Source organism: Lepidochelys olivacea (assembly GCF_965140295.1).
Source record: "Lepidochelys olivacea isolate rLepOli2 genome assembly, chromosome: 1".
In the NCBI taxonomy this organism is placed as follows: domain Eukaryota; kingdom Metazoa; phylum Chordata; order Testudines; family Cheloniidae; genus Lepidochelys; species Lepidochelys olivacea.
The window spans coordinates 315,408,241-315,522,438 of NC_140411.1; the positions used below are offsets into that span (position 1 = coordinate 315,408,241).

A 114,198-nucleotide genomic window follows, 5' to 3' on the forward strand; every position below is an offset into this window, starting at 1 on the left:
TGGGAATGGTCACCCGCAGCCAGGCTAAACAAGCCGTGAGGCCTAGCTCTGTTCCGGAAACTTCTATCAGGACCCAGTCAGAGGTGATGGACCTGGACCCCAGGCCAATGTCTGCAACAGCAGTAGTGGATCCAGTCCCAGAGACCCAGACGGAACCAGTCCCAGAACCGGAACCAGCCAAACAACCAACACCAGACCCCGTGCCAGCACTGAATCCAGTACTTGCAACCTCAACACCAGAGGGCCCCACCGAACCTGAACTGGCAGCAGCCGATAACCCTACACAAGAGGCTCAGCCGGAGCCTGAATCCCAACATAGTGCACCAGCGGAGAGCGGTTCACAGTCAACAGAAACAGCTCCATCCCCTATATCGCTTCCAGAGGGACCAAGCCTATGTCCCCAATCCAATGAGGAACTGATGTCTCCAGCATCAAGGGAACAGTTCCAGACCGAACAGGAAGCAGATGAAAGCCTCCAGAGAGCGTGGACGGCGGCACGGAGCAACCCACCGCCTCTCAGCTCTTCTAATCGATCCAGGTTTGTTGTAGAAAGAGGACTTTTATACAAGGAAACTCTTTCTGGGGGACACCAGGAAGACTGGCATCCTCAGAGACAGTTGGTAGTTCCAACTAAATACCGGGCCAAGCTCTTGAGCTTAGCCCATGATCACCCTAGTGGCCATGCTGGGGTGAACAGGACCAAAGGCCGGTTGGGGGGGTCATTCCACTGGGAGGGAATGGGCAAGGATGTTTCTACCTATGTCCAGTCTTGTGAGGTGTGCCAAAGAGTGGGAAAACCCCAAGACCAGGTCAAAGCTCCTCTCCAGCCACTCCCCATCATTGAAGTTCCATTTCAGCGAGTAGCTGTGGATATTCTGGGTCCTTTTCCGAAAAAGACACCCAGAGGAAAGCAGTACATACTGACTTTCATGGATTTTGCCACCCGATGGCCGGAAGCAGTAGCTCTAAGCAACACCAGGGCTAAAAGTGTGTGCCAGGCACTAGCAGACATTTTTGCCAGGGTAGGTTGGCCCTCCGACATCCTCACAGATGCAGGGACTAATTTCCTGGCAGGAACTATGAAAAACCTTTGGGAAGCTCATGGGGTAAATCACTTGGTTGCCACTCCTTACCATCATCAAACAAATGGCATGGTGGAGAAGTTTAATGGGACTTTGGGGGCCATGATACGTAAATTCGTAAATGAGCACTCCAATGATTGGGACCTAGTATTGCAGCAGTTGCTCTTTGCCTACAGAGCTGTACCACATCCCAGTTTAGGGTTTTCCCCATTTGAACTTGTATATGGCCGTGAGGTTAAGGGGCCATTGCAGTTGGTGAAGCAGCAATGGGAGGGATTTACACCTTCTCCAGGAACTAACATTCTGGACTTTGTAACCAACCTACAAAACACCCTCCGAACCTCTTTAGCCCTTGCTAGAGAAAACTTACAGGATGCTCAAAAAGAGCAAAAAGCCTGGTATGATAAACATGCCAGAGAGCGTTCCTTCAAAGTAGGAGACCAGGTCATGGTCTTAAAGGCGCTCCAGGCCCATAAAATGGAAGCATCGTGGGAAGGGCCATTCGTGGTCCAGGAGCGCCTGGGAGCTGTTAATTATCTCATAGCATTCCCCACCTCCAACCGAAAGCCTAAGGTGTATCATATTAATTCTCTAAAGCCCTTTTATTCCAGAGAATTAAAGGTTTGTCAGTTTACAGCCCAGGGAGGAGGCGACGCTGAGTGGCCTGAAGGTGTCTATTACGAAGGGAAATGTGCTGGTGGTGTGGAAGAGGTGAACCTCTCCATGACCCTTGGGCGTATGCAGCGACAGCAGATCCAGGAGCTGTGCACTAGCTACGCGCCAACGTTCTCAGCCACCCCAGGACTGACTGAACGGGCATACCACTCCATTGACACAGGTAATGCTCACCCAATTAGGGTCCACCCTTACCGGGTGTCTCCTCAAGCTAAAACTGCTATAGAACGGGAGATCCAGGATATGTTACAGATGGGTGTAATCCGCCCCTCTGAAAGTGCATGGGCATCTCCAGTGGTTCTAGTTCCCAAACCAGATGGGGAAATACGTTTTTGCGTGGACTACGGTAAGCTAAATGCTGTAACTCGCCCAGACAACTATCCAATGCCACGCACTGATGAACTATTAGAGAAACTGGGACGGGCCCAGTTCATCTCTACCTTGGACTTAACCAAGGGGTACTGGCAGGTACCGCTAGATGAATCTGCCAAGGAAAGGTCAGCCTTCATCACACATCTCGGGCTGTATGAATTTAATGTACTCCCTTTCGGGCTGCGAAATGCACCCGCCACTTTCCAAAGACTTGTAGATGGTCTCCTAGCGGGATTAGGAGAATGTGCAGTCGCCTACTTTGACGATGTGGCCATATTTTCGGATTCCTGGGCAGACCACCTGGAACATCTACAAAAAGTCCTTGAGCGCATAAGGGAGGCAGGACTAACTGTTAAGGCTAAGAAGTGTCAAATAGGCCTAAACAGAGTGACTTACCTTGGACACCAGGTGGGTCAAGGAACTATCAGCCCCCTACAGGCCAAAGTGGATGCTATCCAAAAGTGGCCTGTCCCAAAGTCAAAGAAACAGGTTCAATCCTTCTTAGGCTTGGCCGGTTATTACAGACGATTTGTACCGCACTACAGCCAAATCGTTGCCCCACTGACAGACCTAACCAAAAAGAAACAGCCAAATGCTGTTCAGTCGACCGGAAAGTGTCAGAAGGCCTTTAACAAGCTTAAAGCGACACTCATGTCTGACCCTGTACTAAGGGCCCCAGACTTTGACAAACCGTTCCTAGTAACCACAGATGCATCCGAGCGTGGTGTGGGAGCAGTTTTAATGCAGAAAGGACCTGATCAAGAATTCCACCCTGTAGTGTTTCTCAGCAAAAAACTGTCTGAGAGGGAAAGCAACTGGTCAGTCACTGAAAAAGAATGTTATGCCATTGTCTACGCTCTGGAAAAGCTACGCCCATATGTTTGGGGACGGCGTTTCCACCTGCAAACCGACCATGCTGCACTAAAGTGGCTTCACACCGTCAAAGAAACTAACAAAAAACTTCTTCGGTGGAGTTTAGCTCTCCAAGATTTTGATTTCGACATCCAACACATCTCAGGAGCTTCTAACAAAGTGGCTGATGCACTCTCCCGTGAAAGTTTCCCAGAATCAACTGGTTAAAATCGTCCTTGAGATGTGGAAAATATTGTTAGTCTTTATGTACTTGGTAGTATATTTAGAGATGCATGTGTCGTATTAACTCTGTTTTCCTAGAGCTCCAGGAAGAAATCCCAGCCAGTGTTTCACCCTAGCTGAGATTTGGGGGGCGTGTCATAAATATAAAGGGAAGGATAAACCCCTTTGAAATCCCTCCTGGCCAGGGGAAAGCTCCTCTCACCTGTAAAGGGTTAAGAAGCTAAAGGTAACCTCGCTGGCACCTGACCAAAATGACCAATGAGGAGACAAGATACTTTCAAAAGCTGGGAGGAGGGAGAGAAACAAAGGGTCTGTGTCTGTCTGTAGTCGTCTTGGCCAGGGACAGAACAGGAATGGAGTCTTAGAACTTTTAGTAAGTAATCTAGCTAGGTATGTGTTAGATTATGATTTCTTTAAATGGCTGAGAAAAGAATTGTGCTGAATAGAATAACTATTTCTGTCTGTGTATCTTTTTTGTAACTTAAGGTTTTGCCTAGAGGGGTTCTCTATGTTTTTGAATCTAATTACCCTGTAAGATATCTACCATCCTGATTTTACAGGGGGGATTTCTTTATTTCTATTTACTTCTATTTTTTATTAAAAGTCTTCTTGTAAAACACTGAATGCTTTTTCATTGTTCTCAGATCCAAGGGGTTGGGTCTGTGGTCACCTATGCAAATTGGTGAGGCTTTTTATCCAACATTTCCCAGGAAAGGGGGGGTGCAAGTGTTGGGAGGATTGTTCATTGTTCTTAAGATCCAAGGGTCTGGGTCTGTAGTCACCTAGGCAAATTGGTGAGGCTTTTTACCAAACCTTGTCCAGAAAGTGGGGTGCAAGGTTTTGGGAAGTATTTTGGGGGGAAGGACGCGTCCAAACAGCTCTTCCCCAGTAACCAGTATTAGTTTGGTGGTGGTAGCGGCCAGTCCAAGGATAACGGATGTAATATTTTGTACCTTGGGGAAGTTTTGACCTAAGCTGGTAAAGATAAGCTTAGGAGGTTTTTCATGCAGGTCCCCACATCTGTACCCTAGAGTTCAGAGTGGGGGAGGAACCGTGACAGGCTCCATGTCTAGTTGGCAGCCGGTGTCAAGTGGAGTGCCCCAGGGGTCGGTCCTGGGGCCGGTTTTGTTCAATATCTTCATAAATGGTCTGGAGGATGGTGTGGATTGCACTCTCAGCAAATTTGCGGATGATACTAAACTGGGAGGAGTGGTAGAAACGCTGGAGGGCAGGGACAGGATACAGAGGGACCTAGACCAATTGGAGGATTGGGCCAAAAGAAATCTGATGAGGTTCAATAAGGATAAGTGCAGGGTCCTGCACTTAGGACGGAAGAACCCAATGCATAGCTACAGACTAGGAACCGAATGGCTAGAGAGCAGTTCTGCGGAAAAGGACCTAGGGGTGACAGTGGACGAGAAGCTGGATATGAGTCAGCAGTGTGCCCTTGTTGCCAAGAAGGCCAATGACATTTTGGGATGTATATATAGGGGCATAGCGAGCAGATCGAGGGACGTGATCGTTCCCCTCTATTTGACATTGGTGAGCTCATCTGGAGTACTGTGTCCAGTTTTGGGCCCCACACTACAAGAAGGATGTGGATAAATTGGAGAGAGTCCAGCGAAGGGCAACAAAAATGATTAGGGGTCTGGAACACATGACTTATGAGGAGAGGCTGAGGGAACTGGGATTGTTTAGTCTGCAGAAGAGAAGAATGAGGGGGGATTTGATAGCTGCTTTCAACTACCTGAGAGGTGGTTCCAGAGAGGATGGTTCTAGACTATTCTCAGTGGTAGAAGAGGACAGGACAAGGAGTAATGGTCTCAAGTTGCAGTGGGGGAGGTTTAGGTTGGATATTAGGAAAAACTTTTTCACTAGGAGGGTGGTGAAACACTGGAATACGTTACCTAGGGAGGTGGTAGAATCTCCTTCCTTAGAAGTTTTTAAGGTCAGGCTTGACAAAGCCCTGGCTGGGATGATTTAATTGGGGATTGGTCCTGCTTTGAGCAGGGGGTTGGACTAGATGACCTCCTGAGGTCCCTTCCAACCCTGATATTCTATGATTCTATGAATAGCGAAAGACATTTAAGGAAGAACCAGACTGTAACAGGTAGTGCCCAGCGGGGACTCTCATGGACATGTGTTGAAAATGCGTGAAGAACAAGCCAGCCAATGGAACGAACACTTCCATTCTATAGTAAACTGTCCAGACCTGATGATCACACACAGCTTGGAGAGAAATGCCAATGATAAGTTAGAAATAGAAGAGACCAATAACATCCAATGAAATTAAAGCAACCATCAAAGGACTTAAACAGGGGAAAGATCCTGCGGTTGACAGGATTCAAGCAGAGGTAATAAAGGCTGGAGGCAAAATTCTGACTGAGCAGCTAACAAAACTCTGTTACAAAATATGCGTAAAGTAACAAGTGCCACAAGACTGGAAAGATGGTACCATTGTGGCATTGCCAAAAAAGACTTATCTAAGTGCACAAGCTGGAGAGATATTGTATGGCTATCAATCCCAGGCAAAGAACTGGCTACTTTTATGCTGAATAGAATGAAGGTGGCAGTGGATGAAAGATTACAAGAAAAGTCTGGGTTCTCTCCAGGTAGGTCATACTATGAACAGATATTCACTCTTTGACAGATCATCGAAAAAGCTACTGGTTGGTAACACCCCTTCTTAATTAATTCTATCTATTTTAAAGAAAGCAGTGTCCACAGAGAGACCCTGTGGAATATTGCTAGAAGTTATGGGATACCAGACAAGCTTATCAACATAATATGATGGAAGGAGATATAAATTAAGATGAGATACAGGCCTAAGTGAGTGGTTTGATATTGTGAGTGGAGTCAGACAAGGGTGCATGTTATCACCAAACTTCTTGGCATTAGCAATAAACTGGGTGATGAAGCGAGCAACAAAAGGCATCATGGACAGCATAAAATGGGTTAGCAGAGATGAGTTTACATGACCTTGACTTTGCCGACAACATTGCTTTACTAAATATGACATGGAACTGAAGGATTACCCTTACATCAGAGGTAAAACAGGAAGCAGCAAAAATTGGATTGAAAGTAAATGCATACAAAACCAAGATGATGAACGTAGGAAACTGGACAACCGATACAAAGATGTACACTGATGGAAAATAAATTGAACAGGTAGAAGAGTTCCGCTATCTGGGGAGCATGATGACATTTGAAGGTGGTTGTGATAAAGATATTCATATGAGATTAGGAAAAGCAAAGACCACTTTTGGAAGGATGAACAACATCTGGCCTGACAACGATCTTTATACCAAACTAAGGGTCAGATTATACCATACAATTATACTGAGCATGCTACTGTATGGAGCAGAGACTTGGCCAATGACAATTGCTATCAAAAAGAGACTGGAAGCTGCCCTCCATAGATGGCTAAGGAAGACACGACACATTTCATGGGAAGACAAAATAACAAATGAGAGAGTAAGGGAGCTGACAGAGCAGGACATGCTAGAAAATATTAGCAAAGAAAGAAGACACAGGTGGTTGAGACGTGACACTGTGTGGAAGATGGGAGACATACTAAGTAGAAAGCATTGAATTGGTTACCTGTGGGAGGAGAGAGAAAGCGAGAAAAGTCAAGCAAGAACTGGCAGAAGTTGGCGGTGGGCAGCTTCGAGTCTCTTTTTGTTAGCAATTGTCATTGGCCAACTTATGGAAGTTACAAAAGTTATACAACTAAAATATATACCAAATTTTACTGCAAACCCACCTTGCTTTTGGTTATTCTCCTCTACTTAGGTCTGTGCAATGTTTATCTAGGATCAAACTGCTCCTGGGGACAAACCCATGGGCTCCATACAGGCAACTAAATGGATTAGCCGGTAGGTACCAGTTTGCAGGATTGGTTGGTGCCTTACAAACGGCTCTTGGTAGGAACCTTCTCTGTAATGCAGAGTGCAAACCTTGCCTTCTTCCTTGTCTTGTTGCTTGCATGTTCCAGCACACTCTATTTAAATAAGAGTGTGCGATTCAGATATTCCCCCCTTCCCCCCCGACACTCACACACACTGGTTTTTTTATAAGAACTTTTCAGAGAGGGAATCTCACATAGCTGGAAGGTTGCCTTCAAATACAGCAGCTTTCACTGAAACAGGCTAGAAGTGGCTTTTTGGAAGGGGAGGGGAGTGTGCAGAGATATCTCACCACGTGATCTGAAACAAAAAGGCCAGTTTTTAGTTGGTTTGAGAAAGCCGAGCAGCTCCTCCCTAGCCCCTGGGCCCAGCCTTGCCACCAGGCAGCAACCACACACAGGAGAGTTATTTATCTGTCACAAAGCAGGCAGCCCCCAGATGCGGGGAGGGGGGTTCATTCACGGTGACTCCAGCAGGACCTCCTCCTCTGAGAGGGCATGCTTGGGGCGGAGGGGAAAGAGAAAGCAGGAGCCACATTCAATCTCCGTTAAGAGAGGGACACCCCCCCACACACACACATACACCTCGGGAGCGCTTCCAAGCCCAGCCCCTCGCAGCCGCCGCAGCTCCCTTCTCTCTGCTCCTCAGGGCTCTTTGTTGGAAGGCGCCGACAGGGGGCTGGGTCACCATGTCCTCCGCCAAGAAAGGCTTTTACCGGCAGGAAATCACCAAAACCTTATGGGAGGTGCGGGAGCGCTACCGGGACCTGCAGCCGGTGGGCTCTGGAGCCTACGGCGCTGTCTGGTGAGTGAGGCAGGGGGTGGGTCTCCCCTCCCCAGGACACCCCCTGGCCGGGCGGGGCCCCCTGGTCCCCGCAGCGCGCCCCGGCTAGGAGGGGGCTGGGGGAAGGGGGGGTGCCTGCGCGCCCCGGCTAGGAGGGGGCTGGGGGGAGGGGGGGTGCCTGCGCGCCCCGGCTAGGAGGGGGCTGGGGGAGGGGGGGTGCCTGCGCGCCCCGGCTAGGAGGGGGCTGGGGGGAGGGGGGGTGCCTGCGCGCCCCGGCTAGGTGGGGGGAGGGGGGGTGCCTGCGCGCCCCGGCTAGGAGGGGGCTGGGGGGAGGGGGGGTGCCTGCGCGCCCCGGCTAGGAGGGGGCTGGGGGAGAGGGGGGGTGCCTGCGCGCCTCGGCTAGGAGGGGGCTGGGGGAGGGGGGGTGCCTGCGCGCCTCGGCTAGGAGGGGGCTGGGGGGAGAGGGGGTGCCTGCGCGCCCCGGCTAGGAGGGGGCTGGGGGAGAGGGGGGGTGCCTGCGCCCCCCGGCTAGGAGGGGGCTGGGGGGAGAGGGGGGGTGCCTGCGCCCCCCGGCTAGGAGGGGGCTGGGGGGAGAGGGGGGTGCCTGCGCGCCCCGGCTAGGAGGGGGCTGGGGGGAGAGGGGGGTGCCTGCGCGCCCCGGCTAGGAGGGGGCTGGGGGGAGAGGGGGGTGCCTGCGCGCCCCGGCTAGGAGGGGGCTGGGGGGAGAGGGGGGTGCCTGCGCCCCCCGGCTAGGAGGGGGCTGGGGGGAGAGGGGGGTGCCTGCGCGCCCCGGCTAGGAGGGGGCTGGGGGGAGAGGGGGGTGCCTGCGCCCCCCGGCTAGGAGGGGGCTGGGGGGAGAGGGGGGTGCCTGCGCGCCCCGGCTAGGAGGGGGCTGGGGGGAGAGGGGGGTGCCTGCGCGCCCCGGCTAGGAGGGGGCTGGGGGGAGAGGGGGGTGCCTGCGCCCCCCGGCTAGGAGGGGGCTGGGGGGAGAGGGGGGTGCCTGCGCGCCCCGGCTAGGAGGGGGCTGGGGGGAGAGGGGGGTGCCTGCGCGCCCCGGCTAGGAGGGGGCTGGGGGGAGAGGGGGGTGCCTGCGCGCCCCGGCTAGGAGGGGGCTGCCCACTGCCTGCGCGCCCCAGCCGCGGGAGCCGGGCTAGCGGCCCCCGCACAGCCAGGGACTTTGCCCGCCCTGGCGCCGCAGGCAGCTCCTGGGGGAGGCGGCTCGGTTCCCTGGCTCGCGGGGACAGCGCGCCAGTTCCGCGCCACTTTCGCTTTAATTCCTTCCAACTTTTTGTTCGGGCTGCCCCGGCCCGGCCCCCGCTCCCCTCGGTGGCGGTGTCATTGCAGCCAATTCTGATGGGCAGCAGTTTGTGATATCGCACCGCCCCGGCCCGCTCCTGTGCGGGGGGAAGGTGCTGGCTCTGCCCAGCCCCGCTTTGTCCCGCCCCGTTTCCTGCTTTGCGGGGACTCCACGCCCATTTGCCCAGCTAGCCTGGGGTAGGGTGACCAGCTGTCCTGATTTTATAATGACAGTCCGGATTTTGGGGTCTTTTTCTTATATAGGTTCCTCTTACCTCCCCTTCCCCCCCATCCCCTGTCCCCTTTTTTCACACTTGCTGTCTGGTCCCCCTAGCCCCCAGGGGCTTTCTGCTGCGAAGTTGCAAGGAAAGCCCAGAGCAGACAGTTCTGCAATAACCTGCCCCTAGGGGAAATCTCTTCCTCAAGGGCCAGAGGAAGCAAGCTTCTGCCCTGAAGCATGAGGGTTTCTGTCCCTTCTGTTTTTCTTGTCCTGCCTATGGTAAATTTGCATGTTTCCATGTTCCCATCCATAGAACTGCTCAAGCGCTTTCCCAACCACCCTAAAGTCTTGCCCTCTGTGGTGTCCTGTGGCAGTTAGTTCCACAGTTACAGGGTCCTGTAAAACTGCATTTCGCTATGATCCTTTTGCATTTCTACTTCATAAAAATGTTCCACTGTTTATTAGAATATGAGAGCTGATTGACCTCTGTGCCATCCATTACTTTATAGACTTCTGCTGTGGCTCATCTGACTTGGCTAAGGGAAATGGTTTATTTTGTAGCCAATTCTTAATTTCCCCTCTTTCTACCTTTACCAAAAATCCTTTCTTAGTCCAATAAAATATAGTGGAATTAAGACATCTCTTTTTTTCCTGCCTAAATGTTCCCATTTACAGTTTTCTAATTCTAGCTTCTTATCGTCAAAGGGTCTGGGAGCCTGCTAGAGTCTCAATATCCTTGTGAGGTACTTAGGGAGTTATTATCCCCACTTTACAGTAGGATAAACAAAGACACAGAGCGGTTATGTGACTTTGCCTCTGTCACATGGCAGAGAACAGCCACACACCAGCAGTCCTCTAACCTATTGTTCAGTGCATCTTTGGTGGCAGGACTTGCAGCATCACTCCAATCATCACTCACAAACTCTATTCTTGTTCTCTTAAAGCTCAGCTATCGATGGAAGAAATGGCACCAAAGTGGCTATCAAGAAACTGTACCGCCCATTTCAGTCCGAACTCTTTGCCAAACGAGCCTACCGGGAACTGCGCCTCCTGAAACACATGAAGCATGAAAATGTGAGTTTAGCCACTGGCATATCCCCTCAAGTCTGCAGCTTGCACAACAAAATGCGTACACGCCACCATGCACACTGCCTGATCCACTGCCCCCCTTCCTCCACTATGCCCATAATCTGCCAAGGTAGATATGCCCTTGCACAATATCATCAGTAATTTAGCTGTATTGGAGATTTTTAGCCATGTATTACTAAAAGTCCTGATAAAGAGCAAAGCCATCAGTGGGTCAGCATACAAAATCTGATGATGGGGTGTGTGTGTGTGTGTGTGTGTGTGCCATCAGAGAGGAGCCATCAAAAAGTGACTACCACTTCTATTGTCTGCATGATCATACATTTGTAACACTTGTCTTTCCTTCCTTTGTGGCTGCTCCACTGTCTGTGGCTATCCTGAAGATTGTAAACTGCGAGGGTTAGGATTTTTCTGTGTGTCTATGCAAAGCCTAGCACATTTGGGGCACTACCTCCTAATACAAACAAATCAATAAATATACACATATATACATTGTAACCTATACTGTGAATATGCCTGTCTCCAGCAATGGAAGGCTTGTTGGAGTGGAGGGATATATGAGTAGCTTTGAGGATCAATTTAGGGTTGATTTGGAAGAGAGTAAAATGGTTTTGAGAGGAGCAGCAGTCAAGGCTGGCATTATTGGTGGACATACGGGATGGGGGAAGTGATAAGAGATAAGTGAATAGGGAGAGGTAGAATTGTGAAGAGCCATGAAGATTAAGGATATGTCTACACTAGAAACTTCAAAGTGTTGCCGCGTGAGTGCTCCCACGGCAGCGCTTTGACATGTGTGTGTGATCATGCACGATGGTAATCCTGGTAATCCACCTCCACGAGGAGAATAGCTCTCCCAGCGCTCGGAGCCTGTCCACACTAGCACTTTAAAACGCTCAAAGTTGCTGCGCTCAGAGGGGTGACTTTTCACACCTCTGAGCCAGCAAGTTAGAGCACTATAAAATGTAAGTGTAGACGAGCCTTTAGAGTAACATTTTCAAAAATGCCTAAGAAATTTAAGAGCCTTAGTCCTACTGATTTTCAATGAGATTTAGGCTCCTAAATGCCTATGGCAGTGGTTCCCAAACTTGTTCCGCCGCTTGTGCAGGGAAAGCCCCTGCTGGGCCGAGCCGGTTTGTTTACAGTCCACAGGTTCGGCTGATCGTGGCTCCCAGTGGCTGCAGTTCGCTGCTCCAGGCCAGTGGGAGCTGCTGGAAGTGGCGCGGGCCGAGGGACATACTTGCCGCCGCTTCCAGCAGCTCCCATTGGCCTGGAGCAGCGAACCACGGCCACTGGGAGCCGCGATCGGCTGAACCTGTGGACGCGGCAGGTAAACAAACCAGCCCAGCCCGCCAGGGGCTTTCCCTGCACAAGCAGCGGAACAAGTATGGGAACCACTGGCCTACGGTCAGGGCTACTCTCAAAAGTTAAGTTGACCTAGCTGTGTCGCTCAGGAATGTGAAAAATCTACACCACTAATTGATGTAGTTAAGATGACCTACCCCCCAGGATAGACAGCATTACGTTGACCTAGTTACTGCCTTTTGGGGAGGTGGATTATCTGCACTAATGGGAGAACCCTCCCCTTTGCCATAGTGTGTGTCTACACTGAAGCACCACAGTGGCGCAGCTTCAATGTGCACTGGCAGCACTGTAGTGTTTCAAGTGTAAACAAGCCCTAAGTCACTTTTGAAAATGTCATTTAGGCGCTTCTTGAAAATTTTACCTAAAAGGAAAAGCTTGAATTGGAGATGTTGAAGAGTGATTAGAGAGGTAATAGGAGAACCAGGAAAGGACAGTGGCAAAGGTTTCAAGGAGAGCATGATCAACTGTACCTAAGTGGCAGAAAAGTAAGGACAACAGGTGGAGGCCAGGGCCTTAAATGTAGCCAGGAAGAAATTGTAGAGACTTGGGTGAGCGGAAGGTTGATAGAGCGAAGGGGTTGAAGCCAGACTGGAAGGGGCCCAAGATGGAGGATCAACATAATGGCTACAAATGGCATGTTCCATGGGTTTAGAGGGGAAGGAAGGGAGGAGATTGAGACATGTTGGAAAGAGAGGGAGGGTGGGGTAACTGGCAAAACATTTGAGGATGTGGGACATCAGACCATGCTTTTAATTTGGGAGGAGCAGATTGCTTGAAAAGAGCAAGAGCTTGTGCAGGAGGGAGAGTGGGGGCAAGGGAGGTTAATGGCTTGGAATAGCCAATCCTTGTCATTTAAAATGATGGCATTGGCACTTAGGACACAGCACCAACACTGTCTGAGTTCAGTTTTAAAACTAATCTGTGAAATACCTTGGTTCCCTGTCTAGATGAATCAGACTACTTTAGACTTACAAACCCACTAGTGTCTGTCCCTCAGGCATTTTAGCCTTAAGCCTCCTTTTATAATTTATGGTCAATTCATTTCACTCACTGCACCCCTAAAGTAATTGTGTTCTGCTATTAGCAGCTAGCATTTTATATGTTCAAAGTGCTGTTCAGTTAATGTTTGTACATCACGTAGGCCTTTTCAGTACATTTGGAACATTCACAAAGCACTCTGACTGAACACTTAGGAGATGATGGACTCATGCAATTACCAAGTGTCCATCATAGCTGGGTGATTTTTTCCCCCAGTTTCTCAGCGTAATCTGTCCTTCACTTGGCTAGTGTTTTTCAGCTGCTGTCTTTGTGCTGTATATGCCCTTTGGGATAGTAATCTTGAACTCTTCCATGTGCTACTTGATAATTAAAGACTCTAGAAGAGAGCAGACTCTGGGGATGTGATCTCAATCCATAAAAGGCTTAAGAATAACTATATACGAAGAAAAGGAGTAATTTAAGGTCTCAGAAGGGAAATCAAGGAGCAATGACTTGGAGCTATGGGAGGAAAAGTTTAGGCTAGATATTAAAGAAGAATTCATCACAAGTCCTCCCAGAACAGAGCCTGAGTAAGTGCTCTGGGAATTAGTGGGGATAGGGGGGGATGGAAATCAACCACTCTGCCCAGCCAGGAGTAGCTGGACCTGCAACACAGCCCCTCTGAGGTTTCCCAGCCACTGTATGGATCCAGAGGCCCCCTACTCCAAGCCACCTCAATGGTTCCTCTGCAGAAACATGCACTGGACCCACCACCACTGTGCCCCAACAACTCCCTCTTCTTTGGACAACCCTGCCACAGAGCTTAAGTGACAATGAGTATCCTGAGGGGCCTTCCTGAATTTGAATCAACTTCTCCTGGTAACAGCAGTTAGTCAGTGGAATAGGCTATGAAGTAAGGGGGCTCAAAGTACCATAGCTGCAGTTATTTAAGAACAAGTTCCAAAAGACATTAATGGGAAAGATATAGTGGGTAGTCCTTTCCTGGTTCTACTATAAATACAATAGTTATAAAACTTAAATAGAGTTGCAGTGCTGGTTTCCAAAATAAGATGATGTTGGAACAGGACAGAGGTGAATATTACTAATATTTGTCTTATCTATCTTAGATTTTAATAGCACCTAGCCAATGACATCTAGAGTAGGCAGTATATAATAGGCAATCTATCAGCACTGCATGTCAACATTAACAGTAAAAAGAAAAGGAGGACTTGTGGCACCTTAGAGACTAACAAATTTATTTGAGCATAAGCTTTCGTGAGCTACAGCTCACTTCATCGGATGCACTCAGTGGAAAATACAGTGAGGAGATTTATATACACACAGAACATGGAACAATGGGTGTTACCATACACACTGTAATGAGAGTGATCACTTAAGGTGAGCTATTACCAGCAGGAGAGCGGGGGTGGGGGGGGGGAACCTTTTGTAGTGATAATCAAGGTGGGCCATTTCCAGCAGTTGACAAGAACTGAGGAACAGTGGAGGGTGGGTCGGGGGAATAAACAAGGGGAAATAGTTTTACTTTGTGTAATGACCCATCCACTCCCAGTCTCTATTCAAGCCTAAGTTAATTGTATCCAGTTTGCAAATTACTTCCAATTCATCAGTCTCTCCTTGGAGTCTGTTTTTGAAGTTTTTTTGTTGAAGAATTGTAACTTTTAGGTCTGTAATCGAGTGACCGAAGAGATTGAAGTGTTCTCCGACTGGTTTTTGAATGTTATAATTCTTGACGTCTGATTTGTGTCCATTTATTCTTTTACATAGAGACTGTCCAGTTTGACCAACGTACATGGCAGAGGGGTATTGCTGGCACATGATGGCATATATCACATTGGTAGATGTGCAGGTGAACGAGCCTCTGATAGTGTGGCTGATGTGATTAGGCCCTATGATGGTGTCCCCTGAATAGATATGTGGACACAGTTGGCAACGGGCTTTGTTGCAAGGATAGGGTCCCAGGTTAGTGGTTCTATTGTGTGGTGTGTAGTTGCTGGTGAGTATTTGCTTCATTTTGGGGGGCTGTCTGTAAGCAAGGACTGGCCTGTCTCCCAAGGTCTGTGAGAGTGATGGGTCGTCCTTCAGGATAGGTTGTAGATCCTTGATGATGCGTTGGAGAGGTTTTAGTTGAGGGCTGAAGGTGATGGCTAGTGGCGTTCTGTTATTTTCTTTGTTGGGCCTGTCCTGTAGTAGGTGACTTCTGGGTACTCTTCTGGCTCTGTCAATCTGTTTCTTCACTTCAGCAGGTGGGTACTGTAGTTGTAAGAATGCTTGATAGAGATCTTGTAAGTGTTTGTCACTGTCTGAGGGGTTGGAGCAAATGCGGTTGTATCTTAGAGCTTGGCTGTAGACAATGGATTGTGTGGTGTGGTCTGGATGAAAGCTAGAGGTATATAGGTAGGAATAGCGGTCAGTAGGTTTCCGGTATAGGGTGGTGTTTATGTGACTATCGCTTATTAGCACCGTAGTGTCCAGGAAGTGGATCTCTTGTGTGGACTGGTCCAGGCTGAGGTTGATGTTGGAATGGAAATTGTTGAAATCATGGTGGAATTCCTCAAGGGCTTCTTTTCCATGGGTCCAGATGATGAAGATGTCATCAGTGTAGCGCAAGTAGAGTAGGGGCATTAGGGGACGAGAGCTGAGGAAGCGTTGTTCTAAGTCAGCCATAAAAATGTTGGCATACTGTGGGATCATGCGGGTACCCATAGCAGTTCCGGTGATTTGAAGGTATACATTGTCCCCAAATGTGAAATAGTTATGGGTGAGGACAAAGTCACAAAGTTCAGCCACCAGGTTTGCCGTGACATTATCGGGGATACTGTTCCTGATGGCTTGTAGTCCATCTTTGTGTGGAATGTTGGTGTAGAGGGCTTCTACATCCATAGTGGCCAGGATGGTGTTTTCCGGAAGATCACCGATGGATTGTAGTTTCCTCAGGAAGTCAGTGGTGTCTCGAAGATAGCTGGGAGTGCTGGTAGCGTAAGGCCTGAGGAGGGAGTCTACATAGCGAGAGAATCCTGCTGTCAGGGTGCCAATGCCTGAGATGATGGGGCGCCCAGGATTTCCAGGTTTATGGATCTTGGGTAACAGATAGAATACCCCAGTGGTGTGTCTGTGCAGATTTTTTCTTGTGCTTTTTCAGGGAGTTTCTTGAGCAAATGGTGTAGTTTCTTTTGGTAACCTTCAGTGGGATCAGAGGGTAATGGCTTGTAGAAAGTGGTGTTGGAGAGCTGCCTAGCAGCCTCTTGTTCATATTCTGACCTATTCATGATGACGACAGCCTTTGTCAGCCTTTTTGATTATGATGTCAGAGTTGTTTCTGAGGCTGTGGATGGCATTGTGTTCTGCACGGCTGAGGTTATGGGGCAAGTGATGCTGCTTTTCCACAATTGTAGCATGTAGTAGTTTAGATAGTTTAGTGTCCTTTTTCTTTTGTAGAGAAGCAAAGTGTGTGTTGTAAATGGCTTGTCTAGTTTTTGTAAAGTCCAGCCACGAGGAAGTTTGTGTGGAAGGTTGGTTTTTTATGAGAGTATCCAGTTTTGAGAGCTCATTCTTAATCTTTCCCTGTTTGCTGTAGAGGATGTTGATCAGGTGGTTCCGCAGTTTCTTTGAGAGCGTGTGGCACAAGCTGTCAGCATAGTCTGTGTGATATGTAGATTGTAATGGATTTTTTACCTTCAGTCCTTTTGGTATGATGTCCATCTGTTTGCATTTGGAAAGGAAGATGATGTCTGTCTGTATCTGTGCAAGTCTTTTCATGAAGTTGATAGATTTCCACTCCATATGGCTAAATTACATTAACAGTGCTGCTGCTGCATTTTATGCATGGCACACTGCTGCCATATTGGATTAATCTGCTAGTACGCAGTTTTCAATTTGCTTTTTTTCCCCCCCTCAAGATGTAAATGATTTATAGATTCTGGAATGCCATCATAGTTAAAATTATATCCAATTTTCTATTTTGTATAATGTTTTTCTTAGAAAGTGTCTTTTGAGGTAGTTAAGCATTTAATATGGAATTTTTATGAAAAGTATTTGTCTATTATTGACAAAATGCTATAGAACGTGATGGAATATGTCAAGTAGCTAATAAAGTGAAAGATCTTACATTATGTTGAATATATATGGCTGTATTCAGCTGTAATCATTTCACTTGATGGCATATTCGGAACAATAGAAAAATATGTCTTGGTATGATGTATTTTATCAAAAACCCTTGCAATAATTCTTTGAACTTTCATCATGGTATGCTTAACTCCATCCACTACTGTGCCACAACAGTGCATCAGCACATTTGGAAGCAACTACTATCAATATTCTACAATGCCTTACTCACATGAGTAATCCTTATTGGAGCATTCCTATTGACTTCAGTGGGACTGCTCACATGAGTAAGGGTTGTAGGATCAGTCATCTAGGAAACAATCTTGCAAATATGTGAGTTGTCCATCTGAATTTAGCTGGAATGTCATCACAGTTGAAGCTACTCATGTCAGTAGATATTTAAGTATTTGCAAGACACAGCCCCAGATCATAAATCTCTGGATGCTGGGATACGTACTCTAGATATATGTACTCTAGATCTTTGTGCATTTGGTGGCTTTGAAACAACAGTACACTATTAAATGTGTACTATAGAACAAAAGTTCTCAAACTGTGGTCTGTGAGCTCCATTCAGGTGGCCTGCAGATAGTTCCCTCTAGGGTGCGCGCCTGGGCGGCTGCACACAAGAGAATGAAGGGCCACCCAGCTAATTAGGGGAGCCGCGCAGGCATGGCTCCACAAATTAGGTGTCTGGACACTGGAGAAGTTGCACATGTAAGGTGAAGTGGTAGCCTTGGGGGAAGATGGGGTAGATAGGAGGGGGCAGTGGGGTGAGAAGAGGGGGTGGCGGGGAATTTGGGATATGCAGAGCTGCAGCGGCCAGTGAAAGAGGCAACTTTCCCCAGCTCCAGGGCCGCGGCTGCCAGGGAGAGACGGCCCTCCTTCCCAGCCCCAGCTAGGGGGGCTGCCACGGTGCGGGAGAGAGGGCACATTCATCCCATTAGAAAGGTAAGACTACTGATATTAAAATATGAGCTGTGTGCTTTTATTTGTAGAACAAAACAAGTAATTATTATTAAGGGTTTTTTTAATATAGTGCTTTTATCCAAAGAGCTTTACAGTAGTTAGCTAACGGTGCAAACAACATTTGAAAAGATCATTAAGTGGTCTGCTGAGACCCTCAGCAATTTTCAAGTGGTCCGCAAAAAAAAGTTTGAGAACCACTGCTATAGAAGATTTTATGAAGTCAACAAAGTCTTGGTAATGTGAGACTTCATGTCAGCCCTCTGCTGTTGAATCCATGTGGAGAAGTGATGTGAGACCACAGAGGTTTTTTGTGTGAGGGTTGTTGAGTTTGTGGAGCAGAGAAGTGAGAACTTGGGAGATTCTGTTCCATTTGTATCCGAATTTCAAAATGAACCACTTAAGCTAGTAATGTCCATCTTTTTTTAATCTTTTGAGTTTACCTTTAATTTGAAAAGTTCTGGGTATAAGCTGATGGAGGATATTGTGGAGGTCAAGGCATCAGCCCATACAGAAAAACAGGCTGTTTACCAATGGGAGGATTTTTAGCGGTTTTTTTTTTCTTTTGAACTTGACTTTAAATCTATAATTGTGACCTTTAAAACTCTCTACGTTATAGGTTTCAATCTGAACGGAAAAGAAAAAGTTGTTTGTAATACCCAGAAGGATACAAATATTTTAATGTACCATCTTCGGACCTGATCCTGCAGACACATGTGTTTGCTTACCTCTCCTCCCATGAATCATCCCACTGAGATCAATGGAGCATAAAGTTAAATACTTGCAAATACTTGCAGGATATGGGCCTTTGTTACTTCCATTGGACAAATGATTTTGGTTTTCGTTGTGCACACTGAATGGAGCTGGCATTAACATGCCTGTTTTTATTCAACAATAATTTGTATAGCGACCTATATTAAATCAATCTTGGTGTCCTCCTGTCAATCTTGGTGTCCAATTAATGACTGTTGCAAAGCCACCAGTGGGAGTACAGAATATTGGGGGGTGGATTTTATGATGCTCAAAACCAGTGTCTATTGTTAAAATAATTTATTTTAATTTCTCAGCAATGGAGTGAAATGTTTTAAAATATCCTACTGATTAAATCTAGAGGACATCCCTGACCCAACCCTTCCAAATATAAATTCAGAACATATTTTGGGGTCTAAGCCCCTTGATAAGTGACCTATAATATTTAAAAGTTTTGAATTGGTTCATGTGCTACAGATGTTTTCTTTTCATTATAACACTGCATTTAGAGATTCATATTCAATATTTATTTAGAAGAAACTGTTCTATACTGTTCTCCTATTGATTGTTTGATTTACTGATCATTCTCTAGTGTATTCCCATGTCCAAAAAGCAATGTATGTTTTATAATATAAGAAATATTTTAGTTTTTCCTGACTTTTGGAGAGAATTCAGGTGTGTATTAGATACAAAATCAGCTCACAATCTCCCTATATTTTTCTTAGTAAGCTACAGCCCTCCAGTTTTTAGATAGAAAATATTAAATAAACTGAACTCTGTGTTTTTCAAAATTCTCATATTGTAGGGCTATTTGTTTAGACTTATACAGTGCGCCTATCAGGAAACTCTAAATCCATGAACAATTTAAAATGCATTTTACAAAATAATTCATCCTGAGGCAGTGTCAAAGCTAAAATAGCCCCGATCCCACCTAAACTGATGTTCCCCTGTCCAACCATTCATCTACCTACAAAATGCCTGAGTAATAGATAGGCTGTCCAACATGTCCTGAATGCAAATAATTTCAGGTTATGTCAGACCAAGGGAGGAATTTGTTCCAGAATAAAGTGCCCTTTGCTGAGAAACTCCCTGTCCCCAGCTGAACAAATCTTGGGACTGTCAGCCCAAACATCTTGGCTGATCTCAACTGCCAGTTAAAACATGGGAAGAGTGGCAGTTTCTAAGATACATAAAACCCAAAGCAGGAAGGAAGTTATAGATCAAAACATGCATCTTGGATTGCAACAGGAAGTGTAATGAAAGTGTGCAGTTTTTGGAGCATAGACTCCCTGCAAGGAATACTGCTATGTAATTGGACAGCCACTTTCCGCACCAGCTAAAATTTCACCTACATCAGGTTTAGACTCCAGTAAAGTGCAATGCAGTATTGTAGGCTGGAGGTGACAAAAGAATGGGAGAGTGAGAGATCACATTCAAAAGACACATTCATAACTTTTTTGCCAAGAACAGATGGAAAAAAGCATTCTTGGCACCTCTGCTGTCTGTGTATTCAGAACAGCCAAGGATCTAACAGAATCCCCAAGTCATAAACTTCCGTAACAAAAGGCTGGAAAATCTTCAGTGCAGTGACATGTCACTTCTGTCAAAAACCAACAAAGGAAGTGATAACTTACCAATTTACCTTTCTGGACCAAACTTCAGCTAACTAGCTGTCATCCAAGCCCCAAGCTTGGTTAGACACGAGGAAAGCAAATCAATTGCACAAACTTGATCCAATCAAACAGAGATGTAGAGTTGAGGGTCATCAGCATACTGATGTTACTGCAACCCACACCTTCCTTCTATCTGCCCTACTGGCCCTATATACACACTGAACAGGATAAGTGACAGAATAGAACCCTGCAGTACATCACAGAAAAGAGCCCTCAGGGCAGATGAGAAAGCAAATATTACCTTCTGAGACCTCTCAGAGAAAAGAATTGGAGCTACTCAAGCCTGACTTGAGAGTCTGTAGGCATATTGACATCACCCCTTGGTGATGTTGCTGGAGTGTTACTTTGTCACCACACAAGTCAGCATGCAATATTCACATGAGTCCTGATGTGCTTTTATTTTACAAAGACCATCATCTCCTTCAGCTCTCAGGACAGTAGTGAATCTATGACTGGGTAGGGAAGTTTTCTCCTGATTGCTCTGCTACTTTTTCTTCTTGGTTATTGTCGCAGGGTGCTGCTAGAGAGGCCTTAATCAGCTCCTGCCACTGCAGCCCCAATCAGGGGGATTGGATTGGGTCTGGGTAGATAGCCTGATGCTTGCCTGGTAACTGGTCACACCTGCCAGCCTCATTAGCAGGAGCTATAAGGCTGGGAGGAAGTGAGAGCAAGAGGGGAAGGTCAGGCTCAGAGGGAGGTGGGGAGTCTCCTAGTCTGTTGCTGGCCAGGCCTGTGGTAGACCAAGCCGCTATAAGAAGCCTGTATATAGTTGGAAACTGGTGGTGGGGACTTGATCGTAAATAAAGAGCACCAGCCTGAATTGTCAGTACTTGTAATAAAATATTTATTAGTCTAAGGGTATGTCTACACAGCCAACGTTAGAGCGCTGCCACTTTAATAAAGAATAAATAGTGGGGAATAAAGAAAAGTGGGGTTGCCCTTATAGTTAAAATCTAGTATACAGAAAACAATCAGCATATTGCAGAAAAGTGTAATTTGACATTCAAAAAAGGGATTACATATCTGCTCAAAGACGCTTCTGAAGTCTTTATCCAATTACATTGTTTTATCTATTCAGATACTTTAAAAAATTTAATTTACATCCTTCAGTCCTGCAGTCTGATCTGGGTGGATTCTTGTGTGTGTAAAGTCCTGTTAGAGTCACTGGGGCTCTGCAGGGGTGCAAGGGTCCACCCACACAGATCATACTGCAACATCTGGCCATTCTGATCACATGGTTGGTAAACAATGAAGTTTGATGAACAAATCTGGCTTGAAATTTATCCAGACCATCTTCAAATATATATGTAAAATACAAAGTTTGCTAGAAACAGAAGTATGGACAATCTTGGAAATAAAAACTCCTTATCAGACAGAAATAACAGAGGATATGACAAAACCTACATCAGAAATCCTATAGTAATTCTACAGTGCTGAAATGATGGTGGTATAACTTTTTTTCATTTGATAGTTATATTTTATTTAATATGAACTAATAAAATTATAAACAGTGTTCATTGTTCATCAAGCCATAATGCAAGGCAGAGTCAATATATCAGTCACTCAAACATTTTGAATAACAGGAATCTTTTATACCAATAAAGGGTGGTATCCATATTGGGACACATCCCTGGCTATGAGACAGATGTCCTGCTTCATTCATAACCCACCATTCCTAGTAGCGAGGATATGTCCAGTTATGAATAAAGGCATGCTTTAGAAAGTGTTGATAGGATCAATAGAGCAACAGCTGTTTTGTAAAATATCTGTTCCTTTATCTCTGTTCCTATTGTCATAAAATTCTAGTCTTCTAAATTCAAGTGTTGCATGTAGAGGAGCCAGGTCTCATGGAATTTATTGTGCTGCTCCCTTACTCTATATGTCCTATTCACTCCTTTTAAATAGTTGACACTCATTTCCAGTGGTCTGACTTTGCTTTTAAATTTGATTTCCACAAATTCAGTACTTGGTTTCTTAATAGCTCACAAAAAGGCTTTCATTCTAGCCACCACTTGGGAAAACATCCCCAGCGCACACTGACCTGAGGAAGGCTACTAGCCAAAGTTACAAATACCTTTGTGGCCACTCCCACTCAGTTGTACCCTCTGCAGCTGAAAGGAATAAAACAGTTGTGAATGGTCTTCAATTGTAACACACTGTCAGCTTTATATTGAATTATTTTTTTTAGCTGCCCAGTAGGAGAATGCAAGAAAGGAGGAGGAGGAGAGTTTGGAGAAGCAGCCAAGATTGAGCTGCTCCCCAGCCTGCTTTGTGAAGTCATAGAGCAACAGCACTCCAAGAAAGCTAAGGGTTTGTAGCTCTTAGATTGGTTCTGACATGCCAGTGAAGCTGAACATTGGAACCAAGAAGAAAAGGAGTACTTGTGGCACCTTAGAGACTAACAAATTTATTTGAGCATAAGCTTTCGTGAGCTACAGCTCACTTCATCGGAAATCCACTGAATGCATCCGATGAAGTGAGCTGTAGCTCACAAAAGCTTATGCTCAAATAAATTTGTTAGTCTCTAAGGTGCCACAAGTACTCCTTTTCTTTTTGCGAATACAGACTAACACGGCTGCAACTCTGAAACCTGTCATTGGAACCAAGGTGTCAGTGTTAATAGCTAACACTTGACATACCATTAGATACTTTTATCCAGAGCAGACTTAGGCCAAGTTTACACTATACATTTACATCAGTATAACTACATCGCTTGGGGAAGTTCCCAATCCCTCCAGTCTTGTGTTATTCATATTGCCACTTTTGCATGCAAAAAAAAAAAAAAAAAGCATGTGAGTTTTTGTGGCATACTGTATTTCATCAACTGTTTGAAAGTGGTATTTGATCAGAAATATGCATATATGGCTACAGATATTTTAGAAATGTTCTCAGACAGATTGTAGCCGTTTGTGAGAGATGTAATGGAGAATACTTTTGCTAGAAACTGCACAAACTTTTAAAGTTTTCCCTACTGTGTGGTAGGTTTTTAGGAATTATAAGGAATTGGGCCCAAAGATGTCTGCACCCTCAGTGAAGTTTGCAAATATTGCTGATAAATGGAATATACACTCATATTGTAATTACATCACAGCCTAGGTATGCTCAGAAGGATTCTTACCTATAAAACAAGAGAGTCATGCTGAAGCACAAATCTCTTTAGGAAAAAGGAATTTGAAGTTTCAGAGAGGAGGCCTGGCTCCCTCACCCTCCTTCACCACAGGCAGTAATGGATTATGAGAGCACTGAAGAATTCAACTGATCTGTTCCACAATTGCCATGGAAACATATCTGCAGATTTGAAGCTGTTTTTCATCAGCTGGGCCACACTTAGATGTTAGTCTGTCTTTGGCCACAGGTATCCCTTGCTTCCTTATGTGCCCTGATACAGGTAGGCACTTAAGCATGTTAACAATGGGATCTAAGCACATACTTACAGTTAAACATGTGCTAAGTGCTTTCCTCAATTAGGGATGTTTTCCTGAACTGTTTTCAGAGTAACAGCCGTGTTAGTCTGTATTCGCAAAAAGAAAAGGAAGACTTGTGGCACCTTAGAGGCTAACCAATTTATTTGAGCATGAGCTTTCGTGAGCTACAGCTCACTTCATCAGATGTGTGAACTGGTTTCCTCACCAGGTATGTCTACAACAGTATTTTGGAGCAAGCCTCCCAGCCAGGGCTGACAGACTTGGGCTAGTGGGGCTTGGTATAGAACACCTTGAAGTTGTGACTCAGATTCTGAAATGCAACCTCCCAACATTTCAACTTTCTACATCCTTTAAATAGGCTGTGATTTCTCTCCCTCGTGTCTTCTAAATGAATACTATAACAGTTTTTAAAAAGAATTAACAGAATGTGTCTTGTGAAAATAAGTAACCTTTATTTTGCAGGTTTCAGAGTAGCAGCCGTGTTAGTCTGTATCTGCAAAAAACAAGGAGTACTTGTGGCACCTTAGAGACTAACCAATTTATTTGAGCATAAGCTTTCGTGAGCTACAGCTCACTTCATCGGATGCATGTTTCTCTCCCTCATTCTCTTGGAATCTTCCTGTGTCATGTAATGTTTTCTCTAATCTATGATCTGAACTTGAAAGCACTCTCTAGAGCACCCACTGAGACTATTTCATGGTATTATGCAGCTCAGTAGTAAGCTTTTGCAGAATCAGCCCCCTAAATTGTAAGGTAGGGCAGGGACTCTGGGTGGAAGTCTGGGTTCATTGAAGTCAGTGGGATTTTTGCTTCGGGGAGCCAGAATTTTACCCCCATATTTTTACTCCATAAAGCACCATGCACATCTATAATGCTATACACAAATGTTCCATACATAAATGTTGATGGATACTGATAAATGAACAATAACAATTAAAGGTAGGTTCCAACGTTCTTTGTAAGAGTTACTTAAGCTAAGGAACATTTTGAAACTATGTAGCCACAAATGCTAAAATTCAGGAGAGAGAATCTACTCAATTTTTTAATCTTGATGTAATTTACCTTAATCTTAGCTTTAGCTTTAAAAATAAATAAAAAAATAACATCAGTCTTTGATAAATGTATGGCCTTTTCCACGATTTGCGTGTTCATTGATGTGCTGAGCTAAGAAACGGTCAAACTTAGCGATTAGCTCTCATCTGAGCCACGGAATTGCAGACCATGCTCAGCAAGAAAAACTATGGTTTCAACTATGCGTCTGAGAACATTCTTCAATTCTGCCACTAACTTTCTTTCAGGCATGGTAGCTGCTAACTGACAATGTATGCTGCTCACTCATTGCATGATTGGTAATGTATGCAGTATTCTTCCAGCCTCCACAGAACATTCCCCACTTTTTGGTATCAGAAAACAGGTGTCAATAAAAACAGTACGCTTTCTTCTTAGAAGGTGAATAGATGAGCCATTCTCGCTTGCCAATCTGTTTGTTAGGCTTCACATATTCAAACATTGATTTGGTCAGATAACTATTTTGATTGGTTGTACTCTCGGTTTGTCAATGAAAAGTCAGCATCTAGATTCTGGCATTTCTGTTGGCCCTTCTCAGTCCAGTGTGCCATGAGATCTTGAGAAGTCATGTCCCACCCGCCTGAATCGTTGGAGAAGGATATTTTTGTGTTACTATCACTGGGAAAGTCTTCAGAAGAGTGGGACGAGACTGCAGCTAGAGAAGTCACAGGAGGTTGCTCCTTTTCATCAGGTGCAGGCGCAGCAGGTTCACTTGGGCTGGTATTCACCTGGCCTCCTTCACCACCAGACTAAGTAGGAGAAAAAATAGTTAGGAGAGAAGGAACACCTTTCAGCACTACATCTTGTCTTTACCATCTTTCTTTGGCCTCCTTCAATTTCTGCTATCCTCCTTTCTTTGACATAGTTTCTGTTGTCCAGTGTAGGCCTACTGTGTACAAAGTTCAATATTGCTTGGGCCACAACCACTTCCTTAACCAACAAAAACAAAATCACAACCACCATAAATTGAATTCACAATCTTGATGGATTAATTTGTACAAAGCAATATCTACTAAGACAAAAAAATTTCCGATGGCCCTGCTACCGTCGCTCAGCTGTTACTTCAGTATGGAATGGAGGGCTTACATTAGGGCCTAAAAATAGGAGGGCCTAAGGTTATAGCCTTATTAGCCTATGGGTTAATCCGGCCCTGGCTCCACATCGTTGTCTGCCTCCACCTCTTCGTCAATGACTTCATCCTCTGGGTTAGGTCCATTTTCTGCCAGTTCCTTCCCCAATGAAGTATCCAAAGGACTCTTGGCAGTGGAGGTGGGGTCGCCACCAAGGATAGCGTCCAATTCCTGGTAAAAACAGCAGGTCTGAGGCGCAGCACCAGAGCAATGGTTTTCCTGCCTTGCCTTCCAGTTCGCATACCTTAGCTCCTTGATCTTTGCTCTGCACTGCAGCGTGTCCTGATCATAGCCCTTTTCACACAAGCCTCAAGAAATCTGCCCGTAGGTATAGAAATTCCAATGGCTGGAGCGCAGCTGGGACTGCACAGCCTCCTCTCCCCAAATACTGAGCAGATCCGGCAGCTCTGGTTCAAGCAGAAGAGCATTTGCTGTGTGGAGTCACCATGGTCAGCTGGGAAGACGCGATGTGAGATGTGAGCTCTCCATGTCGAGCAAACAGGAAGTGGAATTTCAAAAATTCCTGGGGCTTTAAAGGAGATGGGGCAGATGGTTGCTTACCTGGCAGCAGGGCAGCGGAGTTGGAATTGCTGACCAGAGCGGTCAGGATGAGCATTGTGGGAGACCCTCAATTAAAGTGATAAAATCAAGTGCAGTGTCTACACTGGCATTTTGGCAACTAAACTTTTGCGTATAAAGCTCTATGACTCTCATTGAGGTGGTTTTATTTTGTTGCTGAAACTGAGGAGCTTTGTTGCCGAAAAGGGCCTTGCAGTGTGCACCTCCACTGTTTCATCGCTAAAACTCTGCAGTGTAAACAAGGCCTAACTTTTACTCCAAGTCCACGGAGCATACTTTCAATATAAATCCTTAAATATTACCCATACATACAATGATTATGAGTCTTGACCAGTTATGAGCTTTCTGTACATACCTTTCGTGTTACTCTTCAAGGATATACACCCTGTAAGATGTGTTTGGTGTTGTGAGTTTGTCAGGTCTGGGGTGAGAGTTGTTTGCAAAGAACAGAGAACCCTTTGCCAAGGGGTCTCTGTGTCACAGTGGTATGTAAAGAAATCCATCTTTTTGTTTGCCAGGAATCAATTCTTTTAACAATTTAGTGTTGACTGTCTTGTCTTCTCTATCCCTAGACTTTCTTTCAGAATCTGTTCTTCTGGAAATATCCTTAAACATGGTGTTGCAGGCTGCTGCTAACGATTCCTGAGAGCAATTTAATTTTATTGCTATTATCTTTGTTACCTTGCACTCCAGATTTTCAAGATCAGTGATACTACTTTATCCTCAGAGTAGCTCCTCCTACTCTATCAGGGAAGGAGAAAGCGGGGGCTACACAAGACACTAATATTGAACAAAAAAATCTGAGTTTGATTTTTTCTCCCATACCATTCACTCCACTTTGGATCTGTCTTTAAAGGGATGGTGGAGGGACTTTCACTGAGTTTACAAGGAACCAATGAACACCGGATAAAAAAAACAATCACTCAGATGGCCATGGGTTGATGGCGTACTCACCTCATTGTGCTACTGAATGCCAGAAATCTCATCTTAAAAACTGATTGGTAAAAGTGAGACCCTGGTGGAGAGCATCACTGCTAATGTCTACCATAGACATAGACCTTTTCCAGTGGTATCTTATAGTAGCATTCCTTGTCCACAGAACTTGCATCTCTAATAACAGCAAGTGCTCTGGTGAAGCAATCAAAATATAATTGAAGAATGTTTTTCATAGATTCCAAGGCCAGAAAGGACCATTGTGATCATCTAGTCTGACCTGTATAACACAGGCTATAGAAGGTCTCGAAAATAATTCCTTTTGAACTAGAGCATATATTTTTAAAAAGTCTTGATTTTAAAAAGTGTCAGTGATGGAGACTCCACCATAAACCTTGGTAAATTGTTCCAGTGGTTAATTATCCTCACTATAAAACATTTGCTCCTTATTTCCAGTCTAAATTTGGGTAGCTTCCACTTCCAGCCATTGGATTTTGTTATACCTTTGTCTGCTAGATTGAAGAGTCCATTAGGAAATATTTGTTCCCCTTGTAGGTACTTAAAGACTGTGATCAAGTCATCCTTTAACCATCTCTTTCTTAAGCTAAATAGATTGAGCTCCCTGAGTCTATCGTTATAAGGCATATGTTCTAATCATGTAATCATTCTCTTGGCTCTTCTCTGAGCCCTCTCCAATTTATTAACATCCTTCTTGAATTGTGGACACCAGAACTGGACACAGTATTTCAGTAGGGTTGCACTAGTACCAAAGAAAGAGGTAAAATAACCTCTGTGCTCCTACTTGAGATTCCCCTGTTTATGCATCCAAAGATAGCATTAGCCCTTTTGGCCACAGCTTTGCACTGGGAGCTCATGTTCAGCTGATTATCCACCATGACCCCAAATCTTTTTCAGTCACCACTTCCCAGTAAGGGCACCGGAACCTTTGTAGAAGTGGGGGGCGGGATGCAGGGTAGCATGCCCACACAGATTTGCTGCTTGGCTTGTACTAAGCATGCTCAGATGGACTGAGCATGCTCAGTAACATCGGTTGAAACCACTGCCCTCACTGTGCCCACTATGGGCAGGCATGGGTCACCTCTTGGGGGGCAAACTCATATGTTTCTTTTGTTAAAAAGTGTGGGGCATGGCCCTCCCACTTTTAAAAGTGTGTGTGTGGGGGGGATTGCCCACTGCTCCCTTTCCCGGTTCCAGCACCATTGCTTCCCAGGATAAAGTCCTCCATCTTCTAAGTGTGGCCTATATTCTTTTCTCCTACATGTATACATTACATGTAGCTGTATTAAAATGCATGTTATTTGCTTGTGCCCATCTTACTGAGTCTTCCAGATCACACTGTATCAGTGACCTGTCCTCTTTATCATTGTTGATAACGTCAAGGTATTTTCTATTTTATTTTATACATATCAAGTTATAAAAGAAATAAGCACCGTGTGTCGTTTGTGCTTTACTATCCAAACTGGTCTTTATGTCAGTCATTATGTTTAAGAACCTTATATTTAATAGAGGAATGGCATTCCATGGTAACAAATGTTTTTGCAGGGTGTTATGGAGAAGAATATTTCCAACATACTAACCAGTAATTTTTCTTATATTTACATTAGTCACCGAAATTATATCTTCCTTAGAGTATTTATTTTATTTTGTATCCTCTTGTTTGTAATGTATCTGCAGCAGGCTGTAACATAAATGGAAATATTAATAACTATATTCTAGTTTGGAAAAAACACTCTGAAACATAGCTATTAAATAAAGGTCACTGATGAAAAGGAACCGGAGTTCTCTCTTTGATATTTATAAATGATTAATTATTTTTAGTGTGACTTGTCCATGTCAGTTTCAATGATGTTGCTTTAGAAAATCCATTATGAAAAAGAATAAACTAGTTTATCAAATCAAATGGGTATGACAATAAAAGAGGGACAACCATCCATTGCATGTTTATAAAAATATTCTGTGTTCAGTTCCCATTTTGCTCTCTACATTGGTCTTTTGAATGGAGTTGCTGCTCTTTCCCCGGTCTTTTCAATTCCGAGGATTTGCAACGACAAAGACTGATGACAAGCTTGTCTCAATTAGTTTGCCAGTTTACCTGAAAAGTATGAGCTCAGTTCTTTGCCTCTCAGGACAAATCCTGTTGTTAACTAACAGGATAGTCCAAGTAACTAATATACTCCCGCTGACTTTAATGGGAGATGAAGAGGAATTTTAATGAGCTTTACTAATCTCCTTGATTTTTGGCTGGTATTTTCTGTTGAAATACCTTTTCCAGCTTCCCATGTTTCACAACAAGAAAAGGAGCATATAATACAGGTTCCCAGGCTTTGTTTGCCTTAAGGATACTTTTTGCAAATCCATGTGGTGCAGCATCCATACATTGCCTCATCTTCTGCGGTATCAATTACTTTTCCTGCTGAAGCTCGCTGTCACCATCATGTAGCTTACAATCTAAAATAGACAAGACACAGGGCAACAGTTCAGGTAAATGAGGACACAGAAAGTGTATTAGTTAGAGGACAAGGAACGCTTCTTCCCAGGAAGTAGTGGGTTTTAATGGGAAGAGAAGGCACTTGGTGGCCAGGCTGAAGTTCAAATACTAACTTTCCATTTATAATAACACACTCTTTAGATGCTAGCTACATATATATTAAGAATTTTTGAAACGTAGACTCGGCAAGATGCAGCTTTAGAAAAGTGCACATGCAAAGTTTTAACTAGAAGCAAAGCCCTTAAAATTCCATGATTCAGCTTCGGTGTCACTTTCTGCATCATGAGTGAAAAGTTTCTGTGGTGGATATTTATAAAACTCTGCTGTAGAAATCTGAAAAATAAAATATTTGCTATAACCTCAGTACTTTAAAGCATGGTTTTGAATACATACATCCTCTTTTACTTTATTTTTGATTGTCTAGTAATGGGTCTTACTAATGTTTTGTGGAGCAGTTCTTTCATTTTTTTATTGTTCTTTTCATGGCTCCAAAAAGACTACTGTATATACTCGATCATAAGCCGGTTCGTTTATAAGCCGACCCCCCCCCCCCAAGAGGGATAAGTAAAAATGGAAAATTTTTATGACCCATTCATAAGCTGACCCTATAATTCCGGGGTCAGCAAACTTTGGCTCCCAGGCCATCAGGATAAGCCACTGGCAGGCAGACATGGTTTGTTTACCTCGAGCGTCCACAGGCATGGAGGTAAACCTAAGTAAACAAGTGTCCCGGCGTGCCAGCTGCTTACCCTGAGGGGCCGGGACAGGAACTGGTCGGGAAATTTTGGGGCGGGGAGAAGCTGGAGGTCAGGCGAGTAACCCCTGTGACCACCCCCCACGACCCCACTCGTAGCCAGGGTCCCCCACACTCTCCCTATCCCATCCCTTCCCACCTTATTTGGGGAGGGTCAGGGGAGGATGTCTCTGGCCTGGCTGGAGCTGCTCTGGCAGGCTGGGCAGCGTGGCCGCAGCCTGCTCCGGTGGGCCAGACCAGGTGGTGCGGTCGCAGCATGTTCCAGCAGGCTGGGCCGGGTGGCATGGCTGCAGGGTGCTCCGGTTGGCCGGGCGGCGCGGCCACAGCCTGCCCCGGGGGGGCGGGGCCGAGCGGCATGGCTGCAGCTGCTTCAGAGGCTGGGGGGACAGCAGCATGGCCAGAAGCAGAGACTCTGGCCCCTCCTCTTCCCTTTTGGCTGTGCTGGCTGTGCTGCCTCTCCTTGCTCCCTCTGTTTGGAGGGAGGGGCTTTGTCCCACCTCTCCCTTTCTATACCCGTTCATAAGCCGACCCCCTTCTCTGGTGCTTCCAGGGCCGGTGCAAGGAGGTTTCGCGCTCTAGGTGAAACTTCCACCTTGCGCCGCCCCCTCCTCTCGGCCCGGGGAGCCCCCCTGCGGCAGCTCCCCGCCCCCGCTGCCCCCTCCCCTCGGCCCAGGGAGTCCCGTCCCCCCCCGTGGCAGCTCCCCGCCGCCCCCTCCCCGCCGCCCCCTCCCTCCCCTCGGCCTGGGGAGCCGCGTGCAGCAGTCCAAGATATAGAGTTAAATTCCCAATTGTATTCTTGATGACTTATGGTCATTTAAGGCCAATTATCGCTTTTCACAGGAATAAACAAGTTTAGTCCCAGGGTCCTGACCAAATTCCATTCTGGGAATTATATTCTGTCTACCAAAATTTCCCTGCAGATGAATTTGGAAAATTCATTTTATTTGCTATCCTAAATTATTTTGTGTTACTATGCATTGACCCACAGTTGGCTCACTTTTCCCCAGAAGTGACTGAATAACAATGATGGACTATTCCTGTGTGTACAGCATGGTATACAGCATTAGTTTGTTTGGTTTTATCAGCTGTTTTATATAATTATCACTCAGCCTTGCTTATATATATATAAAAAATGTATGTTTAAAGCTTGTTTATCCTTAGGTCAAGCAGACCTAGTGATGGAGGTGAAAATTGATGGATAATGGGTGACAAACCTCATTTGCACTAGAAGTTGTGTGCTTTGCTATAGGCAAGCTACTTCTCATTTTTATGTTTGTAATTAATGTCTCATTTTGGTAATGTTCTACACTATATTTCTTCATTTATTATGTGGCTTGGGAATATTGTGTTGATGAAATCTTAATCCATATATTTCTGTTTTTTCTCTCTCCTGTTTTTAGGTTATTGGAATATTGGATGTGTTCACACCAGATGTAATACTGGAGAAATTTAATGATTTGTAAGTTTTTGATTCTATGAGAAATCGTAGGCATTAGCTTATGGTTTATTTCTGAATTACAGTTTAATGTCAGTATTATGTGCTTGCCTACAAAATTTCAAAGGATTGTAAGAGAGTTAGGTGCCTATCTGCCATTGAAATTCCGTGGGAATTGGTGAATCCCTCCCTTAGGCACCTTTGAAAATCCTAGGCTTAACATACTGATTTCATATCAGAGAAACAAAGGGCCAAATTCTGATCTCATTTAAATTGTTGTACATGTAGAGTAAACCCATTACCTTCAGTAGATTGTAGTATGTTTCCTCTATTATAACTGGGATCAGAGTTGGGTCCAAAATGTTTTAAAATCACTCATCATTTTCTACTGCATGCATCCAATGAAGTGACCTGTAGCTCACGAAAGCTTATGCTCAAATAAATTTGTTAGTCTCTAAGGTGCCACAAGTACTCCTTTTCTTTTTCCTCTGGTAATACATATCTATCCCATGTTGTTTAAAAATACAGAGTTAAAAATAAAAAAGTAGAAAACGAAACACAAAAGTTGGGTTAAGCCCAAACATGTGGACTGAATGCCCTCTCTGCCCACACAGGCCTCTGAGGCAGAGACCTTACAGTCTAAAGTGCCTGGAAGGCTGGGTAAAACGTCACCCAGGAGTTCTGAGGCTGCAAGAGGCAGATAGAGGCTTCTTTTCATGACTAGAAGTGCAGAAGTCTGCTGCAAATGTGTTGTATACACTCTCAGCAAGCTCTACAGTGTAAGCAAGTACAAATGTGTTTACAGTTAAAACAGAAATGAGGGGAAGCTTTTGTGCATTAAAGGTCAGATGAGTCATTCAAGGGGAGATCTGATTGTTTAATTTTTGCCAACTAGTCATGTGGGAACTTGTTTGGTCTGTGATATGAATTTGATCTTACTATAATGCAGCTGCCTTGTGGCTCGAAACAGCAGTGCTGGGAAAGGCAGTTCCACCATTGCCAGTGCCCTGGGGCGTTATTCCTGTCTGAATCCTTTAGGAATTGGAAGGAGCATACTTTAATGTGGCTCCTACCCCTACTTTTTAGAGGGAAGCATACACTTAGGTCTGCCATCAGCATCATTCTGCCAGACAATGTGGAAGAGGTAGTAGAGCCAAAGCCCACCCCTTCTGAGACCCCAGGTGCTGTCCCAGGTGGCACCTGACCATTTCCCCCCACATACCCACACCTCCCCAGCTCTTTAGCTCAAGAAGTGCGAAGATAGGACCCTGATTCTGCAAAAATTCATGCTTATGTTGAATTTTCTGCTCTGTGAGTAGTTGTGTTGCTTTGTTAGCACTACCCACAGAACATACAGTTAACTTTATCATAGAATCGTAGAATTGTAGGACTGGAAGGCACATCGAGAGGTCATTTAGTCCAGTCCCCTCAGCTCATGGCAGGACTAAGAATTATCTAAACCATCCCTGACAGATGTTTGTCTAACCTGCACTTAACAATCTCCAATGACAGAGATTCCAGAACCTCCCTGGGCAATTTATTCCAGTATTTAACCACCCTGACAGTTAGGACATTTTTCCTAATTTTCAACCTAAACCTCTCTTGCTTCAATTTAAGCCCATTGTTTCTTGTCCTTTCCTCAGAGGTTAAGAAGTATAATTTCCCCCCGCTCCTTGTAACAACCTTTGATGTACTTGAAAACAGTTATCATGCCCCCTCTCAGTCTTCTCTTCTCCAAACTAAACAAACCCAATTTTTTCAATCTTCCCTCAGAAGTCATGTTTTCTAAACTTTTAATAATTTTTGTTGCTTTTCTCTGGACTTTCTCCAATTTGTCCACATCTTTCCTGAAATGTGGCGCCCAGAACTGGACGCAATACTCCAGTTGAGGCTTAATCAGCACAGAGTAGAGCAGAAGAATTACTTCACGTGTCCTACTTACAACACTCCTGCTAATACATCCCAGAATGATGTTTGCTTTTTTTGCAACAGCGTTACACTGTTGACTCATATTTAGCTTGTGGTCCACTATGACCCACAGATCCCTTTCTGCAGTACTCCTTCCTAGGCAGTCATTTCCTATTTTATATGTATGCAACTGATTGTTCCTTCCTAAATGGAGTACTTTGTATTTGTCCTTATTGAAATTCATTCTGTTTTCTTCAGACCATTTCTCCAGTTTGTCCAGATCATTTCGAATTTTAATTCTGTCCTCCAAAGGAATTTCAACCCCTCCCAACTTGGTATGTCCGCAAATTTTATAAGTGTAAACTAGGCCATTATCTAAATAATTGATGAAGATATTGAACAGAACCGGACCCAGAACTGATTCCCACGGGACCCCACTCATTATGCCCTTCCAGCTTGACTGTGAACCACTGATAACTACTCTCTGGGAATGGTTTTCCAACTAGTTATGCACCCACCTTACAGAAGCTCCATCTTGGTTGTATTTCCCTAGTTTGTTTATGAGAAAGTCATGTGAGAGAGTATCAAAAGCCTTACTAAAGTCAAGATCTACCACATCAACTTCTTCCCCCCATCCATAAGGCTTGTTACCCTGTCAGAGAAAGCTATTAGGCTGGTTTGACATGATTTGTTCTTGACAAATCCATGCTGATTGTTTCTTATCACTTCATTATCTTCTAGGTGTCTGCAAATTGATTAATTATTTGCTCCATTATCTTTCCAGGTACTGAAGTTAAGTTGACTGGACTGTAATTCCCCTTATTTCCCTTTTTATAGATGGGCACTATATTTGCCCTTTTCCAGTTCTCTGGAATCTCTCCCATCTTCTATGACTTTTTGAAGATAATTGCTAATGGCTCAGATACCTCATCAGTCAGCTCCTTGAGTATTCTAGGATGTATTTCATCAGGCCCCGGTGACTTGAAGGCATCTAACTTGTCTAAGTAACTTTTAACTTGTTCTTTCCCTATTTTAGCCTCTGATCCTACCTCATTTTCACTGGCATTCACTATGTTATACACCCAATCACTACTAATCTTTTTGGTGAAAACTGAAACAAAGAAGTCATTTCACACCTCTGCCATTTCCACATTTACTATTATTGTTTTTTCCCCCTCTTTGAGTCATGGGCCTACCCTGTCCTTGGCCTTCCTCTTGCTTCTAAGGTATTTATAGAATGTTTTCTTGTTACCCTCTATGTCTTCAGCTAGTTTAATCTCATTTCATGTCTCGGCCTTTCTAATTTTGTCTCTACATATCTGTGTTATTTGTTTATATTCATCCTTTGTAATTTGACCTAGTTTCCATGTTTTGTAGGACTTTTTTGAGTTTCAGATCATTGAAGAATTCTTGATTAAGCTAGGGTAGTCTCTTGCCATACTTCCTATCTTTCCTTTACAGTGGGATAGTTTGCTCTTCTGCCCTTAATAATGTCTCTGAAAAACTGCCAACTCTTTTGAACTCTTCTTCCCCTTATACTTGCTTCCCAGGGGATCTTACCTACCAACTTCCTGAGTTTGTTAAAGTCTGCCTTCTTGAAATCCTTTATCTTTATTCGCAAAAAGAAAAGGAGTACTTATGGCACCTTAGAGACTAACAAATTTATCTGAGCATAAGCATATGCATCTGATGAAGTGAGCTGTAGCTCACGAAAGCTTATGCTCAAATAAATTTGTTAGTCTCTAAGGTACCACAAGTACTCCTTTTCTTTTTGCGAATACAGACTAACATGGCTGCTACTCTGAAACCTGAAATTTATCTTTATTGTGGTGGTTTCCCTCCTACCATTCCTTACAATCATGAACTCTACCATTTCATGTCCACTTTTACCTAAGCTATCTTCCACTTTCAAATTTTCAACCAGTTCCTATTTGTCAAACAGCCTCTCCCCTAGTAGCTGTCTCCACCTTCTGAACTAAAATATTGTCTCCAATACATTCCAAGAACTTGTTGGATAATCTGTGCCCAGCTGTATTATTTTCTGAACAGATGTCTGGGTAGTTGAAGTCCCCCATCACCACCAAGTCCTGTGCTTTGGATGATTTTGTTAGTTGTTTAAAAAAGCCTCATCCAGCTTGTCTTCCATAAGTCTCTGCAGGATCAGAGCCTAGGTCTGTAGTTGCTTCCTGATCAAGTATGGAAGGCGGGGTGGAGAGACTTTGCACTGTCTCTTGCCTGCTCTTTACTCCTGAAGGAATTCTGCACCAAAAAATTAAAAATTCTGCACCAAAAAAATAAAAGTTCTGTGCACAATATTTTAAAATTCTCCACATTCTATTTGTCAATAAATAAATGTGGAGGCTCCAGCATGGCAGTAGGGAGCACAGGCCACTGACTGCACAGAGATTACCCTGCTTTCCCCCCATCTCCCCAGGACATAGACTCAGCAGTGAGGCTGCACCTGACCCTCATGCAGCGCAAGGGCCAAGCCTGCCCCAGAAACACCCTGAGTCCCTGTCCCTCCACACCAGGCGCACCAGATGTGGGCATGCAGTCTCAGCCTGGGAAGTGTGGAGGGGCTTAGTGTGGGGGGATCCAGGTGTGGAGTGAGAGGATTCTGTGTCGGGCAGTCTGCGAGTGGGTGGTTCAGTGAGGGTCTAGGTGCAGGGGGAAATCTGGATGCACAGGGGTTCCGTAGGGGTGTGGGGGGTTCTGGGTACTGAGGGGTGGGGCTTGGCAGAGGTGGTCTGGGTGCAGGGGTGGGGGTCTGGATGCAGCGGGTGGGGTTCAGCAGGGGGGCCCGGGGGCTTGGTAGTGGGGTTCTGGGTGCAGGAAGTGAGACTTATTGAGGGGGGTCTGACTATAGGGGGTCCAGATGCACAGGGGTTGGGTGGATGGGGGATGGGTCTGACCTGGCCCCGGCTCCTGGTGGGTCTGATCCAGCACCAGCTGGGGTGTCCCTAGACACTTCACTCCCCCAGTGATTTCTCTCTCCAACGACTGCTCTTGGCACCTGAAATGACATGCCTGCGCTGCTTGGAAGGGGCACATGACCACTCTTGCTGCTTCCCTTTGCTTCCCTGTCAGAAAGTCATTTTTCTTCAGGGAAGCAAAGAAATGTGTGACAGATGTGAATTCTGCACATGTGCACTGGTGTGGAATTCCCTTAGGAATAGCTCTTGTATCTGCACAGTGGGAAATATAATGTGGTCTGTGGTGGCTCTGTTTTTGGTGCTGTGGCTGACAAGTGCTTCTTTATAGCCCTCTATTTGTAGGGATTAGGCTGGAATCCTTAAAGGAACTTAAGGAAGTTAGGTGCCCAACTCCCCTTGAAATTAATTGGGGGTTTTGCACCTAATGCCATCAGGCTCCTTTAAGAACTCCAGTTTTGGAATTAACTATGAGCTTTGTATACAGTCCAAATAAGCCCAGCATGTTTTTAAAGAAATAGAAAATAAAATGAGAAAACAGTCTGAATTATATCAATGGTGAATTAATATTAAAATCAACCTTTGTGCGTATTAGTACTCAAATAATAGCTGTGTTTATAAAATGACTGTCAATAAACCAAAGGTCTCTGCTACCCAGTGAATTTGAACTGGTATGTCTAGATGAGGACTTACCTCATAATATTCAACTACACTTTTGGAATTAAAAACATTTAGCAGATAACTATGCAACTGAAGGAAAATATTTTCCTCGATTAATTTCCCTTTCTTTCTTGATGAATGTTGTTATTCCAACAAGCTCCTGAGACCTTAGATTTATAACCAGATGGTCAATTTTGAGAACTTACAGGAATCTCTAGGATAACATAGAGATAGACCACACAGTCTTAGTTGGGCTGGAATTCTGCCAAAGATGGGCTGGACCGAGTGTCTCAGTTTAGCTATGTCCAGATAACCCTGAGTCAGTCTTGTCTTGACTGACCCAATCCTGAGACATGCTGCTTGTACAGGGCCTTGGAAGAATGAAGCCTATTTATTTATGTAGATTTTAGTGATCTTCGTATCCTAGAGGCATGTTTAAAAATGTTAAATTGAGGTTTTGTTCTGGAATCCTACATTGCAGCTAATTCCTTTGTCTCTGGACCTTGTTTCCTGCTCCAATAATATCCAGAAATATTGGATATTCAAACTTTCTGTTTTATTGTACCACACCTGTGTGTTTCTCCCAAAAGATTGTTCTTTATCCTGATTCTTAAAAATTCAGAAACATCAAATTGTATGTAGTGCCCCCTATCCATTTGGTTACCTCCTTTAGCGCCAATCTCCTTATGGGTTTTGATGAACAGGCCTGGGTTCTTCTGGATCCCGCCATACATTCAGCAGGGTGTAACTTCTTTTTCTTCCCATCTGAATTTATTTGGTGGTGCCTCCACTCCCTTGCTCCTTCCTGGCAGGGTCACCAGGGCAGCTTGAGGGGAAAATCCTAATCACTGGGTAACCACCACTTACTTGCCAGTTAGTTGGAGACTTCCATGAAATAACACAAACACATACAATATATTTAAGACAGTACTTATTATTAAACAGAAGATAAATATATCAAGGTAAAATACTATTCTCAGGGTCACCAGGGCCCCTGCAATATCCGTGAATTTCCCCAGTCATGCGACCTGATATAGCTAACGTAAAATTAGTGTTCTGTAGTTTGTAGGGGCTCTTGATGATCTGTGACGACAATATCATCTGTGCAGCTGTTAGCAATGTGGCTGACTGGGTTCAGTACAGCTCAAGAGACTCACAAGTGGGATAATGTGGTAAGTCCCTCTGCAGATTTAATAGGCAGCAGGTAACAAAATCCCCAATCCCTTACCCCCTGGTTTGAGGACACAGTTGAGGAGGTGGCAGGGCACCATTTCAGATTTTGGTAGGGTGGTGCAACTTTTAACTGTGATTCCAGGGGCTTACTTAGGCACTTGAAAACTGAAGTTTTTTGGCAGATAACAATTAGCTGACAGGAGTACTGTATTTAATTCTACATAAAAGAAAGAAAATTAAATAAATATTAGACCCACTCAGCACTAATACTAACATATTCTGATATCTTGTGGCAAGTCACCTAAGGGACACTGGTTAGGTTTAAAATTTGAATGTATATTCTTACTTCGTTACTAACTCTGTGGAGAGAGAGCCCCTGTCAGGATTCCTGGGTTCTGTCTCATCTCTGGGAGGGGAGTGGGGTCTACTGGGTCACAGTGGGAGGCACATACATCTGGGATCTATATAAGAACATCAGAATGGCCATACGGGGGAGGACCAGTGGTCCAAGTAGCCCAATGTCCTGTCTTCCAACAGTGACCAATATGAATGAACAGAATATGGCAATCATCAAAATGATTCATCCCAAAGCCCATTCCCAGCTTCTGGCAAACAGAGGTTAGGGACACTCAGAATATGGTGTTGGATCATGCCCCCCACCCCAACTAATAGCCATTGATGGACCTATCCTCCATGAACTTATCTAGTTCTTATTGGAACCCTGTTATAGTTTTGGCCTTACAACATGCCCTGGCAATGAGTTCCACAGGTTGACCATGAAGAAATACTTTTATTTTGTTTGTTTTAAATCTGCTGCCTATTAATTTCATTGGGTGACCCCTAGTTCTTGTGTTGTGTGAAGGAGTAAATAACATTTCCTTATTCAGTTTTCCCATACCATTCATTATTTTATGGGCCTCTATCATATCCCCCCTTAGGCATCTCTTTTCCAAGCTGAAAAGTCCCAGTCTTTTTAATCTCTGCTCATATGGAAGGTGTCCATACCCCTAAGCATTTCTGTTGCCCTTCTCTGTTTCTTTTCTAAATCCAATATATCTTTTTTTGAGATGGGATGACCAAATCTGCACGCAGTATGCAATATGTGGGTGTACCATGGATTTATATAGAGGCAATATGATACTTTCTGTCTTAGTATCTAACCCTTTCCTAATGATTTTCAGTATTCTGTTAGCTTATTTGATTGCCATTGCACATTGAGCAGATATTTTCAGAGAACTATCCACAAATTCTCTTTCTTGACAAGTAACAGCTAATTTAGACCCCATCATTTTGTATGTATAGTTGGGATTATATTTTGCCATGTGCATTATTTTGCATTTATCAACATTGAATTTCATCTGCCATTCTGTTGCCAAGTCACCTAGTTTTGTGAGATCCCTTTGTAACTCTTTGCAGTCAGCTTTGGACTTAACTATCTTCAGTAATTTTGTATCATCTGCAAATTTTTCCACCTCACTGTTTACCCCTTTTTCCAGATCACTTAAGAATATGTTGAACAGCACAGGTCCCAGTACAGACTCCTGGGGGGCACCACTACCTCTTTCTATTCTTACCATTTATTCCTACTCTTTGTTTCCTATTTTTTAACTGGAGTGCCTGGCAATGCTTTCAGGATCATCTAACGATCCTTAATTTAATTTAATGACAAGCCTTTTGTTATGTTAATCACCCTGCCTCTGTTTATAAACAAACTCCCTGCCGCAAAGGCAGAAGCTTGGAGCAGCACAGAACTCATTACAGGTTCCACTTTTATGCATCAGATGAAGTGAGCTGTAGCTCACGAAAGCTTATGCTCAAATAAATTGGTTAGTCTCTAAGGTGCCACAAGTACTCCTTTTCTTTTTGAGAACTCATTACATATCACGCTCAAATTGTGTTGCAGTTAAGAGCTCCGTCTGGGGCTAGGGCATGTGCTGTTAGCAAACCTCCAATATGAAAATGGTGTGGGGGAGCCTTGAGCTCCTGGTAAGTGGTCTCCCAAACTATTTCCCTGACTAGCTAACTAAAAGATGGAGACTCACAACTCCGCCACAGATCCTCAGGTTCAGAGATGGCTCTGGACTCCTCCGTCACTGCAGAGGGCTGACAACCACTGCTGGCAGGTGTCCTCTTCATATAGGAGTCAGGCTGCTTCTGGTGCCAGGATTTCCCCTCACTACAAAGGGGTGTAGGGTTTAAGGTGGAGATTACAAAAGTATAGTAAAATCTGGATTTTAATCTCCCACCCCAGTGCTCAGACACATTCACAGCAGGCAGCAGCCCCGGACTAGCAGCCAGAGCAGAGCTGGCCAAGTGGTAACTGATCTCACATAGAGTTCAAAACTCTACAAACTGGAAGTCACCTTTGGAGAGGGAAAGGCCCAAGCTGAGGGACCTTGCTTTCAGGTCCCCAGAGGCCAGTCCTGCCCTTTTCTTGGCTGACTCCCAGGGCCGTACTTAGGATTTATGGGGCTGAACACAGTATTATTAAACTGGTGCCCCTATGCCCGACGGCAGCCCGGGCTCACAACCCGGGGGTGAGAGGGGAAGGCAGCAAAGGAGCCACCCGGTCTGCCTCATGGTGATGGAGAGTCATAGTTCCCTGCAGAGACCCCTGTACCCTCTCCCTCACGCAGAATGTGCGGCGCTGGTGCATTTGGCTCTGTGAATACGGCCTCTGCCTAAGGAGACTGCAGCGCGCCCTGGGTGTGCGGGAGCCGACCCGTTCTTATCTGCTGTCATGGGTGGTGGGTGAAGCTGCCGCTTGGGGAGGCTAGCTCCCCAGCCCACCTCTTCTGCCTGTGGCCCCGCCCTACTCTGCCCCAGGCCCACCATCAGTCTGCCCAAGCCCCACCCTCTCCCCATGGTCTCCCTCTTCCTATTCCCTCCCCCTCCCTGCTCACCCCCTTCCAGCCAAATCCCTGAGCCCAAATGAAGCAAATGACATTTGAAAAAACACTCTTCTGCAATTTATTTCTAAAGAAAATGGAGCATATTTTCCACTGCATGCCAGTAGGTGAAGGTAAAGACTGGACATGGAGAAGGTACCTAATTAAAAGCACTAATCTTGGGAATAAAAAATGGCAGTCACAGGTTTTTTGATATACCCTCAAGTTTGTCAGAGATTTATTTGCAAAAACTTTGAGGGCAAATCAGCTGTCCTGCTGAATACAACATTAAATATTATGGAATACATGATGCAGCTCTTCTCTGTTTCACATTTTCTTAATCAGTATTTCTAAACTGATTTTATATTTTAAATGTACTCTTAAGCCTTCATAAAGTAATCATTCCAGATTACTACATATTTAATTCACTGAAACAAAGACATTATTTTAAATTAAGCAGTCACAGAGGGTTAGTGTGTTCATAACAATGTTCACTGCATTTAGAAAAAGGGAACACTAATTTACTTTGTGTAATCTCCATAACAATAGACATGTTTATGAAATTTCACCAACTTTAAAAAATATGTTTCCAAAAATTTTAGGCATAACAAAGGATTTTATATCTTACTAAGGTATTGATTTTGCTGGAGGATTCTCTTAAAATGAGTTCATCAAATAGTCAGAAGTAGAGAAGGGGAAACTCGTTTGTCCAGCTATCTGGAAGGAAAGGGATGTTGTGTGTTTAAGGGCTCTCTTCAACAGGGGAGTGAAGGAAGAAAAGGATGGACAGAAAAGACAGGAAGACTTTGGAAGCAAGTTTTTTGTACTATAGTAATTAAAATTAACATGTGTATTTTAGGTAAGGGTGGTCTTTTGAAGGATTTATTTAAAAAACTATATGTCTGAAGATCCAAGCATTTAAGGCTAAAGATGAATACTCAGATTGTGCATCTAAAAATCTATCCAAGGATTTTTTAGAGATGTGATTTTGTAATCTTCAGCAATCTTCTAATGAAATATTTTTAAAGCAAATTTTAAACTAAGGTCCTGTAGACTGACATGTTCTGAGTAAATATTACAGTAATGCACAACTGTTTTTGTCAGTAAATTCAGAAACTGAGGGTATATACCTGGGTTTGGCAAATGCCTGTTAAATGGCTTCATTACCACTTGAATGGCTCCTTAACGGTTTCAGTGTGGTGTGAATAGGTCTGGAAAGCTGGAGGACTTTTTCACTTTTAAGTTACTAGATCCCCTCTGGAGAAAGACTCACCAGGCTGCAGGAGCCAGCTGTGGGAGCCTGCAGGAAGGGTCAGAACAGTGATAGGAAGAGGAGGGGTGGGTGGACACTAAGACCCAGGCTGCCCCAATTTTTCAGGTGCCCTAAGCAGCTATGTATGCTGCATATCATAGAATCATAGGTTTCAGAGTAACAGCCGTGTTAGTCTGTATTTGCAAAAAGAAAAGGAGGACTTGTGGCACCTTAGAGACTAACCAATTTATTAGAGCATAAGCTTTCGTGAGCTACAGCTCACTTCCTCAGATGCATATCGTGGAAACTGCAGCAGGCTTTATATATACACAGAGAATATGAAACAATACCTATTCCCACCCCACTGTCCTGCTGGTAATAGCTTATCTAAAGTGATTTCCAGCACAAATCCAGGTTTTCTCACCCTCCACCCCCCCACACAAATTCACTCTCCTGCTGGTGATAGCCCATCCAAAGTGACAACTCTTTACACAATGTGCATGACAATCAAGTTGAGCTATTTCCTGCACAAATCCAGGTTCTCACATCCCCCCCACCCCCATACACACACAAACTCACTCTCCTGCTGGTAATAGCTCATCCAAACTGACCACTCTTCAAGTTAAAATCCAAGTTAAACCAGAACATCTGGCGGGGGGGTAGGAAAAAACAAGAGGAAACAGGCTACCTTGCATAATGACTTAGCCACTCCAAGTCTCTATTTAAGCCTAAATTAATAGTATCCAATTTGCAAATGAATTCCAATTCAGCAGTTTCTCGCTGGAGTCTGGATTTGAAGTTTTTTTGTTTTAAGATAGCGACCTTCATGTCTGTGATTGCGTGACCAGAGAGATTGAAGTGTTCTCCGACTGGTTTATGAATGTTATAATTCTTGACATCTGATTTGTGTCCATTTATTCTTTTACAGTCTCTACGTAAAAGAATAAATGGACACAAATCAGATGTCAAGAATTATAACATTCATAAACCAGTCGGAGAACACTTCAATCTCTCTGGTCACGCGATCACAGACATGAAGGTCGCTATCTTAAAACAAAAAAACTTCAAATCCAGACTCCAGCGAGAAACTGCTGAACTGGAATTCATTTGCAAATTGGATACTATTAATTTAGGCTTAAATAGAGACTTTGAGTGGCTAAGTCATTATGCAAGGTAGCCTGTTTCCTCTTGTTTTTTCCTACCCCCCCCCCCCAGATGTTTTGGTTTAACTTGGATTTTAACTTGAAGAGTGGTCAGTTTGGATGAGCTATTACCAGCAGGAGAGTGAGTTTGTGTGTGTATGGGGGTGGGGGGGATGTGAGAACCTGGATTTGTGCAGGAAATAGCCCAGCTTGATTGTCATGCACATTGTGTAAAGAGTTGTCACTTTGGATGGGCTATCACCAGCAGGAGAGTGAATTTGTGTGGGGGGGTGGTGGAGGGTGAGAAAACCTGGATTTGTGCTGGAAATCACTTTAGATAAGCTATTACCAGCAGGACAGTGGGAATAGGTATTGTTTCATATTCTCTGTGTATATATAAAGCCTGCTGCAGTTTCCACGATATGCATCTGAGGAAGTGAGCTGTAGCTCACGAAAGCTTATGCTCTAATAAATTGGTTAGTCTCTAAGGTGCCACAAGTCCTCCTTTTCTTCATAGAATCATAGAATCATAGAATATCAGGGTTGGAAGGGACCCCAGAAGGTCATCTAGTCCAACCCCCTCCTCGAAGCAGGACCAATTCCCAGTTAAATCATCCCAGCCAGGGCTTTGTCAAGCCTGACCTTAAAAACCTCTAAGGAAGGAGATTCTACCACCTCCCTAGGTAACGCATTCCAGTGTTTCACCACCCTCTTAGTGAAAAAGTTTTTCCTCATATCCAATCTAAACCTCCCCCACTGCAACTTGAGATCATTACTCCTCGTTCTGTCATCTGCTACCATTGAGAACAGTCTAGAGCCATCCTCTTTGGAACCCCCTTTCAGGTAGTTGAAAGCAGCTATCAAATCCCCCCTCATTCTTCTCTTCTGCAGGCTAAACAATCCCAGCTCCCTCAGCCTCTCCTCATAACTCATGTGTTCCAGTCCCCTAATCATTTTTGTTGCCCTTCTCTGGACTCTCTCCAATTTATCCACATCCTTCTTGAAGTGTGGGGCCCAAAACTGGACACAGTACTCCAGATGAGGCCTCACCAATGTCGAATATGCCTAAGGATGGCCCTGCTGACTCCAGAGTCCAGACGGCTCCAAAATGGCTTCTCCTCTCTCCTGAGCTGCGTGGGAAGGGTATCTCTCTCCCTGTTTGTTGCTGAACAGACTCTGAGTCTGCCTTTGGCTGCCCCTCCCTATCAGGGACAGTGTGCCTCTCTCTGAGCTACCAGCACACAGAGTACCAGGAATTGAAGTAATCTCCTTGAGGGTTACATGTACATATAGCTAGTTAGTGTAATCAAATTACCTCATTCCCATCCTGTTGTTTATCACATTCACTGGTTGCATTTTGTTCTAAATTAAAGGAATTGGTGGTGGTCTGCATGCATGTCCACCCATATGTATCCGATTGCAAGCTCAGGCCCTTGGATTGTATGAGGTGTGTACAATCCACACAATTGTACAGCAGGGACTGTATCTTCACATATGTTTGTCCAATACCTAGCACAATGGGCTCCTGTCCCTACCAGTGTTTTTGTGTCACCAAAATATAATAATGAGTTTGCAAAAGCACTTAAAGGATTTAGGAGCACAAGTCCCATTGAATGTTGGATTAGTGCAGTAGTTCTCAAACTTTTGTATTGGTGACCCCTTTCCAGGGTTGCCTGGCATCCGGTTTTTGACTGGAACCCCCGGTTGAAAACGGACCCTGGCAGCTCTGGTTGGCACTGCCAACCAGGCCTTTAAAAGTCCGGTTGGTGGCACAGCGAGGGCCCGGGGCTAAGGCAGGCTTCCTACCTGCTTTGGCTCCGTGTGACTCCTGGAAGCGGCTGCTAGATCCTTCCAGCCCCTAGGCACAGGGAGGCTCCATGCGCTGCCCTCACCCAAGTGCCAGGTCCACAGCTCCCATTGGCCAGGAACAGTGACCAATGGGAGCTGCAGTGCCAGTGCGCGCAAGGGCAGCTCTCGGTGCCTTGGCGCTTCCCTGGCCGCCCATGCGTATAGGGGTCACAGGGACCTGGCGGGTACTTCCTGGGAGCTGCAGTAATTGCCTCCGGGACCCGCACCCCCTCCTGTACCCCAACCCCCTGCCCCAGCCCAGAGTCCCCTCCCATACCCAAACTCCCTCCTGGAGCCTGCACCCTGTACCCTCCCTGCCCCAGCCATAAGCCCCCTTCTGTACCCCAAACACCTCATCCCTGGTCCTACCCCAGAACCCACACCCCCAGCTGGAGCCTTCAGCCCCCAGCTCCCCTGCTCCAGCTTGGAGCCTCCTCCTGCAGCCCAAACCCCTAATCCCCGGCCCCACCCCAGAGTCCACACCTCCAGCTGGAGCCCTCACACCTCATCCGCACCCCAACTCCTTGCTCCAGCTCGGTGAAAGTGAGTGAGGGTGGGGGAGAGCGAGCGATGGAGGGAGGGGGGATGGAGCAAGCAGGGCGCGGGGCCTTGGAGAAGGGATGGGGCATAGGCGTGGCCTCTGGGAGGGGTGGGACATGGGGCGGGGCCGGGGTGTTCTGTTTTGTGCTATTAGAAAGTTGGCAACCCTACCCCTTTCACATAGCAAACTTATGAGTGCGACCACCCTTATAAATTAAAAGCTTTTTTTTTTTTATATTTAATACTATTATAAATGCTGGAGGTGAAGCGGGGCTTGGGGATGGAGGCTGACGCTCGCGACCCCTCACATAATAATATTGCGAACCCCTGAGTGGTCACAACCCCCAGTTTGAGAACCCCTGGATTAGTGCTTCTGAATCCCTTCAGCATGTTTGAATATCTCTAATAATAATTAATAATAAAACTGTTGTTAGTAAATCCTCTAGATTTTTTTCCTTAAAACCTGTGTTTTTGCTAGAATGTTCAGTAAGTTCTTTCTAGCTCACTTCAAATATTCATGGCCTCTCGATAATTGACTTTGATAAGATTGTGGAAAAAATAACATGTCCATCTATGCTTTCATTGTTCAGGAACACCAACATATTGGAGGTTAAAATCCATTGTCTAGGTCATCCACTTTATCAGTGAGAAATGTTTTTTCATGTGCCATAAATACACTGATAGAGAGAGCAGAGAGATTTCATTCTCTGCTCCTCCACTTAACTTCTGTTTCTCCACATTTTACTTGAATTAAATTGCTTAAACTTTGCACCAGAGGAAGTCTAAGGGAGTTAGGTGCCTAAATTCCATTGAAAGGGATTTGGGAGCCTCATTCCCTTAGGCTCTTTTGAAAATCCCAGCCGTAGTTCTTTGAAACTACCTTATTGTCTCCTTTCTCTGTGGTTTAACATTTTAATGTCTGTTGCTCTTTCTTTAGTTTGAGAATAAAATTTTCTATTTCTCTTTTAATGATGCTGATGCTGTGTGGCAAACCTCAGTTATTGTAAGACTGAACATAAAATATTGAAAGTCCATATATTTTAAATCAAGAAAAACCCTTTAAGACAAATTGGTGAAATCTTTATAGATCAGACAATGACAAAATGTATTTCTACACTTCATAGCTGGGTCTAGTTTTTATTACATACAGGTGCAGCCTTAAGGTTTGATCCTTAAACTGCTGGAAGTGTATGTGTCTATATTAGTTGCTATAGGCTGGACATCAGGCTAGATTCTGAATTTTGAGCTTACTGAAGGCCCTCAAAAACATGAGGTCCCCAAACTGTCCCATTCTTCAGGCTAGGCCTGAAATATCAACTTGACATACAGCAATAGTTCTCAATTTTTTCCATACCTGGACTCCCTTCCCATTTAGAAATATGGGAAGTGCAGGGTGGTCATGACCTGCTGATACTTTTTCATGACTTCCACGTTGAGAAATCATGCCTTACAGTAATACCCTCTTCTGCCTTTGATCAGATCTATTCCTGTGACTTTGACTCAGGTATGTCGTTGACCTTGTTATGGATAGTACCTACTGGTTTGCATAACTCATGATAGTTCTTCTAAGGTAAACAATGTGTAAATTACAGAGCTTTTTATCTAGTTATCTTTTAAGCACACACACTTTTATCGTGTTCAGAATTTGTTATTTCCTATTAATTGACAACTTCTTATAACGAGGTTTCAGAGTAAAAGCCGTGTTAGTCTGTATTCACAAAAAGAAAAGGAGTACTTGTGGCACCTTAGAGACTAACCAATTTATTTGAGCATAAGCTTTCGTGAGCTACAGCTCACTTCATCTGATGCATCCGATGAAGTGAGCTGTAGCTCATGAAAGCTTATGCTCAGATAAATTGGTTAGTCTCTAAGGTGCCACAAGTACTCCTTTTCTTCTTATAACTAGTGATTGAATTACTCAGTACCTGCTTCAGGCAATCATAATTGATAAAAATAAAGCATGGAAGTCATATTGTTTTTAGTAGAAATTATTTGGTTCTAGAGGTATTTAATTCAATGGGAGATCAAAATTAACTAGTAGCTTAATTAAATGGTAAGAACTGTAATTTCTAATGATCATTGAGATGTAATGTACTGGTATGTTTCACTTTGACAAACTTGATGGAGTTATTTTGTACTCAATTTTCTTTAGCTACCTAGTCATGCCGTTTATGGGAACAGACTTGAGTAAGATAATGAAGCATGAGAAACTAACTGAAGATCGAATCCAGTTCCTGGTCTATCAAATGTTAAAGGGCCTAAAGGTTTGCCATTTTTATTACTTTCTTACTTTCACAAGTTAATTTTTTTCTCAGGAAATTGGTTTAGAGAGCTGCATACATTTTGCAATATTTGAAAGCTGAGCAAAATGTAATCTCCCTGTAGACATTGTGAGCTCTGGAATTCCCCACAATGGATGTGTTTCTTGATGATGAATATTTGCTTATATTTTTTCAAAAATCATGTGTGGAGGTTGGAGTGTGAGTCCCTTGCCCCAATGGTCTGATTTTTGTATACATTTGATCCATGAAGACTCTCTTGTAGGCCATCAACACTTTTATTTTAACAAGCCAGAAAAGTCACTACTGTGATTTTATAGGTTTCAGAGTAGCAGCCGTGTTAGTCTGTATTCGCAAAAAGAAAAGGAGGACTTGTGGCACCTTAGAGACTAACCAATTTATTAGAGCATAAGCTTTCGTGAGCTACAGCTCACTTCCTCAGATGCATATCGTGGAAACTGCAGCAGGCTTTTAGTCCATCCTCCTCCAACAGTTGATTGGGCTGCTTCTTTGGCACACCTCACCCCTGCTAGCTGAGGTAATTAGAAACCAGGGATGAAATCCTTGCCCTGTGGAAGACAATGGCTCTGATTTCAATGGGGCCAGGATTTGATCCCAAACCAAGAATCAAACTTGGATTTCGCATATGGCGGTGCAGAGCACCAGGTTACATGGTTAGTTTTAAAAGTCTCCTATTTGCTAATCTGCAGATTTTTCAAAGTCAGTTTAAAGTGCTGTCATTAAGAGAACAGTGCTTTCCCCTGCTATATCTACTGGAGATGTGACATCAGATATGATGTCTTTCCAGTTTTTGCTTTCTCATTAGTTCTGTTTATTTTAATTAATTATCTCTGTGGATCTCCTTTCATGCACATATTACCTATGTTTATTGTAAATTTGTTTTAATCCTTTTTAGATAAGATGAATAGAGACCTTCGGGCATGGGCATCCCAGAGTAAAAACCTGCCCTTGTGAGGTGCTGAGCTTCCTTGACTCCCACTAGAGTTAATGGGAGTTGAGAGCCCTCAGCCTCTTACAGAATTGGGCCCCAGTTCAGCAAGGCACTAAAGTACATGCCTCGCTTTAAGCACATGACTCATCCTACTAAAGTCAATGGGATTGCTCACAGGCTTAATTACCTTGACTAATCAGGGTTCTAACATTACCTGTGAAATTCTAAAATATACTTCCATCTTGTAACATTTTATGTAGCCTTTCCCAATAGATCTGAGGGATCTCTGAATTCTACTAGCATGAGACAGTGGAGTGGCTTAGTGTAGAGAAAAAACATGCTAACACACACTCTGGATTTTTAGTGACAAATTAATGTGTAATGTGGCTGAGAGAAGCTAGAACTTCTTCAAAACCTCTCTCATCCCTCCACCGTCCAAAAGAAGTCAACCGTCTGTACTAAAAAATTGTAAATGATGGGGGATGAAAGATGCTGGAAACGTATCCGTTGAAACAGCATCACTTTTCAATGATTTTTGGGAGCATAGTTTGATACTGTCTCAGGGTTTGATATTTTTATTTGATAATGGACATATTCAAAAATTTTAAGGCAAGAAAGGACCATTGTGATAATCTAGTCTGACCTCCTGCATAATGCAGGCTATAGGATTTCACTGTTTCCTACATTAAGCCCATATCTTATCTTTGAGCTAAAGCATATTTTTTAAAAGACATCTAATTTTGATTTAAAGACCTCAAGTGTTGAAGAAATCTCCACATCACTAAGTAAGTTGTTCCAATGGTTAATTATTCTCACTGTTTAAAAAATTCCATCTTGTTTCTAGCCTGAATTTATCTAACTTCAGCTTCCAGTCATTGGATCTTGTTATACCTTTGTCTGATAGATTATAGAGCCTTCTGCTATCAGAAATATTCTTCTCATATGTACTGTCTTTTAATAATGATACTGTTTATAAATGATTGTGGATCACCTCTGAAGTATCCAGTCTCGTATACTAAACTGCTATACAATGTGTATGTTTGTCTTTCCCTCATTTCAGCTAAATAAACAGATTTCCATCTTCATTATTCTCGGTTTTGTTTCACTTGGCTTTCATAAGAACAGCCATACTGGGTAAGACCAAAGGTCCATCTAGCCCAGTATCCTGTGTTCCAACAGTGAGCAATGCCAGGTGCCCCAAAGGGAATGAACAAGTATCCATCCCCTGTCACCCATTCCCAGCTTCTGGCAAACAGAGGCTAGGGACACCATCCTCGCCCATCCTGGCTAATAGCCGTTGATGGACCTATCCTCCATGAAGATATCTAGTTCTTTTTGAACGCTTTTATAGTCTTGACCTTCACAACATCCTCTGGCAAAGAGTTCCACAGGTTCACTGTGTGTTGTGTGAAAAAATGCTTCCTTTTGTTTGTTTTAAACCTGCTACCAATTTATTTAGTTGGGTGACCCCGAGGTCTTGTGTTATGAGGAGTAAATAACACTTCCTTATTTACTTTCTTCACACCAGTCATGATTTTATAGACCTCTATCATATCCCCCCTTATTTGTCTCTTTTCCAAGCTGAAATGTTGGCAGTCGTTCCCTACCCCTAATAATTTTTGTTGCCCTTTTCTGAACCTTTTCCAATCCCAGTATATCTTTTTTGAGATGGGGCGACCACATCTGCACATACTATTCAAGATGTGGGCATACCATGGATTTATATAGAGGCAATATGATATTTTCTGTCGTATTATCACAAAATAGACAATGATTATTAACATTCTATTTTTGAACCATGAATGATAAAAAAATATATATATTTTTGAACCTCCATGTTTCTGAATGGATCCTATAAATGAAAGATTAGAATCCTTCTCTTTCTAGATTAGGAATGCAAATGAAAACATTGACTCTAACTTTTAAATTACAGTGCATGTTGTTTTGGTTTTTAAGTATATTGTTTATCATAAAGGTTTATTTTTTGTTGTTTCCTTCTATTGAAAGCTGTGCATCCAAAAGGAGAGAGCTTTCTTATAAAAGATGCTTATTAACACGCCAACAACAATTTTAGCATACAGTTGAGACTTGATTGCTGAAAGTGTCTTGACCTAGTTTTGCAGGCTGAAACCTGTCTTTCGCACAGTGACAGCAATTTCTGTAGAATTGAATTCCCTTCACCTTGAGAGACAAACTCCGACAAGGCCATGGAATAGCAGAATTTTGAATTATATGTATATTTTTGGCGACTCCTTTCTCTGTGAATGTTTGGTCTTTAAGGCCTAGATCCTGCAATTTACGACACACAAGAAGAGCCTTGCACTGATGCAGAATTTCACTGAAGTTAAGATGGGTGGAGTGGACCCCCTGTGTTTTGTAAACTGCAGAATCAAGCCCTAAATGAGACAGGCGTATCATGCCTGATCAGATTTTAACCAGCTTTTCTTCTTGATTTACACTAGACCTTTCAAACATTTGAAACCAAAAGAACAGGACACACTGTGCCTGGATACTATGGTGATGGGTGCCTAGGAGTGCTGTTTTCCCCTCCCCTCTGACCTCACTCCACTACTTTGTACATTTACCCCTTTGTGTCTGTATTGTTTTCTCCTATCTCCAGATTTAGTGTATATATTTTTATCTTGTCCCTCATAAATCCTGCTCCCCCATTTATTCATTTATCCCTGGATCCAAGTAGAAGGGTTTGTGCTCAAGGGTTTCATGAACCTTAAAAGACCAGCCTGAGTTGACAGTAGTGGGGTAGATGGGATCTTCAGGGGGAAAAAACAATTCTGAATTTCCAACTAGAGGGCTTGGTTTATCTTTTTAGAATATCTTCCTAAGGAAAAGGGCTAGAAACCTACTGTGAAAAAAAAATACATAGATTATCCCTGACATATTTAGGCCCCTACAATCATAGAGCACCCACAGGAGAAGGCTTTGTGAGCCCCAAAGGATGTCTCTGTCTCTGCTAATCAGATGAGCTACATTCATAGGAAGCTGGGAAAGCAGGTGTGAAGAGCTGATGTATGAAGCACTCAAAGCAGCACACTGGGTAAAGAGGAAATGGGAGGAAATTCCTTAGGTGACCTGGCATCCCAGGGTTTGGAGAAACTGGGGCGTTCCAGTTCCAGTGAATCTTGCAGGGATGCTGAGATAATCCTAGTAAGCCAGTATAGCTCGATACCCTAATTTTACTGTATCTTTCAATAGAAATGATTCTCTTGACTATTTGCAAAACTGCTTTCCATCTGGTCATATGGAAGAGTGTATCTCTAATCACCACAGCATTATCAGAAGTAACGTACAGCTTTATTCATCCATTATTTTTTGATGTTTTAGTCCTTTCATATTGTGAGTCAGACATTCAACAATAATTCACTTGTGATCCATGTCATTATACTTTGGATCTTTCTCCTTGTGATAATTCACTCTGAGCAAGCACTGTGTCTAGCTTAAAGAAACAACGAGGAGTCTGGTGGCACCTTAAAGACTAACCAATTTATTTGGGCATAAGCATCTGAAGAGGTGGGTTTTTTACCCATGAAAGCTTATGCCCAAATAAATTGGTTAGTCTTTAAGGTGCCACCCGACTACTCATTGTTTTTGTGGATACAGACTAACACGGCTACCCCTCTGACATTTGTGTCTAGCTGGGAAAGTCTCTAAGGGTATGTCTACACTACGGAATAAGGTCGAATTTATAGAAGTCGTTTTTTTAGAAATCGGTTTTATATATTCGAGTGTGTGTGTTCCCACAGAAAATGCTCTAAGTGCATTAACTCGGCGGAGCGATTCCACAGTACCAAGGCTAGAGTCGACTTCCGGAGCGTTGCACTGTGGGTAGCTATCCCACAGTTCCCGCAGTCTCCGCTGCCCATTGGAATTCTGGGTTGAGATCCCAATGCCTGATGGGGCTAAAACATTGTCGCGGGTGGTTCTGGGTACATATCGTCAGGCCCCCGTTCCCTCCCTCCCTCCGTGAAAGCAAGGGCAGACAATCGTTTCGTGCCTTTTTTCCTGAGTTACCTGTGCAGACGCCATACCACGGCAAGCATGGAGCCCGCTCAGGTAACCGTCACCCTATGTCTCCTGGGTGCTGGCAGACGCGGTACGGCTTTGCTACACAGTAGCAGCAACCCATTGCCTTCTGGCAGCAGACGGTGCAGTACGACTGGTAGCCGTCCTCGTCGTGTCCGAGGTGCTCCTGGCCACGTCGTCTGGGAGCGCCTGGGCAGACATGGGCGCAGGGACTAAATTTGGAGTGACTTGACCAGGTCATTCTCTTTAGTCCTGCAGTCAGTCCTATTGAACCGTCTTATGGTGAGCGGGCAGGCGATACGGACTGCTAGCAGTCGTACTGTACCATCTTCTGCCGAGCAGCCATGAGATGTGGATGGCATGCAGTCCTTCTGCACCGTCTGCTGCCAGCCAAAGATATAAAAGATAGATGGAGTGGATCAAAACAAGAAATAGACCAGATTTGTTTTGTACTCATTTGCTTCCCCCCCTCCCCTGTCTAGTGGACTCATTCTTCTAGGTCACACTGCAGCCACTCACAGAGAAGGTGCAGCGAGGTAAATCTAGCCATGTATCAATCAGAGGCCAGGCTAACCTCCTTGTTCCAATAAGAACGATAACTTAGGTGCACCATTTCTTATTGGAACCCTCCGTGAAGTCCTGCCTGAAATACTCCTAGATGTAAAGACACCCCCTTTGTTGATTTTAGCTCCCTGAAGCCAACCCTGTAAGCCGTGTCCTCAGTCGCCCCTCCCGGCGTCAGAGCAACGGCAAACAATCGGGCATCTGAGAGTGCTGTCCAGAGCAGTCACAATGGAGCACTCTGATGGGGCTAAAACATTGTCGCGGGTGGTTCTGGGTACGTATTGTCAGGCCCCCGTTCCCTCCCTCCCTCCGTGAAAGCAAGGGCAGACAATCGTTTCGCGCCTTTTTTCCTGAGTTACCTGTGCAGACGCCATACCACGGCAAGCATGGAGCCCGCTCAGGTAACCGTCACCCTATGTCTCCTGGGTGCTGGCAGACGCGGTACGGCTTTGCTGCACAGTAGCAGCAACCCATTGCCTTCTGGCAGCAGACGGTGCAATACGACTGGTAGTCGTCCTCGTCGTGTCTGAGGTGCTCCTGGCCACGTCGGCTGGGAGCGCCTGGGCAGACATGGGCGCAGGGACTAAATTTGGAGTGACTTGACCAGGTCATTCTCTTTAGTCCTGCAGTCAGTCCTATTGAACCGTCTTATGGTGAGCGGGCAGGCGATACGGACTGCTAGCAGTCGTATTGTACCATCTTCTGCCAGGCAGGCAAGAGATGAGGATGGCTAGCAGTCGTACTGTACCATCTTCTGCCGAGCAGCCATGAGATGTGGATGGCATGCAGTCCTTCTGCACCGTCTGCTGCCAGCCAAAGATGTAAAAGATAGATGGAGTGGGTCAAAACAAGAAATAGACCAGATTTGTTTTGTACTCATTTGCCTCCTCCCCTGTCTAGGGGACTCATTCCTCTAGGTCACACTGCAGTTGCTCACAGAGAAGGTGCAGCGAGGTAAATCTAGCCATGTATCAATCAGAGGCCAGGCTAACCTCCTTGTTCCAATAAGAACGATAACTTAGGTGCACCATTTCTTATTGGAACCCTCCGTGAAGTCCTGCCTGAAATACTCCTAGATGTAAAGACACCCCCTTTGTTGATTTTAGCTCCCTGAAGCCAACCCTGTAAGCCGTGTCGTCAGTCGCCCCTCCCTCCGTCAGAGCAACGGCAGACAATCGTTCCGCGCCTTTTTTCTGTGCGGACGCCATACCAAGGCAAGCATGGAGGCCGCTCAGCTCACTTTGGCAATTAGGAGCACATTAAACACCACTCGCATTATCCAGCAGTATATGCAGCACCAGAACCTGGCAAAGCGATACCGGGCAAGGAGGCGACGTCAGCGCGGTCCCGTGAGTGATCAGGACATGGACACAGATTTCTCTGAAAGCATGGGCCCTGCCAATGCATGCATCATGGTGCTAATGGGGCAGGTTCATGCTGTGGAACGCCGATTCTGGGCTCGGGAAACAAGCACAGACTGGTGGGACCGCATAGTGTTGCAGGTCTGGGACGATTCCCAGTGGCTGCGAAACTTTCGCATGCGTAAGGGCACTTTCATGGAACTTTGTGACTTGCTTTCCCCTGCCCTGAGGCGCATGAATACCAAGATGAGAGCAGCCCTCACAGTTGAGAAGCGAGTGGCGATAGCCCTGTGAAAGCTTGCAACGCCAGACAGCTACCAGTCAGTTGGGAATCAATTTGGAGTGGGCAAATCTACTGTGGGGGCTGCTGTGATGCAAGTAGTCCACGCAATCAAAGATCTGCTGATATCAAGGGTAGTGACCCTGGGAAATGTGCAGGTCATAGTGGATGGCTTTGCTGCAATGGGATTCCCTAACTGTGGTGGGGCTATAGACGGAACCCATATCCCTATCTTGGCACCGGAGCACCAAGCCGCCGAGTACATAAACCGCAAGGGGTACTTTTCGATAGTGCTGCAAGCTCTGGTGGATCACAAGGGACGTTTCACCAACATCAACGTGGGATGGCCGGGAAAGGTGCATGATGCTCGCATCTTCAGGAACTCTGATCTGTTTCAAAAGCTGCAGGAAGGGACTTTATTCCCAGACCAGAAAATAACTGTTGGGGATGTTGAAATGCCTATATGTATCCTTGGGGACCCAGCCTACCCCTTAATGCCATGGCTCATGAAGCCGTACACAGGCAGCCTGGACAGTAGTCAGGAGCTGTTCAACTACAGGCTGAGCAAGTGCAGAATGGTGATAGAATGTGCATTTGGACGTTTAAAGGCGCGCTGGCGCAGTTTACTGACTCGCTTAGACCTCAGCGAAACCAATATTCCCACTGTTATTACTGCTTGCTGTGTGCTCCACAATATCTGTGAGAGTAAGGGGGAGACGTTTATGGCGGGGTGGGAGGTTGAGGCAAATCGCCTGGTTGCTGGTTACGTGCAGCCAGACACCAGGGCAGTTAGAAGAGCACAGGAGGGCGCGGTACGCATCAGAGAAGCTTTGAAAACCAGTTTCATGACTGGCCAGGCTACGGTGTGAAAGTTCTGTTTGTTTCTCCTTGATGAAACCCCCCGCCCCTTGATTCACTCTACTTCCCTGTAAGCTAACCACCCGCCCCTCCTCCCTTCAATCACCGATTGCAGAGGCAATAAAGTCATTGTTGCTTCACATTCATGCATTCTTTATTCATTCATCACACAAACAGGGGGATGACTACCAAGGTAGCCCATGAGGGGTGGTGGAGGAGGGAAGGAAAATGCCACACAGCACTTTAAGCACAGCACTTTAAAAGTTTACAACTTTAAAATTTATTGAATGACAGCCTTCTTTTTTTTGGGCAATCCTCTGTGGTGGAGTGGCTGGTTGGCCGGAGGCCCCCCCACCGCGTTCTTGGGCGTCTGGGTGTGGAGGCTATGGAACTTGGGGAGGAGGGCGGTTGGTTACAGAGGGGCTGCAGAGACAGTCTGTGCTCCAGCTGCCTTTGCTGCAGCTCAACCATACACTGGAGCATACTGGTTTGGTCCTGCAGCAGCCTCAGCATTGAATCCTGCCTCCTCTCATCACGCTGCCGCCACATTTGAGCTTCAGCCCTGTCTTCAGCCCGCGACTTACTCTCTTCAGCCCGCCACTTACTCTCTTCAGCCCGCCACCTCTCCTCCCGGTCATTTTGTGCTTTCCTGCACTCTGACATTATTTGCCTCATAGAATCATAGAATCATAGAATATCAGGGTTGGAAGGGACCCCAGAAGGTCATCTAGTCCAACCCCCTGCTCAAAGCAGGACCAATTCCCAGTTAAATCATCCCAGCCAGGGCTTTGTCAAGCCTGACCTTAAAAACCTCTAAGGAAGGAGATTCTACCACCTCCCTAGGTAACTCATTCCAGTGTTTCACCACCCTCTTAGTGAAAAAGTTTTTCCTCATATCCAATCTAAACCTCCCCCACTGCAACTTGAGACCATTACTCCTCGTTCTGTCATCTGCTACCATTGAGAACAGTCTAGAGCCATCCTCTTTGGAACCCCCTTTCAGGTAGCCTCCACGCATTCGTCTGTGCTCTGTCAGTGTGGGAGGACAGCATGAGCTTGGAGAACATTTCATCGCAAGTGCGTTTTTTTTCTTTCTAAGCTTCACTAGCCTCTGGGAAGGAGAAGATCCTGTGATCATTGAAACACATGCAGCTGGTGGAGAAAAAAAAAAGGACAGTGGTATTTAAAAAGACACATTTTATAAAACAGTGGCTACACTGTTTCAGGGTAAACCTTGCTGTTAACATTACATACATAGCACATGTGCTTTCGTTACAAGATCGCATTTTGCCTCCTCCCACCGCGTGACTACCCCCTCAACCTTCCCCCCTCCTTGTGGCTAACAGCGGGGAACATTTCTGTTTAGCCACAGGCAAACAGCACAGCAGGAATGGGCTCCTCTGAGTGTCCCCTGAAGAAAAGCACTCTATTTCAACCAGGTGACCATGAATTATATCTCACTCTCCTGAGGATAACACAGAGAGATAAAGAACGGATGTTGTTTGAATGCCAGCAAACATACACTGCAATGCTTTGTTCTACAATGATTCCCGAGTATGTGTTACTGGCCTGGAGTGGTAAAGTGTCCTACCATGAAGGACGCAATAAGGCTGCTCTCCCCAGAAACCTTTTGCAAAGGCTTTAGGACTACATCTAGGAGAACCGCAAATGCCAGGGCAAAGTAATCCTTTCACATGCTTGCTTTTAAACCATGTAGAGTATTTTAAAAGGTACACTCACCAGAGGTCCCTTCTCTGCCTGCTGGGTCCAGGAGGCAGCCTTGAGTGGGTTCGAGGGGTACTGGCTCCAGGTCTAGGGTGAGAAACAGTTCCTGGCTGTCGGGAAAACCGGTTTCTCCGCTTGCTTGCTGTGAGCTATCTACAACCTCCTCCTCATCATCATCTTCTTCGTCCCCAAAACCTGCTTCCGTATTGCCTCCATCTCCATTGAAGGAGTCAAACAACACGGCTGGGGTAGTGGTGGCTGAACCCCCTAAAATGGCATGCAGCTCATCATAGAAGCGGCATGTTTGGGGCTCTGACCCAGAGCGGCTGTTCGCCTCTCTGGTTTTCTGGTAGGCTTGCCTCAGCTCCTTCAGTTTCACGCAGCACTGCTTCGGGTCCCTGTTATGGCCTCTGTCCTTCATGCCCTGGGAGATTTTGACAAAGGTTTTGGCATTTCGAAAACTGGAACAGAGTTCTGATAGCACGGATTCCTCTCCCCAAACAGCGATCAGATCCCGTACCTCCCGTTCGGTCCATGCTGGAGCTCTTTTGCGATTCTGGGACTCCATCATGGTCACCTGTGCTGATGAGCTCTGCATGGTCACCTGCAGCTTGCCACGCTGGCCAAACAGGAAATGAGATTCAAAAGTTTGCGATTCTTTTCCTGTCTACCTGGCCAGTGCATCTGAGTTGAGAGTGCTGTCCAGAGCAGTCATAATGGAGCACTCTGGGATAGCTCCCGGAGGCCAATACCATCGAATTGTGTCCACAGTACCCCAAATTCGAGCTGGCAACGTCGATTTAAGCGCTAATCCACTTGTCAGGGGTGGAGTAAGGAAATCGATTTTAAGAGCCCTTTAAGTCGAAATAAAGGGCTTCATTGTGTGGACGGGTGCAGGTTTACATCAATTTAACGCTGCTAAATTCGACCTAAAGTCCTAGTGTAGACCAGGGCTAAGCAACTGATCTAAAAGCAGGGACATTGCCATGCTGTTTGTCTGAGTGACGCTCCCACAGCACCAGCCCTTGTTACTTTAGACTCAACTTAGTGCTATTAGACTCTTGTTTTCATGAGCACTAAATTCAGTCATTCCCTTTTTTCCGCTTAAAAAATATTTGCAGGACTTCACTTTGTAAACTCCCTTGCCATATCTCCCTGTATTGATTATACTCTAAAATTCTCAAAGGAGTTGATCCGAAAACTGTTGAAGTCAGTGAGAAGATACACATTTGGATGAGGCACCTTACTCTGTCCTCATATTTTATGTGCAGCCAAGAACACTTATTATCAGGTGTCTGATGATCAAGAGTTTACCAACAGGGTTCAGTAACTTACTGAACTGAATTTGCATAGGGTACCAAAATTTGCCTTTTAGCTATTCCCAAGGTTCCTGTACTACAAATCTATTTGTTCACCCTAATCAGAGAAACAAGACCAGTTGTTAAGATGAAATGGTGACAATGTTGTGAGGGAAATGACTGCTATGGTCTAAATACCTCTGCTAATCCATCATTTTAGGAGAGAATGGGTAAAAATCCATAATAGGAGAGTGCAAAATCCCATTTTAGAGAGAGACTCCATCAAAGTGAAAATATTCTGAACTAAGCAGTTTCCTCAGTATTGGAGTACACTGCAATGTAGATTCAAATATCTTGATTTACAAAGAAACAAATATTTATGAAAGAAACCTGGCATCAGAAATGAAATGCTAAATAATTTGGTCTCACCATCTCTCTATTAAGAAGAGTGTTTAGTAAACATGTAAATTATATCCAGCGTGTTACATGAGTTGTTTTTTCCTCCTTTGCATTTCTAACACTCATTCCCAGGTATGGTGAGGGAGAGACCATGAGCGAAAGTAGGATGTTTAAGGGAAACTATTCTCTTCCCTGAAGGTGCCTGAGGCCCATTTTTACTAAAACTCCTGAGGCTGAAATTCTTTTAAAATTCCTGTTTCTAGATCCTGCGTTCTTGTGCAGAAGTCCCTAGGCAAGAGATGTCTAGCCTTTCCTTGTTTGTTTGTTACCATTCTTTGCTGGGAGTCTGACTTCTAACAAACGCTTTCCATAGGAAAACTCTCAGGACTCTGTACCCAAGTGGCAGGACTTCCTCTTGCTTAAGCAGGCTTCTCTCATCCTGATATACTTCACCCTTCCATCCATGAAATAAATAGTACTTCATAGTTGCCAGTCTTCTCCAGTCAGTGGCAGAAGTAGTGCTCCAGGCTATATTCCATGGCACCAACATCTTTCCCCACTTCTCTCTACAGTAGTCAGTTCTTTGGAACCGAGTATGGGAGGTTGTTTTTCATTCCCTAGTGAGGTGCTAGAACTGTCTGGTCTTTAGGCAATTCACAAATGGAACTGATCCTCCAGCTGGAAATGTCCAGTATATGTGGTCCCTCTTCCAAGCCTACTCATTTATTGTGGCACTTTTTGTTATGACTCCTCTTGCACCCTCTGCTCATATTATGTCAAAACAAGAAACTACTTTATAATCACATCAGCTAAGGGGTGGTCTAGGAGAACATAAAGCCAAGGGCAGACAGATATGTCCGAATATGAAAGCAACGCTAGGAAGGCAAAGATGGAGCTTGTAAACTCACTATTGTAAGCAGTTCAAGACCAGGCTGGCTTTCAAAACAAATTATGTCAGGTGAGACAGAGGGAACCTCTGTGTAATGTGGTGGGATGAGGAGTTATTTAGTCTTTGCAATGGCAGAGATAAAATGGACTCTGAACAGCATTGCTCTAAAATTGTATGTCTAGCTGCATGGGAAGCTTGTGTTCTTGCTGTACTACACTGGGCCTGATCTTCAAGTATGGGTACAGGTCACTAGATTCCAGTACTGACGCTTAGATTTCATACATGGAAAAGAAAAAAACGCTACATTTTTGTCTATGAAGGTTTGTTTCCCCTTGCACTAAATGTAATAATAGTAGCTAACTATATAATCTTAATCGCTAGATCCTTAAATGATCTGATGTATCCATTGATACAACAAAGGGAAAGAAGATCACAAAACTAACATATGCATGGCAGGCATTTCATCCTTGTCATATTATTCCAGATTTTAAGCAGCGTACACCTTGAAATACTAGTTCCTCTGCTGGTCTGTTTCCTGTAAACAGAGATCTAAAACTAAAATACACAATATGTCTGCTGAGGAAGATGGCTAGGACACCAGTTAGGGTTGCCAATTTTGATTGAACCTATTCCTGGAGGTTTCATCACATGACATAATCGTTAATTTAAGATTAATATTTAATTCCTGGGGACTCCAGGACAACCCTGGGGGGTTGGCAACCCTAACACCCATCTGTGACTCCCCTTCCTTCTTACAACTGTAGGGTTTATGGCTTGACTTCATGGTTCCTTTTTGGGGTGGATAGAGGCAGGATTTGTGGACGGCTGCCCAGAAGGCAAGGAGCTCATTTGCCTGAGCTCTATACCAAGTTTGGAGCTCCTCTGCACTCCTAGTACACCAAGCTATTGGTGAGCCTTACTGTCCCATCCTGCCACTTAGGTTCCAATTCTGATCCATCCCTGATTGCTTGTTTAGTGTTCGAAAAGCACTTTGCATATGGACATAACTGCTACTAACACACCCATTATAACCCACCTGGGTCTGGGTTTGCAACAGGCTAGCGGGTCTTGCTCAAACCAGGCAGGGTGCTAGAGTCCTAAGCTGGCAGGGCAGGAAAACAGGAGCAGTAGTAGTCTTGGCACATCAGGTGGCAGCTCCCAGGGGGTTTCTGTGATCTAACCCGTCACACCCACCCATTATAAGTCTGTTGGAGAATTTCTGCACAAAATGGAATTTTCTTTTTACAATTCATACCAGCAGAATATTCATCAATAACTACTCTGCTCTCTATGGAGATTTTGTGGACTGTTGGAACCATTAACCCAGCTGGGAGAGTCAGAGATGGAACTAGGCAGAACCATTCTTCTTATAAAGTGTGAGGATGAAGGTGGTAGTTTGCCTTCTGGTTGTTTTGTTTAGAAGTTGAAGTGGTTTACAAATCAAGAAAAGTCCCTTTTTGAGTAAAACCGCCATGCTCCTGAGCATTTAAACTGAGACTACAAATCCAAACACACAGAGATTTTCATTTAACTCCCAAATGGTAATATAGTGAGCTTAAAGAGTCTGTCGTCATGGTATGACATATTGCAAAGATGCAGCACAATAGCATATAGCACACTATTCCAAGTGGACTGTCAAAACTGGTCTAATTCAAAATGCTACTAATACCAAAAAAGCAAACATTACATACATCTCAGTCTGGCTTTTGCATCTTTCTTGTTGCCCCTTTGAGGAACCAAAGTTATTAGACATAATAGTAATGTAACAACAATATTATCTCCCTTATTTACCAAACTGTCTACGGAACTGCAGAAGGTCCTAGTAACTGGAATGTACACATTGGCGTGTCCCTATCAGAACATAGCCAGTGCTGCTCAGAATGGTATAAACTTCAGTTTCTTCAAAACTCTAGTCCTTGAACATCCATTAGGTTGAGTTATGTGTGTTTTGAAAACTTGAGCGTCCTCACACACAGCCCTGGAAAGATGATGAAAATATTCCAAGAAAGTAAAATGTGTTTTAAGATTCCTTTCAGGTTTGTTTGCATTCAGGCCTTTATTCAGGAAAGGATATCTATTCAGGAAATAAAGCACTTATTTAAAGCTGAGCATCTGCTTTCCTAAAGTTAAACCTGTGCTTAAATCCGATGACTGCAGTCGTACAGCACATGCTTTCCTCTATCTGGGCTTTATCAGAGGCATCTGAACTTAATCTGTGATTGTGCAGTTTAGATTTCTGTTGTAGCTAGTTCAGGAATTTACAGTAAGTAAACAGTCGGTTTTATTTTAATCCATATATTTCACAACCCAATTTCAGGATGATTTTATTTTTCTAACAATGCCAGAAAGTTTCTGGTCACAAAAATGATTTGTGAGGAAATTAAAAGTGAGGAAAAATGGTGACTTGATTCAATATCAATGTTCAAATAGCGCTACAGGAATAATGATTATAGGTTGAAAAAAGCAGCAGCTTTATACTTGAGACTTTCTTTAGAAAGCAAAAATAATTTTATAACCTTAAATTTAGTTTTAGGAGGCCAGTCTGACCTTCTCTAAAATCATTCTCTAATCTCTCTGGCAGGAAATCTGTAGGGTGAATGGGTTGCAATTGTATCATAAAATGAGTACACTTTTACTTTTTTTCTTTGAATATTTGATGTAAAGGTGCATAAACCTGACTATCACCTGCCTCTGACATTGTGATCTCTTTTCACTTTTCTACTTGGTATCTAATGATATTTCAGTTTTTTTATATGACAACACATTTGATTGACTCGTTTTCTAAAAGGTGTATTATTAATTTCAGATCACTTTTAGCACCACATAAGGCCACGTTTTCACAGAACTGAAATAATAATTTATTTAGAGTCCAGCAAGTGTCAATTAACAGATCTTTTTGTTTTCACAGTATATCCATTCATCAGGCATAATTCACAGGGTAAGTGAAAACAGTATTAAAAGTACTTGTGTTTTTTTTATTCAGATTCTGTAGATCATGTTTGTGCACACGTATGTCCATAGATATAGTTCTCACATCATTCTTGACTTGATTCATTTTGGTTGGATGTTTTTTAATTGATATGGTCTGCACAGAGAGGGTTTCAGAACAGCCAATGACTAACTGGAACTGGTAGAAAATTTTCCATCAAAAATTTCTTTTTTTCTTTTTTTTTTTTTTTTGAGGGAAAATTGGGTTTTAGACTATACAAAAATTTGCATGAAAAGGCAGCTTAGAAGTAAGGTCATAACATTCAATAAGGTTTTTTGAGACTATTGCAAGAAATTGCTCTATCTTTCATGTAATGCAAGTGTTTTTATTTAAAAAGTGTATTTTTCTGTTTGTTGTAAAAGTCCATCTCAAACTTGATATATTTACAGGATCTAAAGCCTGGAAATTTAGCAGTAAATGAAGACTGTGAATTGAAGGTAGGAAACACTTCTTGAAGTATGCAGTTGAATTTGTTACAAACACACTGCATAGGAGAACATGAGTGAAACCAAGTCAATGACAGAACTCCTATTGACTTCAGTTGGGCTAGGATTTTACCCTATGACTTTTGAAGAGTCATGGAGAAATGTGGAAATCCCAGGAAATTGAGGTGAGGGAGGATCAAATGTGGTCCCAGGACATTAGCAGGAGGAAGAACCAAATGTGGTACCAGTCTTCCAAAAGAAGAGTGGTTCTGAATACTGTTGTCCCATATGTCTGGCTTCAATCCATACTAAAATAATGGAACCTATATTATTGAGGGGGAAAACTGACCTTCAAAAGCCTAATCATCTCATTGGGTGTATCTACACAACTCTGAGTGATTGCAAGCAGCTGATTGGATGATTGACCTCCAAGAGGAGGAGTCAGGCACCCCCAGGGAAATTAGGAAGTCAGCGCTTCTGCTTCTAAGACATTTTTACATGGAAAGAGGTATGAGCTGTTTCTTATGTTCCATTGTCCCTGCATATGAGTCTGCCCTAAGCAGATTCCTGCTGAACTGTTGTGCAAGTAGGCGTTGCCATCTGCAAGCTTCCCTCTAGATCATTAAACTGAAATACTGAATCGGATTTTATCACTCTGCTTCTTCTCTGTCTTGGGAATCTTCCAATCCATCAGTGTGTTAGAGCATAATATTTATTCTCCAGAAATAATTATGCCAACTAGCCCAGACCCCACAATATGTATATGCTTAATTGTAGTGAAGAGTTTTATGGAAAGCAGATAAGAAATCTTTATTAAATGTGATTTATACATGTCTCCATCAGCTTATTATAAGACTTAGAATCATAGAATCATAGAATATCAGGGTTGGAAGGGACCCCAGAAGGTCATCTAGTCCAACCCCCTGCTCGAAGCAGGACCAATTCCCAGTTAAATCATCCCAGCCAGGGCTTTGTCAAGCCTGACCTTAAAAACCTCTAAGGAAGGAGATTCTACCACCTCCCTAGGTAACGCATTCCAGTGTTTCACCACCCTCTTAGTGAAAAAGTTTTTCCTAATATCCAATCTGAACCTCCCCCACTGCAACTTGAGACCATTACTCCTCGTTCTGTCATCTGCTACCATTGAGAACAGTCTAGAGCCATCCTCTTTGGAACCCCCTTTCAGGTAGTTGAAAGCAGCTATCAAATCCCCCCTCATTCTTCTCTTCTGCAGGCTAAACAATCCCAGCTCCCTCAGCCTCTCCTCATAACTCATGTGTTCCAGACCCCTAATAATTTTTGTTGCCCTTCGCTGGACTCTCTCCAATTTATCCACATCCTTCTTGTAGTGTGAGGCCCAAAACTGGACACAGTACTCCAGATGAGGCCTCACCAATGTCGAATAGAGGGGAACGATCACGTCCCTCGATCTGCTCGCTATGCCCCTACTTATACATCCCAAAATGCCATTGGCCTTCTTGGCAACAAGGGCACACTGCTGACTCATATCCAGCTTCTCGTCCACTGTCACCCCTAGGTCCTTTTCCGCAGAACTGCTGCCTAGCCATTCGGTCCCTAGTCTGTAGCTGTGCATTGGGTTCTTCCGTCCTAAGTGCAGGACCCTGCACTTATCCTTATTGAACCTCATCAGATTTCTTGTGGCCAAATCCTCCAATTTGTCTAGGTCCTTCTGTATCTACCACTCCTCCCAGTTTAGTATCATCTGCAAATTTGCTGAGAGTGCAATCCACACCATCCTCCAGATCATTTATGAAGATATTGAACAAAACCGACCCCAGGACCGACCCTTGGGGCACTCCACTTGATACCGGCTGCCAACTAGACATGGAGCCATTGATCACTACCCGTTGAGCCCGACAATCTAGCCAGCTTTCTACCCACCTTATAGTGCATTCATCCAGCCCATACTTCCTTAACTTGCTGACAAGAATACTGTGGGAGACCGTGTCAAAAGCTTTGCTAAAGTCAAGAAACAATACATCCACTGCTTTCCCTTCATCCACAGAACCAGTAATCTCATCATAAAAGGCGATTAGATTAGTCAGGCATGACCTTCCCTTGGTGAATCCATGCTGGCTGTTCCTGATCACTTTCCTCTCATGCAAGTGCTTCAGGATTGATTCTTTGAGGACCTGCTCCATGATTTTTCCAGGGACTGAGGTGAGGCTGACTGGCCTGTAGTTCCCAGGATCCTCCTTCTTCCCTTTTTTAAAGATTGGCACTACATTAGCCTTTTTCCAGTCATCCGGGACTTCCCCGGTTCGCCACGAGTTTTCAAAGATAATGGCCAATGGCTCTGCAATCACAGCCGCCAATTCCTTCAGCACTCTCAGATGCAACTCGTCCGGCCCCATGGACTTGTGCACGTCCAGCTTTTCTAAATAGTACCTAACCACCTCTATCTCCACAGAGGGCTGGCCATCTCTTCCCCATTTTGTGTTGCCCAGCGCAGCAGTCTGGGAGCTGACCTTGTTAGTGAAGACAGAGGCAAAAAAAGCATTGAGTAGATTAGCTTTTTCCACATCCTCTGTCACTAGGTTGCCTCCCTCATTCAGTAAGGGGCCCACACTTTCCTTGGCTTTCTTCTTGTTGCCAACATACCTGAAGAAACCCTTCTTGTTACTCTTAACATCTCTGGCTAGCTGCAGCTCCAGGTGCGATTTGGCCCTCCTGATATCATTCCTACATGCCCGAGCAATATTTTTATACTCTTCCCTGGTCATATGTCCAACCTTCCACTTCTTGTAAGCTTCTTTTTTATGTTTAAGATCCGCTAGGATTTCAACATTAAGCCAAGCTGGTCGCCTGCCATATTTACTATTCTTTCGACTCATTGGGATGGTTTGTCCCTGTAACCTCAACAGGGATTCCTTGAAATACAGCCAGCTCTCCTGGACTCCTTTCCCCTTCAAGTTAGTCCCCCAGGGGATCCTGGCCATCCATTCCCTGAGGGAGTCGAAGTCTGCTTTTCTGAAGTCCAGGGTCCGTATCCTGCTGCTTACCTTTCTTCCCTGCGTCAGGATCCTGAACTCAACCAACTCATGGTCATTGCCTCCCAGATTCCCATCCACTTTTGCTTCCCCCACTAATTCTACCCGGTTTGTGAGCAGCAGGTCAAGAAAAGCGCCCCCCCTAGTTGGCTCCTCTAGCACTTGCGCCAGGAAATTGTCCCCTACGCTTTCCAAAAACTTCCTGGATTGTCTATGCACCGCTGTATTGCTCTCCCAGCAGATATCAGGAAAATTAAAGTCACCCATGAGAATCAGGGCATGCGATCTAGTAGCTTCCATGAGCTGCCGGAAGAAAGCCTCATCTACCTCATCCCCCTGGTCCGGTGGTCTATAGCAGACTCCCACCACTACATCACTCTTGTTGCACACACTTCTAAACTTAATCCAGAGACACTCAGGTTTTTCTGCAGTTTAGTACCGGAGCTCTGAGCAGTCATACTGCTCCCTTACATACAGTGCTACTCCCCCACCTTTTCTGCCCTGCCTGTCCTTCCTGAACAGTTTATAACCATCCATGACAGTACTCTGACAGTACTTCTGGTTATATCCCTTATATGAGGTCAGTAGATTCAGACTGCTCCCAGCTGCCACTTCACCTGGAATGGTCCCTTAGAATATGTGTTAACTACTTATGCTAAACTATCTGTTTTTATTTAGTATTTAGCTGTGACACTCTTAGTACCTTTCCCAGACCTGAAGAAGAGCTCTGTAAAGCTCAAAAGCTTGTCTCTCTCACAAGCGAAAGTTGGTCAAATAAAAGATATTACCTCACCTACCTTGTCTTTCTAATGAATTAAAAGGTATTCTCTCCCCAAAGTTTGGAAAGTCTTATTTATTTTGTGGAACTTGTTTCTGTGTGAGCTATCTTACTGGAAGGATTGCCAAGCTTATGCCCAAATAAATCTGTTAGTCTTTAAGGTGCCACCAGATTCCTTATTGTTTGTGTGGATACAGACTAACACGGCTACCCCCTGAAAGTTATAAACATCACCCTCATAAAAGGCTAGTAAGTGATTCAACAATTAAACTCAAAAACTGTGTAGAGTCAATCATTCAAATATCAGGAAATACAAAAGCAGTATTGTTAACACCAAGCATTCAAAAATCATAAGTCAGGCTTCAAAAAAGGATGAAATTGGCTTAAAATTTTAATTTTAAACAGTAATAAATTTGGGGTTTTGGAGTTTTATTTGTTTTCTCTCTGTCTCTCTCGGTTTTTGAGCCTATTGGTTACACATGGGTCATGTGTTCTATCTTTTCTCCCTGTCCTTCTAAAAAAAATTAATAAATAAATAAAAAGTTAAAATTCTCCCCTAGTTGCATGATTCCAGGACTGGGACTTAAGAAAAACATCCAGCAGCCCGAGATTCACGATAAAATTGGAAGAGTTTGCAACACTGAAAACTTAAGTTTTAGTGCACAACTTCAATGCTCAGTACCTGCACCAAGTCACTGTAATTAGAGTTGGTTGGGGATCTGTTGACAAAACATTTTTGGTTGGAAAATGCCGATTCAGCAAAATCAAAACTTTTCATGTGAAAGGGTCAGGTTAGACAAAACTTGTATTGGGCAGGTTTTTTACGTCCAGGACAGAATTTCTGCTCAAAGCGAGAGAGAGACAGAGAGACCCATCCTAAAATAGCAAATAGCCCAGTGATTAGGGCAAAGAAACTCTAGGAGAGATTTAGAGTAGGAGCTTGAACCTAGGTTTCCCACATCCCAGGTGAATGCCCTAACCACAGGGATACTGGCTATTCGTGGGTGGGTGGTTGTCATTTTGTTACAAAACAAAACATTCAAAAGGTCACAGTTTTCTCCCAATGTGAAATGGAAAAGATTTTTAAATACTGAAAATGTGTGCAGGATGGGAAAACCATTTCCTACCCAGCTCTCATTGTAATATAGACTCACTCCAATTCTCTAGAGCCTTAAGTCTGCTAATAAAGCAGATTTAACTTGGTGGATCCAGCCACTTACAGATTCCCCTTGTTAAAGGGATACTATAACCTTAGATACACAATAAGATAAATTGAGATCACATAAAGGCATTTCCTGACTTTCAAGTACTTAACTTTGCAGACCCTAATGTTGCAGTAATTTCTGAAGTTTATTGTATAAAAACAGGAAAAGAAATATGCAAGGCTGGTAATTAACAGGCATCAATTGTGAAAAGATACCTATTACCAGTAAACAACAGGCAGCAATCTATAAAAGGTAGACTAGTCTGTGTAAGAAATGCAGGCGAAGGGCCTGATTCTTGTCTCATTTATACCAGTGTAACTCCATTGACTTCAGTGGAGTTATAATGCCTCTGTACAGAATTGGGGAAATGTGGTTCCAGTCAGGCTGTAATCTCATCACCACTGCAGGTTGAAAAACTAACAACCTCTGTCACCTTCCCTGGGAGTGAAACATTTTGCAGAGCTTGCAAGGTGCACAAGTTCACTGTTCACTAACAGTGACTAATAAACTCCACTGCTTTTATGAGCACACTTTGAAAGCCTCTTTCTCCACAGCTAATGGGCCTACGGAATATAGCTGTTCTCTTAACTGTGCACCACATCGATCTTTAAATCCACAGCTAAGACCTTAGCATAACTTTCTAAATCACATGCTCGGTCATGCATTTTCAGTCATCAAACTAATTTTTTTTACCTACACTTTTAAGAAAATGCATACTGGACATTAAGCCCTGTTTATAGGCTATCTTTGAAGTGTCAAAGTTCAATTGTGTTTTGTTATTAAGGTGGAAAGCTGGAGTTTTATTTATTTTTGCAGTGGGGAAAAATGTGTTTTCCACCACCCTATTCTTAATTTTAAAGTGGCTAAAGGGATTTTGCCCAAATTTGTTCAAAAAATCACTTTCCAGCATGGTAAATTCCAGCCCAAAAGGTTAAATGTTTAGGTCAAGAATGTATGAAAACAGTGACTTGATGTGGAAATTGTAGTGCAGCCTTAACTGTGATGATCTTAACATTTATAATTAGAAATCTGTTCATAAGAATGAATAAACGTTTACTTTGTAAAAACAAAATGAAAATTCTAAAATGGCTGCATGACTACAGCTGGGTAAATAACGGATTTTTTTGTTTGCTGACAATTCCAAAACATTTTTTTTAATTCCATTTTGGTTTGAACCAAAACCAATTTTTTAAATTTTTCAGTGAATTTAAAAGTAGGAGGGGGTATTTCAGGTTAAGCAAAATGCTTTTTTTTTAGATTTTGACCATTTTAATTTTTTTAAACATTTTAATAAAATTATCAAAAATTCTGAAACAAAAGATTGTTTCAAAGTGAAAAAATGAAACATTCCACTTAAAAATGTCAAAACAAATTTTTTTTTTGGGGGGGGGGGTGAGGGAGAAGGGGGTTAAGCTTTTTTTCCTTACCAGAACAATTTGGCAAAACTGACACAAATTTGTGAAATATTTCTGTGTTGCTGTATCTGCATTTTTTGCCTACCCCTCAAAAAAAAGTGAAAAATTTTGCCCAACCCTATGCATAACATATGTTCTAACTATTATTGTAATTGTTAGCTACCTATACTAAATAAATAAACCAGGATTTGCAATATATTGCAACTGTTTCTAGCTCTCAGTGAAACCACAGATCTTAGTCTGGCAAATCAAAAAAACTGTATAAAATAATAATAAATTTTATGTAAATGATACAGACCGTAGAAAAGCATCAAAGTGTTGCATTTCTTTGATGTCTTCTGAAGACCTAGTGGAGAACACATATAGGATGTCTGGATGCTTCATTTAAAAGTATATCTTGCTATCCTGTTTCTGAAAATATTTATTTGCCTTGTGTCCAGTATTTAAATGACAAAGTTTATCAGTGATGTAATATAAAATAGGGATTAAGTGCCATTGAGCAAGGTGGAAATTATTGGTAAACATAGCAAATCTCTTGTTCCACTTTGCATCCCATTTCTGTTTTAAATGCAGTTGACACCTCAGCTGATAAGGGGGAGGGATAGCTCAGTGGTTTGTGCATTGGCCTGCTAAACCCAGGGTTGCGAATTCAATCCTCAAAGGGGCCATTTTGGGATCTGGGGCAAAAATTGGAGATTGGTCCTGCTTTGAGCAGGGGGTTGCACTAGATGACCTCTGGAGGTCCCTTCTGACCCTGATATGACATGGAAATTATGTTAAAGTGATGCAGTGAGAATAAAGCCATAATATTTACATTTTATATCCTGCATCCATGAATAACAACATCATATAACTTTCCTTTTTCATTAGTGCCAGGAGAGTGATGATACTATTTTAATTGAATAGTGAAGTATTTTAAATGGTTGAATTATAGTCAGCATGTTACAAATACTATGTCCTTTGGCAGTGTCAATGAGTGTTTGTACTATAAATCTCTGCCCATAAGGTATTCATGCAGTCTGGTAAGCATGGAAATTTTTGCAGTTATTTATTTAGTAGATCTACATATTCAAGCATGTATTATTATTTTTTTTTAATCTTCCCTGCCATAGATGGTCCATTCAGTTCTATTTTTCAACAAGCCAGTAGGTGGGTACATTTTTTGTCATAAATCTGTTAATTCACCTCATCCAAGAGACTCAATTTTCTGGTTAGGAATTTCTCACTGCTGAGTATGAGCCTGTTATTTCAAGAATTAATTTTCACCGTTGGCCTCCTGCTTTAGCTGGTCTCTACTGCTAATCCTCTAATTTGGACCATTTTGTAGAAGCTGATCCAGGCTTATACTTGTATTTTCAAGTGGCTGCCACTGGAAATGGCTAGCTGTATAGATAAATATCCAAGAGACTGCAATAATAGTTTAATGAATAAGTAAGTTTAATCATATATAACTTTGTAATTCTGAATGGATCACCTGTGGGCCTTGAACTCCTTAAAAGGCCCTTCAGAAGAGGAAGAGAGAGGAAGGTTGGTTAAAGCAGTAGCCTGAGTCTCAGGAGACTTAGGTTCAATTCCCTGCCCTGGCTTGCCTCAGACTTCATCTGTGACCTTGGACAAGTTTCTCTCTGCCTCTGTTCTCTATCTGTAAAATGGAGATAATAGTACTTCCCTACCTTGTAGGGGTGCTATTAGGATGAATACATTAAAGATTGTGTGGCACTCAGCTGCAACAAGAATGGGGCCACATAAGTACCTAAGATGGATAGCTTCCTTATAACCCTGGAAAGATTTGATAGCGATTCCTCGGACAGGGTGTTTTGTTAGTAGAATGAAATATTTGACCAATATTTTAATAAAATTAATTAAAGAATTTACTGTTTCCTTCAGTATGGTTACAAAGTTCAGCATCTCCATTTTTGTTAAAGTATCAAAAATGAGAGAAGCATTCTGAAACATAACTTGTATACTATTTCTGTCTAAATTTTACGATGCAGCAATAAAACGTCAATGTGAAATGTTCACTTTTTCCTATTGTCTCCAGTTGGAATGTCTCTGCATTCATGTTATTCTTCTAATATAGATTCTGGATTTTGGGCTGGCAAGGCATACAGACAGTGAAATGACAGGCTATGTGGTTACTAGATGGTACAGAGCCCCGGAGGTCATACTTAATTGGATGCATTATACTCAAACAGGTAATGTGTATGTGTGGGTGCTAGGATCAACATCCTCTCTCTGAACAGTCTTAGTAGCTCCCACATATGCACTGAATTAAGTAATATATAACCATATCTTTGTTCCTCAGGGGGAAATGAAAAATGGTGGTGAGAATATGTGAAAATTAGGGGTGTCGATTAATCCCAGTTAACTCACATGATTAACTCAAAAATTAATCACGATTAAAAAAATAATCACAATTAATCGCACTGTTAAACAATAGAATACCAATTGAAATTTATTAAATATTTTTGGATGTTTTTCTATATTTTCAAATATATTGATTTCAATTACAACACAGAATACAAAGTGTACAGTGCTCACTTGATATTATTTTTATTACAAATATTTGCACTCTAAAAATGATAAAAGAAATAGTATTTTTCAATTCACCTCATACAAGTACTATAGTGCAATCTCTTTGTCATGAAAGTGCAACTTACAAATGTAGGGGGTTTTGTTACATAACTGCACTCAAAAACAAAACAATGTAAAACTTTAGAGCCTACAAGTCCACTCAGTCCTACTTCCTGTTCAGCCAATCGTGAATAGAAACAAGTTTGTTTACATTTACAGGAGATAATGCTGCCCACTTCTTAATTACAATGTCATCTGAAAGTGAGAACAGCGTTTGCATGGTACTCTTGTAGCTGGCATCACAAGATATTTATGTGCCAGATGTGCTAAAGATTCATGTGCCTCTTCATGCTTCGGCCATCGTTCCAGAGGACATGCTTCCATGCTGATGACGCTTGTTAAAAAAATAATGCATTAATTAAATTTGTGACTGAACTCCTTAGGGGAGAATTGTATGTCTCCTGCTCTGTTTTACCCACATTCGGCCATATATTTCATGTTATAGCAGGCTCTGATGTTGACCCAGCACATATTGTTAGTTTTAAGAACACTTTCACTGCAACTTTGACAAAATGTAATCAAGATACCAATGTGAAATTTCTAAAAATAGCTATAGCATTCGACCCAAGATTTAAGAATCTGAAGTGCCTTCCAAAATCTGACCGGGATGAGGTATGAAGCATGCTTTCAGAAGTCTTAAAAGAGCAATGTTCTGATGTGGAAATACCACCAAAAAGAAAGTCAATCTTCTTCTGGTGGCATCTGACTCAGATGATGAAAATGAACATGCGTCGGTCCACACTGCTTTGGCTCGTTATCGAGCAGAACTCCTCATCAGCATGGATGCATGTCCTCTGGAATGGTGGTTGAAGCATCAAGGGACATATGAATCTTTAGCGCATCTGGCATGTAAATATCTTGTGATGTCGGCTACAACGGTATTATGTGAATGCCTGTTCTCACTTTCAGGTGACATTGGAAACAAGAAGCAGGCAGCATTATCTTCTACAAAGGTAAACAAACTTGTTTGTCTGAGTGATTGGCTGAACAAGAAGTAGGACTGATTGGACTTGTAGGCTCTAAAGTTTTACATTGTTTTATTTTTGAATGCAGGATTTTTTGTACATAATTCTACATTTGTAAGTTCAATTTTCATGATAAAGAGATTGCTCTACAGTACTTGTATTAGGTGAATTGAAAAATACTATTTCTTTTGTTTTTCACAGTGCAAATATTTGTAATAAAAAATAAATATAAAGTGAGCACTGTACACTTTGTATTCTGTGTTGTAATTGAAATCAATATATTTGAAAATGTAGAAAACATCCAAAAATATTTAAATAAATGGTATTCTATTATTGTTTATCAGCGTGATTAATCGTGATTAATTTTTTTAATCGCTTGACAGCCCTAGTGAAAATGTAAAACAGTAAAGTAATTAAGAGCAAGTTCCCTGCAGTTAAAAAATTTGGGTAATCCTTTGTTATTGTCAGTCTTCAGAAATTAAACTCCAGTGTAGACAGAGAAAAAGGTCAATCTAGGTTTGGACGTAGATGGTAGCGAGCTCTACTCTTTCTATATGCTGTAATCCTGCAGGATGTTGCAGACTGTACCCTAACTCCAACTGGAAGGGCAAACCATTCAGCAAAGAAGGGGTACTAAAGAAGCATGAAGGTAGCTGTAGTCCCTTCCTAAATGACTGGAAGAATTACTTCCTATATGCATCAGCTTAATATTGACAAGCTACCCTCTCCCTGTATCCTGGTCACGAACACCAGTTACCTTATTGCAACTTGCTTTTGGTAGACATTTATTTTCTGTATAAAGGATCAACTATATTAATATGCTTCTTTTAAAAAGTATAATAAACTGAAACTGTATTTTAACCATACATTTGTGAGGGGATTCAGAAATATAATTCGGCAATTTAATGTTACTGATTTTTTTTATTTCAGTTGACATCTGGTCAGTGGGCTGTATTATGGCAGAAATGATAACAGGGAGGCCACTGTTCAAAGGAAATGATCGTATCCTTTCATGATGAATTCCTGGCAGTAAGATATGAAAAGTGTGTCGGTATTTGTGTGTCACAATAAGTTGGTTTCATAATGGATATAGATTTAAAACAATGGTCAGTTAATTCTCTCCCTCACCAACTTTCACCTGCCTTTAAACCTTGGGCAAATTACTGGATGTTTGTGCCTTAGTTTACCCATCTGTAAATTAGAACTAATATTACTGAGCTACTTCACTAGAGAAATACGAGCATTGAATCATTAATGTTACAAAGCACTCTCAGATCCTCAGGTGGAAGGTTCTATGCACAAAAAAGGCAAAATCTTCAATAGCAGGCACCCCAGTTCAGGAGTGTGCACACACAAACCTGGTGCTGTGTGAACACTCAACCTTACAGGTACATACAGAGCACAGTTTAGATATGTACCTCGAGTTGGGTGCACACACTTCTCAAGATTTTATCCAGAATTGTTAGGATCTGGTAAGGAAGGTTCTCCATATTTGAAATAGAGTTGTATCATTCATTGCTGAGAACTTAAAACTTAAATCAACTTAAAAAAAATTAAAAATCCCACTTCAGTCTAGACATTTTTGATGTACTATTGTTACAAGTAACTCTGAAAATTAATATCGCTCACCAGGAATTAGAGGGGGAAATTGTCTAATTTTTTCTGTTTGTTTTGTTTATTTGAGGGGGCTTGTGTATAACCAGTTTCACTCTTTCCCTTGAATATGTATTCATTAAGGCCCTGGTTCTGCCAGCAGTTACCACACATGCTTAAAGTCAAGCATAAGATTTTGGGGCTTTAGTATGTTTCTGTTTTGCTTGTTTGTGTCCTATTCTTCCCTTATTATGTGAGAAAAACACTTCAAAATAGAAGAATGGGGATTGCAAAACCACAAAAATGAGACAATGGGACTAGGGCTGCTGCAGTACCTGAAACTATTTTTACCACAATTTTTTAAATTAATTAGATTCAAGTATGTGTCCTTTGTTAACAACAAAATACAAAAATATCTTTTCCTGCTGGCCTAAGGGCAGCAGTTAACTAACCCAGTATTATTTCTGAAGCTGTGCTGGCCTTGAGGATACTTATGTAATGTTTATGCATGCACAAGGAAACAAGTGAGTCACAATTTCAAGCTGCACCAGAAATTCAGGAGTGGGAAAACCAGTATTTTAATAATCTTAGGAGATGAATATTGCAGAATGTATTGGGTGAAGTTCTACAGTCGATGTTATGCAGGAAGTCAGACTAGTTAATCATAATGGTCCCCTCTGACCTTAAAATCTGTGAACCTATGTTAGCTGTTGCAAGGAGAACACAATCTTGTTCCAGTCCTTTTCAGCAAAGCAAGAAATATAATTTTTAGTTCTTTTGTTTTAGTTCCATAAATAAATTCTGTTGCAAATTTGATACCAAATAATTTTTTTAACATCATTTGTAAAAGCTTTTTAGCTTCATCCATCATCTCCCTCTGACTCTACAGGCATTTGAATGTGTGATCTTCATGTATTTGGAGCTCTGCAATAACAATAGGCAAAGAGGTGCAACGCCTGACAAGAGCTGCTTTCTATGGCATCAGCCCCTGGAAATCTGCTGGAATCCCTGGAAAAGATAATGCCGGTACTGACTAAGCTATACTTCCTTAGGAGACATAAGATCAGGGACTACTCACCTTATCCCACCCAGGTTGTCTCAGGAAATCTCAGGGTTTGGAATGGAGCAAGGGGGGAAAAGACTTTAAAAATGCTACAAAAACATTTCATGGAATATTTGTCAGAATTTCAAATTTTCAAAAAATTTCAACCAGCTGTAGTCAGGAAGCTACCTATGATGATAATTAGCTGGTTACCTCAGTTTCGAGGATGATGTCAACAATCATAGTTTGTACTAATGGGTCTTTGTGTGACTCTATAGACCAATTCAGGAAGAACAACATTTACCACGCTGGCCACAGAACCATTTGCTTAATTGTGTTGATTGAGCTGCACATTGTTTCTATGCCTGGCACTGTGTTTCCAGCTGCTCCCATGATTCTTCTCAAAGTCGTGGCCACCCACCGTTACGATGTGGCACCAGACAATATGCTCAATCGCCAGTTGCTCAAAAGACGAGTAAGAAATGTTCATTTTGCACAGTTTTTTTTCAGTGTCTTTGAAGAGTTTCATCTGCCCTCAATGCTTACAATTGCCAAAACATAATTCAGAATTATCTGAAAAAAGAAAAAAAACAAAAAGATTTGTTTTGATAGATGGGTCTCAGGCTGGCCATGTAATTCAAATGGCCATCTCAATTGGGTGTGGATCACATGAGCCTTGATGCCAACTGAACCAGCTTGCACCAGGACTTCCATGTTGGAAACCCAGTCCTGCCATTTCATGTGCAGCAATCATCATAGGTGATGCAAATGGCAATTGGCAAGGTTTTTAATGTGTCGTCAATAACGGGTCCATGTTTTGCACGCATAGAGCAATGTCATGAGGACAACAGCATTATAGACTTTGATTTTTGTCTGCAGACAGATTCCATGTTGCTTTCAGATTTGGTGATAGAGGCGATCATATGTAGTGCTGGCTTTCTTAATTCGCACATCCACTTCATGATTGACTATAGCTCCGTTGTTCAATATGCTGCCAAGATATGTAAACTGTTTGACAGTTTGCAGCATAAAACTTTACAACCTTATTGATGGGTCTTGGTAAAGTTGTTGAGGAGCTGGCAAGTATATAATCTCGATTTTCGTTCAGCTGATGGTGAGGCCAAAGTTACAAGCTGTTGCAGCAAAGCAGTAAGATGTATAAAGTTTGGTGCTGATTGTGACATTTTTCCTGTAGTAGTCTCATGATGAAGATCATGTCAGCAGTGCTCCACTGAGCATGAAAGCTGCATTGTGATTCAGCTAGCATGTTGTCGATGATTTGGGTCAGGAGTGGTTCAAGAGGGTCCGTGCAAGAATCTTGCTGGCCACAGAGAGCAAAGAGATACCTCAGTAGTTATCACAGTCACTGTTTGAGCCTTTAAACTTATAAATAGTGACAATGTTGGCATCTTCCAGTTGTTGTGGTATAATTTCTTGAAGCCAGACATGTAAGAAAAATTCAAAGAGCTTGCCGATGAGAAGATTTCCTCTGTGTTTGAAAACCTAAGCTGGAATGACATTATTTAGTGACTCATCAGAAACAGTAGATGAACAAATAAGTAGTCCACTGAAATGTTCATGCCACCATTAGTGGATGGCAGTTCGATCTGTGATGAGAGATTCACCATCAGCACTTGGTAGTGGTGTCAAGACAGATTGGTTAGCCATACACAGCTTTGACTGCCTCATAGAAACCTTTGGAGTCATGTTTATTAGTAAGGGTGTGTGATTCCTCTGCTTTATGGTCAAACCACATATTTTGCATTTGGCAGAATTTGGATTGGAGTGTACTGCAGGCTGCCCTATATCTGGTCTATTTCAGCTAAGAGCACAGCATGGACTTGTCACCTAACATCAAGGAGATTCAATATTTTATGATCATTTTCATCAAACCAGTCTGCATGATGGCATTTCGTATGCCCAACACAATTCACGACAGTGTTATCAATTGTGTCATGCAAGGATACCCATTCGGCAGTTACGTCATCACTGATCATTGGAAGAGTTTCTAAAAGAGTAGTTAGCTGTGTTGAAAATTGTTTGCCAATTGACAGATCATTCAGCCAAGCAATATTTACAAGCTTGACTGATGGTTTTTTACACATTTTTGGCCAAATAGTGAGGGAAAGCTTTGATGGAACAAGATAGTGGTCAGTACAACAATTAGCTCTGTGTAATACCCAAGTTATGCGCACATCTTGTAGGTCCCATTGTCAGACCAACACCTAGTCAATCAAATGCCAATGACTTGAGCAAAGGTGCATCCAGGTTGTTTTATATTTGTTGGGGAGTCAGAAGATACTGTTTTTAATATTTCGATGGTGCTCAGCATCTGTCCTTAGCAGAAGTAGGCCATTGCTGTTCATCTTGTTGATGCCATGTTTGCCAAGTACACCATGCCACATAGAGTCATCAAGGCCAACACAAGCATTAAAGTTTCCTAAAACAATCAACTTTTCTTCAGAGGGAGCCAATCGGATCAGGTAATTTAGTTTGAAATAAAATTCCTCCTTACCCTCATCAGAGTTCGTCTTTGTTGGTGCATAAGCACTAATCAGTGAAGCATTACATCTGCTTCTTTGGGCAATCTTTTATCTATGGGTATGCTCTCCAAATGAGAGACAAGATTCTTTTTGATTGCAAAGCTTATTCCTGCATTGTATGGCTTATTTTGTGGGCATCCCTTCCAGGAGAAAGTATACCCAGCATTCTCCTCAATCAACCGACCCTCATCAGCAAGTTGCATCTTGCTCAGTGCTGCAATGTCAATACGTATCTTCCAGGCTGTAGAGCAACCAGAGCAGTCTGCCTGACAGGATGATCAGTTTGGTTTGGACAGTGAAGGAATGTACGGACATTCCATGTCACAACACTGAGACGAAAATGAACTTTTCAAGGCTTATTTGAATTTCGACACATGATGGGCCACCCTCCAGCTGTGATAAGCTGGTCAGGGCTGTTCAAGATAAGCAATTATTAGAGTACCTTTTTGAGCCCCCCTTCTTGTATTGAGGTCCCCTGTGCTGTCCCTGAATAGAGCAGACAAGTCGATCAAAATGCTGCTGGACTACAGCATCACCTCAGGTCAACACAGAGTGACCAAAGTCTTGACCTGCCTGCATGCAGGTTCACAACTATGAGTCCCAGCAATGTCCATCACCTGTCACTTTCCCCATTCTCCCATAACCGCCGGACTTGTTAGACTGTTGAAGGCTGCATGAGAATTTGTTTAAAGTGAACGAGTAGTTGCACATTAACTTGCACACACTTTTAGCCAACAAGACCATTTCCAGTAGCAAGGTAAACTGAGACAACTGAGGGACTTGCTAGCTGCAGGTTTATTTCTGGAGTATACACCTCCCGGAAGTCCAACCTCTCCTCCCCATGGCATGGTGGGATGGTGGAAACAGGGCAAGTAGGGGATTGCCCTGTAGGGCGAAGTATGGTGGCGAGCTTTGCTTTCCAGGCTGCTATGGTGGCCATGAAGGCCTACAGGGTTTTACTCCAAAACACCTGGGCTAATGGGGCTCTGGCTGGGAGGACTAGGCTTGTTAGCCTGAGTAATTGGGCAACTGCTGTTGGAGAAGGAAACTACTTATACCCCATAGGTGGCTAAACCACAGCTCCAATCACATGATCCATTGCAAATTTCACAAGTATAAACTACCGAAGGGGGAGGACGTTATCTGGTCCATAAAGTTGGAATATACTTGACTTTAGGTGTTTCAGTGTCTTCAACTTTAGCAAAAGAAAAACAAAACCTTGAGCTGCACAAATGTAAAGTTTCTCATTTCACCTTTATGTTGTGTGTTCCGCTATGATCTCAATTGGCAAGGAAATTGCATAATTTTTGTAGGGCTTTTAATTTTGTCACTGTACAAAAATTTGATTCCTGACGTCTGGTATTCAGATCTGGACCAGCTCACAGAAATAATGAAGATAACAGGCACCCCAACTCAAGATTTTGTTCAGAAACTACAGAGTCAAGATGTGAGTATATTGCTTGGTATTCTGCTAATATTCTGCTTGTTCTCGTTTCACATGCAAGAAAACTTAATGGAAAGCTGTTCTCTGAATCTCATCATAAAAATATTCAAGAATTTTTTTGAAACCTTATTGGTTTAGTTCATTTAGTCAAACACAATCATCAAATAGGTTTGAATCAAGTACGTTGCAATAAGGTAATGGCTGACATTTTCAGAAGTGTTTATTAATTACAGCTACCCAACCTGAGATCCCGGAGCCTGGTTTTTTTTTTTTTAGAAGACTTGAGCATCTACAGTTTCAGCTGAGGTCACTGAGAGCTGCAGGTGCTCAGCATGTATGAAAATTGAGTTCTCTCTGAAGGTGGTCATCCAAAACTAAAGTGTTTAAAAATTAATGGTCACTTGGAAATACGTATACCTACGTACTTAAAGTTTCTTACATATGTGGCACATCAACAGCTCTAGATGATTGGCTGCTACCTTTATTGAGAGCACACTGACGATACATATAATGTATTTAGAAGACTGACATTTGTTCTTCTGTTTTTAACTTTGCCTTCCCTGGTCCCAGGTGCACACTTCTCTAGAGAGTTTAACCCTGTTAAATGCACCTTAACATTCCTTAAAATACCTGTAAATTTTAAATATGCATTGAATATATCTTAAAAAGAAAGATCTACTTTTCTAGAAACTTGTATCAACCCACAGTGGGGAAAAAATAATTATAACTCTGTTGAATGATGCATATATTTCCCAAACTAAATAATATACAGGCTATAATAAACAGTACGAAAGCTCAATCTTAGGTATTGTTTCTCTCCTTTTTCTTAACACTTGCAAACAATGTGTCATTCAATCAGTATATAAAGACAACAAGGCCCCAGAATGATCTTAAAATAGAACCCCATTAATGATGTCCATATGCATAGCATGCTCTCACAAAACTCATGAATATTTACCTAGCAAGCATATTGCTAAATCTTATCAGATAAAAAGGAAGAACTGTTCTAACCAATGTTCATGTTTATTTTAAGGCAAAAAATTATATCAAAAGCCTCCCAAAAGTGCAGAAAAAAGACTTTGCAGCCATTTTGAAGTATGCAAATCCTTTAGGTAAGAATATATGTTTGGGTTTCTACAATTTGTGGTGTGCTACAGCAGGCCAGCAGCTGCTGCTATAAATAAGGTTGCGTTATGGTAATTAAGGTTGGATTCTAACCCCTTGTTTTCCATTGCTCATAACTTTCATCTTAAGGATTGAAATTTTCCAAGACTAGTCCTTGGATAAGCAGGACTTAAAAAGTTAAGCAAAAGTAGTTTATGCTGTTGGCCCTGATCCAGCCAATGCTTAAATGTTTTGCTGGATCAGGGTCTTTGTGAATACCAAGAAATCAAATATAGATAATATAATTTTCCTTTTTTAAAAAAATGATTCTTAAAGCCCTATTCTGAATAACTGATAGGGGTTGAAAACTGAAATTTGTCATGAAAATAGTCCTCAGTGAGAAGTATCTCAGGGTTCCAGAGAAAATTGGTTTTGATTTGGTCGTTCTGAAGATAACATACTGAGTAAGCACAGTACATTTTGAATTTTTCAGTAAGCTCACATAGGGCCTGATCCAAATCCCACTGAAATACACGTAAAGATTACTATGGATTTCACTGTGTTTGCATAGCTGAGAAAATCGGTGCTATAGGTATACACGTGGCAGTCTGACGGCACTAGTGGATTGAAAGTGTACTGAACATGTGGACTGGTTCATAATGAAGTGGTTTTTGTATTGAATATCATAATGATATGACTTGACAGCAGCAAAACACTTTGTATCTTTATTTTCTTCTTAAAACATCAGATATATATGAAATGAAATAACTCATCTTTGTAACCATCTGTAATTCTAAAAAACAACAAAGGCACAACAGCTTTAAAATCCAAGTTGGATTCAGTGGCAATATTTGAATGTCCTGTTTGGCTTGTGTTGAACAGCTGTAAACCTTTTGGAGAAGATGCTGGTGTTAGATGCGGAGAAGAGAATAACGGCAGGAGAAGCTTTAGCACATCCTTATTTTGAACCAATTCATGATCCTGAAGAGGAAACGGAGGCAGAGAAATATGATGACACATTTGACAATATGGATTTGCCACTGGATGAGTGGAAGCGTAAGTCCATTATGGTGGGGCTAAAAGGGACGAAGCAGAAGGGCTAGCTGAGAAGTAAAAACACTGTTATCTCCTTACAAATGACTTTCCTTGGTCTTGGCAGAACATAGGCATCAGTGGGGTCTAGAAACATAAAATGAGTCAGTGCCCCCATCTCACCTTGTACCTCCACCTAAGGTTGCCCCTGTGCTAGTTCCATATCTCTCCAGGGAGCCCACTCCGCTCCGCCTCCTCTGCTCCTCCCAAACCCCCCATGCTTTATCTGTTTTTCTCCCTCTCGTCCCTTCTCCATTCCCCATCAAATTTTCTCTTCCTGAGCTCTTTCAATTCACCCTTCTTGGTCCCACCAAGGTTAGCTAAGGTTCTAACAAGCCTTCCCTGACCCATATGGGAAATGCCTTTAGATGACCAGAGATTTTCTTTACAGTGCAGCTATTTATACAATGAATGGAAATAAAAAATTACTTAGCAGTGAGGTTAAGCAAAGCTAGCTGGTAGATCTGAAGTGGCTTCTGATCTTTATGGAACATTCTGGATTTTTATCAAACATTCTCACTGTCCAGTGGTGTCTTGAAAGTGGAAAATAATTAGATGTATACTGTTTGTAGAACACTATTACAAGGTTTTATTGCTATGTATATGTAACTTTAGCGCCCTCATGGCCAAGATGGAGTCTGCTCTGCAGGCAGCTCTGGCCAAGAGAAGGTGCGTGCAGGAATGCAGCAGGAAAAATCCCTTTCACCCCAGGGGTACCTGTTCCAAACCCCCAGAGTGAACACCCACTCCCACAGGAAAAGTACAATGGATATAAGAAAGGGAAATATTTATTGAAGAGGGATGAGAGGAAAAATACAACAAGGGGAAATATAGGGGGAGCCGTAAAACAGGGTTGCACCCAAACCAAGGCCCCACAGGCCCAGTGGTAGCACAGTCTGAAAGGACAGACATAAGCAAAGTTCCAGTCCGTTGGTGAGTCTTGAATGCTTTTGGTCGTCTTCGGCGCCAGTGAACTTTTCCCAACAAACCCCTCCGGTGTCCCGTTCTGCCACTCTCTGCAAAGCTACACAGACCACCTCCCCACTTAACTAGCCAGCAGCCTCCCTCCTTAATCCCAGTGCAGCGTCACAAGCCCCAGTACTCACAGCTCCATGCAGCTCTGGGAAGCAGTGATACTGGGTCCAGCGCCGGCCTGTCCTTCTTGGGCAATTCCTCCCTGGCACAGTGCTCCTCCTGGCTCCTATCCTGGGGTGTCTCCGATCGGCCACCCTGTCCTTCCCAGGCTTCAAAGGCAGGTTCTCTGCTGCTTCACTTTGCGAGGGCCTGCTTGCTGCAGCCCTTCTTTTCTCTGGAGCTCCAGAGCCACACACCCTGGAGTTTCCCTCCTTATTCCCACTGCGCCCCCTCTCCCCTTAGGTAAAAGATTTAAAGGGGCCATGCTCTTTAAACCGCAAAGGAGTTATATATAGAATAAACTTAAATGATAATTTCCTCTTCTCTGAGGGAAAGAGGAGTTGGAATCAGTTATTGAGGATTTGGGTTCACTTTTTGTTCTGGGTTTTCTTTTTTTCATTTCCCTAATTCATACATCACAGGGATAGGAGTAGTGATGATGGATTGTTACAAATCTGCCTTAACTAAAACAAACCTCTGCAAAGCTATCAACACCCTCCCATCTGCACGTGCCTTCCAAAGGTTGGCAACAAATGACAGGTATTAGCCTGTGCAAGGGAACATAAGAATAGTATTCAGTGTGCTGTTGGCTCCAATGACTGAGTGCAGGTCACAGTTGTTACCTTAGCATAACAAATGTTGAAAATGGAGGGGAAGAGGAAGTAATAAGTTGTACTTTGATCTCCTGGTTTTCTGCTGAAAGATACCTTGAAATGTACAGAAAGGAGGCATTTCTGAATTCTTATGCTGTGTATTATTGCTTACTGCCAATGGAGCTGGAGAATACTTCTCCTAAACCTAGTGAGCTACTGATTATGCTTGGGTGTCCCGTGAGTGGCTACACCTTCATATAAAGCAAGTTATGCAGTTGCATAATTAATGCATTTCAGTGATATGCCTCTATACACAGAAGAGATTGTGCTGATTATTGGTTACTTATATACTTTTTAAATATTTTTAACATGAATAATTGTTTTTAATGTTGCTGATTTTTCCACCTACTCTTTCCCCTCTGCTGCTGGGTCTGCTGGCTGTCCTCTTTCTAATCCCCCATTTCTAACTGCTTTGTTTGGTGTCACTCAAATTAAAACCAAATTCCCTTAAATTTCCTAAAATGACCAAGGCTACCCTCTAGAATCTACAAAACTTGAGTCTGCTGACTTTTAAATAAATATAAATGTTGAGTTAATTTAACTTTCCATTAAAAAACAAACTAAAAAGGAAATTTCTAGTCCTCACCCCATCGTGCAAACCAGGCTGTTTCTGAGATTCATGCTTTTCTTTCATTTCCTCACATCCTTACTTGCTAGTGTTGGCCAGGATGAGAAATACTAAAATGCCATCAGAAATGATGTTCTAGCAGTATTTCTGTGCTCACCAGAACTAGGAAGTTGTGGTAACTAGATTTACAGACTATGATGAATTAAAAATAAACTTCAAGCAAAGGAAGCAACTGATGTTCCTCCACAGGGGGATTGGATACTTAGTATGCAAATGTCTCATAACGAAACAAGACACAGACATCAGTCGCTCCCATACATACCTGGCTCCGGTTCTGGAAATCTAAGGCTGCCTTCACCCAGATGTCTGGCAGTCAGAAAAGTGGGGATTCAGTTCCTTTTTCCCTAACAGCTTCCTGCCTGCCTGTTCCTGACTGAACTCTTTTTTGGTTTACCCTTTTATTAGGAGCCTTTCACAGCATGTTCTCCTGGTAGCTGGTGCTTTGAGTGTGAGACTGACAACCAGCTGTAGTCCTAAGGTCTCTACCTATTGCTACGAGAGTCTGAGAGACCATCTCTTTCTGATGAGATTTGGGGCCTCAGTTTTGGTCCTGATTGACAAACTTTGGCACTTAACTTTCGGTGCCCATATTTAGGCCCCTAAGCGAGAGGGCCTGATTTTCAGATTGCTCTGCATGGCAGCAGCTGCTGAAGATAATGCCAGCTGTAGATGCAACACTGACACTCAGGTTGCTTATTTAGGTGCCTAATTTTAGGCATCCACTTTTGAAAACTTGAACCCTAGCTCTTTGTATGTTTTCTTTCCCTCACCCATGTCTCATCCCCAAATAGACAACGTTCCAGCCATTTTGGGATTGGCTCCTCACTACTGTCTGAGGCTCCTTTTATGAACATATTAGCAATACTCTCTCTTACTGTTGTTTTTCAGGCATTACCTATAAAGAGGTAATAAACTTCAAGCCATCTCCCCTGCCTGAGTCAAAGGAAACGGCAGTGTAACCGTATGAACCGTCTCTTCAAAAATCAAAAGAAGCAGGAAGGGTGTAAATGCTTGTGATAACTCAGTTGTACAAACCTTTTTATAAATAAACTGGATGTAATCTGTTATATCTGTATGGTAAGGAATACTGTAATGGCGTTTTTACTCTGACCAGGACGCTAGCACCTTTGGAAGTAGCATTTCAAGACTGTCTGGAAACTTACCTCTACCCAAATTTTCTCATCTTTTTGTGCAAATTTGTGGTTTCATTTAATCAAAGTACTCCTCAACATACCAGGGTTTTCATGAATGTGCTTTTAGACCAGGTATTGCTAGTTCGAGTCACAGGGTAATAGAGTAAATAGTGAACACCTTAAGCAATCTGAGGCTAAACGGACAAGTGTTTCCATCTTCGTACATGAATGGAGGGAGTATGAGCCCAGAAGCATCAAAGGGAGTGTGCTAGCTTCCCTCTTGGTTCTTTCCTTCCTGCAGAAGCCAATTTGTAGATGATCTGTAGATTGTGAGGGAATGAAAATGTTGCTGGATAGGCTCAACAAGCCTACTGTGAAGGGTGTGCACAAGCGGCAGCAGTGGCGGTCAGGGACCCCCCCTGGCCACAAGAGGTTTAGCAGGGGCCTGAGAGGAGCCGCAAGTGGTCCTGATTTTAAATGACATTGTATTTTCTTCCTCTTCTGAATAACTTGCTCTCACTTTATATAGTGGAGTAGAGGTTCCTGATTTCCAGGGGAAAAACTGTGAGGATTTATAACATTCTATAAGCTCTGTAATTCCTTCATGGTTTTGATGTAGTGATTGAAAATGTACATAGTAATCGGAGGAGGAGGGGGGATCAGTGTGCCGATGTGAGTTAGAAATATAGCTACATGCAAAGTGTCACTTCATGACAATAGGGATGGGGATGATAATACTTTTATTCTTCTTCTGACCCTCAGCTAGATATTTTGTTCGTATTCTGCATAGGCAGTGTTAGGTGTACAGAACTAATTATTTTTAAATCTCCTTATCTCATTCACTTGTGAAAAACAATCCCTTGACAGAAGGTACAATATCCACAAGAGACATCTACCTGATGAGTTACTCTGGGATATTGGTTAGAAGCTACGATGGGTTCTTCAGCTGTGTTCATCTCTTGCACTTTCCTAGCTGCTTAGTTCATAGTAATCTCACAGGAGCAGGAAATGGAAAGTGACAAACCTTTGTACATGTTTTTATGGTTAAAGTTCATCTCTTTAAAAACTGAATACTTGCATTAGGGTTACTCCCACTACAATGTGCTGCTTTGCATCGGTGCCAAGTGGAACATCTGTGGAAAGAGACATTTGATCTTAGCACCTAATAACTGGAAAGGAACCCAGTGATGGCTCAGTTGACTTATTTTTTTACTCAGTAAACATTTTAAACTGGAAGGCTTCATCAACTCAGTTTTTAATGATTGTTTAATATAAAGCTCTATAAATACCAGTATCTAGCAGGAAGCTATTTGTGACGAACACTGAGCAGCCGGAAGAGGTACATGGAGAAAGGAAATGGTAGCTAAAACCCTGCAATTTTATGCATCCATAAATAAGCCTTTAAAAAAAAACCATGCATAAAAAGAGGCAATAAATGCAACCCAAAGGGAAACCTCTTAGCACATAAGACACGAAGGAATGCACATGTTGGGAGTTATGTTTCATTTTGCCACTACCATTTGCTCTCACCTTGAGTTTGGTCCTGTGGTTAAAGTAAATAAGTGCTTTGCCATTTACTTCAATGGGCACAGGATCAGGTACTCTAATATCTGAGACCTTCTGTATATGGAAACTCTGGGCCTGATCCAGCAAGGTGCTGAGAGCAAAATACCTTCAACTCTCATGGAAGGTAATGGCAGTTAAGGGAGTTCGACAGAGCTAATCAGGAAAAAGGGACAAATACTTCAATTCATTTTTTTCATAGTTTGTGTTGCTTCATATTTTTTAAATACATTTCAAAATTCTAAATTTCACCAGACTTTTGGAAATTTTAAAAATTCCTTCCTGCACTCCAGTTGGTCAAATCTCAGGATGAATGTTTTGTAAAAAATTTCAATTCTATTTTTCCTGTCTTTTTGTTTTGTTTTGTTTTTTTAATTTAATTGAGTTTTGGAAAATGTTGACCAGTTCTAGTGCTCAGCACTTAGGATCATGCAATATCTCCTGCATTGGCTTGAAGATGGATTTTTGCCTCTCAACTTACTATGATTTCTAAATGTAGAGCTGGACAGGCACAATGAGGCATAAGCAAAATAATTTTAATTTTTCTAAAACATCAGTGAATATAGGACTGTCTTATTTTTTTAACCCTTTCTTGGAAGAAGAAGAAAAAAAAAAAGATGTTGGGAAGAGAAGACCTTAATGAAATATACAGAATTCTGAATGTACCAGAGAAGATACAAAAAGAAAAGGAGTACTTGTGGCACCTTAGAGACTAACAAATTATTATTATTGTTTATTTTTGGGAGGGGATACAGACTAACATGGCTGCTACTCTGAAACCAGAGAACATGCAGTAGATGATGCAATATTATGTGAGCTTGTGTCAAATGACCAGGGATCATAGAGTTAACAGAAGCAGGAAGTAATATCTCTGCATCATATATCCTCAAAGAGCTTAAGATAAAAAAAATTGCTGGGGAGAGCAATAGGGATAATTAGTATGAATAGCTTATTAAAAGAAATGTGAATGTAGAGGAAAGTATACTTTGTGTGATACAACTGCTGATTCAGGGGGAGGCAAAGTTTCGTAGGTTTTTATTTGCTATTTCTACTGGTGCTAGGCAACTCAGGACAATAAGAACCCAATTTCTGTTTGCCTTAAGGAGAAATGTAAATATGATCTGCATGTACTCAACATATATTGTGAAAAATAAACTGTTTTTTTAATAATAGTGGTCTCGTTTTCCTACTCCTTGACCCCTCTCCTCCCCCCACCACACACACAAACCAGCTGTATTGTTGATGAAAGATGTCTGGGTAAAATATTTTTGCTGTCAAGAAATTGTGTGAAACCCGATATTATAGATGTATCCCATTTTAATAAGAAACGGTGGCTTTGTTTATTTTGGAATGAAATAAGCCCATAGATTCTAACCTCTTCCAGTCCAATGTCCAGCACTGCACATCAGCTACACAACATGACTGAGTGTAGTTTTTGCCACCTGGTTATTTCATAGGCATTCTCAGTTTAAAACCATTCCCTAACCTGATTAAAGAACCACTGGCTTCCTGTCCACACTGACAATTAGTAAACCTGTTATGACATCAACACCTCGTAAGTATAGAAGTATAGCAGCGTTCTAGAAGTGGAGTTGGGACCTAAGTCTAACAACCTAAATGCGTACTGACCATTTTACAATACCAGTTCTTCCATTAATGTTCACTATCCACTGCCCTAAAAAGCAATTGCTTAGAATAAAAAAGCTTATGAGCTGCTCGTTTGAGCTTCCTGCTGTCTTACCGTTTGCAAAATTCAAATATCAAGTGCCTTTTCCACCTGCTCCAGCTAAGGTTGTGTCAGATCTTATATCAGAAATTATTTCTTTATTATAACTTGGACTAAAATACTCCCTTAGGGCTCATACTTGGCACATGCACATGGTCAGCCCAGAAAGCAGGCTATTAAAAATGACGTTTCCATGCTAACCATTTGAACACTGAGCAGCAAAGTCTAGAACCTAGATATGCTATAGGTTTAGAGAGGACAAGAATGAAGATGGTTTCAGAGTAGCAGCCATGTTAGTCTGTATCTGCAAAAAGAATCGGAGTACTTGTGGCACCTTAGAGACTAACAAATTTATTAGAGCATAAGCTTTTGTGGGCTACAGCCCACTTCACTGGATGCACAGAATGGAACTAATAGTAAGAAGATATATATATATACACATACAGATAAGTTGGAAGTTGCCATACAAATTGTGAGAGGCTAATTCCTTAAGATGAGCTATTATCAGCCGGAGAAAAAAACTTTTGTAATGATCATCAAGATGGTCCATTTAGACAGTTGACAAGAAGGTGTGAGGATACTTTACTTAGGGAAATAGATTCAGTATGTGCAATGACCCAGCCACTCCCAGTCTCTATTCAAACCCAAGTTAATGGTATCTAGTTTGCATATTAATTCAAGCTCAGCAGTTTCTTTGGAGTCTGTTTCTGAAGCTTTTCTGTTGCAAAATTGCCCCCAACTAAAACCTCTCCAGCGCATCATCAAAGATTTATAACCTATCCTGAAAAATGATCCCTCACTCTCACAGATCTTGGGAGACAGACCAGTCCTCACTTACAGGCAGCCCTCCAACCTGAAGCAAATACTCTCCAGCAACCACACACCACAATACAAAAACACTAACCCAGGACCCTAACCTTGCAACAAAGCCCGTTGCTAACTGTGTCCACATATCTATTCAGGGGACACCATCATAGGACCTAATCACATTAGCCATGCCATCAGGGGCTCATTCACTTGCACATCTACCAATATGATATATGCCATGTGCCACCAACGCCCCTCTGCCATGTACATTGGCCAAACTGGACAGTCTCTACGCAAAAGAATAAATGGACACAAATCTGACATCAAGCATCATAACATTCAAAAACCGGTAGGAGAACACTTCAACTGTGGCCACTCAGTAAAAGATTTAAGGGTGGCAATTTTGCAACAGAAAAGCTTCAGAAACAGACTCCAATGAGAAACTGCTGAGCTTGAATTAATATGCAAACTAGATACCATTAACTTGGGTTTGAATAGAGACTGGGAGTGGCTGGGTCATTACACATATTGAATCTATTTCCCTAAAGTTAAGTATCCTCACACCTTCTTGTCAACTGTCTAAATGGGCCATCTTGATTATCACGACAAAAGTTTTTTTCTCCTGCTGATAATAACTCATCTTAAGGAATTAGCCTCTCACAGTTTGTATGGCAACTCCCAACTTATCTGTATGGATATATATAGCTTCTTACTATATGTTCCATTCTATGCATCCGACGAAGTGGGCTGTAGCCCACGAAAGCTTATGCTCTAATAAATTCGTTAGTCGCTAAGGTGCCACAAGTACTCCTGTTCTTTTTAAGAATGAAGATGGTAACTTTGGACTTGTTTTTAGGGGAAGGTCCAGTGGGGAGCTGGTGGGGGGATGCTTTATCTGTAGCTACGGGGGAGTTAGTGACATGTCTGGAAACCTTCCTGAATATGCTCTGCCTGCCAATACACCTTCCATCTCCTAATTCCACGTCCACTCCTACATATGAAGTAGGACTTGACTTACTATGGCCAGTGGTTCTATCCAGTTCGGTGCATGGGCCACCAGCGCCCCAGGCAGACTTCTAAATGGTTTGAGAACAAAGCCTTAAGTTGCCGGCAGTGTAGGAAAGGAGGGTCTCTTTTATGTGTTCCCCTCTCCCCTCCACACACACACACACACATTTACAACTGCCCTATGCTGTTGCTAGGTGATTCTCAGTGCTCAGCAGACTATTTGCACTCCCGCGTGATTGTTATCCCACTATTTAAAAACGTACATTGCCACCTAGCAACCGCTTGCATCTCTCAGACATGGGAAGTATGTAGCTTGTTATGCTGCTGGTAGCAGCCTCCCTCCGGAAGAAGGCAACTGAGGACAAAGAAATTGGTTTCAGAAGGCAGTGTTACATAATACTGCAGTACAAGACCACCACCCCACCCCACCCCGCTTTAGTCCTGCTGAACTTCCTTCTGCAGTACAAAGAACAGGAGTACTTGTGGCAGTTTCCTTGAGCTCTCCATGATCTCCTACATCAATCACTTGTGTTTTACTGAAGGATGTGGGGACTCTCCCAATTGGATTTGACTAGTGCACTAATCCCCTCACAATATAAACTCTACGTCGCTTGTACTGATGTATTTGAAACGCTCTTTTCACAAGTGAAGTGTAAGTGAAATAATGCAAATGTAAATTGACTGCTATGCATGAAATCAAATGAAACAAATTACTGTTCAGATCCTGTTTTAGAATCTGCTCATTTTTGCTGTGGAAAGTACTGTAAACAGGGCAGGGAATGGCTAATTGTGTTTGGACAATGCCTAGCTTGGCAGGGCTCTGATCCTAACTGGCACCTCTGAGCACTACTGTAATATAAGTTACAATCAAAGGCAGTGACTGGGGCCTAATTCAGTGCCCGGTGAAGTCAATGGAAAAACTCCCATTGATCTCTGCAGACAATGAAAATACCATACAAACTGTAATACTTTTGAGACCACAATTCTGGCCACCAGGGGGCTGCAGCAACTAAGTTTCTGTTCCCTTTCCCAGAGGCTCGCTGTTTGTGCAGGACAGTGCAGTTAGTTTTGTTGTCTTTGTGACACACGTCATTTGGTGTATATCCAACCACTTGCCGTTTTCAGGAAACTCCTTCCTTTTTTGTTTTTCATTTAAATTATTTAGCTGATATTTTTAAATGCAGTGGATCATTATTAGGGGGAAAAAAAGAATTGGAGAAGTGTGCACAGAAAGGTTTCAGAGTAGCAGCCGTGTTAGTCTGTATTTGCAAAAAGAAAAGGAGTACTTGTGGCACCTTAGAGGCTAACCAATTTATTTGAGCATAAGCTTTCGTGAGCTACAGGATGCAACCGATGAAGTGAGCTGTAGCTCACGAAAGCTCATGCTCAAATAAATTGGTTAGTCTCTAAGGTGCCACGAGTACTCCTTTGCTTTATGCACAGACAATCTTTGAAACAAAACCAAGGAGTTTGCTTTCTGAAAAGCATTCTTAAGATCTGGAATATATCGCAACATGAAACAATGTTAGTATTAAAGGTACTGAAACTACCATTCAAATAAAAAGACTCCTGAACAACAGTGGAACCACTTAGGCATATTCAATTAGAATAATCTGAAGAACAGCTCTGGGTAGCTTGAAGGCTTGTCTCCCTCACCAACAGAAGTTGGTCCAATAAAAGGTTTCACCTCACCTATCTTGTCTCTAAAATAACCACACAACATTGAACTCCCAAGTGAATGAACCCTGGTGAGCATTCTTTCTAGTGCAGCAACTAACATGCCACTGCAAAACCTCCAGTTAAAGCAGGCAGAGTAAGGGTGAAAAGGCCCCAGTGAAGTCAACTGGAGTTTTGACTGTCTGTCAAGTGGATGGGCAGATGCCAAGAATTGTTCATCAATTCAGACCAAAATTGTTTGGGGCACTTCTCTTACTGTAGCTAATACAAATGAATGTTGTGACTCTGTTTGCTCTCTTATAAGGTAACTAGGGGATTTGACAGCTTTTGATCCGATCCTAAGGTGTGATGTGGCTGGCTGCTTTGCATTGCATTGTTAGTGGGTTCCAGCCCCAAAGCTGTTGTACCTTGCCATGGTAGGATAACCCCAATATAGAGGATCCTCCTGTGCTATACCCACACCTCATTGTATCCTGCTGGCTGCTGTGTGGCCCTCAAGGCGATAGGCAGCTACTTACAGGCTCCTCCAAATCATGCCGGGAGACCAGCCCAGGATCAGGGCAGTGCAAGGGCTGCCTTTGTACATACTTCTCTCCTCAACCGCACTATGTTCCCCATCTATAGACAAAAATCTGGGCCTTTTGGTATTGGATTTTGTTCAGAGGAACACAGCTTTTGTTTTTATATTTAATTTTGGCTTCCTGCCTGACAAAGCAATAAACACTTTATATAACACTGTTATGTAAAGCAATGGCTAGGTATGGAGTTCCATAACTAAAAGGGGAATTTGCCCTGAGTAATACATTTTCTTTTCTTTTCTTTTAAAGACAGGTGACTTCTTCGCTCTGATCACTCTGTTTGTATGTTGGATCCTGTTTCCCCACCTTTCATCTGTTATACGTCTTTCTAGATTATTTTATGCATAGTTTCTAGGACAGTAGTGACATTCAGCCTTCAGTGCAATGTAGTACAATACCATTAGCATTGGTGCTGGCAGAATCACCTATTATTGAGGTAGTCTGATTTGTCCCATTATTACAATACCCTCTTTTCAGTTGCTTATACCTTTGACAAACTTTAATCATCAAGACTGCAATTCTTTCTACCACTTCCCCTCTCCTGCAGACAACACAGTTCGGCTATTTTTGATAATGAGGCTAGGGGGAAATACATTGTTTTGCCAACATTAAAAAATTCTGGTAACTTTTTCTTTCAAAAACTCTAGCACCCCATACTTTTGAGCAGGGGTATGAAATTTAGCCAGGGGGAGAGTGGCCTTTAAGTCAGGGAAGTCTCTTTTGCCATCCCTGTAAAAATCCCTTCAAATTTGTCCAAGTTATAAGCCTATGAAAAGTCTGAGTTTGCATATGCTCAGTAAGAGACAGATTTTAGCAGCTAAAATCTCTAAAGATTTTGTCCTCACTGAGCATGCTCAAGCCTTTCACAGCTCCTAATGCTGACCAGACTGCGCATTCTCCCTCTAGCCCAGGACTACAGGGGAAAAGCCAGACTGTCCCTCTAACGGCGGTTCCCAGCTGCCCCAGGCTAAGGTGTGGACAGGCACCGGAACTGAGAATAGGGAGACTTTCTCTCTTGTGCTCTCAGTGACCTCCCTGCTGGCACCCAGGCATGACAGAGGAGGAAGCCGCCTGATCAGAATGCAGACGGGACAAGAGATGGACCAAGTCACAACAAAAGCCATAATGGGTGGGCAAGTGAAATTGTGACTGGCTGGGCAAGGATACTGGTACTGGGAGCTGGAAGAAGAGGATGCAAAGTAGGTAAGGTCAAAGAAATGTACCTTGCACTTATGAGGTTTGTGGTGGTCCTTTCTTCCCATGTGAATTCATTGCACAGTTTTGAACTGGCCCCCAAGAAAGGTCTGTCTCCTGCACCAGACCAGCTTTATCTTTGCTGCAGAGAGTGGGCCAAAGGAGAAAAGTTGCACCCAGGGTCTTCATCCCAGACCTTACGTCAGTCTTTTAGATCTCTTGGACCCAGGCTATGAACCAAGAGTTTAAACTTGATGTGATGTTCTATGGGAAGCCAGTGTAGAGAGTGGAGGACAACAGTGATGTACTTGTGGTAGCCTGTTTTTCTGAGAAGATGCACTGCAGTGTTCTGTACTAGATGGAGTTTCCTAAGTGCAGCCGAAAAATGAGGAAGGTGTGAATGACTGAAGCCAGGTCATGGTTTGCCAGGATGAGATGGAGTTTTGAGGTAACTAAAGATAGATGCTATTATGTGAGAGCTTAGCATCAGTGAGGAATCCAGGAGCACTCCTACGCTATAGACTGAATTGACCAACTGTGGGTGTGTATCTTCAACCAAAGGAGACTGCCCTGTGGCTGCAAATGCTTTCCTCTGCCCATCAGCACAACTCTCTTTCACTCGGTTGGGTCCAGCTTTTTGTGTTCTTGCCACACAGAATGCATCCAATGAAGTGAGCTGTAGCTGTAGCTTATGCTCAAATAAATTTGTTAGTCTCTAAGGTGCCACAAGTGCTCCTTTTCTTTTTACACGTGGTTATGGGTCACAACATTATTAGTCAAATTACATGACAAAAACACACCCCTGACTGAGAAAAGTTTCACCAACAAAAGTGCCAGTGTGGACAGTGCTATGTCGGTGAGAGATGATCTCCCTCCGCTCATTAGGGGTGGTTTAATTATGCCAGCGGGAGAGCTTTCTCCCGCTGGCATAGAGTGTCTACACAGGAGACCTTATAGCGGTGCAGCTGCAGCGTCTGTAGTGTAGACATAGCCTTAGTCTCTATGCCTCAGTTCCCCAACTATAAAATGGGGATAATACCATCCCCTCACTTCACAGGGGTACTGTGAAATAAATTAATTAGTGCCTGTGAAGCACTCACATACTATTGTGATAAATGGCAGAGCAAAGTTCATGAGGAAATTAATAATTCTGTATTCAGAGCACAGTTTGAATAGTGTGCAGTAAATAAGGCCTGTGGCCATACATTGAACAATGAGAAAACAAAATATTGAATAGCTTCATCTATCCTGTGGACTGAATGAGGCAAGGGTCCTGTGGAAAAAACAGTATGTAATCATATAGCTAAAGATTGTATCATAATGCATATGCACAAGGGGACCAAATTAAGGTTGCATAGGCGACCTTAATCCTGGTGTTTCCTACGTTTCGAGTGCTTGACTTTGCAACCTTAATAATAGAGAGCCAAGGTGGGTGAGGTAATATCTTTTATTGGACCAATTTCTGTTGGTGAGAGCTTTCAAGCTTCCCCTGAGCTGCTCAGGTTTGGGAAAATACTCAGGGTGTTACAGCTAAATACAAGGTGGAACAGATTGTTTAGCAAAAGTAGTTAACACGTATTTCAAGGGACCATTCAAAGTGAAGTGGCCCGTTAACACCCCTCCAGTCATAAGGATTATAGGAACAAGGCATAAATCTAGTGTCTCTACTTAGGTCATGATTTTTAGTATCTAGCAAAGGTGTGAATTTGAGCTCCCAGACTCATGTTTTGACAGTGTTGTGCAGGTTTCCTTTGCGGATGAGGACTGATAGGTCCGATATAGAGTGATCACTTTGTGATTTGGGGGTTTTGTCTTTTTTTCCTGTGTGAGTTCATTCGAGAGCACAGTGATTGGCTGGCTGGTTTCATGCACACAGTTGCTATTGGGGCAGTTAGTGCAGTGGAGGAGGTACACACCACATGTTGAGATAGGCATGTGTAGGACCCAAGGATCTTCAAAGGTCAGTTCAGGGTGGAGGTAGTGTTGATCATTGTAGCAGTGGAGATATGTCTGCAGATTTTGCATCTGTTGTTCTGGAAGGGTCCGGTGCTTTTTGAGTTGGTGTGTCCTGGTCTGTGCGGAGCTTGCCTCTGATGATGAGGCTGAAGAGGTTGTGGGGTTGTTTGAAGGTCAGAAGAGGGGGTTCAGGACCTAGCCCTGAAAGAAATCTTTCCTGAATCTTTCTGGCTTCTCCTGTCGGCATAGATACTCCACCTCCCAGAGAGGAGGTAGCAATGTTGACAGGAGAAGCCCTCTCATCAACATAGCACTGTCTACACTGGGAGTTAGGTCGGTATAACTGCATCGTCCGGGGTGTGTATTTCCCACACCCCTGAGCAACGTATTTATACCGATATAAGTTGTTCGTGTAGACCAAACCTTAGGCTATGGCTACACTAGACAGCTTACAGCAGCGCAGCTGCCTCATCTAATCTGACAGGAGAGATCTCTCCTGTCGACTTAATTAATCCATCCCCAGTGAGTGGCGGCTACTATGTCAGTGGGAGAAGCTCTCCACACCAGCGCTTAAGTCAGCATAAGTTATATCACTCAGGGGGTGGCTAATTCACACCACTGAACAATATAACTTGTGTCAACTTAAGCTGTAGTGTGGCCATAGCCTTCGTAAATTTCCCAGACTTGAAGCTGAGCTCTGTATATGCCCAGAAGTTGGTCCAATAAAAGATATTACCTCACCACCTTGTCTCTCTTAGGCTATATCTACACTGGCACTGTTGTCACTCAGAGGTGTGAAAAAACACCTCCCTGAATGACAAAATGTTAGCGACGAAAAGCGCCTGTGTGGACAGCGTTTTGTCGGGGGGAGCCGCGCTCCTGGTGACAAAGCTACTGCCCCCATTGGAGATGGTTTTATTTTCTCACCGGGAGAGGCGATAAAGAGCAGCCACACAGCGCATCTTACAATGACGCGGCTGTGCCATCCTGGGATTGACACAGCCACAACAACACTGCATACCACCTTATTAATATTCTTTTAATGTAATTTTGTATGTGTGTGTGTGTATAACTACCATGTCTTATTGCTTATGTTCAATATTCAGTTAATATTAAACCTGCATATTGGATCTCCAAGCACTTTACACACTACCTCAATACAGCATCACTGAAAAGCTGCTACCTGGGATAAAGTGTAAAAACCATCCAGCACATACCAGTGTGTCAAAGGAAACTCTTGGCCAAAGACACTAGCTAGCCCTTGTCCTTATTTTTTTATGAAAAGTGCCATCAGATCTTTAATCAGAGAACCTCTGTTTTTAAGTGAAACACCCACAAACTTCGTAACAGTACTTCATGATCTATCTTGGGAGGATGAAGGCTTGACATAACCCTCCTGAAATTTGAGCCTGCCGGTTTGAAAACATCTAGTATTTCAAAGCTGGTTCTTAGACCAGGCATTCTGTATAACAGCATGATTGAATTATGGCTGAAAACATTTATTCATAATTCTTAAAAATAAAAGGAAACATATTAGAAGTTTTCCTGTCATAGGGCGTGATCCAAAACCTACTGAAGTGAATGAGAGTCTTTCAGTTGATTTCAACAGGCTTTAGATCAGACCCATAGTAAGTGCAACATTTAAAATACTAGGATATGTAATTTGCCCTAGCAGTGACTAGCTTGTTTACATGTGCAGCAAGCCCTCACCCCCACCACAAAGATTAGGCTTGAGACAGAAAGGAAACCTAATGCAAACAAGTGAAGAAGTTCTCTACATCTGAAATGAAACCTTCACACTCATGAGATAAGTCAAACCACTGAAGTGAAAAAATTGCTAACAGAGACAGAGTTCTTCAACCAGCAGGGTGAGAGGACAGAGGCACCAACTACATAAACACACTTCAAATCCCAGGTTACACAGGACAGGCTTCCAATATAACTCCTCTTATGGATTCCAAAATAAAACTCCCTGGTAAATTTTAAGTTAAGGTTGCTAAATTACAGAACAGCTGTGAAAGAATGTCCTACTTATTAAATTTAAAGATGCAAGAGTTTAGAAATTCTCAGTGTCTCAGTGTGACTTTCTCAGTTAATATTAATTCTCTAAAATTATAATTAATGGATAGATTAGCAATACCATCATAAGTCTTAAAAATGGAACTTTAACTCTATCTTCCTGTGCTGTAATATTAGGGTATGTGGAATTATTGGGGATTCTACAGCCTTCTATGGATTATGATTGGATTAATGCTGTGTGTCACTGATCTGATTCGATCAGTATAATGAGCTTGCTGCGTGTCTTATTGCATTTGAATTGCTCTCCCTAAACGGTATGTGTCTTCATTATTGGAAGCGCTTTGAGATGTATATTATTTATGAAAATGGAAGATTTTCCCAAAACTATATCACCAGTGCTGAGAAATGGCATATGAATGATCATTCCTCGGCACTTTTTGATGGAAGTCCAAAGGATAAAGCTGAACAAGGAGAGGAATATATCACCCAAGGTCAGCTATACCCAATGTGCTAAATTCATACTAGAGTATGCCTATACGCCCCTATTGAGGTTAATGGGGTACAGTGGTGTGAGATCAGAACTTGGCATAATGTATCCCTTATGGTCAGCTACCTAACTTTAAAACAGGTTCCATTTCCTATGGCTCATCCAGCCCAAAAAGTTAGGCTTTAAAAATTTGGGGATATCCACAAGATGGACTATAAAAACTCTTACCCCAAAAGTTTCCTCCTTCCTGGAAATATATTCTCTGCCACACAAGACTGATAATATGGCATTGAGGCCCCAGTTCAGCAAAGCAGTTAAACATATGCTTAAGTACAGTAGTTAAGCAGCACGTTAGGACTCACTGAAGTCAACATCACGTAAGAAGACACAGTTCCTCATTCCTCTTCTGTTTTGTTGCTTTAAAGTCCACAGAAATTTCAAAATGCGAAGATATTTCAGAGGGGTTGTGTGAGTGTATTACAAGCTTTCATCAGTTCATGTTCGAAAGGAAAAGACTGGTGACGCCAGCAGTATGACATTGAACTTACACTTGCCAGCCACAGTTTAGACTCCAGAAAAAGAACGGGAGGACTTGTGGCACCTTAGAGACTAACCCATTTACCTGAGCATGAGCTTTCGTGGGCTACAGCCCACTTCATCGGATGCATGCCGCGGAAAACACAGTAGGGGGATTTTATATACACAGAGAACATGAAACGGTGGGTGTTACCATACACACTGTGCATCTGACGAAGCGAGCTGTAGCTCACGAAAGCTCATGCTCAAATAAATTGGTTCGTCTCGAAGATGCCACAAGTCCTCCTTTTCTTTTTCCAGATACAGACTAACACGGCTGCTACTCTGAAACCTGTCAGTTTAGACTCCTTATCTGAAAAGCTTTTAGAAGCAATTGCCTGTGGGACCTAACAAGTGAACAGAAAAGACATCTTTTTCCCCAGCAAGTACAATTTCTCATACAAGAGTAAAATGAAATATGATCTATTTATAATTTAAATAGATTAAATTTATCATTTAAGTAGATTAATCTGCCAGCAGGATAGGGTGCTGAGTGCTAAATAAGGCACAAAAACACGCACACTTCCTAAGAGGAGGTCACAGACTAAGCAGGCAGTCCAGACAGAAAATGGAGTGAGAGCCAGAGGATGATTCTAACAAAGGGCCCTACATAGATCTGGTTTTACTGGAGAAAGTTGGGGGTGGGGGGCCAAAAAATGTGTGAGAAAGTGGGGAGTCAATAAAATGTTAAAGTGAGAAAAAGTAACACTAGGAAAATTGGGGGTGGGAGGGAGTCAAAAAGGCAGAGAAAGTATCTCCCTCTCCCATGCTTCATCCTTTAGTGTTATCTACCAAATCCATTTACCAAATAAAAACCAACATTTCTATCTATGCAGCCAGCAGAAGCAATCATGGTCAGGCTAGTGGCGTGATGCAAACGGAGGTGGAGGGCCAAATTCAATTCCGCACTTCCGGTATCTTTATCCCTGGGTGGGGCAGAAACTCTGTGTAAATAATCTGCTCAGCCCAAGGATATGCGAGCGGACTTTAAGTGGCAGAAGGCATTCTCTCCCCTTCAAGTTAGGCGTGTGCATCTGCAGCATTCCTAGCCTTTGCTGGCACAGGGATTCTGAGAGACCAGGATTTAGGGGATTATTTTAGCCAGTCTCCCATGTGCCAGTGCAGCATACTGGATTGAGGCATCGTTCCCATCTTAAATCCTTTTAAACATCCTGTTTTATAAATATGCATTCTTACATAACTTATACCTAAAAGTCAGTTGAAAAACAGGAGTAGTATGGGTGGTCCATTTACATACAGCCAGGTGCTGTCACCTGCTCCTGTGTCGAATAGTGCTGTACGCCATGAGCGGTCCACTGAAATCAGTAGGACTGTTCATGATATATGATGATACTTAGCATGAATAAGGGTGGCACAACCTGGCTTTCAGGGCTTGATTCTGCACCATTTAAGTCACTGGAAGCTTTGCCATTGACTTCAATGGGCAGGATCAGGCTGCCAGAGAGTAGCTTCATTCTACTTTCAGTGGGACTCTTCACTGAGACAAGTACTACTTAACATAAGTAAAGGTGGCAGAGTCTGGCCCCAAATGGCAATTCAAATGTAACTATCTCCTGTGTTCAGAGGTGGATTGCTTTCAGTGCAATGATCCAGACCTGCCAACCGTCCCCATTTAGGAGGCACACTCCCTTAGTTTTCTTTATTTTAGAAAAGTATCACTTTTTCTTTCTGTGCCTCAGGAAAACTCTCCTGCACCGATATATTAATGGTGTTTAAAAGGTTTCAGAGTAGCAGCCGGGTTAGTCTGTATCCGCAAAAAGAAAAGGAGTACTTGTGCCACCTTAGAGACTAACCAATTTATTTGAGCATAAGCTTTCATTAGCATCCAATGAAGTGGGCTGTAGCCCACGAAAGCTTATGCTCAAATAAATTGGTTAGTCTCTAAGGTGCCACAAGTACTCCTTTTCTTTTTGCGGTGTTTAAAATGGTGTCCTTACTTTTGTCCCCTACTGTTCCTGAGTCTAGCCTTCAAATGTTGTCAGCTAAAACAATCCCACCTCTAATCTATTTACTCCTCTATTATTTTAATAATGAAAATTGCCTCTTCAGAGCATCAAGTGACTCAAACATTACAGTCATCAATCTTAGGCCACAAAACCCAGTGTGAAACCGGTAGTGTTATTTAGAGAATGAAACCCCTGCTGTTCGCTAAAATCACCCTCTCCAGATAAAATATTCAGTCAATTACATGCATTCCAGGCTCAGCTTTCCTTCCCTGCTCCTTAGAAGACCAGTCAAAGCAAACCGCATTCTTAAAAATAATTTTAGGGCACCATTTAAGTTTAAACAGTTTATAAATTATTGCCTGGTAATTTTTTCCCCATTTATTTGTTCAACTCCTGTTGTTCATTCAGCTATTTAGGCTGGATTCATCTTAATTTAGATCCCTGCTAGCACAGTTGGAAGAAAAGTGACCCAGAGACAGTAAATGACTGTGCAAGCCAAGCTATGTTATATTTCACACAAAGGCAAAATATGTTCTGTATCCAGACTAGCAAATGGGTGCTGGAGTCATGGCCTTCTAATCCTCGCCTGGAGGCTGAGCTGGTTCCATACATTTATTTTAGTCTGAATAGAATTTAAGCATTAGGGTGGAGACATCTTTATCAGTGCACCTCTCAGCAAGACATGATAATAGAAAGCAATCGTCTTTGATCTCAATATAGGCAATGTGTGTTTCACAAACCACCATGTAAAAGGAACCTGCCTTTGCAGTTGTATAAACCTCCTATTGAATGGAGATAGTGTCGCTGGTATCATGGAGGCTGAAGAAAAAAATGTTATTTCCCTGCACATCTTTCTCTGGTGATTGTTGTGTCTTTTGCTCTCTACACAACAAAAAGAAAATGAAACAATTTCAGAATGTGGGGCTGAATTAAGGAAGTTCACAGAGTGTTGTCAGATTGGAGAGCATTTAAATGCTGCATTAAGGGAGTGGTTAGCGGGTGGGATGCAAAGTGAATCAATACAACCACCACTGTTGACTGAGGCTGACTGTATCCTAGAATGTGCCCCAGAAATTATTATATTAATCGAGACACCGACTCACAAGGTCAGGGAGCAATCGTTGCATCTTTTGTTTATTTACAATAAATGTAAATAGTAATATGAAGGCACCACAGCAGCACATTGGGGGCCAAGAGACCAGGTTTACTAAGAGCTTTTCTACACGTACAGCACAGCAGCTGCACCAGTGCAGCTGCGCCACCGTAGGGCTTAGTGAAGATGCTGCCTACACCAACAGGAGACCGTCTCCCATCAGCACAGCTACTCTGCCTGCCTGAGAGGCAGTAGCGATGCCGAGGGTTAGGTCGGAACAACTACGTCACTTGGGGTGTGGATTTTCCACACCCCTGAGCGACGTAGTTATACTGACATAAGTTAGTAGTGCAGACCAGGGCTAAGTATATACAACATACAAGGCCTACCTACATGTACACACTACTGCTCGGGTAGGTTTCTAAACACAGACCGCAGAGAGTGCCACTAGAGGACTCTAAGACTTTTTAAAGGGATACGGCCCAGTTCCTACACAATGCAGAGATAAAAATCAAAATTGTTCATACTTTTAAAACATGGCAACTTGTTCTGCAAACCTATTGCCACTTTGACATTTAAATCGGGAACTGTACTACTGTTCATAAGAGCAGGTAATATATCTAACATAATCTCTGTAAATTAGTAGGAATTCTAGAACAATGTATTTGGGGGGTGGTGCAGCTTTGGAGTATTAGATGAGGGTGTCTGACTGTGAAGTCATGTTATAAACACTCAGAATCCCTGATTCAAGGTATAGATCTATACCTAGAAAGAGATATATAGTGGGAGGTGATGTAGCAGTTAAAGCAAAAGACTTGGTACCAGGACTCCCGGGTTCTATTCCCAGCCTGCCACTAAATGATATGACTTCTAGCCTCTCACTGAACCTCTTTGTGATCAAAGGGAAGTAGTAGCATAAAATACAGCTTTTGGCAGAGTAACAGATGGCACTAGTGGGAGTCCCATGCAGTCATCCTTATCCAGAAAGGGAGTGTCTGTAGTAGGGGGTCTCAAATGGGTAGGAGGAAAATGAAAACTAGGGAATATTCAAGCCTTTTGCAGGTATTTGGAGGAGTCCCATTGCCCCTCTGGTAGGGGGCAGTGGGAATAGAACAGAACTATTCCAATGGGAATTGTTTTTATAGTGATCAGGAACAAATAATTATCAGACATTTATATACCACTAGGATGTACATGATGCTCTATACAAGACAGTCACTGTCCTAACAGTTTTATACCTAATGCAAACATATTTTCTTTTTCATGAGCTCAGAATGAAGTTTCCTAAAAACAAGCTTGGTTATAATGTTCTATCAGTTGATGGTTTAAGACACAGCCATTTCTTATAAGGGAGCTAGCCAAAAGAGTCATGTACATTTACCTGTTTGTGTTTATCTGAATGCAAAAGTTTGGAAAATCTAGAAAAAAAATCAGAATCCAAGAATACTATTCAAGTAGAAAGTTCAAAAGTAAAGACTAGTATTTCATCTAACAGTTTTTTCTTTGTAGAATTTTTAAAAGTAAATCCACTTACTTAAAAAGAATGTTATTATCTTGGTAGATTTATAGCAGGATCTATAAAAAAAGAACCTACCAAGAAAAAAGAACAGGAGTACTTGTGGCACCTTAGAGATTAACAAATTTATTAGAACATAACTTTGCTCTAATAAATTTGTTAGTCTCTAAGGTGCCACAAGTACTCCTGTTCTTTTTGCGGATACAGACTAACATGCTGCTACTCTGACACCTACCAAGAAGCCACCAGACAGAAACACAGTGCATCTGCAGGCTGTTGCTTTGATTATTATTTGCTGACAAATATTATTTTTAAATCCCTGTTCAGCAAAGCCATTTGAAAATAGAATTTTCATTTCACTCATTTATGTTACGATATATTTTTCAAATTAAGTAAGTGGGCCAGACCTTGCCGTCATTATTCAAGCAAAGCTCTCACTGATGAAAAAGATCTCAAGATTTGACAATAAGGCCCAATTCAGCCTATGTACATAAACCTATGCATAATCTTAAACACATATTTAAGACTATCCCTATTCTGTAGACCATTTAACTGTATGTTTCACTTTTAATCACATGATTCAGTCTCATTGACTTCAACTGGGTTACATAAGCCGCGAATTTGATCCTATGTTTATTATTATGAATGGCAAGCCACAGGGTTTTTTCCTCCAGGAACATAGAATAATATGACAGGTTTCAGAGTCGCAGCCTGTGCTAATCATATGAAGTAGGATTCAGGAAGCTGGCAAGTCCAGTTGAAAGGAGCAGCTCCCGGCTTAATGGAGTCAAGTGAGTACTCACCTGAAAGTTTTACTTTCTTAACTGATTTGAGCTATCTCCAGTAACAGCAAGAGGCCAGACATAATTTTCAGGTCTTGATGTGTTTTTGTCTTATCATGCTAATCAGTAGCTGACTACAGGCCACAGACAAAGGAAGTGCTGGGAGCAGACAAGATGACCCTGTTTAATTCCTCAATGAACTACAAACAATTGGTATGTATTTGCTGTTTACTTTCATCCAAATGAATTTATCTTTGGCTTATGTTAAAGCATACATATACAGCATCTTTGGAACTATTATTACTTAACTTTTACTTCAACAGGGGCTGGCAAATCATTCAATACACTCTTCTGTACAGCGTTGTCTTCTTTAAATCATCCTGTAAATTATTCTTAAAACCTGCATATTCGTTCCTATTATTATTTACTTACTGGGAACAAAGCATTCTCAGTGGAGGGATATAGCTATAAAATGAACTTTGCGGGAGATTCGGCAAAGCCAGACTCTGACCATCTTTACACAATGCTGAAAAATCTGCCTCTTCAAAAGAATCTTTCCTCTGTAACAAGAATGACAGGTTTCAGAGTAACAGCCGTGTTAGTCTGTATTCGCAAAAAGAAAAGGAGGACTTGTGGCACCTTAGAGACTAACCAATTTATTTGAGGATAAGCTTTCGTGAGCTACAGCTCACTTCCTCAGATGCATATCGTGGAAACTGCAGCAGGCTTTATATATACACAGAGAATATGAAACAATACCTATTCCCACCCCACTGTCCTGCTGGTAATATACACAGAGAATATGAAACAATACCTATTCCCACCCCACTGTCCTGCTGGTAATATAAGCTTAGCAGGACAGTGGGGTGGGAATAGGTATTGTTTCATATTCTCTGTGTATATATAAAGCCTGCTGCAGTTTCCACGATATGCATCTGAGGAAGTGAGCTGTAGCTCACGAAAGCTTATGCTCTAATAAATTGGTTAGTCTCTAAGGTGCCACAAGTCCTCCTTTTCTTTTTGTAACCCGAATGACAGCCCCAACATTGAAATTCCACCTACCTAAACAGGACCCCACTTTTGTGCAAAAAAATTAAATTAAATTAAATTAAAACCAAGTAAATTAAAAAACACGAAACTAAAAATTAAAAACTAACAATAAATACAAACAAGCAACTCAAACCATCAACAATAACCACTATCCCCTTATGCATAGGTTAGTTTTTAATCCCTAACAAGGGGACTCCATGAATCCACTAGAGACTTGGCTATTGCTACTGATCTTATGTGCAAGGTGCTCACACAGAACAGTGATGGGCCACAGAATAGAATCCCAATATAGATAGTATATTTCTAGCACCTACAGGTCCCAGTCAGGAGCTGGAGCCCCAAGCTCTAAGCATTGCACAGACACCTAATGAAACGATGGTCCCTGCCACACAGAGCTTATGTATGTTTGAAGAGCAGGAATTTAACTTTCATTATAATAATCTTCAACTCTTGTCCTCCTTTTCTCCTTCCACTGTCCTCTCAGAAACAACCTGTGTTACACACAGCATTTACCCCACAGCTGCCTCTAACTTTACTATCGCCTTTGTATTGCCATCCACCGAATGCAGCCTACATATACTTCTAAGGATGTTTTACCTCTTTGTAGGGCTGTACTGAATTGAGGTTCTGAGCCTAAAAGCTTCTCATGCAAATAGTCCAACTGACTTCCATGACTAATGATTACATAGGTGAGGCTGGACTGAAAGCAGAGTGGCCTCAGGAGTAGTGCATTGGATGGGGATAAAAGGAGATGTGAATTCTTCTAATCCTGCCTTTGCCACTAACAACTCACCTCACTGTGCACCTCACTGTGCACCCTGTTTCCTAGCCCAACCTTTGTCTAGCAGATCTAGTTAGAAGCTGTTACTTACTCACTCTTTGTACAGTGCTAAGAACCCTTGGCCCCTGGCACTACTGTACTGGCTCCTGCCGGTATTTCCATGGCCCTTATTACCATTGTATCTGACTGCCTCACAGTCATGGGCAGTGGGTATCATTGGCTGGGGGAGGCTGTATCTCCCCAAACAGCCTGGCATAGCCCTGCCCATGCTCTGTCTCCAGGTCCCTTCCTGCAGTTCCCACTCTTCCCTGGCCCAGGCTGGTTGGCCTGCCACCAGGACTCAGGGCGGCCGGTACTGGGGCTGCGCCGCCTGCCTGGCGCTTGGGGCCCTCAGGTGACCCAGGACTGGGGACTGCGGTAGGGGTGCTCTGGGCTCCTGCGGGGGAGGGCAGACAGAAGGGGAGGAGGAGGGGCAGGCCCTTGAGCAGAAGGGGAGGATCCACGGGTTAGCCTTCCCTAATGGCTGGTTCACCAGCTGCCCATGTTCACAATGATTAATGTGTTTAGCGTCACCACACCCATGTGAGAATAGAGAAGTGCTATTATCCCCATTTTTCAGATGGAGAACTGAGGCACAGGGAGATTAAGTGCATTGCCTAGTGTCACTCAGGAAATCACGCAGGGAATTGAACCTGCGTCTCCAAAGTCCAAGACAAGCACCCTAACCATTGGACAATCCTTATTCTCCAATAAATAATTAATAGTAATAAAGATAAAGATCCTCATTTGTAGCATCCCAGGGCAGTAGCCCTGTTCTCTTGAACTATTTATTGCACTATGTGCACCTACAGCTCTTTTTAAATAAAAATAATATTTCTGATTTTTAAAAAATTAAAGCATATCTTAAAACCATTCCTATCAACAAATTAAAGAAAACCCTTTCAGTACCAAACACAACTATTCCTCACAGTTATATTGGTGCCAGTATCTATTTACCATCATTTTTTGTAATCCACCAAAATCAAAACCAAAAGAAGAGACTATGAAATAATTGCTGTCATGGAAGAAAGCATGTTCGTGTGGCAAAGTACAAAGGCAACTGGAATGTTAAAGTACAAAATATTTATTGTACTACTGACAGAGCAGGGCTTCTTGGAAATCTCTCATTAGGACTGAGAGTGGAGGCACAAAGTTTAAGGGTTGGATCCTTTTCAAACCGTCTTGCATTTCTACAATTATTTTATTTTGTTTGATATGGCTAAATACCGCACCAAATCGTTAGTTTAACTTTTTTTTTTTTTTAATACTTAGTTTTCTAATCTGTTCAGATTGCCCAAACAAACTCCTGCCTTCTTTGAGGAGAATTCCAGTCCCATTTCTTATAGAGTCTGATCAGTGGCTCCTCATTAATCTCTGTCTCCCTGGGAACAGTCAAAGGAAATGAAGGGAACAGGGTAGAGGAGGAGGGTAGTCTCCAGTGACTATTCAAGTTATCAGGGTCCATCAACAGGTGACTGTCTCTCATAGTCAAGAACAGTAAATATGGCCTGTGGCTAAGGGAGTGACCTCACAACTTTCTTCAAAAGTCTTGAAAAGAATCAAGCTTGAATCACATGTTCAGGAACAACATACCTGTAAAACATGGCAATTACTTTTTGACTGGACAACATTACATATTTCAAAGCTAACAAAACTTAGTTTAATAATAATAATAAAAAAAGGCATGTAGGCCCTGCAATTTCCTCACTCAATTTCCTCAGCAATTCTTACTTTCTTTGTTTTTTGTAGTCCTTACTCAGGCAGCCCTTCCATTGAAGTCCCACAAGGATTTGGAAGAGCAGCAAGAGATGCAGCACAACCAGATGAATGAAGTGAAACAACGCATCAAAGTGGGATGGGGGTGGTGAAACACATAGTAAAAGGATCCCCTTATGAAGCCACGTGCAAATTCACATGGCAACTTTTCCACACCATGCTGATGAGTTAAGTAGCCACAAAAAGAAAAGGCAACTCGTACTCCTGTAACTCCTATTTCTGTGGAGGAGTCAACATACTAATTGATGTGAAGTGCTCCCCAAGCCATGTCTCTGTTTAGTGACTGGCTTGCCAGAGTCTTGTTAAAAATGATGACATATAGCCAACTGCTGTCAGACTGCATGTCAATCAGAGTTCCCTCCATGGAGGATGTCAAACTACTGAGGCCTACAAATAAATATAGCCAGGAACTTCCTTGTACTTAAGACTGAACTGTGAATGTGTGGAACTGAAGTCTCAGAATGGAGAAGGCTTACCTGGGAAATGATGCTGCTGAGAATAGCACAGGATAAGCAATTTGACACAGCTAATACACCCTTGAACTAGATGATTACCAAGGTGCAACAGACTCAAGAGCCCAGTCCTAAGGACTTTGTTTTCTGGCAGAAGGCAGCCAGCAAAGATAACTAGAACTATGGCCTACTAGGTAATGGTTTCAGTTGCTGCCTCAAACCAGAAACAGTGACAAATATCAAGCAGAAGGGGTATGTGTTTATGAAAGCTAGCGATCACACTAGGGCTGTGTGATCACGGGCTTTTGATTCACAGGAACTAAAAAGCTGAAAGTGTATTTGAAACCATCACATTTTATAGCTAACAATACATGTATACATTTTTTCCATACTCAAGGAGCAGATACTTTTAGTCAGAATGATAAGAGTACACAGCAAAACAAGAAAGGGCAGAAGTGAAGCCTCCATGAGAGAGCACACAGTATGTGTCTCTTCTGACAGGCTGCACTGATCTCTCTGAGACAAGAGGAGTTGTCCCTCCAATCCCTGGTGGAGGCATATTGAGAGGCCAGCATGGAGACGCTTGATGTGCTCGTTCTATTGTGCTGTACCTGTTCTATATACTGAGGCCTTGTGTCTCCAGGATGCTCAGTCCACCTGCCTCAATAAGCACCACATTCACTCACACACAATAGTTTTCTTTACAATTAGAAAGTGCAGATCCTTTTAAAGACAGAGCACAGTAAGCAAACATGAAAACTGATTTAACTTCCTGCAGTGCAAATTTGGGACTAGAGTGAGTCTTTAGATACAATGCTGAGTAAGTGGTAGCTCATAACTGCTCCACCCAGGAACAGCCCCAGGAAGAAATTGTGACTCGGAGATTTCCAATTCCGTACTTTGAAGGGGAGAGAAGGGGATTGTTGCTATATAATACAGCCCTGGAAAAGGTTCCACTTGTTTCCCCACTCACACCTGGCCAGCTTCTCAGAGCCAGGGCCCCTCCTACTTCCTACCTCTCCCCACCCACTTGCCCACAACCCAGAGACCAGCAATTGTTCTCCATTCTACAGACTGGAACCCATGTAGGCTGAGCAAGAATTGGAGTGTTTAAACCCCATTATTCCCTTGCTTGGCTGAGAAACGCATGGGTACAATCTCGCCATTTGAGTGAAAGAATTAATGTTGCCTGCAACAAGCTGAGAATTTGTCATAGGTCTATGTTTTGCCATTATATAATAGTTTGGAAGAAATCAAATAGTATTTTTATATAAAGAGTGTGGGAATTATGTTCAAAATAGTTAATAGCCCTCAGGCCTTTTAATAATATATGTTTTACAGCACTCAAAAGTGTGCTAGGAAGCTCACATTACAAATAAGAAGGCAGGGTCCCAATGCTGGAGAGCTTCCAACATGATTTCAGACATAAAGCAATGAAAAACACAACAAAATAAGTCTGAGGGGCTGAAGGAAAGGGGTTACAACAATAGGATATGAGGTTACTCAGCAAAGGCTTGTGCACAGCATGGATGAATACAGAACTCCTTTTGGTTTGTTTATTTTGGACACATTGGGGTTCATTGGCATTGTACACATTCTCCTGCAGCTCCGAAATATGCAGTGCCACTAAGGCTGAGGGATGCAAAAGGGGCTGTAAACCACCTTTGTGCTCTCCTAGTCCTGCTTCAGTTGGGCATTGGCCAGCCCATCAGCATATGTTACATCACCTGTCAAAAACCTGAAGCAATTGTTACAGCTGCCAGGGATTGCAAGGACACAGAGAAGTCTTGATCTCAACTCTGCTTCTTATTTATACCTCCTACTTTGACAACGAGAGGGAGTGGTACCCTAAGGGCCTTTTTGGAGGAGGATTTTACCTACATGGTGTTATCTTCCCAGGGGTTATATATGTTGGGTGACCCCATTAAGGCTTTCCCCATTGACTTAACTGGAAGTTATGCACATAGAAGTTTTGCAGGATCAGGTCTATGACTTAGCTCTGTGCACACTGGGCAGTCAAACCATGTCAGAGGACAGTTTTAAAAGTTTCTTTGAATTGGTTTGAAACTCAGGCCCAGATTCTCCTGTGTTAAGGCTGCTTTGTGCCACACTGTTGTTGCAAAGTAACTCTAAAGCCAACAGGTAAAAGCCTGGCCTAACTGAAATCAATGATACTAAACCAGTTTCTTTGGAACTACATTTTTATTGAGTTTAAACGTGGCTCCTAAATTTGAGTTGAAGATGAAGCACTTGATGAACTTGACACTGATGAATAAAGGCTTGAGGTGTTTCCCCATAGCCCTAATTAGTCTTATTTTGTACTGATCTTCTCTAGTTTGAGGAAATGGAGACAGGTATAAATAAACCATATTTGTCCTCAGAAACAAGGAGCAAGAAACAAAACAATAAAAGAAAAAAATCCATGGAATATTTGTTTTTCCAAACAACACCATTAATCCCTGGGAACTTTTATGTTGTCTTTTATCAGGGTATTTAAACAGATCCTGTAATTTTCCTGCTAGCATACAAACAATAAAACAAATATGTACGGTGAAATCCTGAGTCCCGTGGGAGTTCTGTCATTGATTTCAATGGGTCTAAGATTTCACCCCTAGACATTTACACACAACTACTGATATATAGTGTATTGTCTTTCTCAAATCTGTTGAGGCTAGAGGTCTGAAAACATTCTGGAAGAGTCTAATCAAGCACTATAACTGCCATGTCTGAGCCCTTCAAAAAGATATTATGAGCCTATTTGTTTTAATTATATACACATCTATTTATCAGAGATAGGTTTCAGAGTAACAGCCGTTTTAGTCTGTATTCGCAAAAAGAAAAGGAGTACTTGTGGCACCTTAGAGACTAACCAATTTATTTGAGCATAAGCTTTCGTGTATGCTCAAATAAATTGGTTAGTCTCTAAGGTGCCACAAGTACTCCTTTTCTTTTATCAGAGATAATACTTTGTATTAGATTTATTGTGATTAGGGCCTGACATTTTATTAATATCTAAAAAGTTCTTGAAATAAGTTTACATATTGTAAAGCAGCCCAATTACTGTCTGTTTCAGAGTAAAAAATCAATTATTTGAGGAGAAATGGATCAAGTGATAAGAAATTGATTTTAAAAAATTGATATAAATAGAGCTGATGGAAAAATCTGTTTTCATCAAAATTTAAAATTTCCATTAAATTTTTTTTCTAGTTTGAAACTCAAAAATTTTCAACCCTCTTTTGATATAACTTTTCTAATAGCAATATGTATGCTAGCTGTAACTCAGATCTATATGGCCTCAACTAGTCTGCTCCCTTCTCTGGTATATCTGGCACCCTTTGTTTTAATACTATGTAAGAAAATAACTTGCACTGTCAGCAATTCTATTTATTTTTAATTAACAAAACTGACAATTGAACTTGTGCTAAAAAAGGGTGATGGGAGTAGTATTTGCAGTTATACATTTTCATGTATTTATAAAATGTTAATTAAATGATATTCATTTATTAGTAAAGTAATTAAAATACATAACCATCTGAATGCCTTAAATGTGTACCATCTTTCATCTCAAAGAGTCCCAAAGTCCTGTACCAATTATAAGCAATATTCTGGCTTTGTGTAAGTGTATGTTGACATAGATGACTGTAGTTGAAGCCAGAATATGGTCCTATACTATCCACTTAGAAAAACTTCTCCCACCTCTGAACCTGAATATACCTTCTGCTAATCTAGTCAATGAAAGATGAGAATTCCAAAGCTAAATATATAACCCTGCCTCTGGATATCCTAATGAATGAGACAATACAGTAAATTCCGTAAGCACTCAGTTCTGTGACTCTTACTGAAATCAACAGTAGTTGTGGTGCACTTAATGCTTCATGGGATTGGGACCTAACAGAAGTTTCCAGACAGAATATTCTTTTACTAACAGAAAGCTGTCTCCTTTGTAGTACTTGACCACATAAAGAAAGTGCCTCTTGAAGTTGTAAAACAGTGCAAGAGACATGGTGCAATTACCAAAAGCAAAACATTTTCACTTGATAAGTCAATCTGAGCTGTTTTTTTCTGCCAAATCAGCAATGTCTGACAACAAAAGAGACACACCAACCCCAGGAGACAGCCTGTCTGTCAAGTACTTTTCTAGGGGGTCACTTAATTCGATTTAGCAGGCACATAGCAAAACT

The 114,198-nt window shown here is 42.7% G+C and overlaps 1 protein-coding gene across 1 annotated transcript; it reads left to right on the forward strand.

Annotated features, from left to right (window-relative positions):
• Positions 1 to 7,499: 7,499 nt before the first annotated feature.
• On the forward strand, positions 7,500 to 86,904 carry MAPK12 (mitogen-activated protein kinase 12). Its single transcript, XM_084611402.1, has 12 exons — positions 7,500 to 7,933; positions 10,373 to 10,502; positions 32,161 to 32,219; positions 48,689 to 48,800; positions 64,091 to 64,120; positions 64,561 to 64,608; positions 73,086 to 73,200; positions 75,535 to 75,606; positions 81,150 to 81,229; positions 82,260 to 82,338; positions 83,213 to 83,386; positions 86,726 to 86,904. The coding sequence occupies exons 1-12, from the start codon at positions 7,818 to 7,820 to the stop codon at positions 86,794 to 86,796; spliced, it is 1,086 nt and encodes a 361-aa protein (XP_084467528.1). The 5' UTR covers positions 7,500 to 7,817; the 3' UTR covers positions 86,797 to 86,904.
• The last annotated feature ends 27,294 nt before the right edge of the window (positions 86,905 to 114,198 follow it).

What these genes read in the sequence shown, in the direction of transcription:
- MAPK12 (XM_084611402.1), top strand. Translation starts at nt 7,818, where the DNA reads ATGTCCTCCGCCAAGAAAGGCTTTTACCGGCAGGAAATCACCAAAACC. An exon ending in GGAGCCTACGGCGCTGTCTG is followed by an intron (nt 7,934 to 10,372) that starts GTGAGTGAGGCA and finishes GTTCTCTTAAAG; the next exon opens with CTCAGCTATCGATGGAAGAA. An exon ending in AAATGTTAAAGGGCCTAAAG is followed by an intron (nt 48,801 to 64,090) that starts GTTTGCCATTTT and finishes TTGTTTTCACAG; the next exon opens with TATATCCATTCATCAGGCAT.